We start from the raw sequence: 144,179 nt of genomic DNA on the forward strand, positions 1-144,179 counted from the left end.
AACAGTAAAAATGAAGCCAAAGGGAGATAAAATGGAATATAACATATCCACAAGTTAACCAGTCAGTACAACAGTCGAAACTAAGAAGTAGCCTCACACCACAGATATACATTCTGCTATTAGTCGCTACAGACATTAAATACACTGTGAATATCCAGGAGCTACTCTCGACTGAGTGCTTGCACCGAACACGAATTCTTTTCATCAAACGCTCCAAAACACTTAAATAAAGTTGGGCATTCACAGTGTGACCTGCTACAAATTTATGATAAATGATACCGTTACCGTTGTAGAAAAACAGGACTATTGTCTTCTGAAGTCCAAGTTTCTTCCCTTTGGTAACTTACATTTGGCACTGAAACGTTTAGAAGTATGATTATAACGATAACACTAACACTCGCCCTCCGCAACAATGGAAAGTAGAAAATTTTTATTTCCTATGAGTCACTGTCGGGATGTCACGGGTGCAAGCAACACGTCCTCAGACAAAGAGTGTGGCACAAACTGCAATGCGATCCTCTTCTTGCCCAAATCTAAGATTTTACGAATTGTCTCCCTGTTAACCCCAAACTCATCTACCATCATTCTTACAGCCAGTCACGATCTTCTTGCACATGTTAACGGACCTTTGCAACGAGTTCTTAGTTAGCAACGAACATTGGGCGACCCGGCCGAGGTTCATCTTCTGTCGATTCTACACAACATTTCAAACGATCACACCATCTAAAGATCTGTAAACGAGATATACAGGTATCCCCAAACACTCTCCACGTCTAATCAACAATCTCTGTGGCACTTTTACCCAGTTTAACACAGAATTCGATAATAACTATTTGCTCCATGCTCCTAGCGTGACGAGGGTCTCTCAGTGAGTGCTGGTAATAGCGTCATATTTGTCGCCATGCTTCCCGTGCGACAATGTGGTGCTGCCAGTTTGCAGAGAGATTACTCTTTCGAATGGACATATTGATTTACGCATTGCATTCACTATTTCGTCACAGTAAAATCAGTCTCATTACCTAATTGTCTGACGATGTATATCAGCAGAGGCTTAACGTTTTCCTAGGATGGATGCAACCTGCATTACATTTCCTACGACGAGGATTTTTCTTGAATATTTGGATGACGTACAATGTATTGTATTTTTTAAAAAAATAAAATGAAATCTAAGTTTTACATCCCACGGTTATGCCGGTTAAGCTAAAGAAGACGGTAATGATGAGCAATGAATGAGTGATGAAATGAAGAAAGGGATGAACTCCGAGAAAACCAATGCGCAAGGTATTTGTCCGTATCGTATTTTGATAATTGATTTTTAAATGTAACGTCCGGTTAGCAGCGATGCTACATGAGACGTTGATCTGATTAACGTGAAATTTGAACCACATGAACTCCTGAAGGGAATCAAACCCGGATTTCCCACGCCAAGTGGTATCATATTTTGACAAGAACTAGTCCAAATATATTTTCCTATATACGAAAAGGATTAGCCCGTCTGTACGTACGTAACACCTATGAAGTTTACTTTATTGAAGATTGGAATGAAGATAGGATCAGTTGAACGACAAACTTTTCTTCTAGTATCGGCCATACTAGAACTAAGTTAGTCATACTTTAGAATTGTACATTTATCGTAAATCTGCTGGCAAGACGTTAAAAATAAACAGGTCATTGAAAATCAGGACACAATATTATTATTTCTTTATTCAGAATGTTGGTATCGTTAAGAAATGTACCATTGTAACAGCTTGGACGACGCATATGCATAGAACTAAAAGGGTGTATAGTATATCAATATATAGTATGTTATTACACAACACTATTATTTCCATGATACGACATTATGTTAATTGCATTTTCTAATATATCTCATGAGATTTCATAAGTTTTAGACATTTGTTCCCACATGAATTTTATATATCTTATGTTAGCATACAATTGTCTATACAAAAGTGAAGATCGATTTTCTTGATATTCCCTGACACAAATTCTTATTTTCCCTGACAAATTCTTGAATATAAATGGAAAGAAAGATATGGGGTAAGTTCCATCATACACTTTTTCAACGGTCTCCTTTATCCCCAAAGCTGTCCAACACATACCTTTAATTACGATTTACATATTTATTGTCAATATGAGTAATTATTATTTACACAAAATTTAACAAGTATATAATAATATATGTATGATACAGTAATACATACCTTGACATTGCAAATTAGACTATTCTTTTCTTTAAAAAAAACAATAAGCAGTCAAGAATATATTGCCAACTCTCCCTGAGCCTAACACTATCAGTCCTAATATTACCAACACATGGTTTACATTTTAAAACAGAATTTTGTTTTGGTTCCAGTTCTTGAATTTGTTTCACGAGAGCGTATTGCTCTTGTTTGTAACATAATTCCATTTTCTTTCTTCTTCCAATTTCTTAACTTCAGAACTCAGTTTTCTTCTTTCACCTCTGATTTTACTTTCCTCTGCACTTAATGATTCGTTTCTGTTTAGGGTATTCATCATAGTGTCACCGAATTGAAAGAAGCATTCTTTGATCAATAGGAACATATTCTACACCTCCATAGTATATAACTGCATCATGCACCCGCCTCTAGGGGCTCGGTTTTCCTGAAACCAGAATTAGTATTATTCTTGTTAACTTGATTTTGAGTTTAACGTCCCTTTCAGCAGCGAGGCTATATGAGACGGGACCTACTAATTAACGTGGACTCAGAACCACATGAGCTCCCGCCGAGAATCGGATCCACGTCTCCCATGCCAAAGGCGCGTACGCTAACCGCTTAGCCACGAATGCGCTAAGTATTCTTGTGTTTTGTCAAACTATACTATCTTTGGTTATCTAGATAGCACCGAGATATACCTCTTTTCGCGTATCTATAATACTCTATTTCATTTTTTTCTAATTTTATCTATGTTAGAGAGATTTTCATATTAGACTTTCGTCGTTATTTTCACGAATAATTATGCCTCTCACGTTTATATTATCATTTATTATTTTATTTTGATTCATAGATATTATCAACTTACATTATTTCATTTATTTAAGTTAGAAAACATATATAAGAACTATTTCCAATATCGTTACTTAGTCGTTATTATAATCATGATTGCAATTATCAATTTTTATTCTCCTACCATCCCTTTTTTCCCTATCCTTATCTGAGCATGATAAAGCATGTACAACTATATTAATTACATGCTAATACACTTTTTCTATTGTCGCAGTGAACCAGTACTCATGAACACTCCAGCTGACGCTCAAGGTCGTCGATTCTTGATACAATGCACTGCCAGCAATCTTGACCTAGATTCGATACACACTGCAGGAAAATCAAGTTTGTTTCCTAAATGGAACAGTATTTGCTAATATACTTTTTTCTCTTACTCCTTGTTTAAAGGAATCCTATACGAACTTTTTCTGCAGCTCTTCAAATTTTCGGAATATTGCATTTTTATCAATTCTACACGAAATTAAAACATCCTTGTATTTAACCTCGGCGTTGGGGTGTGTAGTATTCTGCTATATTGTTAAACAACTAAAAGCTATTATAATCACAAATTTACTTGACTATTTACATCATTCTAATTCTTTTCTAAATCTCATTTAATTCATTAATCCAGCTTCAAAGAACCTCTAGCTACGGATGTACGTTGTCAGACAAGTATTTGTAAAATCATTACATTATATTATTGTAAAATTAGCCAATAAACGAAAGACTAGTGTTCCTCTCCATCAAGTCACATTCTTTTAGATTGCATGAGCCTCCTTGTTGAGCGATCTAAAGTTTCACTATCCTTTCCCAACGAAACTAGTGGAAACATTTCTCAAGGGATAGTTGTGAGTTGAACGTGGATTGTGCGAGAAGAATCAGTAACTATTGGAGGCAGAAGACGCTTCAGACTTTGAAGAGTTGAAAGTTCACCGCAATAGAAGCAGCACATGAGGGAAGTCGAGGCCATCATCTAGAAATTATAATCGAGACATTCCAATATATTCATCGCCCCTGGTATATTTGACAGGATACGAAATCCAGTCGTGAACTTCAGTTTGGTTTCATCAATTGCCAGCCAGAAACTGGAATAGTACTTGAAGAGTAAACTCGTCATTCGTCACAACTACGACGTCATCAAGAACCAAGAATAACTAAAAAAAAAAAAAAAAAAGTGTTTATTTACAATCCTTCTACTTAAATTCCTTCTCTTTTTTTTTATCTCCTACCTAATCCAGTCGCTATTTTATCATTTGAAATTGTTCTGTTTCATTTATGCATTAAAGCATATCATTGTAACAGTTGCGTGTAAGTTGTTAGTTTTCATCCCCATCTACATCCCATTGTTTAATTAATTTATAATAATTCATCAGTGAATTAGAGATTAACATCTGAGCTAATTAAACTTGATGAGCCACACCTGGACAATAGCTATAAACTTTAAAACAATCTTAAGGATAAGCCCTCGAGAATGTCCTCAAAATATCGATGATCATTTCAAGAATTGGTCGCTAGAAGAATACTTTGAGGTCAGTATTGTGACAATCAATTTAAAATAGTGTTTAGTTGCTTAAATGTACTGTCGTACATGAAACTTGTATATTCTATTATTAAAAACTGAGCTCACTGAATTCAAGCCAGAAGACTTTAGCCAATCATTCTCTCATTTTAAGTTGGAGCATGTCATGAGTTGCATCGCCGTTGTTTTCATAAATGAAGTTCGCTAAGTAGTTTATTGAAGTAAGTGATTCAATTGTTCTCATGCGTTCGATGAATAGGATTTCATTATCAGCTTAACGGACTTCCCGCAGTAGTCCTTCTCCATCTAATTGTCAGACCCGCATTTCTGACGAAATTAATCCAGTAGATGAGTGCGATATGGCGTTGGTCTTCTGAGGACTACGATACTCGATAACGAACTGTGGTCTCCGTAGCGCAATCCCGTAGTGCCAGTGATCCCGAGTTTGATTCCCATAGAGACACAGAAAGGAAAAGGTAGCCATCCTGAGTGAGGTTTCTCCTTGGTTCTCGTCATTCATACCAGGCAAATGCAGAGATAGTACCTAACATAACGGTCCCAGGCCACTAACTTTCCCCTTTCTCCGGATAGCGTGATCGCTGATGAACATAATTTCTCCTACGTAACGGGCTTAAAGCCATAGTTGGCGGTAGTGCTCAGACACACGTGGAAATAAATAAGGAATTAACAGCACATCTTTAAATTATTGCTTGAAAGGAAAGATGTCAGACTAGTGATGAATACTGGGAATATTCCCGGTGGAATTTAAAAAATGGTAATATTCCCGGGTTATTTCCCTGGCCTATAAATTGCCGGGAAGGAATTTATTTCCATTCCTTTACTTTATCTTCCAAATTATAAGAACAATATGACCAATTACTTTATTTTAATATATTGTGATTTACTTTTAGGTTTTAAAGAATTTGGAGGTTAAAAAATTTAAAATTCTTTGACTACTTTATACAACTAATAATATGATTTTTTAAGATCCATGTCCATTTGCACTAAAAAGTAAGGTAATTGTTTAGTATTGGGGGCCAAAACTAACAAAAAGTAGGATGATTTAGGGAAGAAATGAGTTGATAGTGGTGTTCAAGTAGTCAAGAAAGTTTCGAACACATTTTTTTTAGAGCAGTAGGGAATTCGTACAAACTGTAAAGGTAAGTGAAAGTGATTTATGTGAGAAAAAGAAGTGAATTGTTGGTAACGAAGATAGAAAACGACGTGCCCTGCGGGGCTCTAACCCGCCTTCACTCGCTTACGCTCGCTCGCCAATGCTGTCTGAATTTAATGTTGGTATCGTAATTTAACGTATGAAACCATAAAACAACCGCATGGAAATAGAATATCGCAAAAAAGGAAGTGCAAAATCTGGCCCCCCAAAGCTAAACAATAGCCAAAGATAGCAAAGTACTAATTTACAAATGATGAATGAACCCATTTTGTAAAGTAATGTAGAATTATGTAGAAAAAGAAATGAAGTAGTATTAATAAACCCTGAACCACCGTTAGTAATAGACGTCGGTCTGGCTCCTTTCTCTGACTCGAATTTCTGAAGAGGTACTCGGACTTCTTTTACATGTGAATTAACGCATGAAATTTCGAGAAATAGGCAGGGAGAAAGGTCGTGTGAGGCAATGTTACATGCAAAATTATAAAGAAAAGAAAGTATCATGCAAATATTTTGAACATACATATTTATGAGAAAATGTTGACAAAATGGTGGGATATGTGTCTTCTGGCAGTTACCCAACCTAATTTGTTTATAATATTTAAAAATTTAATATGTTTATAGTATCAGCAGTAGAGTCAAGTTTAGAAAATCCACTTACATGTAAATTTAAATTGTTTAGCGGTTGAAAAGTATGTGGACCAACTATACCATTTTTGAAACTTATTTACTTTCACAGAACATATCGTAAATCAATATCCATTTATGCGTACTCTCTAAATATAATAAAATATTAATAAAATAACATCGCTCAGAATATACATTTTAAAGACTCCTTTGGGGACAACATTAATAATATACTGTGATATAAAAACGAATTTACTTTGAAATTATAATATAGTAATAGAATGCAATTTTCTTTGTGATTGTAGATAAATTCCCGGAAAATTCCCATTTTTGGGAATCTTCGCAGGGAATATTCCCGAAAAATATCTTCCCGGGAATTTACCCATCACTATGTCAGACATTCTGCATAAGCATATTTCCCAGCATTCATATATTGTAAATTCAAACTTAATCGATTAATATTTTGGAACTTGTTCGATTAAATGTTGTGTAAACGATCAAAAATTGATCCAATTGGTCTTAATGATATGGTTCTCATGTGAATGATTAATAAAATGATAATCTAAGCTCCTTTGCTCTGTATAGGATTTACCACATACACTGCAAACATACGGCCTTTCTCCTCGATGAGCCATCAAATGCTTTATCAGTTGACGTTTGTGCCCAAATCTCTTACTACATTCGCTACAACAGTATGGCTTATCACCCCGATGAGTCATTAAATGATCTTTGTAATACTCTTTTAAGCTAAAGCATTTGCCACATTTATCACAAGTGTACGGCTTGTCATTTGTATGAATAACTAGGTGCTTTTTTAGACCAGATTTTCTACTGAATGTTTTACCACATTCTTTACAAGCATTAAGTTCTTCATGAGATTTTACATGAAGATGTAAATGAATAGTTTGTCTGAAAGTTTCACCACATAGAGCACAAAAATATGGCTTCCCTACCGAATGGGATAATTCAGGATCAACCGAATCTCCACTTTGATGAGGCGACTTTCCACATTGTTCACTAACATACTTTTCCACACTGCAGTTCGAAGTATTCACTGTTTCTTTTTCACGCTGTGACTCCAAGTGAAGTTGTGAGGCACTGGAGTTCCCACATACATCACCCGATAAAAAACCACACAAATCACTGGGAACTTCTTCACATTTACCATGATTCCTAAAAGAATTAAATAAGAAAACGTGTTAGGTAACATGATGCATAATAAAGAGGAAGTTTTTTTCCATCAATTCAATTTGAACTTTATTCCTAAGCACATTAGCAATTAAACATTGAATCAATGAACTTTAAAAAATTCTCAATTTTCTTTTTAAGCAGAACTTGTGTATAGTGGTCGCAACAACAAAATGGCCTTAGTGGATGGTAATCGGAACTGTCCGGGCGGTTGTATCCTATTACTAGTGACATTGTAACTTAATGTTTGTCCAACGACGTTGCCATAGTTTCGGTCCCAAGTACACTGTGATTAATGACTTACATATGTGGATTCTTACTTTCTTTCTATATAGAGAAGGGAGAAACTAACAAACATCAATCAACTTGGCTGTACATATGGGTCGTTACTTCTGAAAGGAAGAAGAAATATTGTGTTGAACGCACGTTGAAAGTGTCAAATAACAAAACAACACCCAGCACTTTGAGTTTCCAGACTACTTTTCTCTTCACCAAAACATTTAAGACATCCCATTCCTTACCAAGATGGGGGAAAGCAGTTTTTACTCACCCCCCCCCCCCTCTATTCTCGCCGAGAACCGCCCAGTTCGAATTTTGCTGGCGACACCGAATTTAGGAGTAAATATTTGTTTCACTACCATGTAGTGGAAGGTGAATTTTCTATACCACCCACTAAGGCTTTTAAGCTCTTGCCTACAGAATATAACAGAATCTCAATTACGCCAAATGTGTTTTTGAAACAAATTAAATAAGAAATCATACTTACGAAAAGTAGAAAAAAAACTGCCGTTTGATCTACTTAAGAGGACGTTCTGTTATATGTAATAATCTCATATACATCGTCCAGTTTCGTGTATATAAGTAAATATAATTCACTCAATACATACAAACACACACACATACACATTATATATATATATATATATATATATATATATATATATATATATATATATATGGGGTATTCTAAAAATGGCGCCACGGACCTCAGAGCACTATTCTACAGGCCAAAAATAAAGCGAAAACGTTATATAATGGCTTGCCCTCCGCGACTTCCTTCAGCCGCTATGAGGTAACAAAAATTCACAATGTGCCAGCGTCGCAGATTAACCTGGATCCATTAGGATTACTCTACGAATACAAGAAGCAGTTGAATTGATTGCTACACTAACAGGTGATGCTAGTGTCACTCAATATCGACTTTAGCTGCCAACTGGAAAGAATCGATGTAACTATTTGATAGATTGGTAGATCTATTCTATGGTTATTTATTTGCGACATTGACACACAGCGCAATTTGTGTTTCCAGACGAGGAGTGGAAAGGTATACGAATATATATATATATGTTTGCTTTATTTTGACTTGTAGAATAATGCTCTGTGTTCCGAGGGCGCCATTTTTAGAACACCCAATATATATATATATATATATATATATATATATAGATAGATAGATAGATAGATAGATAGATAGATATAAGAGAAATTGTATCGTAAAATGCGATGCATTTATGATCACCGTCTGTTACTGGTGTACTATTTTTGCAACAAAAAACGGTATCTTTGTCTTCCGTTCATGACAATGGTGTTTTCTGGAGCTTACATATAATTAAAGCTTAGTGATGAATTCCTCTCGAAACCCAACATTCCCTTTAGATGTTTGTTAGGTTTTTAAGAGCACAGTTTACTACGAACTACATGTTACATTATTGGAAACTGTGGAACCGACGATAGAGATCATATGTGTTTAGGTACTTTACCTCTAAAGAAAGCGTACCTCGAAATCCAAGACCTGAACTTATTTTTTCAGAAAATAGATTACTAAAACATGTGGCTCTTTTCTGCCCTTCTATCTTCTCATAGTTGTTTCATATCCTTGACTCAGAAATTTAACTCATTTTGTTACATTCTCCTGTAATGCATAGAAATGACGAAAAAAATTGCCATTTGGTTTAAAAGGATTTTAACAACAGTAATGATAAAAACTAACTGGATTAAAGTAGCAATTGCCTAAAATACAAGTGAAGAAACGATTATTTGTTTGAAATTAAGCTATTTTCTTTCTATCGTAAAACAAAGTTTCACCTCATGGAGTAGTCCCAATTCCCCGTTCTTTTCTAAGTCACTATACGGATTCCAAACGTAATAAAAAGCTTTATATGGAAACAAGTACATTCAAAAACAAGTACCAGCTTAGACAAATTGCAGAATGTCAAAGGTACAATATTTTGAAAGTATCAGTATAATTGTTATGCCTTTTCCCCTATCTTGCTTTCCATTATCATTCTGGTTTGTGATACACGGTCTACACAAAAAAATAAAATAAAATAAAATAAATAAATAAATAATCATGTTACATATACCATAAATACTTCTATTACTGTCTACACATATTCTCAAATTTAATAATAAAAACACAAAATTCATTAAAAAATAGTTTTCATTTACATACATACACACACACACACACACATATATATATATATATATATATATATATATATATATATATATATATATATATATATATTACACGTATGATCTAGTGAAAATTATTAATGTATGTCATTTACTTTGTTTACAGATGGTGGTAGTTTTCAGTAAGGTAGAGAAAAAGCACCGGTGGTCGTCACTTTAAGGTTGAAAAATTACTCTTTTGTCTCTATTGTGAGCATCGTAAATCTTCGGAGCTGTACCATAGTTGGAAAGACACATTGATTCTCTCTGCACATGACCATGCAGTTAAAATTGGAAGTGGAATACCCGATGAACGGAGAACAATATATTTTTAGTTAAATCCCTTGTATTGCACCAGTAGTCGTCACATCAAAATCGAAATGTTCCAGTGGTCGTCAGGGTTTTGTACCAGTGTTCGTCACACATAACTTAACATAATTTATTCAAAAGCTCACTGTTCATCAGTTTAAGGTTAAGAATAGAGTATAAAATACTAAGCTTAATAACACTATATCACTTATACATGTAGCACTCAAGTATGAAAACAAACATGTTTGTACATACATTTTCAAAGCAATTTGAGAGATAATGTTAACTGTATTCAAAATTTAATTATAACATCACCTTAAGCTTAAGAATACACTATAAAATACTAAGATTAATAACAATACATTACGTTAAGCACTCAAGAATAAAAATAAAAATTTCTTTAAACAGTTTTATTAAAAGCAATTTTAGAAAGAAAAAATGCTTTTTTCGTGAATAGCACATATGAAATGATATAACGAAAAAGAACATTTCTATTCATTTTTCTTGTTTGACCCGTCAGTTTAAAAAATTTAAAATATTTAATTGATCGTCAATATTTATGACAATCAAGACAAATTCAAATGTTAAGCTTCTCTTTCATTTGTTGACTTTTACAATAAAATAATCTTCAAATTCTTCCTAATATGCTGCATCAAGGAACTTTGCGACGGAATAAAATCGTACTTTTCTTATTCTTACTTCATTTTTCTCCGCCGTCTCTTTGTTCTTCATTCTTTCCTCGGCCTTCTTCATCATGTTTTCATTAGCTTCACGCTTTTGCTGTGCTTTCTGTTCATACCTGGTTCATGACTGGGAAGCTTTTCTATTCCTCTTCTCTTTCTATTTGATGGAGATGATTCATGAAAGAAAGCGGCGGCTCGTTTAAAACGACCTGGAACTTGAGAACGTCTTGAACGTTTTAGAATTGTACGTGTTCCTGGAGAGGAAGAGCTAGCCTCTCAAGGAGGTGGTGTTTGGGTTAATGTTGGTAGGATTGGGGTAGACGTAGATGTTTCAGGTATACAACTAACATCTCTTTCATTTTCATGCTCTGTGGAATCATCTTCTTGTTCTACCTCTACAGTTGCGGAGCTTCTGTTTGAATCTTCATGCGTCAGATTGTTTGAAGTTGCATTCCTGATCTTCCGCCACACATCAAACAATGATTTATCTTCAATACTCCCTTTCCATGTACTGGTACCCGACCGTTTGAACTGAAGAAGTTTTTCCTCTCCTATAGCACCTTTAGAGCGACCATTGATAATTTATGGTCAGTTGCGTTCACATTATGTTCTGACGAAAGTTCTTCATTTTTATGTTTTTGACACATAATTTTGACAGCCTTAGGGTTCCACGGTATTATTCCGCAAGCTCTGAAACCGTTCTGAATAATATTTGGGTTTATATCATGTAAAACTTCTTTCAGTAGGGGACAGAAATTTCTTTTCTTGAGAATGGGATGGTCAATATTATCTAGTCTCCATTGTTGCACTCTTTTTTGCAATTTTTTCTTCAACGCCTTGAAAAGCGCCACATCCATAGGTTGAATGAGATGAGTTGCATTCGGGTGAAGGACTACAAGAATAATACCATTTTTTGAACACAATTCGCTTGTCTGAAGCGTTAAATAGGATGAGTGTCCATCAACAAACATTAACACAGGAAGGGTAATATTTTCTTTGACTATCCAAGGATGGAAAACATTAGCTACAAATTCATAGAACAGAGCTGATGTCATCCATCCGGTCTCTGATCTACATATCCCCCATGTCGATGGGACACTTTCTGCTATGTCGGCAGGTATTCTAACATATTTTAAAACTACCAAAGGGGTGCCAACTTGCCCTTAGCATTGGCTATGATCAGAAGAGTGAAACATTCTTTTTCTTCCGTGTTGACAGTTCGATACACAGATTTGTCACATTTCGCGGCCAAAACTTTGTTTCTTTGCGGGTTTAAGTAAAAAGCACACTCATCACCGTTGAACACTCTACTAGGATCACTTAAGATGTCACAGAAATTATTTTCTGACAAATATTCAAAAACACTATTTGCCCACAATTTCTAATTGTTTCTCGGTCACTGATGCTCTAGAAATAGTTAAATTTTCCGCCACCCTCAGGGACACTGTGGAATTTTTTTTTTTTTTTTTTTCAAAAACCCTTGTAACCACTTTCGCCCTGGTGCACCATCAGGTGACTTCATTTTTACGCCCATGACCTTCATAAATTTTTTGGCACTAACCAGAACTTGTTCTTTTGACACTGGAAAACCTGCTCTGTTTATAGCATGAATCCATTTAACGAGGAGCTTTTCACCGTCCTTTTTCAATGTAGGTTCTGGGCCCATCCTCGCTATTACTGGAGATTTTCCAGTAACCTTGTCTTTGAGAGTACATCGAGGAACACCATGCCTTTTAGCAGCAGTAGTCACGGGAACGCCTGCTTTTACATCGCTCAAAGCTCGCTGCATCCGCTCAGAAGAATAATTTAAAATTTTTCTTCGTTTCGATGCCATTTTAATACGAACTGATCTAAAACAGAAAAGAATTAAACGTTCGTCAAGGATGTATAATATTATGGCAAAAATAAAAACTATAGATGAAATAACTGTATGTCTGCTTAGTATGTCATTTTTTAAGCCAGGGATGGACAACTGCGAACGCATCCTGCATAAGAACAATACAACAACCAAACTTGAGCTGCATACCCTCACCCCACCCCCCACCTTCGTGGCGAAGGTTCTTTGAAAGCGTGCAAGTCAATCATCTTCAGGTTCGTTGTTCTATTTTGCGTATCCTGAGTCTTCTTTCAGTACGGCCTGAGCTACCAACATCTTGATATCTGCATTCTGCTATTTAGAAAACGAATTTGTACTATCGGGATTACTTTATAGAAGGGCTTCGTAACTAAAAGTTTTGTAAAATATTTTCAGAGGTAAAAGTCAATTTTTGATGCAAGAATATTATGAAAACCAACTACACTCTTCCAGTTAGGCATGCAGTTAAAACAAAAAATGCCAACCGGACGAAATATACTCGCGGGTCCAATCCGGCCCGCGGGCCACCATTTGGCCATCACTGGTTTAAGCTATAGGTACAAAGACTAAATAAGATCCAAGAATATGTTTTATATAGTTTTCATGGAGATACTTGTACTTACATAAATGTAAGTTTTGGTGTTCCATCCAAGCTTTTTACTTACATTTCATTACTAAGAGAAACAATGGAAATAAAATTACGTGACACCACATATAGTAGAGAGGAAGAATTACAGTTAAGCGAAATTTGGCATCTTTTGTTACGATAATACATCATTAAAGAGACAACGGTAGTAATATCAATAACTAGGAACGGTTAATATTTTAAATTCGAACAAAACCGTAAATTGTAACAAAATGAGACTGTATTGAAATGAAAAACACAAAAAACGTTCAATTAAATTACGGTATACCCAGTGTTGGAAGTGGAAAACAAGCAGAGGCGATATGTTTCATTGCGATTTGGATTCGACATATCAGCTATCTACGTTGAAATGTAGTGAGGGTATGTTGCCTTAAAAGATTGCATTTTCTATTTATATAATGACTGGAAACCATTTGAGAGCTTCTGTGGAGTAACGAGAGAGACGGATATGGAAAGGCTTTGACCCCAGTCAACAACTTTCTGAAAAAAAAAAAAAATAGAAAAAAACTTTCCAAACCCCCGGAAGATCCGCCCCTTCAGCAGACAATCTCTAAATCCGCCCATGCTGAAATCACGGCATTTATGTGTATTTAGGCAAGAATTCACAAGGCATAATAAAAAAACAATTCAATGTGGCACATTAAAATATAAACTAGGTGAACTTTCTGAAGACACGCTATTTTAAAAACAAAATGTAGGAAAAAGATGTGTGTGTTGTCAACATAGAAATTATTTCTATATAAGAAATAAAATCTCTTTACCTGCAAAGCCATTCATCAATTACTGTCTATAAAATGGAATTTATTAAAAATTAAATACCATGTACTTTCCAGTGACGGTAGTGCATACCACAATAATTGTAGAAGAATTTCAAATTAGTTTAGCTGTGATTATGTACGCATTCAGTTGGAAATGTAACAGACAACTAAATAAAAATCACAGATGAACAACTAAAATTTGTATTTATTTAATTAAAGATCAAAGAATGTTTGCACTTGTTTTTAAAATTTGTAAAACGTATACCTGCTTTCTGCAAGAAAGCTTAACACAATATAGCTATATTAGAATCACATGTTGTTACTGTTTTTTTTATTTTTTGGATAACTCACTATCAGATTTAGGGGTGAGTACGAGACAAGATTTGAAGCTGTCTCCTCTTGAAAAGGTGCCGCGAAATTATGTCGTCTCGAAACTGTGTGTGTTTTATTGGAAGAGGTCTATCTCGTCTCGAATTTCGCAACGAAAACTTGTTTTGTCTCGTGCGCATTCCTAATCAGGCCCCGTAATCAAAAACTTCATTTCGGAAGGGGTTCGATAGGGCTTTTCGACATTTGGATTTAGATATTGATAATCGATATCGACAAAATACCGAAAATTGTTTGATATATCGAAATATCGTAATATAAATATCAAAATATAAAAAATCGATATATCAATCTCGATATCTTGCTATCTGAAAATATCAATCGTTCATCGAAATATCGCACAGCACAAGGCTCCAACTGTTGCCACTTTAAAATGAATGTGCAAATTGCTAACCAATCTTCTATAAGTAGTATTTTTTTCAGAGTGGGCTGAGCCCCATGGACCAATTCCGTTGCTACGTCCGTACTCATGATTCATCACATCCAAGGTCTAACCAGGGTGTGAAATCATGACAATCGAAGTGTAGAAAGACTGACTAGAGTAATATATATATATATATATATATATATATATATATATATATATACACTGCTGACTACTAGATCAATTATTAATTAAATATGAAATATACGTCAATTTCATATGAATTATTGTTTTAAGTATTTTGGAAACTTCTGACTTTATTTCAGTTTATTCCCCTTCTGCTCCCCCCCCCCCCGCAAGTATTTAGTGGGAGGAATTTTCTTCGAAACACATTTAGGGATCTTTGAATCTAACTAGCGTGAGAACAAGATTCACAGTTTTAATAAAGCAAGCGAAAGGTGTGTTTCTTCCCGTTACGACTATTTATTCCTCTAATATACAAAATATGATCCAGTAGGTGTCAGGTGTGGCGAACTCTAGTACAAGAAAGTAAAATGCGATCCAGTAGTCGCCACACACATTAACTCTTAAAATTGTTCGTAGATATAAAATCTGGCACGAGAAACATATCCTATGGATATTAAATGTAAGGTTCAATTACTCACATTAATAAAAACTATAGTATCGCAATTGATAAGTGACCAAAAACATACCTGATTCGCTTACGCTTTTACACAATTATACACTCTCCTGCACGTTGTTTCGTCACACACTTTGCTACTTTTCCCGAAAGCATTCCTCCACCGAGGATTCTGTTGTTACACGTCACGTGACATTGTAACAAAGAGTGTAATAAAGCTAGTAGCGTATATCTGAAATTTTAATCTCATGTGCTTTTCTTATTTTAAGGATTTTAGTGAATAAACGACGACTACTAGTGCAGTGATGACCATATATATAAAATAATTTTTTGTGCTTTTCTTGAGGTTGCTTAGTAAAGTTTTTATTGCCAGGAAGAAACAGATATGTTAGTGTAACAGTAAAAGTATTTTGTAATAAAACTTATACACGAATAAATAGCTAAGAAAAAGAAACATGTGATAAGGTAGAGGATTGTAAAACTATAAAGAATATACTAGAAACTTTCGGGAAATAAAGCAAAGTGTTCTTTGAAATACGAGGCGAACAATAAATAACAATAATAAAACAAACAAAAAAAAACTGAAAATATTGTAATTACCTTGATGAAAAAAGAAAAAATCGCGACTAATGGACGAATAATTGTCAACGGAAAGAAATTTTAAAAAAACAATTAGAAATTAATTAAGCAAAGTAAGAATATGTTAAAAGTTGTTAGGAAACAATTAAGCCTTGCACGTTACCATAACTATATGAGATTGTAAAAGTGAAAGAAGTTGAAAATCGACGTCAAGAAAGATATAACATAGCTGAACGAAATCCAAGTTTTTTTTTTTTAATTCTAGTAATAAACAATTCGAAATTACGAGGGTCATCCAGAAAGTAAAGAAGGTTTCGGTATGATTAAATAAAAACAAAAGACATCAGCACAAAACTTTATATACAAAGCCACAGAACATTACTCTACCTTTCTATGTAATCGCCATAGTTGTCAAGACACTTGTTATAACGTGGGACCAGTTTTTCAATATCGATCTTACACTCATCTGCCGCCAAAATTGTGAGCCACGCTCTCACTGCATTCTTGAGTTTCTCACCGTTTGCGAACTGTTTTCCATCCAAAAATTCCGGCTCAAAGTGAGACGTGTTTTCCCGAAGTTTTCCTTCAGTTCTTCCGTACCAACTGACAGCCTCCCACTCCGATCTTCACGCACGCTGGTTTCTCGTTGATTAAACGTAATCCCCAATTTCCTCACTGATGGCTCGTTTATTGCACTATCATCATAAACATTCTTTTTTTGTGCGTTCAGAAAACAAAGGACACTACGTACTTCACATTTGGCGGGATTTTAGATTTGCGCCTCCCTTTTGAATCGCCGGAACGCACAGCATTGAGACTCGGCTTACACTGAGGTGAAACAAGGAGCTAACTGCCGCGCACGCGATCTGAGTAGTTGGGGGGGGGGGGGGAGGTCGGCGTCGCGTACAATCGTTCTTTACTTTCTGGACACCTCTCCTACATATGACAATAGAAAACAAAACACAAGTCGAGACAACACAAAAATTCGAACCAATGCGAGTTCAATCGACAGAAATAGTTTGTGAATTAGAAAACAGCATTAGTAATCAAATGACGCAAGTAGAGTTTGAATCACCATCTTTAGTAATTAATTAGGCTAATAGTGAATTTGTTAACATTGAGTAGGAATTGTTTAAAAAAAAATATTTTAGAAGACACAGAACTCGTTCAGGTATAAATAGTGAGGTTAGCAATGAATTACATTTTGAGAATAATAGCGAAATAGAGCATACAGCAATCTAACAAATATAAGTAATCGTAATATCTGGATGTTATGAAGATATTGTAGACCTAGGTAGTCACAACGTAGAAATAAAATTTCGATGAAGACTTACAATTTCCAGCGAATTTGAAACAATACATGAAAAGTTGAATGAGTACATGAAGCAAACATAGAGAACAGATATTTGATAAATGCATAGTTGTGAGAAAGAAAACGTAAATAGCAATCATATGATCAAAACAGATGTTTTTTCTAAGTGATGGAATGAAGGAACCAGGCGCGCTGTTTTCAGTAGCAGAAAAGCCTTTAGCATGTAGATATGAAAAGAAAAGGAATGGCAAAACATCTCATCTCAATGTGATAGTTTTTTTGAGGAAACTTTGCAAGCAAAAAAAAAAAAAATAAAAAAATAAAAAAAATAAAAAATAAAAAATAATCAGAAAAGATTTCGAACAACTTCCAATTATTTTCGAACATAGCCCTGTGATTAACGGTGTTATAGCTCAATCTCAAGTTGACGGTAAATTAGCTACTGGTGATGAGGCAAGCTGATATGCAAATGCTACGAAGGGCGTCTTGTAAGTTATTTACCTAGACAGGAAAGAATGCAAATAGGCTCACCTGGTCATTAATGTTTTTCGATGTAGTTTCCATGGAGGTCTATGCACTGTCGCCACTTTGTGGGTAGCGAAGAAATCTCAGACAAAAAATAGTCTTTGTCATGGCCTGCAAACCACTGGGAAACACTGGAAGGCTTCTTCGGGGGAGGAGAATCGTGGTGTTTCCACTGAGTGGATTCCTGCTTGCTCGCAGGCGTTTGAGCCAGGAATTTGTCCTGCTCCTCTTCAAAGAAGTATAACAAGTCTTGGGACAGGTACACGGCGTAACACAAACTCTATGGTCATGACCACTGTGTTGCTCAGACTGACCTCAAATTGAGCACAGGGGTTCCCACAGTGGCCTTGACGTGCGTCTGGCGTCATTATGTTACACCCCTCCCTTCCTGTTTAGGTAAATAACTTATTGGATGCCCTCCTAGTAATCAAGCAGAAACTGACAACTATATTTCACTCAGAGAGAAGTTAGGTCTTGAAGAACAAATAGTATACAACTAAACATGTTCCTTTCACCGTTCTAGACACAAACGTAAATTTCGTTCCAAAGACAGAAACAAATGCAGAAAAGACAGCAGAGAAGTACCAGTAGTCATGTAAGAAATGGAGACTGGATAAACACAGAGAATTCAAGAAAATGGGAAAACAATTTAGTCATCAATGGTCATGATAAGATAGGATACAACAAATATCGTAAATACAGTAGTGTTAGAATGTAAAGTGAATTGATCAGTGAATATTATCAACGCAGATATATTGCAGAAAAGATGACGTTGCCATCGTAAATATAGATAAAAGAAAGGGAAAAAAAACTTTAAAATTCTATTAGGAAGTATCTGAAATAACAGATACAAACCTTTGAAATAATCGAAGCGACTTGAAAAGACGTCACACTGTACAGCTAATAAAATTAAGATTCCATACGGAACTTACCTCTATTACCATATATAAAATCAAAAAAGATACATCACTCTAAGTTGGTAAGGAGAAGCGGAAGGAATGATTAATCATAGATTATTTCAGTGTCAATTAATATCAAAATCTACAGAAAAAATTTTAACAATCTTAGATGAGAAAGTAGAACATAGTGTAAGTTCAATAAAAATTTAGCTAGACTTAAACAATGATAAAATAAGCATGTACATTCTAGTGTACTACACAGGGGCGGATCCAGGACGGACTTCTATGGGAGGGGGGGGGGGTGCGGTGGGTTGTAATACTGCGACTTAGAACTACTTTTGAGAGCTCCAAACAGTGGGATAGGAATTATTTAATATGTAAAATAAGCAAGTTTCATCTTTTGCGGGGGAGGAGGAATGGCGATCCGCCTCTGGTACTACACGGCAATAATGTAATGATTTAAGAAAAAGCAATCGTAACTCTTTTAAGAAATTAAAAACGCGAATAAAATAAAAAGTGTGAAAAATCAACACATAAGAAACATTTTAAAAATAGGTAAATTTGAGAGAGAGAGAGAGAGAGAGAGAAGGGGGAAACACTTGGGAAAACAATAAATATACACTTGTAGTGTCAATAGCGAGACGAAACACTGTTTCGCGCCAATATGAAAACTTTTCTTTTCTGTATAAGAAGAATATAGAAGAAAGAGGGGAGAAAATGGAACAAGTGACTAGTTCTCGATACGTGGGTAGTGTTATTAGTAATGGTATGAAATGCGAACGTAAAATAAAAGCAAGGATAGGAATGGCGAAAAAGGCCTTTTGGAGGAAGAAAATACTATTTTGTCGGACCTTGAATAAAGACTTGAGAAAAAGACTCGTAAAATTGCTTCGTGTGGACTATTGCACTATATGGGTCAAAAATACACAAAAATGATAAAAACCGCTGGAAGCTTTCGAAATACGGGTGTGGAGAAGAATTGATAGAATTAGCTAGGTCAAGCGGAAAACAAATGAGGGTGTTAGAAATGGTGGGGAAAAATAGAAAATTTTAGATATTGTTAACAAGAGAAAAAGAAAGTGGTTGGGACACTGGCTAAGAAGGAACTGTATCATGAGTGAGGTGCTAGAGAGGTGGTGACAACAGAGAGGGAGGGAGCGAAGGAAACTACAATTAATGGACGATATCAAATCAGAAAAATCATACGTGAAGGCGAAGAGGTTAGCAGAAGACCATGGAGCACCGAAGCTTCTCAGTTGCAGCAAGTGACCTGCCGATACTGGCACCCTCACCGCCCTCATATGAAGAGAAGAACTGGAACTGGAGCTACAGAGGCTAGGCCATCACTATATGATAAAAATATGAGTTAAAACCGGTAGTAGTATATATCATTAGAGATGAAAAATATTTGACTAATGTACACTCATGTCCAAAATTATTGTCGCATGTCTATAAATTTCTTCTTGTAGGAATTTAATATGATAACGAATTCGACCGGAATTTCTTATAATGTTAGTATGTGTATAATCGGCAAAGATATGTATGTGGCAAATTTCATGTCACAACAGCACTAAATAAGAACAATAAAACTTCCTTTTCCATTTAGCCCTTTCTGTTTTACTTATTCTGATTTTCGTATTTATAATTCTTTTCCTTTGAAATTTACCATGAATATACATTTCCCGATCATACATATAGTTATCAATATTAAAAAATACCATGCAAAATCATTATCAAATTACATTCTTACAAGAAGACACTAATAGATACGAGACTAGTATGTGCTCTATCCAAATATCCACGTTTGAAAATCCTGCGGCACTTCGCCAACAACTTTTATAAATGTAGTTGGTGAGTACTTCAAATTATATACCCGTAGCCAAACTCCGTCTATAAAAATTGTTGCGTGAGTACCGCAGGATTTAGAAACATGAATTTTTGGATATAGCACATATTAGTACCTATGTCAAGCCTTGACCCAACTACGGTAAATCCCATAGTTCTGAAGCTAACTAACTAACTCTATGGCCTATGGAACCCGGAGGTTCAATACCGCGTTCAAAAAAGCTCTCTACTGACTTCTATCCTTAGCCAATTGGATCCAGTTTCTACTTTGTATTCCTATCTCTGCGAGATCCATCTTAATATTGTCCTCCCATCTGCGCCTAGGTCTTAATAATGGTCGTTTTCCGATTGATCTTTCGGTCGAGACTTTGAAAGCGTTTCTAGTTTCTTCCATTCTATAGACCTTTAGAGTTTTTTTTTTTTTTTTTTTCATGTTTCCGACAGCCTTTAACTCCGAAATGGCGGATTTCTACACCCAGGTTGGTCTACACATTTGTCTTATCTTGATGTCAGGAATAATCTCCCAAACGCTGTCGGTATTGTTTTGAAACTAACTCTCTCTCTCTCTCTCTCTCTCTCTATATATATATATATATATATATATACAGGGTGGGCCATTTTAATTAATCCACGGAAATATATGAAAAATGATAAAACATAGAAGAAATGTTTCAAGTGCACGTTATATATTGCTAAGGGGGAAAACCAATTCCGCCAAAAGTACCCCTCCACGCCCCCCCTAAATGGGGGTAACGGGGGTTAACTTTGAAATGTCAAATGGGAACATGGGTCAAGTAATACCTCGTTCGAAAGGTCTTGGAAAACTAAGTAACGCTGTACCAAAAGATGTTCCATATTGTGCACCGGTTTCAAAATGGCCGCCATAATATGGTTCGGAAACTCCAGTACCCGTAGTGTGAAAACCATGGAAGGTAAATGAATGGAACAAAATTGAAATATGTAAATATCATAGGGCATATCGAATGGTGTGGTCCCTGTGATCCCAGTGGCCTCCCTAAAGGGGTCTTGGGGGCTAACTTCAAAATTTCAAATACCAGCTTGAAGCGAGTAACATCACGTTACACAGACAAATTAATATCAAACAGCTTCTGTAAGAAAATTTTCGACATGAGACACCGTTTTCAAAATGATCGCAAAGACATGGTGACTGTGTCTAAGAAAACGTCTAGTGCCCATAGTATGAATACGGTTAGACATAAATGAAAGTAACGAAAATTAAATAGGTAAACCACGGAGGCGTTCCAAGGCTCGAAAATAATACAACAGAGATAAAAATATTAGAGTAAAATTGCCATAATGTATAGAGAGAAAACCAAGTCCTGCAAAATAATCTCTCCCTGCGCTCTGTATGTGGGTGGGGTGGAAAGTAAAGTGAAAGTTCAAAGGAGAACTCTACTTTAATTCGTAAATTAAGGCTAACCTTACAAATAGGTATGGTGTGGTTGAAACATTTGTTTGTAAGGATGACGCTGTAGTGACTAAAAAAAGAGAAACTTTTATGCAATGCGTGCTGGTTATTCAGAAAGCATTTCGGGAATATACGTACACACCGTTTCGTCTCTCAAGCTCACAATATGACATGAATGCTAACAGTTAATCAAAATGTAACTGTGGCCATCCGCGTTAACTTAGTGCACCAATTCTCTATGCATGAAGTCTGCCATCCAAACAGTATTGGGTAGGTCAAGCGTACGCCCGAACCGTTGTCCGGTCGGACATTGAAATTTTGAAGTTAGCCCACAAGACCCCTTCAGGGAGGCCACTGGGATCATAGGGATTACATCATTTGATATGCCGTATGATATTTACGTATTTCAATTTTGTTCCATTCATTTACCTTCCATGGTTTTCATACTACGGGTACTGGAGTTTCCGAACCATATCACGGCGGCCATTTTGAAACTGGTGCACAATATGAAACATCTTTTGGTACAGCGTTACTTAGTTTTCCAAGACCTTTCGAACGAGATATTACTCGACCCATGTTCCCATTTGACATTTCAAAGTTACCTCCCGTTACCCCCATTTACGGGGGGCGGGAAAGGGTACTTTTGGCGGAATTGGTTTTCCCCCTTAGCAATATATAACGTGTACTTCAAAAATGTCTTCTATGTTTCATCATTTTTCAGATATTTCCGTGGATTAATTAAAATGGCCCACCCTGTATATATATATATATATATATATATATATATATATATATATATATATATATATATATATATTAGGGATGGCCACAAAGTTCCAGTTCCGCGAGGAACCGGTTCTCGGAGATCCGGTTTTCAGAACCGGTTCCAGACCTGGATCCGAAAACCCGGTTCCAGAACCGGATCTTAAGAACCGGTTCCAGATCTGGATCTGAAAACCCGGTTCCAGGATCGGATCTTAGGAATCGGTTCCAGAACCGGATCTTAGGAACCGGTTCCAGACCTGGATCCGAAAGCCCCCAAAGACCCTTAAAGGAAGCACAAAGTTCACCTTCAAAAGAAATGCAAAGAGGACCATGCGCTTGTGCCTTCCTCGCCCAGACCCGCTTCTGCCCCCAGAAAAAAATTTTCGTCCACCAAGCCAAAATTTTGGGGTGTTTAGCCAAATGAGTTGGCCAGTTTGCCTGTTTAGCCAATGAGTTTGCCAGTTACACAGTTTATTTAGCCAAATGAGACAAGCTGCCGCCGCCTGGGCGCCTGCCTGTCGCTTCCACCATTTCATCTAGCATACTGTTCACAGCCTGCCAGCAGCTCGGGTTTAGCGTAGGGATGGTCATAAAGTTTCGGTTTCAGTGGAACCAGTTCCACGAGGAACCGGTTCTTGGAGATCCGGTTTTCAGAATCGGTTCTGGATCCGGTTCCAGACCTGGAACCGGTTCTGGCCATCCCTAATATATATATATATATATATATATATATATATATATATATATATATATGTGTGTGTGTGTGTGAGTGTGTGTATTCAAATCGGTTAACATCTTCCGTTCGCGCATCGCACTTAATATTTCTGAAAATTGTGAAAATCGCCCTTTTTTGTAAATTTTTAAAGTTATTTCAAACTTTTAACATAAAGACGGACCTATTTTAACCTTTTTTAAGGTTTAAAGAACCTATATAAGTTAAATTCTGATGAACAATTTTACATTTTCCGTTCGCGCAAGGTCTGAGAAGAAACAGAAATTTCTCAATTTTCAGTGTGAAATTCTTCGTTCATTTTGCTAGCTAAAAACGAAGCAGAACTCACTTCACATTGATTGAATTGATTTGAACTGGATTGAATCTATTGACAAAACAGTTACAAAGAAGATAAATTTGAAGGCTTAGCGAAGAGCTCTTAATCTCCAGCGAGCACTGAGTAGAAAAGAGGTTCCTAAATTGGGGGTTCCTCAGAAATTGATGAATACAGATCAGAGTGAGGTCTCGGAGTGTGACGAAGATGAATACAGAACAAGGACATCGACTGGAAAGCCCCAATGGCAGATGAGAATTCAACTTAGTGCAACAGCGGTAAACAGTGATCAGTTCGGAGTCTCTGATCGGGTAACAGATGTCATAGCGTCAAGTGTTCTACAAGGTGTTAAGGTGATAACTGATACAGATTCTTCCTATGTAGTTGATAAGTGTGAAATAAGAAGAAAAAAGAGTCGTGTTAGAACTAATTTAAAACTGAATTCAGACCTCCAGAGGAAAGTCGGGGTCTTTTCTTTGATGGATGACAAGATGATACTTTGGTCACTGAAAATTAAATCCAAGCAATTTCATGAAATTGTGCAAGATGAACACTATTTTCTTATGCAGGAACCTGGATCAACTTATATTAGACATGCATCTCCTTTCTCGAGTTCGTCAAATGATATAACTCAAAGCATAATTTCTTGCTTGTTTGAAATAACAATATCAATTGAAAAGTAGTAGTAGTAGAAGAGTATGATGGCACTGTAACTAACATTGGATGGAAGAACGGTGTCATCCACTGAGTAGAAAATCATATAGGACGCCCTCTACAGTGGAGCATCTGCCTCCTGCATGTTATTGACCTTCCTTTCCGCCACATTTTTCTACATATTGATGGTCAAACTACAAGGTCTAAATCTTTTAGCCAATAGGACAGGAGATCTCTTGCTGTGAGAAACTCCCTGTGATCGATTATCAATCCATAGCTTGTTCGATTCCTGATATAGACAGTAATTTGTTGAGCAAAGACCAACAATATCTGTTGGACATTTCAAAGGCAATTACTTCGGGACACTGTCCAGAATACTTGACGAACCGGGACCCTGGTCCTTTGTCCCATTCCAGATGGCTAACTGCAGCAAACCGAATCCTTAGATTGTATATCAGCTCGTCAGATCTATCTGAAAACTTAAAAGAAATAGTTAGGTTCATTTTGAAATCATACACGCCCGTCTGGTTTGCCATATTTTACTGACGGACCAAAACATGTTTTTGATATAATCCAGACAACACGACATCTATCTGACGAATTACTTCAAGTTCTCGTTCATGTAATAGAACGAAATGCGTTCTTTGCACACTCAGAGAATCTTCTGTTGGCAATGCTAGTTGATGACAGAGAATATATTCGGTTATAAAATAATCTTAAAAGCAAAACAAACTGCCTCAAGAAAGAAGACAGTTCGAAATTTTGTACCACCAAACGTAAATTTTCAGGCTTCTTATTAGTTTAAAATAAATAATTGAATTCTTGTGTACTGTATCCTCCTCCAACTCTGCGCAACCTAAGTGAAGATGATATAAAATCATTCATCAAGTCTTGACACTACACCCATCACAGAAATACAAAAGTTTCCCTGTCACACCCAGGTTGTGGAGAGGTGTGGTGTGTCAAACTTGTGACAGAGGCCTCGAATAAAGTACGTGAACATGAAGCTAGAGATGACTATATCATAGCAAGACTTAAGTTTAGTTCTCCAAAAAATCAAACTTTAAATTGTAAATATAAAAAAGAAAGAGTAAATATACAGTAAGTCAAAAATTCTGCTGCACGAAAAATATTTTTACATAATATTGTAAAATATAAATAGTTGTAAATATAATGTAAATAGCACACCCAACAATTGGATGGTTGGTTGGGTAGGGCGCGGGCGGAACTCGGCGTGCAATCATCTCCACATGCTGAGTTTTGGTCGTTTTGTTTCAGAAAAACGAGCGAACAGTTGCAAAGTGAAAGTTCCCGAAAATTGTAAAATTTCAGCTTTTTCTGACATTGCGCGAACAAACATATTATTATTCAGAATTCAACTTACTTAGGTTCATTAAAACCATTAAACAAGTTAAAAGAGGTAGAGCGTCTTTATGTTAAAAGTTTAGTGATTTTAAAAATTTACAAAAAAAAAAAAAAAAAAAAAAAAAAAAAAAAAAAAAAAAAAAAAAAAAAAAAGAGGATGCGCGAACGGAAGATGTTAACTGATTTTAACTTTTATATTGATCATTTTTTTTTTCGTTACAATAGGCAACCTTTTCGCACTAGAGCATTTCGAGAAGAAGAATATAATTTTTTCGATCCACCCTCTTATATATATACTAGCAGCGTTCACCCCGCTTCGCTGGGGTCACCCCGGAACGCAATAAACTTTGTTACTTAGATAATTTTTACTTTTTCGCTTTCAAGTGATATGATAAAAACCATAGAAGATTGGAGTAAATGTTAACATTATATCGCCTGTCATTTATGTTAACCCGCCGAGTGACACGGTCATGTGGGTTGCATATAAATACGGTTAGATTTAGCTATGATGAGCTAACAAAGGATTTGTACGTTATGGACACTTGAATGGTCAATTATCTCAAGACACTGGTAATTGAAAATTAAAGTGATATGATAAAAACCATCTAGGGTCCAAATCTTAATAACCCCCCAAAAATGAAAGAAATTGGTTCAGCCGTATTAGCGTGATGAGCTAACAAAGGATTTGTACGTTCTCTTTTATATATATAGATAGTATGGCGCTAAATTCGTTGTACGAAAGCAGAGGAGTGATTCCTGAGAGTAAAACAAACAAAAAAGTCCCAATAAACACAGGGCGAAAACTCCATCGTTTACGTGTTATAGGCTGCCGAAGTCATGAAAAAATGAATTTTAAACGTTCATAGCTCCAAAACTATGGGACCTACCTTGGTCGGGTCAAGACTTCACTTAGGAACTAGTATGTGCCCTATCCAAAAATGCGTGTGTTCAGAATCCTGAGGTGCTTCCACAACAATTTTCATAGAGGGAGTTTGACTACGGGCCTATGACATAAAGTACTCTCCAACTACCTCCATAGAAACTCTTGCGTGTGTACCTTAGGATTCTAAAACATGTATTTTTGGATAGAGCACATACTAGTTAATAGGTGAAGTCTTGACCCGACTACAGTAGGTCCCATAGTTTTGGAGCTATGAACGTTTAAAATTCATTTTTTCATGATTTCGGCAGCCTATAACACGTAAACGATGGGGTTTTCGCCCTATGTTTATTGGGACTTTTTTTGTTTGTTTTACTCTCAGGAATCACTCCTCTGCTTTTGTACAACGAATTTAGCGCCATACTAGCCGAGCTTCAAATGTAAGAAAGAAAGAAAGAGAAAAATGAAACAACAGATGTAACAGAGACTTAAGTAGTTTTCAGAATATTCTGCTCCATAACAGCAGACAAACTACCAAAGTACTTGAGACCAGTATTCACATACCTTCCTAAACATTATATATATAAAATATATTTGAATTATAAATAATAAAAGTAATAATAATGATACCTTTTTAGTTTCGAGATGCCTGGATCACTACGTTCATTTTCTACTGTGTTACGTGGCAACTTCTCATATGATTCTTTAGGTTCATCACCTTCGATTTTAAAATTGTCATCAGCGATATTTACATATTTCACATCACAATCTTGTTTTGTCAAACGTAACTCAGAGTCAAACGTCGACGTACATAGTGTATTTTCATGTTTTATGGGAGGTTCACTTCTGACACTTGATAGTACTGATTCCTTGTTCTCACTAAAAGCTAACTTATCTTCTTCCACTGGCTCTTCTTTTATAAAAATTGAAGCAATTTGCATTTGTGGCTCTTTATGTTCTGGTCTAGCGTTATCTTCCATCGCAAAGCTCATGTGATTAATAAATTGTAATGGCTTCAGTTACTTTACTCCTTATACGGAAAAAAGTTCTAATACAAAGTGTATGCATCAGTCTGTGTTCCATTTTCAGAGCTGCGTAATAAGTTATCTTTGACACTACACCTGGAAAGAAAGAAACTATAATAATAATAATAATAATAATAATAATAATAATAATAATAATAATAATAATAATAATAATAAACAGTACACACATTCATACGAAAAAGAATTTTTATACGTATACATGTATATATACAGCAAAACCCCTTTTGTTTCGTGATCGAGACGAACTTGTACCAACTCGTAGGTGACTCACGAGGCGCATTGTCGTTTTGTTGTTTAATTGCTGTTACCTCATATCCGCTTTAGTGTTCCGTCATCTCTTGTATCGTTTGTTTCGTTGTGCGTGTTTTCTCTACTATACTGTGCAGTTTTTAGTGGCTACTGTTCGCTTGTTTTTACTCTACAGAACAATACAGTCATTTTTGAGTTCAGAGATTGTTTACTTTATTGTAAATCTGTATTTTCCCTCAACTTGACTTTCTTTTCTCATTCTTCTTCTTCAGAACGAAAAAGAAAAGAGAGGAAAAAAGAAAATACAAAATGAAAGTAGGTTTTTTTCTTTTCTCTCTCTCTCTCTCTCTCTCTGTCTCCAGAGATAGAATAAGAAAAAAAAGAGATAAAAACTTATTCTTTGTCTCCCAGAAAGACAATAAAAGAGAGGAGAGGCGGAGAAAGAAGGAAGAAATGATTAGGAAAGGAAGAAAGCTTTTTCTTTCTTTTTTAGAGAAAAAAGGTAAAGAAAACAAAAGACTAGATATTTTCAGAAAGGAAGGAAAAACAAGAAGTTTCTCTCTCTCTCTCTCTCTCTCTCTGGCAAAAAGAAAGAAAAGAAAATGACTTTTCTGTTCTTTAAAAATTAAAAAAAAGAAAGGAAGGTTTAAAAAACTGTAGCCTCCTTCGCCCGTCCCTCTATTTCTCTTTTTCTGTCTTTTCTCTTTTAATTTTACAGGGACGATGACGGAATGCTTGGTAGAACTAAAATGTGAGAAGAAATAGGAGTACCTCGAGAAAACCCACGGACCGATGTTGTCCACCACAAACTTACTTGGCCGGGGATAGAATTAGGAACCCCACGCACCAGACATACGCATTCTACCACTGAATCACCGTGGTCAACAAAAGAGAAGACTTACATTATATTGCAAAAATTATCGGGAGACACTCCAAAGCGAAAGACGGAGAAAACAAACATGGAATTTGACAATGACTTTTCAGGTGTCCTTCACTCCTTTCCCTTACTCAAACTTTAACAACCTGACTACAGTTACAAATCCCTTTCTGACGTAACAGAGGAGTTCCTCTGTCCTGACCCCATCTAATACTTCTGTTACTTTCGGCACGTTTCTCTGTGCATTTCTGTTCGACTTTAAAACGATCAGAATCGCTCCGCTCCTATTTACTCCTTAAAAGAAAAATCACGATGCATATTCACGTAATCATCTGATAAAATAAAATGTCTTGAAATATAAATAAAGAAGGATGGAAATGGTTTCTTGTCTTTCCAGTAACGAATTCACTATTTTACGAAAAAATAAATTTAAAAAAACGCGCGTAATGGTGCTTCAAAGGACAAAGAGATATCATACGGCACTTCTGATTTATTGTGAATCTTTTTAAAAGTCCACTTCAATCCTTTTTTTAAGCAAGTAGTTTAGCACATATCAACTTCTTAATGCTTTTCTGGCGCCAGAGGAAGATTAAAAACAGGAAGACTCCTTTTTCTTTGTTTGTTTTGTTTACTGATACAACTGATTTAAAACTTCATTAAAGTACACTTCCTGAAAATTCAATACACAGTACATAGATAAAATTGTTGTATTCAATTATCTGAATGAGTGGTATTCAGATAAACTGCTATGTACTATTTTTCTATTCATTATATAGTGGTTATTTCTCTCTCTTTTTTTCCTGGGTTTGGATTAATTGTGATTTTGAGTTAACCGTGAATATCTTTCCCTCTATTACCCCGGTATATCGGGAGTCAACTGTATTAAATTACAACTGAAAATAGAAGCATAATATTTACCATTTTTCTTTTCTCAGTCTTGAAAGTCTTCTTTCGCTATTATCACAGGACAGCACAGTAGTATATCTTCGAAATAGTAATATTTTTTGTGATATAATATTATTAAGCCTGGTGCTTTCAAAGTTTTACTTTCATTCGTTCAAAAGTTAACATCGATATATCGAACACTACATTTAACTCGAATGAAACACCTGAAAATTTCGTAGAACTTCTTCAAAAGTAGTTTTTCTCTCTCATCACGATACTGTCCTTCTGAACATGAAGCAACAACAATTTTAGTATGACGCGCCTCATAAGCCACACTACACGATACTCTTGACGGAAACAAGAATTCGATATTAAAATTGGTTTCAGAAGTTCGTAAAATCTTCTCAAGGGTCCAATGTTAACAACTACGTTATGTTTGCGGGGTTCTTTTTGTGACTTACTAGAATATATTTCATATGTATCTTACACAGTTGTAATATTTAATGCTTCAACTTCATATTCAACTTGATATGAACTATATACTAACTTCCAGGAATATTTTTACTTTTTATGACTATCATTGACTATCATAGGGGGAAAACAACCGATCTTTACCCATCTCTTTTTCGTTTTTGATTTCCGCGGGTCAGCTTACAATTAAATATCTCCACCCTTGTACCTGCATGCAAATTAAGTGGCAGCAATCTACCACGGCTTCCTGTTTCAATACTGTTCTTTATGGAGACAAAGAAGCTGCTAAGTCACGTATGCACCATGTAAAGGAACAAATGAAATGAAATGAAATCTTTGAGGTTTACGTCCCACGGTTATGCCGGTTAGGCTAAAGGAGACGGTGATGATGAGAAATGAATGAAATGGTGGAAAGAAAGTGGGAAGAAGAAACGGGAGAACCCGAACGAAACGCACTCACAGGGTAATTGTCCACCACAAACTTCACTTGAGCCATGATCGAACATGGGACCCCAAGCACAAGAGTTGAACGCTCTACCACTGAGCCTCCGTGGTCCCACCATGTAAAGAAGTTTGGTTATATTGAATAAGTGAATAATATGCAACCAATATGGCGTTTAGGCACAGTTAGGTTGCATATTATAAAGAAGTCATCTTTTTACAAAATACGTGCGGAACCAGTTTTTTATTGTTTCTTGAAATTAACTAGGAGGATCGCTCTATCAACGAACTACATTCTTATCTTCTGAATCTCTATATCCTCACCAAAAGTGATGATCCATCAAGTAATTTTTGACAGTTATTGACTCCCGAACGGACAGACAGACAAAGGAAATATATGGAGAAGTTTTGGTAAACCACGGGGTAGCTACTAAATACTAGTCATTGTAGTTTTGGAACGACGTATAAATTAAATAACAAAACATAGTCTGACCAAAGCAAACACTTGTTAATCTGTGTTCACATTATCGCAGACTTCGGGAGTCTTTGTGATATCACCATCTTCTATAGACACATTATCGCAGTGATTTACTTTACCTTCACTGATGACGGCAATGATACGTTGGCGAAACTGTAACACAGTTTACTAATAGGAAGTGTTTGCTTTCAGAAGCTTTGATGTCTGTCTAAGAAAGTATCTCAATAAAGATTCAAAGCCCTAAGTGTAAATTCCAGCACCGCCCTTCAAATAAATTTATCAGTTCCAGTGCCTCACATTTCCCGAAATCAACCTTTTTCTCCTATGCTTCTATTACAACGATAACATGTATTAACTTATTTTATTTTATATAAAATGCTAGACAAAAATGTTATTTTATCTGGCAATAGCTACGAATTAGAACGAAAAAAAAAATCTTATAAAAATGTCAAAAATAATCTTAATTTGTACATGCGGCTAGAGGAAAATGTTTGTTTATTCGTCATAATCTGGTTGCTATGGTCACAGTTTTCGTTACCAGGGATTCGATTATAAAGGAGTGTCAATATATAATTCCAGAGGACGCCATATAATCTAGAAGTGTATGGAATTGCTGTGAAGCAATTATCAATTATTTTGAAATATAGTGCTCTCACGTGATCAAAATAGTGTCTAATAATTGAATTATTATCGTAATAACTACCAGTGGCGAAGCGTACTATGAGGCTCTGAGGCCGGGCCTACCTTGTTTTCTACCTTATACTTTTTTATCTTTCATTTCTTATAACACAAAGTCAATACTTCAACATTTCGTGTTTCTCGGTAACAAAATTGTAGGTTGGAAATACTCGGAGAGTCTTCCGTCTGAGCCTCACCAGCTCGCTAGACAGGCTTACGGGCTATGTTGCTCAGAGAGCGAAGCTATTATCACTGGGGCTTGCACGCATTGTTGGGAAGGTGCTAAGGCTCGCATCTAGGAGTTTACTTTTAGCGTTGAAGGCATGTTTCAATGCTTATATGTTATAAAATGATTTCCTTAACACAGAGTAAGAAGTTTCTGTGTAGAATTATGTATTTCTATTAGTGATAATTTGTATAATTTAGGTATATACTCTCAGCAGTTATTCAGAGTAGGTTTTCTTCTCTACATAGGACCTGGTCCATAATAGCTTGTAGAATATAGGTCTGATACATTAAACATATGTATAAAATTACAAAACGTAACAGTACAGGTTAAAATAATAATATTTGTGTGTAATATTAGTTGAGTTTTACATTTCATAGAATCAGTGGGGTATTTACGATTTTGTTTCGGAAGTCTTCACTTTATTCTAGAGGGGCTTTGCTAACTTTATTTCTGGAAATGTGAAAATTCTGCAATATATATAAAACAATATAAAGATGCAATTAAATTTCGGTGAGTTCTTAAGCCCGGAAGTCACCTTCTTAAATATCCTACTGCATAGAATACAATATTAAATAATTTGCGTTGATTAAAATGAAGTTCCCTCTTAGCATTAACATTTCTAGTGAAGTCATTATTACGTGTTGCATTAATTAAATGGAGTATTGTACTTCTTTAAAATGGGAGATGCAAGTAACAAACGCTTATTGAAGAAATTTGACAGCTAACTATGAGAATATACTTTCTTTTTCCCTCCCTCTATTTTGAAATATGCAGGAAATGAAAACAGCCAGTGAGCAGGAAATTTTGCTCATCCCCCCCCCCCTGCAAATCCCAGAGTGAAGAAAATATGAACTGTTCTTCAAAATATTTGTATTAGAGCTAAATGGGAATATTCCATTAATACATATTGCGTGTTGATGGCCTCTGTGAACTTATAACGTAAGATTTTGCTTATATAAATATTCATTCTTTCTTGTTAAACAAAAACCTACTACGTATACATACATATAAATTTAGCTCTAAACTGTTAGAAATACAGCTAAGAAAGTTATTTAAAATAAATAGATTTGGTATTTTTTTTTTTTTAACTCAATAAGGAAAATAGAATTCTAACTATAATTTTAAACATTTTAGGATATATTAAGTGTTATTTATGTTATTAGTTAATCGGGCCTACCCTACTTGTAGGATTACGCTTCCCCACTGGTAACTACCAACAGTATTTTATATGAATATATACTACGATAAATGTTTTAAATAAGTAAAAATTCGAAGTATGGCGTTATACTATTCAGTTGTATTAGATTACCTCAGGGGTGGCCATGGTGACCAACTCTGCCAACGGAAACGCTTGTTTAAACTGCTTCAGAAGTTCAGAACTGAGTGGACACTGAAAACCATCAACACCGAGCATTTCTTAAGTTATTCACCGATACCGAAAGAGGAATATGGCTGTTTTGATTATACTATTTAATACGTCACTAGCCTAGACAATTAAATCAATCAAACATATAACATTAGCTCTCAAATGAAACATTTAATATTATATAGGTTCTAGAAGAAATGGTTCTTTCACTGTCTGCATTTCTGTACATGGTCAATCCACACATCAGACATTCAGAGTGCATATAGGTAGAAATATTTACATTTATTAATACCAGCATACTCACATAGTTATTACAACAATATGTTTAATAAAAAACATACCGGGCATCTTGCATAGCATAGCTAGTAGTAGTAATTTAAAAATGGATATTGAAGTGGAGAATTATTTACACAACCTATTATAAGTCGTAGCTTTCATTAACAAATTCTCATAATTGAAACGACTGTCAGCGAAGCTTCTACTACTACTTGTCCTGATTAGTATTTGTGTGTGTGTCCGTCTGTCTGTTCCACGATAACCCTCGTAAAATCTATCCGATTTTGATTAAAGTTGGTATATGTCTTCCTTTCACTTGCAGAAATAACCCTATTGTTTGGGGTAGGAATCTGTCAAGTATAAAAGGGGTGAAAGGAGAGTAAAATCCACCCAGTGTTGGAGATTTACGCATGTACATACAAGACAATTTTCCATTACTCGTGACGGTGTGCATTGTTGAAATAAGCAATCCCGCATCTCACTAATTTCAACCCCAAACTATACGGGTAAGTCTATTTTCGGACAAAACATATATAATGTCCTATTAAAATCTGAGTGTAATTAATAAATATTCAGGAAAATAAGTTGGATAAAATTGAGAATAACGCAAGTTATTGCCGCATTTTAATTGCAACCAATTGAGACGATTGGAAGTTCTCACAAAAATTAGATTATATTCGATAAAATAGTATATTATACGAAAGATATACTAGAATGTTTATTTAAATCTTTACGGGGTATTAATGTGTCCTGGTATTTGATTCACTTTGACTACAAGAGTGACGATTATATGAAAACCTCAATAAACGCATGCACCATATTGTATTAGCAATAACAGAACATGTTTTTAAACCTGCGAAGGGCACAGAGAAAAAAAAATCGATTGATTTTAAATTCAAGTAGTGGGAAGCTTCAAAAAATATTCCACGAAAATATAATAATTTTACGAAAGAAATCTTGGACATATTTTTAATCTGAGGAGGGAGATACTCTGTACACCATTAAGGGACTAAATTCACAGTTCATTTTTGACTGCTTTTAATCCCAAGCACTGAGCACTATGGAAAAGTGTGAAAGAAAATATACAGTATATAATACTACATCAAAATCCAATGGCTTAAAAATAATATAAAAGATAATGCCACTACGTTACTCTTTACTTATTTTTAACTCCATTAGAATAAATTATCGAAAACCTTAAAAGAAATATGCGATATATTACACTAAAATTGAACAGTTGTAACGGAAATTATCGAGGAACTTTATTTATTTATTTATTTTTTAATGGGAAAGAGTAATCCTTACCACATCAAGGGGCTAAATGTACTGTTCATTCTTTGTTGTTTTTAATCTCAAGCACTGGAGATTACGGACATTCAATGAAGATGTACATTATATTGAATAAAAACTGAATCAATCATTAAACTCTACAGTAAACCGAAAGGAATGGGCGTATAGGAGGGTAAATATACTACTTTACTCTTTACGGATTTTAACAGGCAAAGGGGATGACAGGAATGCACAAAAAAAAAAAAAAAAAAAAAAACCGACATATTAACGCGAAAATGGAACAATTTATTAAGAAATCCCATAGGGAAACGATCACTAGGAAGACGTAAGGTTTAGGCGCATATGGAAAGACAATAATGGGCCGCGGTGGCTTAATGGTAGCAGTTCGATCCCATCTCGCGCCAAGTGAACTTTGTGGTGGACAAACACCGTGTGAATCAGTTTTCTCGGGGTTCTCCCGTTTCTTCTCACTTTTTTCATTCTATCGTTTTATTCATATCTCATCATCACTGTCTCCTTTAGCCTAGCAGGCATAATCGTGGGACAAGACTTAATTTCATTTCATAGACGACAATATTAAAATGGATGTCACAGAAACAGCAATACAAAGTAAAAACTGGATCGAGTTGGCTAAGAACAGAAGTCAATGGAGAGATTTTTTCAATGCTGCACTGAATTTCCGGGTTCCATAGGCCATAGAGTTACTTAGTTAGTTTTAAGGAAAGTTACCATAGAACATATTTTTGATATGGAGAAGGGGAGAGGGAGGGAAGGGAGTGAATTGACTTTCATTCTTGGTAGATTTTTACTCCAAGTTGAGAAGATATTCGCACTGACATAAAGGAAACATAAGCTAAGTTTTGTCATAATCGAAAATTTGTTACATGGTTTATATTGAAAAATTGTCTTGCATATGCATCTGTAAACTTGCAACATGATTTTACCCACTTTACTCCTCTAGTACTTGATGGATTGCAACTCCAATCGACAAGATTATTTCTGCATGTGGAAGGATGGCACATACCATGTTTTATCAAACTGGGATACTTTTTACAGGAGGTATTTTGAACAGACAGACGGGCAGGCACAAAAATGCTAATCGAGTCGAATAAAAGAAGCTTCGCTAACGCTTGCTTGAATAAAACTACGTAAGAAATTTTCGATTATAACAGAATTTTATATACATTTTCGTTTTGGCATGCCACAGCTTAGGGTTAATGTCTGCAACGAGTGTGAATTCATTCTCTCTCCTGCCCCTCAAATTTTAAAAATATGATTCACATTTTCGTGACAAAAAAGAAAAAAGTTTTATTTTGGCGTAATATCTCGTACACTTTCTTTAAGGCTTCCTAGTCATTCCCTCTGTCTGTTAAAATTTGTAAAGAATAAAGCAGTGGAATTGCCACCCCAGATCCCTCCCCCTCCCGATTCCTTTTAGAGTTCCAAGATACATTTTCTAAAATTCTAAAATTCATTTGGTACTGTATTGATACAATATAATGTACATACTCTTTGACTCGTTCTGTAACTCTTGGGAATGAAATTACTATCCATTTCATAAAGATAGGCCCCTGACTTGGCGGTGCTGCCGTGACGTCCAGTCATAACTTATATTACATTGTCGTACCTCGTTGGAATTGTTGGAATGTTGTCTTTTCAATACTTAAGACATACAAATTTTCTTTGTACTGTGTAGTGAGAAAAAAATAGAAATTAATGAAAAAGTGCGTATTTTTTCGTACTTTTTTGGTAAATCAATGTTTATAGGACTATATCTCGGAAAGGAGATAACATAAAATAATTTCCTGTGCACCATATGTAGATGCATATGTTACCTGTAAGTTCTGAAAATTTCATTACTGAACACGTAGTAGTTTTCTTGTTATTCAGTAAAAAGTGAGACATCATATCTCTGAATTGCTGCGGTGTATTAACCATCTTAAAAAACTTTTAGAAAGATCTTAAAGTAGCTTTTTCAACCAAACTGTTTTGACTTGTTTTAAAAGATAAACAATCACAAATATGACATTATGATTTTCTCAGCTTTGCGCCCTTCGCTATCGCGGTTTATACGGAGTGCTACGTTGCCACATTTTCCTGGCGCGTATACACTCTCAGACGGACGGGTATTTAAACTTATCACGCACACTGTCCGGCACTTTTTAGATATATTTTTAAAATTTTATGTCTCCACAGATTTTAAACCAATTTCTTAGAAATTAACAGGATATACAGAAAATGTGCCAAATGTTCAAAATTAGAAAAGCGAACTCTTATTTTGTTTGGATTTGCATGTGATGGTCTTCGAAAATTTGTTGCTTTTTGTCAGTTTTTCACTTACTGCACGCAGTACAAAATACACTTGCACAGAAACAAATACAAGCATAAACTTTATTATATGATACAACCTTAGTTGATATGTAATATTGAGTTTACACTTCACAGAAGATCTGTTCCACCACTTGACACACATACTAATAGCTCTTGCGTAGTTGATTTGTAAAAATCGCGTAAAGCTGGCTTCCGTGCAAGGCTTATGTGAATAATTAGTGTAAAAAGTTCCTGGTTTTTAATTAAAGTAACACGCTTTCATTTAGAAAACAAAGATTTTTGTTTTAGTATTTTTTTCTTTTTCTCAATCTGCTGTTTTGCGTATTGATTCATAACTTTTACTACTATTCCTTGAGAGCTCATGTAGTTTGGATTTCACGTTAATCAGTAGGTCGACGTCTCATATAGCCTCACTGCTGAACAGGACGTTCAACTCAAAATCAATTCAACGTTTTTTTTTACTATAAAACTTCATCGGTAAAAACAGCTGAAACACTTTATATGCGAAATACTCTGTAGATAACCCAGCATTTTGATCAATTCCCGGGATACCACTAAACAGGGGTTTTGCATTTACTTGAATTTTATCGCTCCAAGCTACATCAGAATCTGTCTTTGAATAGGAACGACACGTTTTTTTCTCTCTTTCCCGTCGCAGCCGCAGGTTCACTTGAAACAGAGTTACTATCTTGTTCACTCCCGAATACGCCACTGAACACAGAATAATCAATGTCATTACTATTCATTACTAACTCATAACCGTCTGAGTCGGAGTCATTCATCAGTTCTGCAATTTCATTATCGCTAAAAATTTTGCCTCTTCTTTTTGTAATACCGCCGCTCGTAAAGGAATATCCATATATATATATATTTTTTTAAATCAAAAACCATGACATATACTAAGGAAAATATAAATGCCCATTCGTCCGTCTCATTGCAATGAACCCATATGGTGTGAGTGCATGTCTAAGTTTTTGACGCCTACGAACCGAAGGGAAGTGTTGAAGGCGTAATCAGTGCAACGTGATTAGACGCAAATACAGCCCTCGTCACCTACACATTGCATAGTTTTCTTTCGTTGAAAGAAAACAAAGGACCCATTCTGTGTTATTGTATACATTCGGCAGGGGAATTGATCGCAGAACTTGGGTGAACACGTGATTGCCAAGGATACATTTCTTTTTAACCTTTAACATGTTCGTAAGCTGGAAAGTGTGTGTACGGATAGATCTTGAGGTAAAAATGGAGCCATTGTTAATACGTGTACAGGAAGATAACAGGAGCAGCGATGAGTCAACAAACCCATTACGAAAGTGAATGAAGTAAATAGATTAAGAGATGAGTTTTTGGATGTTTTACTTCAACGTTTTATTTCGATTAAATTGAGATGTGTAATGCATTATTATTATTTTTATGATGTTGTGAAAGGTTATAATAAATACTTTTTCCTATTACATTCTTATGAAGTAAGCTTCGCGCTACAAGCTTCCTGAACGCGACAACACTGCACGACAGCGTTGCCGCACTTCCACTTACTGTATGCTGTTTCTTCATATAAGCGCGGGGAATTTAAAGATTGGGCTGCAACATGGCTCACCGCTTAACCCAGAGAACATGTTGAAGTAAAAGAATTTTTTTAAAAAATAAATACTCTACAACTAAACCTTTTTTGTTAACAGTTCCAAATATTTGGAACACTAGACTTCCAAATTTTCGAGCAGTGTTTTGTACGTTTCTCTAACTACCATGGTAAAGGAGATCAGAGCGTCGTACATTTGTTTTAATTACACAAAAAGTATCAAGTGATGAAAATTGAAATTCTCACAACTTACAGTTAATGGATGCATCTACATATTGTACACAGGAAATTATTTCACGTGATCTCTTTTCTGAGATATAGTACTATAAACATTGATCTACCAAAAAAGTACGAAAAAATACGCACTTTTTCATTAATTTTTATTTTTTTCTCACTACATAGTACAAAGAAAATTTTTATGTCTTAAGTATTGAAAAGACAACATTTCAGGAATTCCAACGAGGTACGACAATGCAATATAAGTTTTGACTGAACGTCACGGCAGCACCACGAAGTCAGGGGCCTATCTTTATGAAATGGATAGTAGTCAAAAAAGGGAGGATGGGAAATAATTCAGCCCTTTCATGTGGGATTGAGTACCCCTCCCCCAAAATTAATTTTTAAAAATATGTTCCACGATAATTCCCGTTACAACTGTTTGATTTTGGTGTAATATGTCATACATTTTTCTTAAGGCTTCAGAATAATTCACTCTGCATAGAGTTCAAATCAGTAAAGAACAACTTACTGCTACTACTCTCCCTCCCTTTCTTTAAAATATAATTTTGGGTTCCATGATAACTTCAATTAAACCCAATTGTTTTTGATACAATATTAACTACTACATTTTACTTGATTTTTTTTTTTTTTTTTTTTTTTCATATTCCCTGTGCTTGGGATTAAAACCAGACACAAACGTGCAGTGAATTTAGCTCCACTCCGCCTCGTTCATTAGAAAATTAAAAAATAAATCGTGAAAATATTAATTTTCATGGAATATGGCGTAGGGTAGGATACGGTAATAGGGAGGTATCACTTTGTTTGCCTTCACAGTAATAGCGGTGAGTGATCGGGATGGCGGAAACTGCTCAGAAAATTTTTATCTCTAGCTGTCGAAAAAATATTATTGACACACTATCATATTGCTGAATCTTAAAGTGCCGAAAAATTTTGATGGTATCGTCAACAATTTGACGAAGGGTCGTATCTCAAAATCTGACTATTTCAGACATAAAGAAAGAAATAATAATTACGTAGACAGGAAACCAGTTGGATATGTAATAACTCGTCACCTATTCCAGATAATTATGATGTGGAATTATTGATCAATTATATCTATTTAACTTTTTTGTTCTCTATGGAATTATATTTCTTTCTTTATGTCTGAAAGAGTCAGATTTTGAGATACGACCCTTCGTCAAATTTTTGATGGTATATACCATTAAGCATTTGTATATCATGAACCCTATTGTTCAAAATGCCTAGGCGTGGGAGACCCGGGATCGATTCCTGGCAGGAGCTCATTTAGTTCGGATCCCACGTTAAACTGTAGGCCTACGTCTCAAATAGCCCCGCTGCTGAAGGGACGCCAAACTAAACTAAAATCAAAATCAAAATCAAATCGATATATTGTGTATGCTACGTCCTTGGGTTGATGTGCTGAAAATGCCAGGTTTTTACAAGTAACATTTTGAGAGTTATGATATAGAATTATGAACTGCCTCACAATTACCCCATACGGTGTAAGTGGATATTAGAATAAGGGATAAATGGGAGGAACATTTCTCATGCTTATTGCTCTTACTATTCGCTTTGTAGCCTATTTAATACTTCAATTCCTTCAAAGTTAGGTATAGACTATTAGTAATTTTTATCAATGAAAAAAAAAAATGCTACAAAAATTGGCCTAAATGTTTTCTTCATATACCCACAATGCTCTCCTGCTAAAAAAATAATTAAATTAAATATGTTGTTTTTTACGTCCCACAGTTATGCCGGCTAGGCTAAACGAGACGATGATGAGAAATGAATGAAATGGTGAAATGAATAAACGGGAGTACCCCAAGACAAGAGATGCACACAGTGCTTGTTTACCACAAAGTCAACTTAGCGCGAGCTGGGATCGAACCAGGAACCCCACACACACTAGAGGTGAACGCTCTACAACTGAGCGACCGTGGCCATTCTCTTGTACCAGCTTTCATGATTTGTCCAATATGTTAGGCCCTATTCCTGTTATTTTAGTAGCTATAATTGCTGATTTTTCTTTTTTTAAGTGTCATTAATATTTTATATCATAAAATTTGAATTTGATAGAAAATTATCATCTTCTGGGCAAGTAGGAAACTGTTAAAATTCTTTCTTATAGTCCTATGTAATGCCATAGAAATGTTACAAAAACCATCAGATTACTTTATGTCAAGGTTGGCTTTTTTTTTTAAGGTGGTTTAAACCATGGTTTAAAGCCTGGTTTAAACCAGCTGTTTTTTTTAAAAGAAATCAACTGGTTTAAACCACACACACACACACAAAAAAAAAAAGCTTTAAATTGTGTGAATTTCATGGTGACCTTTCCAAATATAAAACCATCTGCATTAGTTTTATCTCCTTTTCACCTTTTAATCAAGGCGACTCATCTTCAATTCTCGATCGAATCCCAACCCTTGTTTCAAGTGTAGGCTAAACTGCCGCAGATGGCAGCTCCGGATAAAACCCACATGAATCTGTTTTCAAGGTTGTATTACAACTTACCTGTTCTTACTTTCATATACCTTATCTACAATTACCCCTCTTTCATTTCTGGCTTTTACTATTCACTACTAATCACAAATATTTCTTATTTTCATGCATCTTTTGCTCTTTCCTACACCCGTATACATCAGGATAGTATTACTGCGCAAAATTAGTACCTTGGAACTGTTAAGTGTTGCAAAGTACACACTACTCAATAATGACTAAAAAATTGCGGCCGATTAAATATCATATCTTCCCAGAGGGTGAGGTTAAATTTACATTAAAGTTGCACCATTCGAGCGTGACGTAATGTCAAGAGGTATTTAGTCCACTTTGCATACACAACTGTATTGACAAAAAAAGTGATTTAATTATGTTACGAAATATAACTGAGCGAGTGTTAACGAGCGAAGGGGGTTAGAAAGCCCACAGGGCTCGTTTTGTTCCACCTTAACCTCATGATAATACAGCACCATACATATCCTAAGTTAGTTAATAAAACAGTGGGTTTGAAACACTGTCAGATTATGTTCTACTGCCACCTCACTCATATCTCATCAATCCACCAACACATACAGTCCACAATTTAACTTATATTTTCTCCTTTATTAATCAGCCTACAGTAATGACGTCTCTAACATTTGTTACTCTCATTATCACATTTAGTCTGATTCTGTTTATTTCTCCGTAAATTTTGTATTTCTGGGTCGCCATCTGCGGCAGTTAACCCCAAGTGTACACCAAGTAGCGGTTTGGATGTCACTTTAAGCGAAAATCTTCTTGATAACCTCGGTATTACATAAGAATGTTAAGCCTAAACACACGAAACAAGAACAAACTGTATGCGTGAATGGTTGTTGTTTTATAAAGAAGTCAAGATTGCTTAAATATATTCATAGAAATTGGCAAAATTTATCGACTGCTTACGCAGATTCCAACATTAGCTTGGATTTGACTTTGTTTTAATTTTATTGAATGGTATGCACACACTAAATTTGTAATTTAATACCTCAGTTTTAGTGTACTGATTATGATACACTGACTTTAAAATTTTACATGCAAAGCAATAACGGGATTTGCTTTGCATTTAAAGTAATAGAATTTTCCCAATGGCTACGGTGGGAGTTTCCCAACTTATATGTAATTCTGTAAAATGGTTTCACTTGTGCAACCGTTTATCTTTTTATCCTTCTGAAAGACTCTTGACAATTATATTAATAAGTATGTAAAGAACAGTACAACGTCTTTTTATCAGGAGTCCTTCGTCAGTGAGTCGACATTCATCACATTTGTGGTCAATTAGTCCCAGTTTCGAGTCTAAATGGAGGACAATTTCTCTCGGATGTAAGCCGAGAAGTGGTTTGGATTCCGCTTTAAGCTTGTGTGACCCCTTCCACTATAACCCCCTTGTGCATAACAATACCAAGGTGAAACAAACTTTGTCCGCGTATATGTAATATAAATACATAGAGCAAATTTTTCAAACCAAAAAACCTGGTTTAAACAAAAAACGGTTTTCCTTAAAACGGGTTTTTTGTTTTCTTAAAAAGCGTTTCAAAAAAAAAGTTTTCACCAATCCTGCTTTATGTGATATGTATGACTATTACGTTCTCCTAAGTATACTCTCTTTTCAAAATGTTTCATACTAACGCCAAAAATGGCATTTTTTAAAGAAATTTTTATCATGTCATATCTTACCTTCTGCAATTTTTTTTTTTTAAATTTAACTTTTATTTTGAAGCTGAATGTTAGCATTTTCATATCCTTAAATATCACAGTATAAGTAGCATATCTTGTATAAATAGCATTTCCTAGTTTAGCTGAACAATTCTGAAAGAAAAATTTTCTTACCGTTGATATAAATAGCCATAAGTTGTTTATTCTTTTGTCGAATACAAAACCGCATACACATTTAGAAAGAGGGCAGTTTATTATTTTACACCAAATTACCATTCAGTATATACAGGGTGTCTCAAAAGTCCTCTAACATAGGGTAACTCTGTTCTTATCAGAGTTACAACAAAATATAAGAGGGAAAACCATCTCCAAATCTCCAAAGTGAAGGAAATTTTAAAATCGGACGAGCCGTTTCGGCTGTACACTCCTTATGCGCCCAATGTTAAATGTAAATGCAACGCAGCTATTACTAGAGGAGCTGTAAGAGGGAAGGGCGGGACGAAAGGTGGATAAATTTTGTAACAGTATGGTGAATGGGGGCATGTTTGAAGTGGGGCTTGATCATCGACACGTTAGCGTAAAAGAAAGTAACTTTATTCAGTTATGTTGTGGTTCTAGGTAAATGGCAACGTTGCATTTTCATTCAACGTTGAGCGCATAAAGAGTGTATAACCCAAACGGCTTGTCCGATTTTAAAAGTTCCTTCACTTTAAATTTAAAACATCATATTTGGAGATGGTTTTCCCTCTTATATTTTGTTGTAACTTTGATGTCAGACACCCTGTATATCTGAGAATACATTTTACAGCTTTACCTTCCAATAACTTCTGATGGAAGATGGTACAGATACATTCAGTTTTTATAGCACAACTGCCGAACTAAAGCATTAAAATATTTTTCAACTGATAGATTATTTTCAACCTCATTATCTTCAAAATAAATTTAAAATAAATTCCATATTTTTTTTTTCAGAAATTGAAAAAAACAAATAAAACCTACATTCCAATTACTCCGTCTTACCTATACTTTTTGAGGCTACACAATCAATCATTCCTACTACTTGGATTTAAAAGAAATGGAGAACGAGAATGAATATAACCCTATCAGATATATATATATATACATATATATATATATATATATATATATATATATATATATATATATATATATGGTGCCTTCCATTTCAATTCAGGCAGAGCATGTACGATCACTATCTCAGATATTGTTGAAACTTTTTTTTTATAACAACTAGACATTTTTAAGAGACTCATATCAATGATACCCCTTCCCATCTACTTGTCCCCAATCCATTCATCATAGTACTACATTTGGCTTCGTATAACCAAAATCTTTTTATCACAGGGAGTTCCCAGAACATATTAAAATTCTTTACACAAATCACTCTCCTGGACTTAACTGTCTGTAACACCCTATCAACACTATGTTCACTTTATTTCCCACACATTTTTAATTCTTATCTTTGCACATTTATTTTATTATTAGCATTTTGCATATTGTTGTAGTTACTATTAGTTGTTCCTCCAAGCCTTCGGCTCGCCTGCAAAACTGCTTGGATGGTACTGGCATCTCTTGGCGTCAGATAGGAGACAGCGCAGCAAGTGACAACTATAAATCTAACTGAGAGAGTAAGACGTCCTGCCTTTATAATAAGGTTAATAATACCTAGAAAATTCGCTTATATGTTTCTGCAACCTGTAACTCTTAAATGTTTTCAAGTTTGCACATTAACGTTACTCACAGTTTGATAAACTTGTGCTATATAATGACTTAGAATTATTTATGCCACAAATTTTTCATTCTGACTTCTTCTCGCACAACACCCTTATAGCTATCTGGGTTAGCGTACGCATCTTTCGCGCGGAAAACTTAAGTTCCCTTCCCACTGAAAGCTCATGTGGTTCAGATCCCACGTTAAACTATAGATTCATGTCTCGCATACCCTAGATGCTAAACAGAAAGCTCAAAATCAACCAACAAATTCTCCCCATTTTTAATTTACATGTACATTTCACGTTTTATTTATTTATTTCGCATTATTATTACTTACTTATTATTCTTGTTATTTTCTGAACCAACTTTTACTTTTCCTCTTCCCTCTTCCCACCCATCCGCTGAACCATCTTAGCGAAAGTGCAATTACAGCACTTTTTAAATGATATTATTTATTCTGTTATTGGTTTTTACTGTTTTCTTACTCTTACACTTCTCTCATGGCACACAAGTTTAAAACATCTATCTAAACTTGGTCTAGATCCTGTATAAAACATTAATATAGAATACTTATTCATGTAATAAAAAGACAGATAAATATCGTTGAATATGACTAAAGTGGAAATTATTGCTTTTATAGATGCTTATATATGTAAGACCATTCAGTATGTATATCTATTGAAAACATGATATTTGATATACAGATAAAAAGTATAGACCAACCTGAGTGCATAAATGCTTCTTTTCGGAGTTATAGGCTGCCGAAAACATCAAGAAATGAACTTTAAGGGTCCATAGCTCCTAAACTATGGGATGTATCGTAGTCGGGTCAAGACTTTACTTAGGAATTAGTATATACCCTATCCAAATATCCATGTTCCAGAATCCTGCAGTACTTCCGCAACAATGCTTATAGAAGTAGTTGCTGAGTACTTCAAATTATATATCCGTAGGCAAACTGCCTCTACAAAAATTGTCGCGTGAGTACATTAGGATTCTGCAACATGGATTTTTGGATAGGGCGCATATTAGTCTCTAAGTGAAGTCTTGACCTGACTACGGTAGGTCATATAGTTTTGGAGCTATGGACCTTTAAATTTAATTTGTTCATGTTTTCGGTAGCCTATAACTCCGAAAGGAAGCATTTATGCACTCAGGTTGGTCTATACTTTTTATCTTATTTAGGTGTCACCTCCCAAACGTTCTCGGTGTTGTTTTGAAACACCCTATATATATATATATATATATATATATATATATATATATAATCTATTACTAAAGATTTCATGGTAAAAATAAAATGTGCAGTGTAGATTGCGCGATACACCTGTTGAGAATCACTAATATATTTGAACGATATTTAGAGCGAGCGCCTTTCTGCTGTCTATCGACTAGTTCGATTAAGAATGAAGCTCATAAAACTTGTCGATTCCTACATTTAAATAGCCAGAACTCTTAAAAATTAAACGTACGTTTACGCAAATACATGACCTATGCAAAATCAAGCTTAAAGCAGCCATATCATCTACCTTACAGTCGCTAACCTGTTCTTTAATTTTTTACTTAGCTAATGCTTTTTTGGTGTGCTTATGCACACCATAGACTCCAGAATGTAAGTACCTGTCAACAAAGTGCAAATGCTGTCGCAAAGAAAATGAGACAGTTTTCTTGACTTGACAACACTGGCACTAGTCTCTTCGTGTGGGATGACTAATTCTGTATCCATAGCAAATTGGCACATGTTTTCAAACCACGTTACTGAGCATCTGTGCTGAGTTACGTGGAGTTTCTTGCGTTTATCTCTTCACGCTTTTTGTGTACTAAATTTCTTTTGGCAATAAGTATTCAAGATGAACAGCTACATGCCATCAAATTTTCTTGGTATTTAGGGAAAAGTGCTGCGGAAACATATCTAATGATTGAACAGGCAGACTGAGTAGAGCCATACTGTACTCATTGCAAAAGTTGTTCGAAGCTGGGCGCGAATCAGACGCTTCGCTTCTGCATCCTGGACAAAGATCGTCCGTGATTAACGAGATGCTAGTGAATAGCAACAATTATTTAAGATGATAGCCACATGTCTATGAGGGCGTCAAGTGCACATTTGGGCATGTCGAATGACATAATCCAAAGAATTTTCTGTGATCACTTGAAAATGTAGAAGGTTTGTTCTACATTGATGCCACATTTTCTTACAACAACGACATGTGGATGTTTGCACCCAGTGGAAGACGATGCCCTCACCCTTGATCGAATGATAACTGCCGATGAAACATGGATCCTAAATTTTGACCCGCTCACAAACCAAAACGCAGCACATGGAAGTCACCACAGACGCCTTGCAAGAAATTGCGGCAATAGAAGAGCGCAGGTAATGTGATGATAATTGCATTTTGGGATCGAAGAGGCATGGGGTACCAACACATTGTCCCTCCCGGGTGAACTGTGAATGCAGTGTACTACTAATGAGTCATCGAGACTCTCGCCAGCACGTAACAAAGAAGGGCCGCATTTGAAGAGCTTCTTTATATTGCACCACGATAACTCACGCCAGCATGTGTCGCGGGCTTTTTAGGATTACGCGACAAAGAAAAAATAGATATATGCTCGCATCCAGCATACGACCCGGACCTTGCACCGTGACTTTTAGCTATTTCGAGTTTTAAAGACCTCTTTATGTAGTCATCATTTCATGACGAACAAGGAAGTGAGATCATTGTAGCGCAAATTTTCTTGTTTTCTATCTGACGACGAATTTTCAAAGACATTCAAAAAGCGGTAGAAGCGTATGGACGCTTGCTTAGCAGACAATGGTGCCTATTTTGAAAAAGATGTACGCCTACTTGATATGGATCATTCTGAATAAAAATGTTTAGGTTTCTGAATTTTTTGTTTAATTCTAGTGATTCTTGGCTGGATCTATGTATGCGGTTGTCTTTTAACTGCTACACAGTCACGAACTGTTCGACCTATTACGCTCAATTTGGTCTCAATCGTAAGCTAATTAACCAAATTGTCACTCGAGTACATTTGTAGCCAATGGAGGTCGCTGTTTTTCAATACAGGAATTAATCTCACCTTCTCTGCGACAGCCTTTGTAATTCTTGTAAGCAGTAATCAACTTCTCAGTTTAATTTATATACTTATTTATTTCATAACTGTTTATTACTTTGGTTTAATCGTAACATATTTTTGTAAGTACTAATCTCAATGCACTTAGAATGTTCCCTCAATTACGAGACGTCAGTTTCGTTTCAGAATCGTCTCATACCTCTTTAACGATGCCTTAGAAATCTCAAAGTGAGGACCTGGTAGTTCCTTTCTGAGCATTGGAACGAGCAAACCTTGCACTGGGTGAAATCAGGGTTATGAGGTGGATTTGATGCACAAATTGTGTCACATACAGCAAATAATCTAATCATAATATTCGATATATGAAGCCTCATGTTGTGGTAGTGGAGGCTCCATCCACTACGATAAAGTTCTGGTCATTTCCTGCCAATATGCTTCGTCAGATTCTGCGTAACAACTGTCTTATAATGTTGTATGTGGTGGTACTTCATGATGGTAGATTATTCTATTGCAACCAAAGATAATGATCGCCAACACCTTGTCACTTGATGAAATAACCTTGGCTGTCTTTGCTATTGCAAATAATGATCATTTTGAAATATTACCCTGACATTTCTCCTTCACGTAATAATGATGTAGTAATGTCAAGTTCCCGTTGGTAACTGATTCCATGAGTGTCATCTCTGCCATCAGTAAATACAAATGTATATGCAATCAATAACCTTTTCTTCTGCGATCAGCAGCTCTAGCACACATATGTCACAAACTCAAGTCAAACGTACATAAATACGGAGAATTGAGACGGTGCTTCCGATTAAAATTTGTAGGGCATCAATGATTTTGCATGCGCTCTGTTACCCACTTACTTCATACACAATTGCAGGAGCTGTGTTGATGTTAGTGTTTATGACTGGACTTGCTGAAGCTGAACAAAATTAATTTTTTACATTTTTGTTAGTAATTATCGGGAGCCAACGTCAAATGCAGGATTCACCAGTTTTTGGACGCTCATTGTTAATCCTTCTAGTTCACAGCAAGAACGTAATTACTAGGAATACTAAATCGATTTTTGGAAAGAGATTTTTTATTATTATTTTAGTTGCTGTATAAAGACATACGTAAACTGTAGGCTTTGAGCTTTTGTTCCAAGGTCGAATTTAAGCGTTTCATTTGCAATTTAGTCACTTTGCACTTGCCACACATCACAGAAATATATATTCTCTTAATTATCTTCTGCTTTATTTATTTTTCATTTGGGTGGTAAAAACGTCCAAATGTTTCAAACTTTGGTCAATTCCGGTCATGGCTATTTTAATGTCCAACGTCGTATATCAAAACGAAGGATTTCGTTGTTTCGTCTTTTCGCCTAAAATTTTAATCCAGTCCAGTCATTTTTTCTAGAATTGAGACAAAAGGCAAATTCTAATATTTCATTTGAAGCTTAACCACTCTCTTTTGCCACACGTGAAGAGCGGTTTAGGGTATATATATATCTTTTAAGCTTTTGTTTTTAAGGACGAGTTATATAAGAAGTGGACTTATAATTTAGGATGGCAATCTGAATTATCGTATTGCATTCAAATTTGAAGGTACTGCCACCGGGAACCCACTTTGGGTTTGATTTTAGCAGCAACGCTATGTTGAGATGTTTTCCTACAGTTTAACGTAGAATTCGAATAATATGAGTTCCCAGCGGGGGAAAAAAAAACTAGGTTTCCCGCGTGAAAGGCAGACACGCTAACCCACATAGCCACTAGGGTCTTGTGTTACGAGAACGCACGGCAAAGGCTACGATTGAGATCTCCCACCGCAAATCAAAATGAAATGATATCTTTAAGTTCTACGTCTCACGGTTATGCCGGATGCGCTAAAGGAAGCAGTGATGATGAGAAATTAGTGAAATTGTGAAATGAAGAAAGTGGGGGGGAAACGGGAGAACGCCGAAGAAGCCGACGCACACGGTGTTTATCCACCATAAAGCTCATTTGGCGTGAACTGGGATCGAACGAAGAACACCATGCACCAGAACCGCAAATCAAACCTGTTACCACGTGCACCAAAGGTAAGCGTGCCAGCAACTAGATCATCGGGAAGCACATTGTTCTGACTGGAAATTGTTGTGTTAATCATATTATCAACAAGCACAAATATGGAACTTTCCATACGTGCCACTTGAATCCAGTTCCACCCATTTCTTCCTTTTTATTGGGGCACAAATAGGTAGGTATTTACAATGTAAATTTTGATCCAATCGAGCTAATCGTTGTAGCGTAGAATACAACTGAAACCTACATTTTTTTCCCCCCTTACTCACCGCCACATACTTAAAGTAAAAAGTCTTGGAAATTTATGTTGATGAGGCACAAAAACAAATCCTGCTCCATTGCTGCCACTTTCTGGATAGAAGTTCCCTCTCCTATCATCATATAAAAGAATATTTTTGTTCGTTTCTTTGTTTGCTTTTCAGTCGAAACGCTGACAATCAATCCTTAAAAGCAAGGCCGGACTGGCTACTAGTTGGCCTCAGGGTCTGACATATTGTGTTGGCCCCGAATTTTCAATCTCCCCTTTCCCACCAACATTACCCCAAATGCCCATTATTTTTTTACTATTATCTTACATAAAGCATACTATTCTTTAGTATCCACACTGTACATTATACCATAAAGACCATTAATATAAGATCAGAATATATTTTATGTAACAATATTTATGAGAACACAGACAGTAATCATTAGCATATATATATAATCATCTCGCCTTAGAATGGCTGAAATTTGTAATTTGTTATATATATATATATATATATATATATATATATATATATATATATATATAAAACTACGGACAAATTAATTTAAAGTTAGCACTGACGATTTCAGTATTCGTGGACAAGGGGTACGATAAGCTGCAAAGAAACGCCTACTGCACGTAGCCCGAAATATATTTTTTTCGGGGGGTATATACCTTTTGAAACAAACGCGACAAAATCTTCTCGTAAAGGCATTAATATCAGTAAGAATTATATAATGCGGTCCACGAACTATTTTAAGTACCCAGATTGTATTTATATAAATCGTGTGCACATATAGGACTACAAGGTGGTCGTAATGGAATTATCTACTATCGCCGCGAAGTGATAAAAGATCAGGAAATAAATTATCAATCGTAAATCTTCAAATTGCTACCAGAAATTGGCGTAATAAATTTTCATTTCGATTTAACTTATTTTATTCTAAATGTATGTGAATATCCAGTTCTTACTGTAACAGCAATTGTAGTATATGAATACGCAACGACAACAGTGAAGCCGTATTCAACAGCAGCCACAGTTTTATTTAAAAGAAACGCCTACGTACAAAGAATTTACAAATTTTTCACTTATCAATGCTGTAGCTTCAAGAAATCCGAATTATAATTCTCTGCTTATAATAGCACTAGCCTTCGTTTCCACGGTAATTTTCAAAACGACACGATAAGGACATACACTATCTCACAGTAACAGACTTTGAATAACTAACCGCGGCTCGACTACTTGGCTGATAAAATTAGCAACTATTGAAAGATGAAGGCTCGATGCTTGATATTATAAATCTTGGAAGTGATCTGAGATCTCTTTCTGTTGGGCTTCAAGTTGCAGGCTTTCCAATGCTAATGGAAAAAATATAGGAAATCACGGCGCAAAAATATAGGAGGTTTCGTGAAGCTCTGAAAAAGGAACATTTTAATTATTTCCTGGAACATTTGTGCATTTGGAATACTCTGAAAGAACAAGAAACAAAGACACTCATATAACAATATTTCTACCTATTGGAAGGAACATTTCAATTATCCAATAGGTAGAAATTTTAAAAAATCACATGGAAATTACACCAATTGTTAATTAACATACATTCTTCTCTAAATATAACTAAATGGGTAATTATCTCGTTGCAAAATTTTATACGAGTTTCTTAGTGTTTTTGCACTAGCTCACCAGTACTAAGCAACGACCACAATGAAAGTGTAAAAGTACTGATGCACCTAAATAAATTATTTATAAGTCTTTAAAATCACTACTCCATATAATTTTTTAATGAATATGACGAAACTAGTTTTTGTTTTATTTTGTAGGTGTACGAATACTTTTTGCGCTAACTATATATTGCTTGGTGTAACATCTTTAGACAATAAACAGGAAAGAACGAAACACAGAAGAGTCTCCATTCAACTACCTTACTATGAAGACAAAAGACCCTCCAACCGCCCATACTCTCTTTATGTTATTTTCACAAATGGAAGTACCAATGCCACAAAAATATAGGAGGTTTCGTTAAAGTGTAGGAAATATAAGAGCATTGGAAAGCCTGAAATTGTTACTTTTCCTGGACCAAGAAACTAGACTCTCAAGAAATGTATTGTCAGGTCACTATACTTTTGGCTCCCTTTTATATTCCGCGATAGGAAGCCTGTTTTTGATTTCAGTACTGATTTTACTTGCACTGACATCGCTCTGAAGCCGCCATGACCCATTCTTACTTTAAGGGGACGAAAGTCACAACAAAATTTCAATGAAACGCTCAAAGAGCTTGATGTATGCAGATTGCCGCCGTGACCGTTTACAAGAATTTAGTTGTCGCACACGTTTTCCACATTTTTTTTTTCTCTCTTTCCCCTGACCTCCTGTGTCTCGTAAAATTTTCACCTGGCCCCTGTCTGGGCGACGTTCGCCGTCTAGCCACCTGGTGCAGTCCGGGCCTGATCAAAAGTATACACTTTACAAGTTCTGTTCCAATCTAGACCATAATTGTAGGTAGACACAAGACAATACCTCTGTTATTTTTTTTAAAATTTGATTACATTACCCCCCTGCTTCCACTCCGAATTGTATCTATAGTTAGAGTGGTCATTCGTCTGTAATTATGTGAACATTTCCGCATTTTAAGAGTAGAAGTTTCCGTCCGCATACATTTTCCGAAATTCTCTCATTTATCCGCATTCGTCCCGATATTTTCCTCAGAAGGTTTCCTTGAAACATTTCGGCATCTGTGTTGGGCCTCCAGGGTTAAGTCTCTCCGCATATCCTAGGCTATATATTTGTTGACTTTAATTGACATACGGTTAGTAAGGATGAAGATATACAAGTGTTTTGAACCAAAAACGTAATTTTTTGTAGAAAAAAAAAAGAAATTGGAAGAGAGAATATATGTTTACATATGTAACTGACACCACGTAACTGTAGTTTTCTCCTGTGTTGTGCTGTATAACACGCACTTACAATGTGATTAAAAGCATGTGACTACCAGTCAATTGAAAACTCCTTGTTCTGACAACACAGTAATCAGCTGTTTAAACAGGTTCAAAAAAAAAAAAAAAAAAAAAAAAAAATCCTAGTCAGTTTAATCAAACATCGCCTGTAAGAATGCTTTGTAATATGGCAAACGTTTTTTTTTTTTTTTTTTTTTTTTTTTTTTTTTTTTTTTCGCGCGGTGCAATCTAGCTGTGTCCAGTTCTTACCTACATTGCACGTATCAAGCATTTTATGGAATTTATTTACAAAGTATTGTTTCATGCATAAAGTAAGTATAAAGCTATAGTCCATTTCGCACAAACTAATATACACTAAATTCCTATGACATTGTACGTTTTATGTTTTCTGAATAGTAGGAATTCATATTGTGTTTCATTTCCTAGCTTTAACCCTCGCACTACCTAGGTATTTTTTATAACGCGGACTACAAGGGGGAGGGGGACATTTTGTGCCGATCTGTTAAGATTAAATAAATCTCGCAAAAGAAACCAATTAGAAACTCTCATAAAAATCCACAGACACTGAAGTCATCAGTACACAGGATAACACTATAGCATTCGCGCCGAGTCGTGAAGCTTGACCTACATCTATCGATTTCACCACCCAATAGAACGCGAGGGTGTGTTCCGGCCGTAAACCCCTCACCCATCAATTTTTTTTCAGTGTCGTCTCTCGCGCTACACGGAAAACATCTCCCGAGAGCACAGTGTTGTCGGATTGGCGCCCAGTTCCGTTTTATTAATTGTTTTTTGGTGCGTTATATTTTTGTTGTTACTATTCGTCTTATTGTTACCGTTTTAGAATAATTGTTACAGTTGTTGTTGTTGTGCAGTATTATTATTGGTAACTTTTAAATCCTTTTTTAAATACTCATTTACTCTCTCTTCAAACTTTGGCAACATTGTTGGTGAATTTCAGCTGTTTGATGTTTCCCCAAGTGTGCACTCGGAAAGCGGCTTCACGAATTGTGCCAAAGTTTTCCGATGCATCGGAGCTCAAGCAAAATATTGCTATGATTGGTTTAGAGCACAAGCTTCACGACTCGGCGCGAGTACTATAACTGTTATTTATTATGCTGCCATCTACGAGTGACGCTTCTAAATATCAGTCACATCTCCTACCAACGGGGGGTACTTTGTGCTCACCAACTTAAAATAGGAAATTTTATGAGACACACTAAAATTCAATTTGAACCACCGTAAGGTATTCGCTTTAGGTATTGCAGGACCGACAAGAGATGGTCTTTAACGTTTCTTATACATGCCTTGAGACAATGTAGCCCCTACTTTGGTACTAGTGTCACCAACCACGGTCACTCTGCCTTACACCATTAATAAAATTGCTATTATAGATCCACCGAAAAAAGACTTGACACGTGAGTAGTGGTGCGAGCTGTTAGAGACCTTCTCTTGCTGGCTCCCCTATAAACATGTTGAGCAATAACATATTTCCTTACAATTTTAAAGAAATGATTAGAACGGTAATTACAAAAAATATACTGTGGGGTGTACAGAATAAACCCCCCTCCGCCTCATTGGTAGTCCGAGGGTTAAGGTTTCAGCATTTAAGTTGTATCAGAGCGAGCCGATTCATTGAAGTGGAGTTCCAATCACTATTAAGGTTTCAAAGATTAACAACAAATTGAATATACTGTGTAAGACCTGGCATGTAATCCGGATTTTACGGCAGGTGTAGATCTGTGAGTCATACAGTATTTATGCTGACAAGGGGCGTTAAACACAAAATAAATCAAATCTTTAAGGTGGATCACTAGGTGTTCTCAGTGCTATGCTAAACGCTGCTTGAATAGTGCAGCATTGCCAGATAGTGTCGAGTGTTACTGACGCCAGATAATAAAGGAAGTAATTATGGAATTCTGCTTGAAAAATTACTGGAGAAATTAGTTTTCGACCTTTCCCGCAATTCTCAGCTAAGTTCCGCTTCTCAACCTACAACGCTAGAATCCAGGAATTTTCTTATTGTGACTACCACAGTAAACGTTCAAATTTGGCAATAACGCATTACAGCATTCTGCACAAGTTTCTTTTCAAAATCTATTTCCTTAAATGTAAATTAATATTTAAATAAAATGTGAAACATAACACGAAAAACGGTCAAACAATATATCTATTTCGTAATAAGATCGTTACTTTAAAATACTTTACAAATACAAATAAACATTTCATAAAACTGAGCATTTCTAGTAAGATCTAACAGCGACTGCCATCTTGTGTGCTCAATATAAAACTAATCAAATATATTCTTTTATTTCTTATGTTTTTCGATATCAGAAGACACAACCAAATGAATCAGTATCTTGTGTTGAAGCTGAAACATAACTCTATCTTTCAGTACAATATTTATAATATGTAACGTTTCAATGCGCAGTAATTAAGGGAATGAGCTAAAATATATATCGACTTCCGGGTGGTAATCCACCTTTAAAAAAATGGTGTTCAACTAAATGGTAAAATATTTTCTAAGAAATTCTATTTATGATCAAAATTGGAGGTTTTCAGATGACTAAACAGGTATATTAAATAAGTACATTCATCATATAATATTGGAGCTCATTCACGGCTAAGTGGTTAGCGTACGCACCTATGGCGTAGGGGACCCGAATTCGATTCCCGGCGGGAGCTCATTTGGTTCGGATCCCACATTAAGCTGTAGGTCCATGTCTCATATAACCTCGCTGCTAAACTAAAACCATATCAAAATCAAACAACATATAATATTAAAGATTGGTATTTTCTCGTGTTGCCTAAATACATTTGACTTTGGATCCGAAGATCAACAGATTCGAATCTAGTCACGACGAATATTTCATGGACCTAACCAGCTACAACTTAGCATTGTTACTCGCAATCGACAGATTAAGGAATCGAGCTTCCAAATTGAGAATTTTTTTTAGTTGTTCTCAGTTCCACTACATGAATGTTGGAATGGTGCCTTAGCTATATACCTCGACTAACCATGTTTCTTGCTTAATGTACCATAATTCTGCTCCGAGACTACCGAAGACGATAATGATAATTATCGAAAGGGTGGATTGAAGAAAGTAAGAAACGGGAGAATACTGAGAAAATCCATTCTTATGGTATTTGCCCAACACAAAGCCCACTTACCGAAAACTGGGATCGAACCATATACCCCACGAAACACAGTTGAACTCTACCACTGAGTCCCCCAGCCGATATATGCTTTCATCAGAAATAAAAGCTAGTGTAAAATAGCTTACTTTTCAAATAATAAATGTAATGGTCTGCTCGTCCACTTTTCACGTACAACTTTTTTTATTTCTTAACTTCGAAATGCAATCTGCGGCATCAATTGAATGAAAATGAAATCAATCTTCAGTCTATCGAGGACCTTTACACTCATTTATTCATTTATTTGTTTTAATTTATAGCTACTAATTCGAAGTTCCCATTCCTTATATTATTTTTTAATGAAGATCTTCCTAATATTTAGTGAGAATATAGAAACTGCTTCAACTTCTATCAGCACCATAGCGTTTGTACAAGCATGTACAATTTAACGACTTTCCAAATGCTAATTGTTTGCAAGAAGCCAAGATACCTAACGGTTACTTTTGACACCAACTTTTTTTTTTTTTTTTCATCTGGGAAGTAACTGACGAATACAGAAATGAATGGATTTGTAAGTGCTCGTTTCCATTCCAAGAGTTATTTCTCTCAAATGCAGACAAACTCTACATACAAAACTCGTAAGCTTCTATTGTAATTACATTTTGCTTGTATTGCTTTTGTATTAATTTTCTTTGTATTTATATAACCTCTAGAAGACTGGGATAGGTACTTTTACTACTGTTACTGTGATGTACAAAGAATCGACGCAGGACTGGGAAAAGACAAAGCAGATTGATGGAAGAAAAATATACCTAACGATTGAAACAAAACTTAACTAATACGACAGACCTTAGCTTTTAATGTATGTATCGTATATAGATATATGATATACTACTAGAAACAATATTGTCCACTAACATATAAAGAGTGAAGAAGTGAATATGTAGACCAGAATTCGAACCTGGGACCTCCAGCATACCGTGCCGATGAGTTAACCACTACGCTACCCCGTCCGCTTTCCGGAACAGCCACACATTCTTTCATTCCTGAAAAACATATGCCTAACGATTAAAAAAAAAATATATTTTATGTTTACTTGATTATAGCTTAACTAATACATTATTATTATTATTATTATTATTATTATTATTATTATTATTATTATTATTAGGACGTTAGATTTAAATATATATGTATAGATAGATAGAAAATTAGATATTTGATATATTACTAAAAAGAATATCGTCTACTCTCTGAAGGAGAAAAAAATAAATAAAATAAACACAAATTACTATAATAAAGGAAAAAATAGAGCTTCTTGGCTTATATTTACAATAAAAGTATTGTGAAAATATAAATTTTTATTTATAATTCACTTCTAATGTTACCTCGTTAAAAGATGAACAATGTGCACTTTACATTAACATTTACATCTGTTTTACTTTCTGATAATGACTGTTTATTTTAAGTGTGCTTTAAACATAAGCAAACTATAAAATGACTGAAGCACTCATTATACAAAACCGATGAATGATTTACAGAAATCAGTAAATCAGTGAACGCTGCACGAATCCCTGTATAAGTGTTGAGTGGACAGATAGTACGGTATATCCCAGTAACCAGGCCTTTTTAGATGCTGCAATATAATGTTTGATTCCAAGTGCAATTTCATCAGGAAAAACTGCAACTCTTTACAGCAAAGCGGAGCAAAACCATTATATGTACAATTTCATAATGAAAACGATATAAACGATGCATATAATATCTACATGTTTTTATTATTATTATTATTATTATTACTACGAAATGAATAAAATAAAACTGTAATGTAATTTATCCTTCTTATGTTGGGCCTTGTGTTCAGTATTCAATCTTTAAAAACTGGCAACTTTACTTCAAATTCAAAATCAGCGATAAGCGCAGAGGAGAATACTAGAACTAGAAAAATAGGTTCTACTAACTAATGAATCAAAATCCAGCTGGGAAATACATTTATAACTTAGAAAAGCTAGCAAAAGTACTAAAACTATATATATAAAAAGTATGGTAAGAAACTTTTTAAACAAACTTCGGGAGCTGATTCCCGACACCGAAACCAACAACAAAGTCCTTTGGAACTTTGGTCAGTGAGGGATAGTTTCGACGATATAAGGTGTCGAAATCGTGGGAAAATGAACTTCAGAGAACTGTAATTAAAAAACAACGCAATGTGGAGAGTGCGATTTAGAACATGACACTCGAAGTCATACCTGTTCGATTAAAAATTGTATGTTTCAAACCTCCACAACATGTGTGCGAGGTATTCCTAAAAGGAACGTGGGGGTTACTTGCCAGATTATTGGGAATCCCTAAGTTCCTTTGGGGAATCCGTCGCATACATCTTGCGGGGGTTTGAAACATACATTTTTTAATCGAGTAGGTATAATTTCGAGTGTCATGTTCTAAACCGCACTCTCTACGTTACGTTGTTTTTGAATTACAGCCCTCGTAAGTTCATTTTCCCACACTTTCGTCACCTTACATTACCGAAACTCTCTCCCACTGACCAAAGTTCTACAGGACTCTTTTGCTGGTTCCAATGTCGGGAATCAGCTCCTCGCTTCAAATAGTTTCTTACAATCTTGGATACATATACAGAAGGTTTTTCGCTGCATAACCCAGCATTTTCGATTCGCTGCTGCCACCTGGCGTATCATCCTGGAACTATTGTTTTGCTGGCAGAAGTAGTGTTGTGTCTGAAGTTGTAGGTGTGTGAGTGTTACCAAATAGGGCCGAAAATCAATCGGTATTGGGAGGGTTTACGTACTGGCTCTTTTCCATGCTAAGTTTTCATACGTACGAATTGTGAAACTGTGTCGGGAGAATGGGTTAACACTCAGGGTGGCTACTGCGAAAGCTATGTGGCCCGCTACACACAAGAGGCTCTCGTTGCGAAACAATCACCCACGGGCAGTAACTTTGTTCGTCAGTGTCCGGGAAGTTTCCCTCGTGACTTTAGAGTTGTTACGGGATTCGGATATGAGGGCAAGTTGCTGATACGCAATGTGGACAAAAACGTGAAGCTGAATGCAAGATACTTCCAAGACTCCATTATGACATCTATGTATCGGAGAGACATCCCACAATTGTATGGAATGGACGCGAACAAGGTGATGATTCATATAGACAAGGCTTCGAATCATACCGCCAGATCACTATGTTTTTATCAGGAAATGGCAGAGGAATTAGGAATTCGTGTGATTCTGTTTGAAGATATTCCTCTGAAAAGCCCAGATTAAAATCCAACGGATTTATACGCATTTGGTCTGCTGAAAAGTTTTCAACATCGCCGTCAACGCACCCTACATGGTCTATGAAAACCGTGCAGGCAGGAGTGGGACAGAATTCTCATGCCTGTCTGCGCTGAAGTTTGCTGTAATGGAAACTTCGATTAGCGTTGCCATTAAAATATATGAAATATCTAAGCAGGGTCACACGAGAGATACAGATATGATATCCGCTCTACCCAATGGATAAAATTCTTGTTGATTATGGAATTCAACTCAAAATAACCGTTCAAAGTTACAATGACAGACAGACAAAGAGGGGGGGAGGCCTATAGTGTGCTGAGATATATATAAGTTAAGTCCGTGGGAAAATCAGTACTTTCCCGTGCAATACTGAACAATTAAGACTAATGACATACCAAGTAGTGGACTTTCTCAACAGGAAACGAGGAGATTTTAAAGATAAGTTAATGATACCAATATTCTATGGATTTATTATAATTCAGAAGCAATTGATAAGCGATTGTATTGTAAGATTGATAATAATGTTCAATATTAACATTGTTACACTTGGCATTTATTAGGAAAGCCTTATGGAACTGATACTAATTTCGATATTAAATTATAAAGTGTAATATGGGATTTTAGTACTCATTTCTCCACAAGTTATATATTAGCTGTCTGACCTCAAAACTTCAAGGCATTCGAGACAAGGTTATGCCGCTGTATGTGAGTGGACAACTGTCTGGCCTAAAGCCAGCAAAAGATTTAAGTTGGCCAGCCCAGGATTTAAACTGAAACAGTGTGCTCAGAACATAGTAAGCCTCTCCACCTATACATTTTTTAAACCGCAGTTGGGTACTTCTTTATGGCTCCCTAACTGGCTCACAACAATTGATAAACACTGAGAAATGTGTATCCCCCCCACTAAGGATTAAACGGGGACCACTGGTATTCAACATATCAAAAGATATAAGCAGTCAATACATACATTCTTTTCGCTGTGAGTCCTATGCATTTTTAGCACTAGGAAAAGAAGAAAATAGAATTTTTATGTTCTAATAAAAATAAAACAAGAGAGAAATCAGAAAATTCTTATTGACACATACTGATTTTCTTTTATTTTCGTTGGCAGGGAATGGTTTGTTGTCTTTGAAGTTCTTCCAGCTCGTCTCGTGGTCAGAATGCGCGCCTTTGCTGCACGTGGTCCCAGGTTCGACTCCGGTTAGAAAGCCATGGAATTAAAAGTATTCGGATTCCATCTGAAATTGTAGGCCCACTTCTCATAAACCTCGATGATGAAAAGCACTTTACACTCCAATCAAACGCAACCAAATTGCCTATGTTGCATCAGTTTGCGCACAATGTTAACGATTGCTGAAAAGCAAAGACATTTCGTCTGCTTTCCGGAATATTTTTGCTGTAGCGCGAGCATCTATTCCTGTCACTCCGACATAGGTTTCTCGTCTCCCTCTACCGTTACTTAATACCCAATACCGGTACTGAACAATCTCGCCATCCTCTAACAAATTACAGCTGAAATCACAATGAGTTCTGATGACATAATCATAACTTGTTGTGACAGTTATCAACTGAAAGACTAAGTGATGGTGCTGGTACGTAAGAGCAAAATATAAGAAGTTACTTTGCTTTTCATCCACAAGTATTAAATAAATCATTTAGTTAATCCATGCATACAGCTTACACCTTTTTCCCTTAAGTTACATATATTTTTTCATGTACTTCACAATGTCTAGGGTGCGAGCCAGGGTTGGCAAAAAACATTGTTTTTTATTGAAAAAACAAAAAAAAACTTTTTTGTTTAAAGCTTTTTTTTTAACCAGGTTTCCTCGGTTTAAATAATTTGTTCTATGTATTTATATTACATATGAACGGAAATAAGTTTGTTTCGCCGTGGTGTTATTATGCAACAACTGGGTTATGCCGGAAGGGGTCACATAAGCTTAAAGCGGAATCCAAACCACTTCTTGGCTTACATCCGAGAGAAATTGTCCTCCATTTGAACTCGAAACCGGTACTAATTGGCCACAAATGTGATACGTCTACCGACTCACTCACGAAGGACTCCTGATAAAAATACGTTGTACTGATCTTTACATACTTGTTAATATAATTGTCAAGTGTCATTTCAAAAGGACAAAAAGATAAACAATTGCACAAGTGAAACCATTATACAGAATTGCATATGGACAGTTTCTAAGTACTGCAGAGCACACAAGAACAAATTTAGTCCAAGTTAGTTCACTACGACTTTTATTAGGGCAAGGTAAAGAAATACAATGATTTAATTCCATATCTGTAAGAAAAGTGAATAAAGATATGATTATAAAGAAACCGCTATAAAGATTTAAAAAGAAACAAATCTCAGGGCGTAGATGAAATTCCGGCTGAGTTAATTTTAGCTGGAGGCGAAAAATTGTGGAACAAGATACACAAATATATTCCCCTTAACTGGAACAAGGAAGAATTGCCACAAGAGTGGAAAGAATCAATCATTGTTCCAATTCACAAGAAAGGCGACAAAACTGACTGTAATAATTATCGAGGCATTCTCTTCTGTCAACATCCTATAAAATCCTTTCAAATATTCTATTAGCAAGATTGACCACATACGCACATGAAATTATTGGAAATTATCAGTGAGGATTTAGACGAAATATCAACTATCGACCAAATATTTACCATTCGCCAAATCCTTGAAAAAAAGTGGGAATACAATACCCCGGTACATCAACTATTTATTGATTTTAGAAAGGCGTACGACTCGGTTAGAAAAGAAACATTATACCGAGAAAGCTTTGGAATACCGAGAAAGCAAATTAGATTAATTAAGATATGTTTAAATGAATGCCAAAGTAAAGTTCGGGTAGGAAAATTTTTGTTCACGAGCTTTCACGTCGAAAATGGTCTGAAACAAGGAGATGCGTTGTCGCCATTATTATTTAACTTTCTTCTGGAATACGCCATAAGGAAAATCAAAGATAGCAACCAGGGCCTACAGTTGAACGGTATTCACCAGGTTATGGCATATGCTGATGATGTAAATTTAATATGAGATGATAGGAGAACGAAATGCAGAGATCTTATTAAACGCTTGCAGGGACATGGGTTTAGAAGTAAATGCAGAGAAAACTAAATACATGGAAGTGCGTCGGGACCGGAATACAGCAAATTATGGATGTGTTAAAACATTAATTAATACTTTTGATAAAGTGGATAGTTTCAAATACCTAGGATCAATATTAACAGAGAAAAATCATATTCACGAAGAAATTAAATGTCTAAAAGCAGGGAATTAGTGTTACTATTCGGTTCAAAATCTCTTGTCGTAGTGAATTCTCTCGAGGAATCTGAAGCTTAAAATATACAAAACGATAAACATGCCTGTTGTTCTGTATGGTTGCAAAACATGGTCGCTTACTCTGAGGGAAGAACATAGACTGAAAGTATCTGAGAACAAGATCCTGAGACGAATAGTCGGACACAAGAGGAATGGGAATGGGGAATTGCGGAAACTTCATAACGAGAAACTACATAATTTATACGGTTTACCGAATACTGTTAGGGTCGTCAAGTCTAGGAGGCTTAGGTGGGCAGGTCATGTACCTAGAATGGAAGAAAGTAGAAACGCTTTCAAAGTCTTGACTGGAAGACCAATCGGAAAACGACCATTAGGAAGACCCAGACGCAGATGGGAGAACAATATTAAGATGGATCTCGCAGAGATTGGAATACAAAGTAGAAACTGGATGCAGTTAGTTAAAGATAGAAGTCACTGGAGAGCTTTTGTGAACGCGGCATTGAACCTCCGGGTTCCATAGGCCATAGAGTTAGTTAGTTATTATTTGAGTCCACTTTGGCTCTCACCCATTTACATATATAGATACCAAAGATACTTCTGATTTCACTAAATGCCTGTCATGGGGTTTGTATGACCCCCCCCCCCACCACCACCACAAAAAAGTACAGTATTTCAATGAATTTTATCAATAGTAAACATTATTAAGACGAAACAACATTTAGAATTGTCCTTTATTTGCCTAACAATAATAACAAATTACAAAAAAAAAAAAAAAAAATCTCAAAAGAAAAATTCACAAACTTAAAAAAAAAAAAAAAGAAAAAGAACGATGCTTTCGTTGTATATTCTCTTTGAGTAATGAATGGAGAATTTAGGTCTGACTATGTGATAACCCAGAAATGAGTGTTCCTCAGGATTTTACGAACACTTACACTTTTACGAACATTTTTCGTTTTTTGGTTGAAACCAGTTTCTTTTTTGAAGAAAGAAAAAAAAAAGCTAATTTAAACCAGCCAAGCCCGTTGCGAGCATACAAATAATAACTGAAGTCATACAACATAAATAAATAAATAGGCAGCGTGTACATTTTATTCTATGAGAACATGAAATCAAAAACTTAAAGTCTTAACTTTCTTCAGTAGACTGATATCGCTTGATAAGCTACTTACTATTCTTTTGCACTTACAATTTTGACTTGTTTATCTTCATTAGAATAACTCAGAGCAGCGGTAACCTGCCTGCTTGCTTGTGCCAAATCTTTAAGTAGTGACTCGCGCCTCGCCCTTTTTTTCCCCTGGTTGTAACCGTCTTCTCTTAAAATTTTGATTTCAGTCCACGGTTTCGATAACATGTAGAGATGTGCTTTTCCTTCGATCCGAAATATTGTTAATATGCCTTAGCTAGCGCGCAAAATTTCAGAATCAGACGCATTCGCCAATCCAAAAATAATGGTCGCCAGTACCTCCCACTTAATAATTATGATAGGTCCTCCCGCCCCCGGCCTTTGGTTTGGCAAAGAAAGACTTCACATTATGTATTTTCTCTCATTCAGTTACATGACAACTACTTTCTTGCGAAACAGAAACTGCGCAGACCTGTGATTTTGCACAGAAACCGTTTCTACTAAACACTGGGCGCCAGTGTAAGTTTCTAGTCGCCATTGGCGATCTGGCGATCGGAAGTTTTGCGCCCTGCCTTAGCAATATATTCTGTAATTAATATATTTTCTTATGGAAGAAGCAACTACCATTTGTTCCACTCTCAGTGTTGCTAACTTAAAATTATTATTCATTTTTTCTTGAAAAATCGTTGTTAAATAGTTGTCATTTGAGAAAGATTAGCTGGAATGTTTATTATACCAAAAACAGAATAAGGAAAAAAGTACAGTAGAAATTAAAATGGATAACAACTATTTCACTGATTCATTACGACCTAGTTTAGTGTATAAATTCAATTTTTCACGTAATTAAGTTCAAAGATTATCTTTTAAAAATGCGATTAGATTCAATGGATATCTAAGAAATGCGAAAACTGAATGCCCAGTGTTATAATTGTCAAAACATCCGAAGGAATCTTAAAGATTAAATAATTTTATTCTGTTGGATAGGATACTTCAAAATTTTCTGCTCTTTTCCGCCTGGCTGTGTAAAAATAAAAGGAATGTATTAAAAGCATGTAGATTTTTTTTTTCATTCTTATGTGGAACCAAAACGGTTTTTTATAATTTGATGAGTGAGCTGTTGATAAACTTTTCAGTCTCATGACTGATACTCGGTATGTGGAGTCACATTTTCTGTTGTATATAAATGAAAAGATAAGTCGCGAGGATTCGAATTATAATTTATGGATATTTTTATCACATGTGTCAAACGAAATAAATGAATAAATCTTCTATTCAATAAATAAGTAAAGTAAGTAAAAATGAACAATTGCTTGTTCCGAATATTATTTCGCCTCTCATGGAAAAGTACGACGCACTAAACACGCTAGAGGGGCCAAGGAGGCTGGTGCCATCTCTCCCTAACAGTTTGTCAGACGTGTTGTATTTAATAAAAGCATTAATATTTCCTGTGGTATTACTTGAGCAGACGGTTTTACTAAATTGTTGACACATTTCTTACATTTTCAAATTAGGCTGGAACCTTGTATTCCTTTAGCAGAGCATGCACTAAATGAAGAACCCCATTCCTACTTGCAGATAGACTTCAGGAGGGGTCAAGGGTGGATGTATTGTACAAAGACTACAGTGCATAAAAGACGAACCAACTTGTACTAGGAGGTCACTAAAAAAGCACGAATGCTATATAACCGAGTCAGGTCACGAGCGCAGCAGGGAAGCTTCGAGCGCTAGCGAGGTGGTGCGTCAGCGACGGCGGGCATACGCATAAACGAGGATAGTGAAAGAGCACACTCACACATACAATACTTTTCCTACCATTCAAAATTTATTTCAATATGCTGTGCAGTGATACAAATTAATTATAGTCACACTCTCAAAAATGAAAAATGTTGGCATTAGTGCTGCATCACCGGACCAATTTGAAAATTAAAAAAAAAAAGAAGAAGAAGAAGAAGAAGAAGTAAGAAAATGTACTGCATTCGGTTATATTTGGTTGGATTACATTAAGTTACGTTACATTACATTACATTATGTTACATTAAGCGTGCAGTTTTGGTAGAACTGTCTGCTCGAGTGAAAAAGTTGCCCCTTTAAGAAATTACAACTGGCGAAGTCACTTCTACAAGGAGCTCAATCTTTTGAATGGAAACGGTGAGTAGAGGTATACATGTTTTTCGATCTGCCAGTGGGCTAACTTGTAGGTATATGGTTCAGATTAAGCGTCCTCGGTTCTGGAGACCCGGGCTTGATTCCCGGCAGGAGCTCATATGGCTCAGATCACATGTTAAGCTGTAGGTTCATTTCTCATAGAGCCTGACTTCTGAAAGAGACGCTGAACTCTAATCCATCCCAACAACCATAAATCTGCGAGAAGGGTCACTAAGGCAGCGAAACACAGCAAGAGGGGCTCTTATTCTAACATTTTATGTTGGTTCGCAGCTAGCAGAAACGTTAGCAGCCATCACTTGATCAGACAGTTCTATCAAATTTTGACAGATTTCTTACATTTTCAAGTTAGGTTAGATTAAGTTAACCTCCATTCCTATCGTACGAAGCGAAAATTCCCACCGCCTATTTTTACCCAAATTGCACTCTTGTATTCTGCTGCCTTCCGCTTCAGTAACTCGATACACATACATTACTTTCACAACGATTTAAAATTCATTTCAATATGCCGTACAATGATTGTTAAAAAAGAAAGAAAAAAAAAAAAAAAACTTTCTCATTCCTTCACGAAAAGTTTAACATTATACCTATAAATTTTCTATTTGGTAAAACCGTCTGCTCGGGTGAACCCCGTTAGGAATAGCCATTATCAAGTCTAGTTGTGGCAATCTGTAGCTGTTAGGCCATTAACATAACCTCTGATATACAAAAGAGGTTATGCCCGGTAACGATTACTGTAATTTACAATGGCAGGATAAAATGTACATATGGTTCTTACTTTCTTCCTGTTGGTGCGTGTCTACGTTTATATATAAGTTCAAACATACAAGATGATGAAAATGGCTCCTAGTTCTCCCATCACAAACCCTGCTATATCATTTATAATCTACTCGTTTCCCCTCTATAGTTCGTTTCTTCATTTGTTATCACAATTTAATATATAAGCAATTCGGTGCAGTTTTACTGTATGGGTGCACAGATTGCAAATGTAAGGAAAAATTTCGCAAGTCTTTAATTTGCCAATTTTATGTTGAGAATAGAACCCAATCAACCCCTGCGGGGCTTCTAATCCGTTCCTGCTACTAATACTTTGGATCCGTATAGTAAAACGGCACGAACATTATCACTTAACCCTTTGGGGATCCCATGGTACAATTTGTACCATACGGGGTGTTTCATGGTACATTGCGTTATAACTCTCCTATTTGAGCTTTTTCGTCCGTTTTTTTTTTTTTTTTTCTTCTGTTTTTCAGGTCCAGAGGCATTGCAGAAGACATTACGGATGGTTTCACACCTTCTTGTGTCGAGACATAGGAGGTGATGACGTCATAAGTCTAAAATTTATATTTTCGTGTAATACTTTTTTTTGGGGGGGGGGGTTATGTAAAGTATTTTTGGCGGGCTTATTTTTGCACGTAGAAGATTGAAATTTTTCACAAACATGCAGTTCACCAAGTAGTATTTACAAGATTTTTTTTTCAGATTTCTGCGTTAAAACAGGGGGGGATTCAGAGGGTCAAAAAGTTAAAAAAAAGGGATATTTTTACCCAAAAATCCCGTTTTCCGTCATTTTCCCGCCTTAGATACATGATGGAGACAAGTGAATGGTACCGCCTGAAAGGCAGTTCTATTCTGAAGAGAATGATGTGCGACACATGGCCCTAGGGTAATTAGGGAAGTATCAGGGAATTTTTATCAAAATATACTTTTGTATAGGGGAATTTTGGACATTTTCGGTACTATTTTTGTGCTGGCTTATTTCTGCACCTAGAAGATTGAAATTGTGCACAAACATTCAGTCCACCGAGTAGTATTTACCAGATTTTGTTTTTCAGATTTCTGCGTTAAAACAGGGGGGTTCAGAGTTGCTAAACGTTGTAAAAGGGAAATTTTTACCAAAAAATCCCTTTCACGGGGTTTTCCCGCCTTAGATACATAATGGAGACAAGAATGGTACCGCCTGAAATGCAGTTCTATTCTGAAGAGAATTATGGGCGAAACATGACCCTAGGGTAATTAGGGATGTCTCAGGGAATGTTTAAAAATTTCCCTCTGTATACGGGAATATGGGACATTGTCGGTATATATAAATTTTTTTTTTTTTTGGCGGGCTTACTTTTGCACCTGGAAAATTGGAATTGTGCATAAACATTCAGCCCACCGAGTAGTATTTACCAGATTTTTTTCAGATCTCTGCGTTAAAACAGGGGGGGGGGGTCCAGGGAGGCTAAAATTTGAAAAAAGGATATTTAGACCCAAAAAGTCCAGTTTTTCATTTTCCCGCCTTAGATACATGATGGAGACACGTGAGTCATACCGCTTGAAAGGCAGTTCTATTCTGAAAAGAATAATGGGCGAAACATGACCCTAGGGTAATTAGGGATGTCTCAGGAAATTTTTTACCTGAGATCATGGTGTTTTAGGGTAATTTGGGGCATGGTGGGAATTCCTGATAAAATTTCTCCCGCCCTTGGTATTCAAAATAGAAACTTGAAATTTGACACACACATTCAGTATACCAAGTACTATTTATCAGATTTTTTTTTATGGCTACGTTCACACAGGGTCGCTCCAGGGGGCGCAAAGTGCGAGAAAAAAATTTTTCCTCCGAAATTTTCCCTTTGACATCATTTTTCCCGCTCCTGGTATATGGTATAAGCATGCAAGTGGTATCATTTGAAAGCCAGCTCTATTCTGAAGAGAATGAGGTATGAACCATGATCCTAGGATAAATAGTGACGATGGAGTAGCTGCTTGACTGAAAGTCTAAAAAATAGCTCAAAAACCCCGGACCTCTTAAGGGTTAATTAGTTGGGAACATTTCTACGCTGTAAATTGCTGTGTTTACAAAGGATGTAAATGTTCGTCGGAAAAAAATATCAGCATTAGTCCCTTTTTTTTTTTTTTTTTTTTTTTTTTGCCGAAGCCCTTCTAAAGTGAATCTGCATTGAGGAGTATATACTCATGAAACGATTGTTTAAGCTACAAACAATCTATTTAGTGATAAAAAGTATATGTTCCATGAACTACTGGATAAATCTATATAATAAATCTGCACCGCATGAAGAACAGATTTTTATATAATGTATGTGTTTACACAATTATGTATTTGCATCTCTATTGTAAATTTGTATGCATATTGCACTTATCAATATTTCCTTCCTTTCACTCCATTCCTTATACCTGTAATTACCTTCAATATACGTTTTCACAAATTACTACAAATTAAAATAAACATCACACCCACTCCATAAACATAAACATTACATCACAAGAGTTGGAAACTTTTCAAATCGCAAGTGTCATACGGAAGGATCAAAAATAATGATTTTTTTTTTTTTTTTTTTTTTGCATTGCGTTGCTAAGCACTGAATTTTGCAAAAGACTACGATATAAACCCACTTGATCTCTTATAACAAATAGGGGCAATCATGTATAAATTAGAATAGTGCAACAAACCCTTCACATCGTATTCATTCATTTGAACTGAACTATAGCTCTTGCAATGATTTGATACTGGTAATATTAAACTTCTAAACATAAAATACTGGTTTCCTACATTATACAGGAATGTTTCGACATGGGGAATTATTACATTATCCCAGATAATTCTCCTTCATACACACTCACACATTTTAACAGTAAAATTACTATTTGTTTTACGGGTTATTCTTAACCAGTACCAAAACAAAGATAGATTTGTGAAGAAAGTCTGATGCAGATATGGGCGATAAGTCCAGTAGCTGAAAAATATTATCATTGCTTCGTTTGGTCTTCTGTCATTTTACCTTTTTCTTTAAATAGTCTTCGATGCCAAAGCATAAATAACATCAAAAAGCAGTCATTGCCTCGTGATACACAGAATTTTAGGAAACAGTTCGATTTTTTTCTTTTTGAGTGTGGCTCTGACATCAGCACGCCATTTGAAGAATCAGATTTTTTTTTTTTTAAAAAAAGCTTAGTATAGGGAACGATTTTATACCTAAGCAGCATTTTACTTTTTTAACGTCACCTAACCTAACTCGCATTTAATGTAAAGGGGACAAACTACTTAGTGAAAATTCGATGGGAATGCTGCAAAATCAATTGACCTGTTTTCTAAATTATTTAATACAATCTATTAAATTACAAATGCCTGTAGAAAGTTACGAAAAATATGCTAATATTATAGCTATTCATGCGCAAGTCTGAACTAAATTAGTACGCAGTTACAGTCTCTTGTTTTGGACTCCCATCTATTAACAAGAATATAAAACATTCAATACCTCTATGATCGTGTAAAAGGTGTTTCAAAACTGTTTGAGACTCTTCTTCAAGTGTTTTGAACAATACTCCTTTGAACATGTAAATTTGAGGTATTGAATGGTCTTGGAATCGTCTACAAGCAGCATTACAAAGAACATACGCATAAGTTTAGTCATTTAGTAAGGCCATATTAACTCACTAAAAAATCTTCATCGCGTGTAGTCGCTTTCTTTCCCTGCATGGAAACACGTTGAGCACTAGAAGGGAATGACGCTCCGTGAAGTCTGAGAATGCATTGAAGATATGTTTGCGATTTTTCCAAGGACCCTGTATAGCTAGTGGCAATATGTGTGATATTGGCGTATAGGGAATACAGACTAATGCTATTCTCAGACCGCAGGTTGTGTGTCCGCGAGCAAGTGAAAACAGAGAGCCTCACATTTTTCTTCTTCAATCAAAAGAGAAAACTGTTATGAATATATTCAAGAATGCCCTAGATTTGATCCACACTGTATCAAGTAATCTTATGCCCTATTATTTTTTTCTTCTGGTACAATATTTACCAAATTATTAGGTGCTTCAGATATGGGAACCTATTATAGTTGGCAAAATATACTGCATCACTGAATTCAGTTAGGTTCAATCTTTGGGTTCCAAAACTACCCCTTTCATAGACATAATTAAAAGTTCGTCTCTTTGGTGTTGAGAATTATTTCTGAAGATTGCAACAAACCTACACAATATAACTATTTATGTACTCTTTCAGTTCCTTAAACCGACATATAACTACAGTTTTTGTAAAGCACGAATGTGTTTAGATACTATTTTTACGCTGTCCTCAATCATTCTGGATGTCTTCTGAGAAACGCATGATATCAGCCAGCGCCAGATCTTCCCGTTCTGTTGTTTTGCTAAAGTGTGTCGAACAGTATACGTAAATCGTCCTTTTTGAAGCTTATTTTCGCCACTGATAAAGTCATATAAATGAAAGCCAAGTTTCAATAAACAATACCGGTATATGGCCTGCACTGTCATAATTTAACAGTAATAGCAATTTTTAAACATGGTATGGCACTCTCTGATGCTGGAGTTTTGCAAATTCCATGAATCTGTTCAAAATTATCCAATTTCATTTTATACTGGTACCACTCTCTTACCATAAATATTAATCTTTACCAAAGTCGACCACTTATATTCAATTAAGGACGGTACCGAGACTGAGACCGAGATGGACTTTTATATACCGAAACGAGACAGAGGCAGACCTGTATAAAGCGAGACGAGACTTAGATCAGTCTCGGTCTCGTTTCGAATATTGACACTGAAAGCTATTAAAATTGCCTTCTCTGATAATTTGTTTCATTGCTGTGTTTATGGGAACGGTTGACTGGTGTAGAGTGGTGTATTTAGGGGTGATTATCGGACTGAAGCCCATCCCAAAATAAATTTGTGATTTTTTTTTTTTTTTTTTTTTGATTGCACGTCCAACATAAATGTATCTTACTCGTTTCTCAAGCCTCTTCTGAAACAAGGTCCACTGCTGATGTACAACTATACAGCCTTTTCTCTTTCTGTATATATATACAGCCGCAGATCCAGGATATGATCAAGGAAGGGGCTAAACCATAGTTGGTCGCTTTATCCAGTGCAGGGACGTAGCTAAGGGGTGGCACGAGGGGGCACCGGCCTCCCAAATCTTGGCTTGGCCCCCCCAAATATTTATTTAAAAGTATGTTACATTTTTTTATTCGACAATAAATGAAAAAATTCTCCAAAGTAAACTGACATGATTTATGCTTCTAAGAAAAGGTTAATTTTTTTAAAATGCATTTATAGGTTATTTCTTAGACATTAAGTGAATGGTAATAAGAGCATAAGATCAGTAACTGTGGGGCCTGGGCGTCATTTTCGTTAACATTGGGGGGTTCTTCAAGCTCTTAAAGTGATTCCAGCCTTATAGTCATTTTGAGGTGCTAAGGGCTAAAAATCGGTACGAATGCACTTTTTATAACCAACTAAGACAAAAGTGGAAGGTCGATTCGACTCAAAGGCTACGAGGATCCCTCTCCCCCATTGCCGAGTTTTGCAACATAGTATTTTATATTTTAATTGTTTTACTAGAAGGTATTGAGTGTAGATTTACTTTCTTATTTTTATTATATTTAACAACGATTCTGGCTAAACAGATGAAAAACTATTTAGACCTCTTTACAGTATGTACTGGCGCTGGCAACAGGCTGAGCGGGAAAGAGTCTATTTTCTTACTGAATGTGGAGTGCGCAGTGTTAAGTTTGCTATGTATGTGTTCTTGAAATTAAGTTAAATATGGAGAGGTTTATAAAATCTGGATATTTTATTTCACAAGGAAAAACTGAGAAACACTTGAGGAGTACCAGGAGCGAAACTGATATGGTGCATGTTGTTGCTGAGGAAAATATTCGTTCGGACACTGTTGATAAGGAAGAAGTTAAGGAAGTTGCTAGCACCTCACAACAAAACATTCATGTGAATGACTTGTTTCCAGAGGCCCAAAGAAACTGGAGAGATTTTTGATCTACAAAACCACACATCTAGAGAAGTAATAACTGCCCGTCGCGAGTGCTTAAAACGTATAGTAGCGATTGTGATCCATTTAGTTCGACCGGAATTGGCTTTACGAGGCAAAGATGAAGATGACAACAGTTTAAATACAGAGAATTTCTAGCAAATATTCGAGTTGTTACGACGTTTTAGCCCTTTTTTAAAGAATATGCAGCGCCAGGGAATACTACTTATTTGTCCCCAGAAATTCAAAATGAAGATATATTATGCTGCGGTGAGGAAATCATCAATGTCGTTGTAAGTGAACTGAATGCCGCTAGAAAGTTCAGTATTATAGCTGATGAAACACGAGATATTAGTGTTTCTGAACAACTTAGTGTTTGCGTAAGATATGTGAAAAATTCTAAAACGGTAAGCACTTTTTGAAATTTGAGATAAATGCTGAATACATATCGAAAACAATTATCGGAACTTTGGCTTCTGTAGGTGTTAATAAGGACTCACAATGCATTGGGCAAGCTTACGATGAGGCGAGCGTTATAAGAGGCCACATAGGTTGTGTGCAAAAGTTATTTCGGAAGTCTCATCCCCTCGCACTGTATATCCATTGCTATGTGCACCAGTTAAATTTAATAATATTTAATAATTGTAAAAGTGTGTTCGTTTGAACAAGCAAATATCTTTTTGATTTATTGCAGGCTTTACATAATTATTTCTCTGTGTAAAAGCTTATAGACGATAAAGCAAGCTCAGACAGCGTTAGGTCTGGAGCAATCCAGTATACCTGGCCTTTCAGACATTCGTTCGTCTTCACATACCGGTATTTGTTCACTGAACGCTGTGAAAAAGAATTATGGAGCTATAGTCTCTGCATTAGAGGGTAAGGATGCTAAGAAGACAACTGGAGTTGATTGTATTGCGAACAAACTGAAATCATTCGCAACTGTTTCATGCTTGATTGATTTTAGCAAGATTGTGGGAATTATTGGTGGCCTGAATAATTTACTACAAGGAGAAGATATTATCCTAGCAGACGCCCAGCTACCTATTTGTTCGGTTGTTGGAGCCATAAAAGAATTTAGAACAGAAGAAAATTCATTGGATCTCTACACTGAAGGATTGGAGTTTGACACACAAAATGGTGTAGAATGTTTTAATCAACCAAAGAGCAGAGAAAAGCGAGATAATAGTATTATGAAAGGTTTTCTGGTTTCCGTTAGTTTTCCGAAGAGATACACTATCGGGTAGTATTTCACTATCTAAAAGTACATCCGCCTTATGCAGAGTCGTTTTGACAAATGATTAGCGCCATGCTAAACGCCCGACTTCTGCAGGAAGCATATGTAAGTCGAACGCTTTAGTATGGCACTAATCACATGTCAGAAGAACTCTGCATATGGCCCCATGTTTCAGAATCGTAAGATACTCACGAAACAACTTGTATAGAGGGAGTTTGGCAACTTACATATAATTTGAAGTACTCACCAACTACCTCTACAAAAATTGTTGTGGAAGTACCGGAGGATTGTGAAACTTGGAAATTGATGGGACACATATTAGTTTCGAAGTGAAGTCTTGACCCAACTACGGTAGGTCCCACAGTTTCGGAGCTATGGTCCTTTAAAGTTTTTTTATGTTTTCTGGTGCCTATAACTCCGAAAGGAAGCATTTGCGCACCCAGGTTGGTCTATACTTTTTGTCCTATTTTGGCGTCAGGAATTACCTCCCAAACGTTGTCGGTGTTGTTTTGAAACACACTATATTATATATATATATATATATATATATATATATATATATATATATATATATATATATATATATATATATATATATATATATATATATATATATATATATATATATTTCATTTGCAAATATGGCCCCTCAAACTCAGAACTCTGGCTACATCTCTGATCCAGTGTAAAGAAAGTAGGATTGAATCCCATTTTATCGAGTGTATACCTGAGCGTCAAGGGGGCTATAACCCCTATAGCCCTGTCCTTGGATCCGCGATATAGCTACATATATAGGGTGGCCAATTTTAACCTTTCCACGAAAATATCTGGAAAACGGTTGAACATATATGAACTGAACAAAAACTCAAATGAAAAACACCACGAGGCAAATCGAATGGTGATGTTGCGATACCCCCAAGAGCCTCTCATCAAGAAGGCCCGGGGCTTTACTTTAGAATTTTTAATGCAAACACGGGGCGAGTGACACCTCGTTCGATATACCTTTAGAAACTAAAAGGCGATGTGGCAAAAGACTTTTTATATCTGTCACCGTATTTAAAATGGCCACCGAGATATGTTAGCTGTATCAGATAAATGTCCAGTAGCACTAATATGAAAACGGTTGAACATAAATAAACCAAACAAAAACTCAAATAGGAAATAGGAGTACTCGCCCCACCTGATCGAAGTTTGGACTTTGACCCCGACATTTGTGACGTCATAGGTCAAAGATCAATGACCTTGGCCCGAGGTCAATGACCTAGGGGTACATAGGACCACCCCCTTTAAATTTTGGCAGTGATACCATGGCCCACCCCCTAAATTTTGGCAGGGGTACCAAGGACCACCCCCCTTAAATTTTGGAAATTGCCAAATTTAAAAGTTCGGTATGGTAGCCTAGGACCATAGTATGTACCTTTATCAGTATTGGGGGTCTATGTCTTTCCCTTTCATGGGTAAAAAATTACCAAAAATTCAAATTTCGGGTTTTTTGACCTAATTTATGGCCTTTGATGAGGTGTTATTATCCTATATAGTTATATGGGCGTATACAGGGGTCCATTCCCTTTCATAAGATATGAGTATATTTGTGCACCCCTTGAAAAATTTGGGAGGGGTACCTTGGCCCATACCTTAAATTTTGGAAATTGCCTAATTTAAACATTTGGTAATATAGCACTGGATCCTAAAATGTATTATGATAAATTTGGGTGGTCCACCTTGTTGCTTTTCATGGGTACGAAATTGCCCAATTTTAGTACAACCACGTGTTTCGTCTTTTGGCCCAATTTATCCTCTTGGATGAGGTCCTATTACCTTATATGGTTATATGTTTATGTATAGGGATCTATTCCCAATCATAAGACATAGGTACATTTGTGCACCCCTTTAAAAATTTGGGAGGGGTACCTTGGCCCACCCCTTAAATTTTAGAAATTGCGAAATTTAAACATTTGGTATTATAGTATAGGGCCCTAATATGTATTATGATAAATTTGGATGGTCCACATCGTTTCCTTTTAGGCGTACAAAATTGCCAAAATATAAACGTAAGCAATACGTTGTGCCACGTGTTTTGTTTTTGACCTAAGTTATTCCCTTTGATGAGGTCCTATGATTACAGGTGTCCATTTCCTATCATATTGATGCACCCTTTTTAAAATTTGGCAGGGGGTCCACTGAAATTGTCCAATTTAAGCATAGTACAGGACCTCAATATGCATCATGATAAATTTCGGTGGTCCTTTCATGCGTACAAAATAGTATAACCTCGTGTTCGGTTATTGACTCAACTTATCCTCTTTGCTAAGATTATAAGGTATGGATGGATATCCCCTTTCAATTTGGTAGGACCCTTAGGGTGTCAAATGCTAGTACGGTCACGTGATCGATGATTTGGTTTTGATGCGCGACGGGTCCCTGGTCAATGTTCTCTAGGAATTAGATGGAAACTTTGTCCAGGTTTCTCGTCTTATATCGCACAGTTCTTTAGGTGCATCAACAAAAACTTTGCCAGTGTCAGATTACATCACCTTGTGATTAAATTTCAGTGTTGTAGCAGGTATTGCCTTTCGTCTATGAGTCATAAGATTCAATAAGGATAGCTATCAGATTTCTGAAGTTCAAGGTCAATTCAATCACCACCAATGATCTTACACTATGAGCTGTGATTAAAGTTCAAAGTATTGTTTCAAATTTCGCGCCTTATGTTAAAGTTCTGTTTATCACAATTCCCAAATTTAAAGAATACTTCTCTCGATATACCTAAGTCTTAGAATTAATCATATCATTATATGTTCAATAAGGGCAATAATGTCCGTCAATTTTTACCTAAGTAGAACCAACTGTTTTCTGCAAGTGTGTACTCAAATTAAAGAAGTACCACAACAAAGGAAATGAATCCCTGTACACTACCTCATCAAGGTCAATCACGTGGTACATCGTATTGCTTACGTTTATATTTGGTCCATAGGCTGGAATAATTGAAACCAATGATGGCGCAGTTTTACCGAGGGGGGATTGATTTTGTTTCCTTTTACGACATAAAATTTTGGAGATTGTTACTTTTTAATTGAATACAGGTGTATGTATAGTTTACTTTGCGGTATATAATTTTAACTTTTGAGCCCCCGGCGCCCCTAGGCCATACCCCGTCCGCCTTTATGGGGTAGTCCCACCATAGGGATTTATTTTGTTTCTTTTACTGAATAAAATTTGGATATTGTTACCTTATGATGGAGTACAGGTGTATGTATAGCTTATTTTGTGTTACTTGATTTTAACTTTTGCGCCCTTGGAGTGTGACGCCCGCTGAAATTTTTGCGCCCCGGCCCCTTTAGTTTACATAGTTTACGCTCCGCTTTTCTGGGGTAGTTTTTGTATGGATTTATTTTGTTTCCTTTTATGGGTATAAATTTGAAGAATGGTATTTCCTTTTTTACTTGGTATGGTAGCCTAGGACCATGATATCTACCTCTATCAGTATTGGGGGTCTATGTCGTTCCCTTTCATGGGTAAAAAATTGCCAAAAATTCAAATTTCGGAGGTTTTAAACCTAATTTATCTCCTTTGATGAGGTGTTATTATCCTATATGGTTATATGGGCGTATACAGGGGTCCACTGCCTTTTATAAGACATGGGTATATTAATGCACCCCTTTGAAAAATTTGGGAGGGGTACCTTGGCCTCCTTAAATTTTGGAAATTGCCCAATTTAAACATTTGGTATCATAGTGTAGAACCCTAGTGTGCATCACGATAAATTTGGGTGGTCCACCTTGTTCCCTTTCATGGGTACAAAATTGCCAAATTTTAGTACAACCAAGTGTCTGTTTTTTTGGCCCAATTTATCCCCTTGGATGAGGTTCTATTACCTTATATGGTAATATAGTTATGTATAGAGGTCTATTCCATATCATAAGACATAGGTACATTTGTGCCCTCCTTTAAAAATTTGGGAGGGGTACCTTTGCCCACCTTTAAAATTTAGAAATTGCCCATTTTATACATTTGGTATAATAGTATAGGACCCTAATACATATTATGATAAATTTAGGTGGTCCACCTCGCTTCCTTTAAGGGGTACAAATTTGCCAAATTTTAGTACAACCACGTGTTTGGTTTTTTGGCACAATTTATCCCCTTGAATGAGGTCCTCTTACCTTATATGGTTATATGGTCATGTATATTGGTCCATTCCCTATCAAGACAAGGGTATAATGATGCACCCCAGGAGGGGTACTTTGGCCCACCCCTTTAATTTTGGAAATTGTCCAATTTAAACATTTGGTATTATAGTATAGAACCCTAATATATATTACTATAAATTTGAGTGGTCCACATCGTTCCGTTTAGGGGTACAAAATTGCCAAATTTTAGTATAACCACGTGTTTGTTTTTGGGCCAGTTTATCCCTTGGATGAGGTCCTATTACCTTATATGGTTATATGATCATGTATAGGGGTCCATTCCATATTTCCTTCAATTTTGGAAATTTTCCAATTTAAGCATTCGGTACCATAGTACATGACCTCAACATGTATCATGATAAATTTGGGTGGTCTACCTTGTTCCCTTTCATTGGTAAAAATTGCTAAAATATAAACATAAGCAATATGTCGTACCACGGGTTTGGTTTTTGGCCCAATTTATCCCCTTTGATGTGGTCTTATTACCTTATATGGTCATATGAACATGTATATATTGGTCCATTCTCTATCATAAAACATAGCTACATTGATGCATCCTGTAAAAATTTGGGAGGGGGTATCTTGGCTCATCCACTCGGTTTTAGAAATTGTTTAATATAAACATTTGGTATCATAGTACAGGACTTCAATATATACCACTATAAATTCGGATGGTCCACCTCGTTCCCTTTCATGGATAAAGAACTACCAAAAATCAAATTTCGGAGGTTACTGACCCCTTAGATAAGGATTTAGCACGTTATATGGGTATGTACAGAGGTTTATTACCTTTACATGTTTGTTCCCTTTTAAATTTGGAAATTATCAAATAACAAAATTCGGTAAACGTTTTTCTAGGACCCATTGTAAATGTGGGTGTTCCTCTTATGGCCAAATATTCAAAATTTAAAGGTTATTGATCTATTTTATTTATTTTTTGACACTGCTTTATTATTGAATGAGTACAGGATTTATTACTTTTTCATAAGACACAGGTGTATTTGTGTACCAATCTTAAATTTTGGAAGGGGTACATTTCTTATTGTCATATCAATAATTGGTAATTGTTCTTACAATTGGGTGGTATCTCACTCATTGTGTAAATCATTGTCAAATATGAGTATGATCACGTAATCTCTTATTGACCTATGATGGAATTAGGAGTCCAGGACATTGGTACATTGAAACTTTGTAGGATAATTTGATAATTGTCAAATGAAATCACGTCATTGGTTTTGATTATTCCAGCCTATGGATCAAATATAAACGTAAGCAATACAATGTACCACGTGATTGACCTTGATGAGGTAGTGTACAGGGATTCATTTCCTTTGTTGTGGTACTTCTTAAGTTTGAGTACACACTTGCAGAAAACAGTTGGTTCTACTTAGGTAAAAATTGACGGACATTATTGCCCTTATTGAACATATAATGATATGATTAATTCTAAGACTTAGGTATATCGAGAGAAGTATTCTTTAAATTTGGGAATTGTGATAAACAGAACTTTAACACAAGGCGCGAAATTTGAAACAATACTTTGAACTTTAGTCACAGCTCATAGTCTAAGATCATTGGTGGTGATTGAATTGATCTTGAGCTTTAGAAATCCGATAGCTACCCTTATTGAATCTTATGACTCATAGACGAAAGGCAATACCTGCTACAACACTGAAATTTAATCACAAGGTGATGTAATCTGACACTGGCAAAGTTATTGTTGATGCAATTTGATTGGTTGATCACTATCTTTCGTGCAATCTGGTTGGCTGATCAGTATCTTTCGCGCAATCTGATTGGTTGATTATTTTCAAATCTTTGCTGCATTCAGTTTTGTTTTACTATATGGGATAATAACACCTCATAAAAGGGGAGAAATTAGGTCAAAACCCTCCGAAATTTGAATTTTTGGCATTTTTTTACCCATGAAAGGGAACGACATAGACCCCCAATACTGATAGAGGTACATACTGTGGTTCTAGGCTACTCCAGCGTGCATGGCCCCTGAATAAGCATAAGCAAAATTTCAATAGGTGACGCAATCCCGGGCCAAAGCATCCCTGATTCATTCACTATGGTTCATGGTAGCCCCAAATTGGATAATCAGAAGTTCGATAGGGTCAGGCCCTTACTACTGAAATCCATAGAGCAAATCGAATGATGTTGTTGCGGTCCCCCAGGGCCGCCTTTCATGAGGGCCAACTTAGAAATTTTAAACAAAAATATTTATCAAGTGACACCTCGTTTGATAGATCTTCATACACTAAACAGCGTTGTGGCAAAAGATCATTCATATGGGTTACCGTTTTCAAAATGGCCGCCAAAGTAGTCATGGAGCTACAAGTGGTAGACAAAAGAATTAATTGTTTTATTGCCTAACCACTTTTTTGTCAATATGGTCGTGTCGGCCTTGGGGAGGCTGCCCCGGCCTTGGGGGAGGTTTTTGGGGGAAGTGGTTTTATTAGTTGTGCAATAGAGGTTGTTTGGAAAAGTGGAATGACCTTCTTTCTTGTTGAGACATGCTCCTATACGATTCTTGAATCGAAATTTTAAAAATTATAATTAAATTAAAATTAAAACTACGATTTAGATAATTAGAACATCAGTATACGGCTTTGAACGCAATCCCTAGCTTTAAACATGATCCAACACGTCTCTTGATTGAGGATACGGCTTTGAACGCTGTTTTTAGCTTTAAACATGAACCTATACGTTTCTTGAATCGAAATTTTAACAATTATAATCAAATTAGAATTAATACTACGATTTAGATAATTACAACATCAGTATACGGCTTTGAAAGCGATCCAACACGATTTTGATTGAGGATACGGCTTTGAACGTGGTTCCTAGCTTTAAACATGAACCTATACGTTTCTTGAATCGAAATTTTAAAATTATAATCAAATTAAAACTACGATTTAGATAATTAGAACTTCAGTATATGGATTAAAACGCGGTCCCTATCTCCCACAAGCTTTTTCCCCATTAATTTAATTATGATCTGACTTGTAAAGCTTGTAACTAATTGAACACTCTTATTTGAACTAGAAAATTATGAATAATGAATATGATTACACCCTTTAAGCTCTTATGTTTAGCAATGATTTTTAATGGTGCTTTGTTTTACGGCGAAAAGTATTAAGATGGAAAAGGAAAAGGAAGGAAGAAATATTTATTTATTTTCATTTATTTTTGTTGCGAACTGCACTTCTTTCGTTTAGCTTGCTTGACTCTTAAATGACAGACTTAACTTTGCTATTTTTCGGCGCTGCTCAGTACAAAATTCGCAGATACGTAGACTGATGTGTTCTTTCTCCAACTTCCATTGCAATACTGAGCGTGGAAGAATGAAGTTCAGTTTCTCACACCCTATGCAAACAACCTTGCGATATGATTGGCCAGGAAAGACCAGTTTGTTCCGCCTCCAATGTTTAACCAAGGGAGATAGTTACCAACCAATCATTACCTCTAGTTTTGAGTGAGCGGAAGATCCCTTCCACCCCTTCCTCTCTTTGCCTCTTCATTGTTCTTGTGTGAACAGGCTTATACCCTCTCTCCCCACCCCGCGACAACTGACATACATTCCTTGTCACAAAGGATGTTTACTTCTTTTTCTTCAAACCACTTCTGGTGGTTGGTTCCGGAAACAACAACCTTCCCCGCCCATTACCCTTGTTCGGACAAACAAACTAGGTGATGGGTGCCAGACTGGCCTTGGATTCAATGTCGATAACCTCATATTGAGTTTGTAAAACAACACACAAAAAACCTGTAGAACGGTTTCTGTGTATTGCCACATAAAATAATTGTGCTGTTCTTTTCGGCAAAAAAATACAAGTTATTGAAACAGATGTTGAAAATGATAACTATATAGTTTCACTGAATAAAGCCGAGATTTAAAATCTAGGAACATTGCCGCTTGATCCCAGCTAACGAATTTTATTTCTTTATTGCTTGGCAAACAAATATATTACGTGAAAATACGGCCATTTGATGCCTTCGAGGGGCGAATTCAGACATACTGGCGATGTTTTTCAAACTTTAGGCATTGTGTGAAAATTCCCTGGTATTACCTCTATAGAAAAAGAAAGAAAGAAATATTTCCTTCGATACGGAAAGATACCGACAAACGAAATACCCCAATTCTTTTCTCCTTTTTTGTAGAGTGATGCAATTCTGTATTACAAGGCAAATTCATTTATTTTATTTTTTCTCCCCCTATTCCATTCCCCATATGTTAATAAATAAATAAAAAATTATATTATATAAGTGCAGTACACAATCATTGGAAAACTTACTTTACTATTGCAACGTGTTTGCGTTTGCTTCTTTAGTGTTTTTTCTGGATTTTTTTGTGTCTTGTTTAAAGAAGATATCATATTCATGTAAGTTTTATATCATTATAATTGATTAGATATATTTGCATAAGTATCGAATGGGGGAGCCATCCTAGAAAATTGACACATATTGTTTTTTCTTATGAAAATAATTAACACAGTGTAGAAACGAATTAAGAGTTTGTCAATATGTTTCAACTTGTGGGGGACCATAGCGCCCCCAAACAGGGGAACCGCGTCTGACTTATAGCACCTTCCGAGTTTGCCAAAATCGGGGGAACCTCCCATGACTTATAACACCTTCCGTGTTTACCAAAATCGGGGGACTACGCATGAAGCATAACGCCTTCCGTGTTTACAAAAATCGGGGGGGGGGGAACTACGCATGGCCCATAACGCCCACCGTGTTTCCCGACAGCGGGAAAAGCTAGCTTCCTGAACGGGCCTCCACGAAGGAACGAAATATTTGCTTTTTAAAAAGAGATTAGCGCCCCATGAATTGTTTTACGAATAATTAAACTTTTGTTTGAAGACTATGTTTGAGTTTCGATTCCGTTTCGGTTGCATTTCTTGGACAAGTTAACCACAGGAAAGAGTGAAGAATGGAACTAGCATTATTATTATTATAGTTAAGAATATGAGGGGAACTTTACACGAGAAAATATCTTGGCAGTGTTAATCTTTTTAGAGAAAAATGGGTGGTGACATCCCTTAAGAACCGCCAATGATATATTTTATAGTTTAATACATAATAGTTGGTATTTTAGAAATGTTTGGTAATGTGCCTTAAGACCCGCCACTGACGGACTTTTCGGCAAAAATCAAGTGTGCAATTTCTTTGAATCTTTATAACTAAAATTACGATTAAACAGAATTGCGTACTGTCTAATATTTTTGATTGTAGATTTTATATAAATACATTGTGTTTGAATGATTTGTCCTGAATCTGTATTCATATTGGGAAGTCTTTTCGGAAAATAAGCAATTTACACATAAAGAACACTTTTAGAACAGATACATATTCAATATTTACTACAGATAATGTTCAAAATATATTGTTTACTGTAAAATAATTAAGTTCAACAGAAAAGATAGACATTTGTCTTGCTTGTATCCCTAATATTTAGAAAATCAGTCAGTATTAAGTTCAGAACTGAGCAAAAGTGTTCAGAACCGAGCAAAAGTGTTTTATAGTGAAAAATGTACTTATATAAAGAGTTCTCAGTTGTAGTGGATGCAATTTCCCAAGATACATGCGAATATTGCATTTTTTTACGTAAATGTGTAGACTTTTCTTTAAATGTATGACACTATCTCACAGTTAGACTCGAAAGAAAAGAACTACATTCATTGATTCATTTTGGATCATAGCTGTGGACTTCCCCCTTTGAATTCGTGTTAGAATAGCTTGTCCATCACGAAACGTAGTGAATACTCAAATGGTTCTTTTTCCAAGACATGACGAATAAAAGAATGTAATTAAGTGAGAGAAATTTAAGGTAGATGTTCTTTATTTCTGAATAAGTGTTGGGAATATATTTGAAAAATGTAAGAAATATGAACTTGCGTATTTTTAACGTGTGTTGCAGTATTCAGAATCTTAATCATATGATAGTCACATGGTTTTTTGTACATACTAACTCTATGTTAAGCAAGGTAATGAGTGAGAAAAATAAATATTGGGACTACAGAAAAACTAAATGATTGCAACGTGCCTTGTAAAATGAAATACGAAATATCTTGTTAGGGGGTGCAAAAAGAGAATCCAATGCAGTGTGAACGCTTTCTTTTGCGTTGAGTAGAGGAGACTATGCCCGTGTTTAAGACTGAATTCCCCCTCACAACTTTTCAAATAGTGAATGCGCTCTTTTGCGTAGAGAAGAGGAGATTATACCCGTGTTTAAGACTGAATTCCCCCTCACAACTTTTCCAAATAGTGAACGCGCTCTTTTTGCGTGGGGAAGAGGGGGACTATACCCATGTTTAAGAGTGAATTCCCCCTCATAACTTTTCCAAATAGTGAACGCGCTCTTTTGCGCGGAGAAGAGGAGACTATACCCGTGTTTAAGACTGAATTCCCCCTCATAACTTTTCCAAATAGTGAACGCGCTCTTTTTGCGTGGGGAAGAGGAGACTATACCCGTGTTTAAGAGTAATGCCTCCCATTACTGAACGTTACTTGTTTTATACATGGATTTCGCAGTGAGAGAGATGGTGGTTTTACCCGTTTTTGGCACTAGGATTTCAATGTAAACGTATACAGCAATACTATTAGAGGGGTCATCCCCCTGAAATGGGGAGGTAGTGGTCCCTCACTGAAAGACTGGGCTTCATGCCCCCAGAAATGATGTGGTACCGCACCACTTAACTAAATACTCGTTCTGTCACTGAAAGACTTGGGTTTATATTCCTTATTTAACCCAATAGTTTTACTTATACTTGTTTGATTTTCAATACTTTCATAGAATATTAAGACCAACAGAATATACAAAAATATGTATTTGAATGAAGTGAATATGTGGTATGGTTTATTACACATTGAAAACATATATACTATACTCACCTTAAAATATATAGAAATATACGGAACTCTGTCACACACGCGTCAGCAGGGTTCAACTTTCAACGCACAACTAATCTTTAATTGTGACTTTTGCCGCTAGGTGTCACTAGTAGTAGTGGTTGTGCAATACATGATAGGACATGATATAACTTGCATTTGGCGTGTGGGGGTATCATTTCCTTTCACGGCAGCGTACGTGTAAGATCAAGGAAAAGCTCTAGCGCATTTCAATTAATTAACTATATAGTTTTAATAGTATTAAATAAAGTATAAAGAAATTGATTCAACCCTATTGTATTCCAGACATTGAAGCTTTGCCGAACCTTGAGTGGTGGTAGCAGCACAAATAGAACACCCAGACATATTGTTGTTCAGTCTTACAGCGACGCAGAGTCAACATTTTTTCTTCTTTTTCTGGTTTTGTGAACGAACAACTAAGGCTTGAAAGGTGTGTATTTCTTACGCTTATTGTGTTTTTTTTTTAAAAAAAGAAATTATACATATTTGAGCTGTATTGAACCACTATTAATGAACAGAGAGAGACTTATTGTGTGTGGATATTTTAAGAGAATAGATTACATCTGAATATAAGTGAATATATTATATTGATTTTTTTCATAAATTAAACAAATTGCTATCTATTTACATATCATTATTCGACTACAGATTGAAAATAAGTGTTTGCTTTTTATTTATATATCATTAAAATATAACTATAGGTTGAAAGTAATTGAATGTGCTCTCTCTCTTTTATTCAAGTGATATATTAACGTCAACTTGATAACTCAAAATAGTTTTTTCTTTGTTTTATTTCTTTTAGATGGATTTCTTCTGCCCAACCGAAGAATTGAATATGGTTGATGAAATTTATCTCCAGAAATTGGTGCGCGGTTTCAACGACTACCCGAGGGTCTTCAGTACCTGAAAAGCCATCATGGAATTGAACAGGCTGGGTCATCGGGGGTCGGGGAATGCGACGCACCCCTACGCGCCCTTCGTGCCTTCGAAGGTAATGATACATTACTTCTCCAGCACTGTGTAAGCAGTGCTGATATAATAGATTTATTTTTGTATGGATTTTTCCGTACATATGATACTTACGAATCGGCGCAGTCAAAACTCTCTTATTTATTATCATGTGGGGAAGGTCAGGTGGATAGGATACAAGATAGAGAGTTATCGGACTTTTTTGATTTTGGCACGCGGTTTGTTTCGGAACCGTGCTTAATCCCATCCGAAAATAATGCCATAGTCATGCCCCCTCAAGAAAATCATAACTTGAGTCCTAATAATCTATATCAATTAACAAATGAATATTTAGCTTTCTTAGATGAAGTAAATGGGATTGGCACTCAAAATTTCGATGAAATACCAGCTGAAGAAATGAGGAGTTTGGTTCAAAACGAGGACAATGCTGTGGTTATACCCACGCAACAAGTCCAGGGAGAAAATCCTGTATATAATCCATCTGAATACTGTGTACAGGATAATCATGACTATGGGGACCAAATGTTTTTTACTCCTCAGCCTGACCCGTCATATACCAATGTTCCACCAATGGTTGGACATGGCAACATAAACAATAGTACAATTGGTACTACTAGTAGTCCTAATAGTGGTAGTACAGGTGGTAGTGGTAGTGATAATAATAATGGCGGGGATAATCAAAGAAATAGTAATTTCGAAGTTGTAAGAGAAAGCAGACAAAGTTTCGTAAGTTCCATCTTACGGGACATGAAATTGCCGTCAGACCTGTGGGTGATGAAAGGAACATTAATAACCCAGAGGCTTATATCGAAAGTTTAATTAATTTTGCGTTGGAACATGTGATCTCCAACGCACGCCCCTCGGACTACATTGGCTTATACGTAGAGAGTAGTAATAGTACCAACAACAAACCAGTGTACGTTCCGTTTAGAAGAAACGGCAATTTCTCTGCTAGGACAGTCCTCACTTCAATCGAACGTGTATTAAATTCGAATGAAGTGTTCCTTTTGGGGCAAGAACTATTGTTTCGATTCCATATAGCTGAGAGTATGCACGGCCAGGGAAGAAATGCAACGAGTGCCGTTGACAAATATGCAAAATACCAAGATTACTTAGAAAAGCGATTAATTCGCATTGAAAATAGAAATATTTACTGTCTCCCTATGGCTATAGTATACTGGATAACCAAGCATACATCAACCAGGCAGAGTTTGTGTAATTTAACACTAGAATGCCCAACGGAACATTTTTGTTCCACCATCATCTTCATTGCAGTCCTTATCTATTAATTACCGCACGATTTTTATTACATTCCAGGACTTTTAATCTTTTGAAAAAAGGATGTGTTTGCGAGAAAATTAGCTTCGTAGGAATTATAGATTTTTAGATATTACCAGATACCCCTAGAATGCCCGCGGAACAATTTTGTTCCACCATGCTTAGGTATATGAGAGATACATTATTACGCACATTATTCCCCCCTTTTTTACACTGACGTTCATTATCCCTTTTCTGTTTGCATTCCTGTCCCTCCCAACAATGCGTTCTCCCCCCCAACACCACCTATCTATCGTTCACATCCTCTTATCCGCCTACCCAGGAAAACAAAGGCTTTATATGGTGTTTCAAATTTTGCACACTAATTAGCTTCGTTTCACGCTAATTAGCATAGTTGTGTAGCTAGTTATGACCTCTATTTGACTAAGTCGATGGGAATAACGCGTTGGTTTTTAGTGCAAATAATTGAAGTGAAGTTTACGGTACATTGAACGTGTCATTGTTGTGCAGTTAGTCTCAGTCGATTGTGGTCTGTAATTGACAACTTTTTCGAAATTTGTGTTTGAAAATGTCACGAAAAAAAGGACCAAGCACGCGTCAAGCGTTTCGTGAGCTATCGGAGGGAGATTCAGGAGGTTGGTCAGACAGCAGCCTCAATGGTGACAAGGACTTCATTGCTGTGTCGTCAAGTGATAGCATTTTATCTAATGAATCATGAAAAAGTGTTGTCAGTTCTTGTCGCCTAATAATTGATGATTCTATGTTAAATAGAATGCGGACATACACAGAAAAAGAAGCACGCAGTCAAACAGGAGAGGGAAGTTGGTTGATGACACTGGATGAGTTAGAAGCATTTATTGCAATAATGTACGTTCGTGGTGCTTCAGGGACAAAAAGTTTCAAGGTACATTCCTTTATGGTCCCAGAAATGGGATGTACCTTTCTGGCAAAAGGCGATGTCCAGGAACAGGTTTTTGGAGATTTTGAGGTACTTACGATTCGACAACAAGTCTACGAGACGCACAAGATTGGAAACAGAGAAATTTTGTCATATTTCAGAAATATGGGATAAGTTCGTGGAGAATTCACAGATGTGCTATGTACCAGGCCAAAACATAACTGTGGATGAACAGTTGTTCCCGTCGAAAGCGCGATGTCCTTTCACGCAGTATATGCCGTCCAAGCCCGATAAATATGAGCAAACGTTTTGGGTAGCCGTGGACAATGATACAAAATATGTAGTAAACGCTTTCCCCTACCAGGGCAAGGGTGAGTTTCGTCCGGCAGGGAAAGACTTTCACAATATGTTGCGATGAAACTAGTTCAGTCCTTCTTGAAGAAAGAAAGAAATGTCACGTGTGACAATTACTTTACTTCGGTAGCACTTGCTAACAGACTACTTCTGCTTCTACTAATCTAGTAGGAACTATGAATCGTTCACGCAGGGAGATTCCAGTTTCTGTAAAAAAAATCAAAGGCTCCTTTATATTACACACAGGTGTTGAAACATGGACAAACTACCCTCACGGTTTTCCAGGGAAAAGCGAACAAAAGTGTCATGATAATGAGCACAATGCATCCACAAGTATAACTGCAAGCAGATGGCAAGAAGAAACCTGAAACTCTTACATATTGCAACAAGACAAAGAGTGGTATAGATTCAGTTGACATGATGGCTAGCAAATATTCTGTGAAGCCTGCCAGCCGACGATGGCCTGTAAACACTTTTTGTAACTTACTGGATCTGATAACAATTATTTCCTGGGTGCTGTTCAAGATGGTCACCGGAAAGGTCATTGAATGTCGCAAATTTATTTTGCAACTTACAGAGGAACTGGCAGAAAGGTACATGATAGGAAGGAATAGAGAGGAGAGTCAGACACCGGCAACATCAACATTTTCCAGCTCTACAGAAACTACACGTAGGCGTTGTAAGGTACGCAACAAATGTAAAGTGGGTTGTGGATTATCATGCAATGTGTGTACGTCTTGCAACAAGGTTTTGTGCAAATAGTGTACTGCGAAAGAAATGAAAACATTTGTATGTGTTGCATGTCATGCAAACTGATCATAGTCAGTAGCGTAACTAGAATTTTTCTCAGGGGGGGCCAATGAAGGGCCCAAGAAAGTTTTGAGGGGGCCATCTGCAATGAATTATATATATATATATATCGGGTGTTGCAAAATAAGTGTTACAACGCTTGGGAGGTGACTCCTGCCACTGAGACAAGAAAAAAAGTTCTCTTGAACTTTCGGCTATCGGATATAGTTTAGGATCTACAAGGTGCCGAAAGCGTGGGAAAATGACTTTCGGACGCCAATAGTTCGGAAACTATCCAACGTAAAGAGGGCGGGTAAAAAATTCACTGAAGAAGTCATATCTGCTGTATTGAATTTTGCATGTTTCACAATCCTACCATACACGCGCAAGGGATTCCCCAAAGTAACGTAGGGAGTCCCGGATAATCCGCCAAATGAAAATGGGTCTAAATGGATATTAATTGATAGAGTTTCTACCAGGTAACAATAATTCGTTTGTATTAAGTCGATATCTGGAACAAATACAAAATGGCGGACACCTTCTTGCCCGTTGTGTGTGGTTGCATAATCGCCAGGTACGGATGCTGGCCAACAGTGACGTTCTGAGTATTAAGTGTATCGAATTTGTACTCAAATGCTCTAGAAAGACATCTGGAGTGTCGGTAGAGCTCAACAGATGAAGCAGGGTGATCACATGTGTGGAAATACTTAACGAGAAATGCCCAGAAATGCACTCATACTAAGTAAACGTGAGTTCAAACCGTCGGAAATGTAAATATTAGCGTCAAGAACATGAAAGCCATTGCCAATTCACCAATAATATTCCCTTAAAAAGATGCAATACGATGTGCACGGTTGCATACCAATAAGGATGCAACAACCGAGGCCAAGTTGAAATTGTGCAAGGGGACCCACAAAGAAACTAGGTAAACTAAAGGAATATCACTAGTGGGATCGCATGATCGATATTGAAATGTGGCCAATGTGTGTGTTGATATCGACATTTAGTTAATGGACAAATGTCAACATGTCCCACTACTGCTGGGACACCATCTCACGTGCGAAAACTAGGAAAATAACGTTGTACATTCTGCTATTACATCTAGTGCACCTTTTTGGAGAACGTAACTAGAACACGATTGTATCAATGTCTCACTTTGTTTGGGACATTGTCCCACAGTCGACGCATATGAAAATAAATCTATAATCCATGGTTCAAATTCTGATAGAGCGTGAAAATAACTAACTTGTATAATGTCCCACGTCTTCTGGGACATATGACGTACTCAAAATATAGGAAAATACTTCCAGAAATTCGTATCTTATACCCAGTGCACATGCCAATACAAAGATGAAAATGAACCAATTTAGCACACATAACACTACAGCTGGAACACCATACATATGGAAAATAAAACGGCATGAGAAATAGAAAGAAACGCCTTAAAGCTCTGATTGTTTACAACTGTGCAGTAGGAGTAATAAAATGAAACACACAAGTATGTCGGGAGGCTGTACAAGAGCGCTTGCCAAACAAAGTGGGTACTCCTCAAAGAAATGAATACAGAGAAAGTGAGGCTTCCTCGAGCCTCAGGGCTAGAGCGCTCGCTTTCGATCGCGTGGTCGCAGTTTCCAATCCTGCTGGGAGCCCACGGCCTCAGATTCAAGACCCGAGTAGTTATTTTCCTATTTTTCGCACTGGGACGGTGTCCCAGTAGTAGTGGGACATGTTGACATTTGTCCATTAACTAAATGTCGATATCAACACACACATTGGCCACATTTCAATATCGATCATGCGATCCCACTAGTGACATTCCTTTAGTTTACCCAGTTTCTTTGTGAGTCCTTTTCCACAATTTCAACTTGGCCTCAATTGTTGCATCCTTATTGGTATGCAACCGTGCACATCATATTGCATCTTTTTAAGGGAATATTGTTGGTGAATAGGCAATGGCTTTCATGTTCTTAACGTTAATCCTTACATTTCCGACGGTTTGAACTCACGTTTACTTAGTATGAGTGCATTTCTGGGCATCTCTCGTTAAGTATTTCCACACATGTGATCACCTTGCTTCATCTGTTGTGCTCTACTACACTCCAGATGTCTTTCTAGAGCATTTGAGTACAAATTCGATACACTTAATACTCAGAACGTCACTGTTGGCCAGCATCCGTACCTGGCGATTATGCAACCACACACAACGGGCAAGAAGTTGTCCGCCATTTTGTATTTGTTCCAGATATCGACTTAATACAAACGAATTATTGTTACCTGGTAGAAACCCTATCAATTAATATCCATTTACACCAATTTTCATTTGGCGGATTATCCGGGACTCCCTACGTTACTTTGGGGAATCCCTTGCGCGTGCATTATAGGATTGTGAAACATGCAAAATTCAATACAGCAGGTATGACTTCTTCAGTGAATTTTTTACCCGCCCTCTTTACATTGGATTGTTTCCGAACTATTGGCGTCCGAAAGTCATTTTCCCACGCTTTCGGCACCTTGTAGATCCTAAACTATATCCAATAGCCGAAAGTTCAAGAGAACTTTTTTCTTGTCTCAGTGGCAGGAGTCACCTCCCAAGCGTTGTAACACTTATTTTGCAACACCCGATATATATATATATATATATATATATATATATATATATATATATATATATATTTGTGTGTGTGTTTGTTTGTTTTCAAGGTGAATGTTTTCATCTTTGTTGTTTATGCTTTTATTCTTTTACGGTGAAAATGTATGAATTTACTACTTCAAACAACTAGGATACACTAATACGATTGATTTCCAATATAAGTAAGTGGTAACTTAATCGCTGCATTTAAAATATGTGTGGCTGGTTGATTAAGTGGAAGCTGAAAAATACACTTTTACAGGTCAAGAAAATAACTTAGAGGTTCATGTCTCTACTTATAAGAGGATCTTTCTATTCTTGTGGGCAGCAGCAAACTTATAAACAACTTCTTCAAGATCTAACGATTTAGCAATTTTCTTCAATATAAAGTAAGCCTAAGTTTTTCAAGCTATCATCAATCATTGAATTGCCTATATGTCTTTAATCTTTTCAAACATGAGAATTGCCTTTCACATGTAGCAAAAGAAACTGATATGGTCAAAAAAATTATATCTAACTAGTTGGTTTCTAGGAATTCGTTTTTGTAGACGCAAAGATCAACGAAATTCACCAAGGAACCAACTTTGGTTTTATCTCGTCTTCAAACAACTTAATTGTGTTTGGGAGGATTTTTAGTTTACATTTAAATATTTCCAGATCACTTTCATAATACTGGGCCATATGCTCCACAATGTTGTAATTTAGAAAGTTTTCACCTTTTGGATGTAGAATCGTGATTGATCTAATGATTTTGCTACATGATCCAAAGCGTTTTTCCGTCTCGGTGATTGGTTTATCAATAGTAAGCAGAAAAATGTCTCTTAGTGTATTATCTTTAGAAAATTAGTTTTCTGCCTCCAGTAAAGGAAGATTCATCCAAAATAAATCTGTGATATTTCGATGGCGAATGTCTAGTTCATTTCCACGAGGAACCCCTATAGTCTATCTATTTCCGGTTCTGGAATTTCAGGACCATTTTCTTTGCATATCCACAAATATTCTTGATAAATTTGTTCGAATGTTGTTCGTTGAGAGTCATATTCTCCAGACCACATTTTCGACAGCGTTTGAACTAGTGAATCTACAAGAATCAAACCTTCCGACATATCTGCATCTACTTAAAATAAGGCGAAGCTCAAAGTTACAGCATGGCAGCAGTCATATTAAATTTTACCCGTAAACATTCCATCTCGTATAGATGACATTTATTTCCCGGATGGAATGATGGAAGTAAATAAATATCACAAGTTTCAGATTTAGTTTAATACCGCATAATAATATAAATAGTTGTTTGGTAGATAAACTGTATTATTATTATTAATAATAATAAAGTAAAATGTGATGTACGAGGACAAAAGTGCTTACGAGACAAACGTCGCGCAGGAACAGGAACTGAACTCTAACAGGACACTAATTTGCCGTTCCAGCCCACTTTAAATTATAAGCCTTGCTCTTGAAGCTTAAGTTTCACTCTAAAGTAAACTACCAATAATTATCATGTATTCTTAATATTTCAGAAAAATGTCAAAATTTCACGTTCTAGAAAATGGTAGCCTAATCAGTGACGAAACTAGACATTTGGTGCCCAGGGCAAATTTTGTGATTAGTATCCCTTTCATCTACATCCACACCAACAAACACACATATTAGTTTGCTGGCGCCCGGGCAACTGCGTTTCAGGATCTTCTTTTGATCTGGCCGTAGTTCAATTACTTTTGGTTACTTTTACCCTTGAGCTCTAAAACTGAGTAATGAATGTGCCTTTACGTTATAAAATGATGATGTGAGAACTCTTTGAAGCAAAAAGAGGAAATATGTTTTTCTTTCCCTAATATCAAACAGTGTTAGAGCAGACATTTATATCGGGACTCCTTACAGCAAAAGAAGTATATATGATCTTTCTTTCTTTTGTTTACCTTCACTACTTTTTAGAATTTGACGTGAATTCAAATACGCAAACACTTCACACCCACAGCGAATGGCCAAAATTCAGCGGTAGAACATCAGCTTAAGATTCGGAAGATGGTGTGACTGATCCCTCATGGATAAATATTTCAACTGAGGAGATTACCAAGATTCTTCCTCGGTGGCCCTATTGACTAATTTCCCTTATTTTTATCCTCTGAGTTTCGGATGTTTCAAAGCCTTAAAATAAATTCAAATGTAGTTGAAATAACGCTACTATCCTGTAGTCGATGCTAAATTAATGTTGTGAGGGGCAGGATTAATCGATGGAAATTAATTACTTAGTGTACGAAGGCTTCTTTCGTCCAACATGAGTGTAAAGTTTTACTGCAGTGCATGCTATTTGTAAGTAAGCATCTCTTATTTTAGTATGACTTTCAACATTGAAGCAAATCAGAATGCAGACTGATTTTGCTTTTTTTTGTTTGTCGAAAACAAGGAAGACAAAAAGATAAGGGATAGAGGTTTAAAGGTACGTTCAGATGCTGAGGTCAATGCATGCACCTTACAGATTTAGATAAATTAGATCTTGCTGTACTACAAACAAAAAGGAGCCTGAAGATTTTTGCTCGGAACGCGGACTATTGCAACATACGATATTCTGCAGTTGGTAACTTTGTTGTCCAGATATATTTCGGTAGTAGTTTCACTTGCGGCCATTAACTCACCGTTTGTCTACCTATAGCAGTATCACTCTGTGTGGGGGGGCCGCTAGGGGGGCCAAGATTTTGAGCAAGGGGGCCTGGCCCCCCAGGCCCACCCTTGGCTCCGCCACTGTTCATAGTGTTTGCACCTTGAGGACCGTGGTGTGGAAATTCAAATGAACACTTTCCACAAAACATTTTTTTCAATTTCTGTTAGGTTTTTCCTATTTATTAGTTCAAAAAATATCATTTCTAGCAAACACTTTTTGTAATATGCGCTTGAGCATAGAGTTCAGATCTAAAGTAAAATTTTCATACAAAATAAACTCCATATACTTGAACTGAATTCCATATATTCTTCACTCTAATTTGCTTCCCCTCCCCCACTTCCCCTGCCTCACAACAATGCTAGAATAATATAATAAGTCTCTGTTGAAGTTTTTAGTGGATTAAGGCATATAATATTAAGATTTTGAAAAATATATTTTATATGCTATAGAATCGAAAGAAGTGGAACATTTTTGTTCCACTGGGCATTCTAGGTATCTCGGAAGTGCGGGCATTCTAGTGTTAAGAACAAGAAACCAAGATACATGGCTTCTTAAAGCAGAAGTTCTCTGCGAGATGGCAGGGGTTAACGTTGAAAGTAAGCAAGGTTGTGACTTTTCCGATTTGGACCTCTTTCAAGCATATTTGAAAGGGGAGTATCAAATCGTAGTTTATGAGGAGCATGAAAAGAATAACCGGGAATATATAGTACGTTACCCGGGAGAACCTGCAGAAAATAAGATTTTTATCCTTTATCGAAGAGGTAACACTATTGGTCATTTCGAACCTATTCGTAACATTAGAACTTTCCTCAAGGCACGAAAGTATTGTTATTATTGTTTGGAAGGTTATGATGAAAGGTCACGTGCACACAAGTGTAAAACTCGTTGTACTTATTGCGAACATACTCACGAACGTGATTATACTGCAAACAGAATTAAATGCAATGCATGCAATAGAGAGTTTGCTGAAGGTGAATGCTTTAATAATCATGTGACACGTAATAAATCGGCTAGATCTGTATGTGATAATGTAAAGCTCTGCATCAATTGCGGCGTCATCTTTGATAAGAGAGGGCGAAAATCTGATCACATGTGTGGTGAACATTTCTGTTCAACGTGCCGTGCCTATGTTGATACAAACCATACATGTTTTGTTCAGAGACAGGGACCTGTTCATACGAAAAGGTTTATGTACATCACCTATGATGTAGAGACGATGTTGAAGGCACCGAATGAGCGCGGTGAAAGGGAACACGAAGTTGTACTGGTGTGTTGTCGTCATGTTTGTCATGACTGTATAAGAAAAGGTATCGATGAGCCTTGTAAAACGTGCGGTGACAATATTGGAAATCGTTCGTTTTCTTTTAAGACAATGACGGCTTTTATTAACCATGTGTTAGTAGAGCGTCCTGTCTTTCAGAAGATCGTGGCAATCGCCCATAATGGTAGCCGCTACGATGGTCTCTTCTGTCTTAGAACTCTAATAGAAGACCAGCATATTGTACCTAGTGTCCTTATCCAGGGTCAAAAGATTTTTAATATCAGCATAGGTAACCGTATCTTTTTTCGCGACTCTTACCTTTTAATGGCGTGAAATTATCCAATTTACCGAAAACGTTAGGCCTTAGTCAAAATTTAAAGAAGGGAGATTTCCCATATTTGTTCAATACTGAAGAGAATCAAAATTATGTCGGTCCCTACCCTCCACTTGAGTACTATGACCCTGAAGGGCGAAGCACAGAAGAAAGAAAACAACTGGAAGCCTGGCACCAAGAACGTGCGGAAAGTGGCGAGGAGTTTAACCTGCAGAGGGATATGCTGGCTTATTGTGAGAATGATGTTAGAATTCTAACAGAAGCGGTCATTAAGTTTAGCGATATCATCGAAGAGAAAACGGAGGGTTTGCAATGTTTTATAACATCATCTACCATTGCAAGTCTTGCAATGCGGACATATCGTACCTTGTACTTACCGGAGAATACTATTCCTATCATTGCCGCGTTGGGATTTCATCATAAGACCAAGTATAGTACAAAAGCTATGCAATGGCTTATGTATATGGAAGACCAATTAGGGATAGAAATCCAGCATGCTAGGAGAGGTGGGGAAAAGTATATTGGTAGGTACAAGGTTGATGGATATCACGAAGGACTCAACGCTGCCTTCGACTTTTACGGGTGCTATTTCCATGCCTGTCGCCTTTGTTTTCCCTTTAACCGTGATGCGGTTTTGCACGATGCTCAAGACTCGTACAATACGATGGAGAAACGATATGAGCAAACCATGCGCCGCCGTAGGTACCTGAAAAGTATAGGTGTAAACCTATACGAAATATGGGAATGTTCTTGGGACAATAAGGTAAAGACGGATAAGGAAGTGCAAAAGTTTGTTCAAGAACGTTGTACTAATCTACCTGATTTTCTTATTCCTAAGAACTGTTACAACGGTGGTCGCACGGAGGTCTTTCGTTCCTACGTCAATTGTAGAGTGATGAGCGAATTTCCTATGCCGATGTAACATCGTTATACCCTTGGGTGATGGCACGTAAACCTATGCCGGTTAAATCACCTAAGATTCACACGGGACCGGACTTTCCAGATGTGGAAAGTATTCACGGTGTAGTCAAATGCACAATTGTCCCTCCAAAGGTCCTCTACTTTCGGATCTTACCATACGTTGCGGGAGGTCGATTACTTTTCGGCCTTTGCCGCACATGCATGGAAGAAGAAAACACTAACGAATGTACCCATAGTGATGCTGAGTGTGCTCTCACAGGAACATTTTGCACACCAGAGTTACACCTTGCTCTTAAAAAAGGTTACAAAATAATCGATATACATGAGATATGGGAATTTGAACTCTTAGATCCTGAAGAGGGGAATTCAGGAGGGCTGTTCGGGACCTATGTGAATTCCTTCCTTCAGATGAAGCAGAAAGCCTCTGGTTTTCCTGCTTACTGTACCACTGAAGAAGACAAACAAAAATATATCGATGAATATTATGCCCATGAAGGCATACGATTAACTTATGACAATATTAGGATGAACCCGGGATTGAGGCAATGTGCGAAACTATACCTCAATTCATTGTATGGAAAGTGGGGGCAACGCACAGACATGTCGCAGAGTATAATCGTTAGTGATGAGGTTACCTTTCTTAGGTATTTAACTACGGCAAGGTATGAAATTCAAAGTGTGGTGCCAATTGATGATGACCATCTCATTCTCACGTACAGAGACATTGAAAATGAAAACGTTCCGTTGGAGTTTTCCAATGTGATACTAGCCGCATTTATTAATTCGTGGGCTAGACTTAGACTTTACGAACTACTGACGACTGTAGGACCTGACAGAGTAATCAACTGTGACACTGACAGTATCATGTACCTACAGAAAAAAGATGAGGAACCCTTGTTACCGCTCGGAAACTATTTGGGTGATCTGACGAATGAAATTCCTGAAGGTTGGGAGTTTACAACATTTATTGGTCTAGGCTGTAAAAATTATGCTATGAGGCTAACAAACGCCCAAGGGGATGTTCGGCATATATTCAAAATTAGGGGGATAACACTAAATGATAGGACCTCTCACAAAATTAACTTTGAGAGTTTCTATAAATTAGTGTCTGGACAATTAGAGTCCACAGTAATAGAAAACCCAAATAGCATCGTTCGTAGAGCGGGGTTGTGTATCTTTAGCTGTAGAGAGACAAAGACGCACCGTGAGGTCAACAAAAAACGAAAACGTATTGACGAACCTGATATAACCGACGATGAACCAATACGAAAACGTGCAAGTGTACCTTACGGTTATAGGCCCACGAATGAGTGAATGTGACTTGTATGAATGTCTCTTTCGTGTAATGAAACCCCGAACAGTCATCGAATGTAAAAATATTTATTTCTAATTTATTTTAATTTATTTTTAATTTATTCCTAATTTATTTAATTTAATCTTAATTTATTTTATTCTTTTTATATTTTCGTTTGCTGTGCAAACAATGTATAACCTAGTCACTTCAAGCTTTAATCTTATATCCCAGTGATTTTTATCCATTTCGTTTACTATGTATACTCCGAACAATCAACGATTGTGAAAATATTAAAATTCCCATGGAAACTTAATATTCAATGTATGAGTGTGAGTGTGTATATAAAGCAGAGTCTCTATTGTATGCATTCATTTGATTACAAGATGTTAAAGTTTCAACATCCCTCTACTATTTTAATCGCTGGTCCTTCAAGGGCTGGTAAAACTTGTTTTGTAAATCGTTTACTTAATGAACGTGATCAAATGTTTAGTATAAAGTTTAATGATATTGTTTGGTGTTATGGTGCAATAATACCAAAATTAGATGCAGATGCAAAACTATGTTTTGTAGAGGGAATACCTGACATGAATAATTTTGAAATTAAAGAAAATTAATCATTAATACTTGATGATTTAATGTCAGAAACTAATGGCGATGTTGCTAATTTATTTACAAAATATGCACATCACAAAAAGTTGACTGTAATATTTATTATTCAAAATTTATTTCCAAAAGGAAGACATGCACGTGATATTAGTTTAAATGCACATTATATTATAGTATTTAAAAATCCATGTGATAAATTACAAATACAATATTTAGCAAGGCAAATTATGCCTCGGTATAGTAAAGAAGTCGTGAGTGTGTTCGAAGAAGTAACACGAGAGCCTCACACTTATTTATTATTTGACTTGACACAAAAAACAAACGATGCTTTGCGAATACGTACAAATATTTTTCCGAATGAAATCATGTATGTGTACGCTAACGTAAAAGACATGTATACAGAAATTTTTGTTTAGTCTGCATCAAGATGTTGAAGGTGAAACAACACTACAGCACGCTCCGTGCTCTGTGCAAATGCAAGAATACCAAACGAAACAAATTTCACAAAATGCATCAGGGGATTTAATAAGAACGATATCTCAAGTAGCTAAGAACACAATAAAAGGAAACATCCCTTTAAATTCTCGTCAGAAGCAACGTTTACGTAGACATAAAAAGATCTTACCGTGCTCTATCTCCGCAACGTACTGCATTGAATAAAAAGAAAAAGTTGTTACTACAGAAAGGTGGTGCTCTTTTACCGTTAATCTTGGGACCACTTCTTGCAGTAGTGGGAAGCAGTATTTTTAGCCGTTAAGAATTACGTAAAATGATTTTAGTTCCTGAAAATGCTGTACATGAAATTCAATCGAATCTTAAATCCATAGATTCACATCAGTCACGTTTAGATGAAGAAATGAATAACATCTTAAAACGTCGTGATCTTAGTGTACAACAAAAATGGAAATTATATCAACAAGCTTTGCATCGTTATTTACAGTATGCATCTTCTTCACATAAACCTATTACTTTACCTATCATTCAAGAAGAAGAAGAAGAAGAAAAATCATCATCATCAACTTCCAAACAAGATAGCAATACTATTTTACCATTTGTATCAGACATTTTACAATCAGTACCGAAAACACTTCGTAGGAAAACAGATCTATTATTAAAACAGTTAACATGTTCTGATAAAATTCAATGGGATAAGTCTGGTACAGTACCTACTCATGGAAAAACAATACCAGGTTCAAATATTATAGATTTAGTAAATGATGTTGTTCGTACAAGAAAATATTCATGAAATCCTATAGGTATTCATGAATTTAAAAATTTATTAGAAGATCTTAATGTTCCTAAAGAATTTATTGGTACACCTATTAGCACGCCAGCATCAAAAGTGAAAAGCAGTAGTAGTAGTAGTAGACAACGTATTCGTAAAGTAAGAAAATCTCCTAGTCCTGCAGTAGAAGCTAATTTATTTAAACATTGGAAAGAATATAGTATGTAAAATGACAAAATTATCAAAAATGTATTATGATTATTCAAATCCTGATTCTTTATCAAGTATACAAACATTACAACGCAAAACAAAGTTATCTAAAAAGAAAATTAAAAATGGTTAGCTTCTCAAGATGCTTATACATTACATGCACCAGCTCGTAAAGTTTTTGAACGTAAAAAGTATTATGTTAGTGCACCAAATGAAACATTACAAATGGATTTAGCAGATATGCAAAATATAATAATAATAATAATAATTTTAAATATATATTATGTTGTATTGACATTTTTTCACGTTATGCATATTGTGTTCCGTTAAAAACAAAGAAAGGTCCTGAAATGGTAAAAGCAATAACAAAAATTTTTAAAAATTTCAAGTTACCTGTGTTTAACGTACAAACAGATTTAGGTGGTGAATTTTATAATCGACATGTAAAACAATTGTTTAAAGAATATGAAATTAATCATTATAGTGTTCATTCCGAAATTAAGTGTGCGTTAGCAGAACGCTTTATACGTACATTAAAAGAAAGATTGTATCGTTATTTTACTGCAAAGAATATTTATCGTTATATTAATGTATTAGATCAAATTGTAAAAAATTATAATCATTCATACCATTCAAGTATTAAAATGGCACCTGCACAAGTAAATGATTCCAATGTGAATCAAGTGTGGGAAACATTATACGGAAATAAAAAGAATAAGAAAAATATAACTTGTAAATTTAGTTCGGGTGATTATGTTCGTGTTAGTAAGTATAAACATAAATTAGAAAAAGGATATTTACCTAAATGGTCACAAGAAATATTTATTGTTGACAAATTTATAGTCAGATCCTGTCACTTACAAATTAAAAGATTGGAACGGTGAAGAAATTAAAGGAATATTTTATGCAGAAGAATTACAAAAAGTAATTATAAATTCAAAGAAAGCATATCTTATTGAAAAAGTATTGAAACGTAAAAATGGGTGGATGTATGTAAAATGGTTAGGATATCCATCAAGTATGAATTCGTGGATTAGATCAGATTCTATTCAGTCTGCAAAATGAATTCAAACTTTACACACGACTTTTACGTTACTCTTCCTTCAAATGCTAGTAGCAATCTTTTTGATAACAATACAACATCATCATTTCGAGTTAAATTGGCACAACCTATTAATTTACGTGATGGGGAATGGGGTGTTGCATTAACACAAATTAATATTCCGTGGAGTTTTTACAATGTTGTTGAAAATGAAGAAATTATAATTACTAGTGTTATCGATGGTCGAGTTGAACGCCATCATGTTCCAATAACACCTGGATATTATTCATCAATTGAATCTATTCTACAATTAATTCCTGAAAATGCTCGTATGTTACACTATTTAAAAAATAAAAATCAAATTGTTATTAAACATTCTTTGAAATTAGAAGATCAATGTATGATTGGTGTTACACCAGGATTACAACACATTTTTGGATTTATTAATGAAAATACGCATGATGTTAAAAAAGTTATATACACAAAAGTTAGAAATGCTGATTTAATATTAGCACGTGGAAAATTTCCATGTGATTTAGATTATAATATTCCCAATACAATTAATGTTTGCATTGATATTGTAAAACAACAAAATATAGGACCATTAGTTCGAAAACTTAGTGTATATAATGTACAACACGGTCATGTAAAATCTTTTGTGTTTCACTCACCACATTATGTTAAAGTTGAAAAGAAATATTTTGATACGATAGAAGTAAACTTAAAAGATGAACACGGGTTAAAATTACCATTTCGTTTTGGAACTTCAAAACTTAACAGTTCACTTTAAACGAAAATGATTTCTGAAAGTATTGATGATAGTTTTTACATTACACTAGTTTCAAATGCTAGTGCAGATGTATATCCTACAAATAGTCCAACACATTTTATTAATCAATTAAAAAATAATATTCGTTTATCAGAATCCGATTGGCATGTAGGATTAAGTGAAGTACATATTCCATTAACATGTTATAATGTTACCGAAGGTGAAAATGTTATATGGTACACATTTAAAAACGCAGAACCTATGAAAAGTAAAATTCTTGTTGGATATTATCCATTCATTCATCATTTACTAGAGGAATTAAACGCGATATCGTTTTATAAGATTTAGTTTTTCAAATGTTGTGCATGTTGAATGTGATGAATGTGTAGAATCAGTTACATTGTCACCTACATTAGCTTTACAATTAGGATTTTTTGAAAAATCAGACCTTGTTAAAGAATCTCATGGATTCAAACAACCATATGTAGATATCGGATATCCACATCAAATTTTTATTTATACAGATATTATACAATATCAATTTTTAGGTGATACAAAAGCACCATTATTACGTATAGCAACAATCTCTGATATTAAATACGGAAAAGTTCAAACAATTACCTTTGAAGATATTCATTATATGCCACTTGCAAAATTTTGTTTTAACACAATTGAAATACTATTAAAAGATCATGCAGGGCGAAATTTGCCATTTCGTTCTGGGACACTGACCGTAACACTACATTTTAAACGCTCTTCTTCATCTGCTAAATAATAATTATAGAAAAAAGATGAGAGCAAGACGTGTTACTTATCACCGTGGACGCGGAATACCATATTTTTCAGGACCTGTATATCAAAGGGGACATGGTATAGGTAGTTTCTTTAAAGGATTATTTCGTTTTGCTTTACCATTTCTTAAACAAGGTGCAAAAACTGTAGGACGTCAAGCGTTACAAACCGGTATGCAAGTTGCGGGTGATGTATTAGAAAATCGACCATTTAAAGAATCTGTTCGTGCGCGTATAAAAGAAGCTGGTAATAGTTTAAAGACAAAAGCAATTAATAAAGTTGGGCAGTTGCTAACTGGTAACGGCAAGAGACGGTCACGCAAGAGGAAAGCTCCTGCAACTGTAAAGTTTGGACCACCAACAAAACGTAAACATATACACGACATCTTTTCATAATGGCGCTCCTGAATACAAGTAGTTTTGAATGTTGTACCAATGAATTTGATTTCTTTTCTATACCAATGACACAAACAGCTATTGAAGCAACTACAAATGCTGAATATCGTCCTATTTCCACATTAACCTCAGAAGGACCTATTGAATTTGTTATTCCAGGAGAAACAGGGGAATTTATTCATCCTGCATATCTATATCTTTATGTACGTTGTAAAATTACTAAAGCTGATGGTACAACTTTAGATAATGATGATACTGTTGCACCAGTAAATAATTTCTTACATTCTTTATTTAGTATAATTGATATTTTGTTAAATGATAAATTAATTAGTTCATCATCAGGATCTTATCCTTATCGTGCATACATTGAAACATTATTAAATTATTCTTATGATGCTTCTCAAACACATTTAGCATGTGCATTGTGGCATAAAGATACTGCAAAAAATTTTAATAAATTAGATAATACAAATGCTGGTTTTCAAAAACGTGCTTATAAGGTGAAAAATAGTAAATCTTTTGAAATGTATGGACGTCTTCATACTGATATTGTAAGTTTAGATCGTATGCTCCCTAACAAAGTAAGTTTACGTGTAAAACTACATCGTAGTAAAGATAATTTTTGCTTAATGTCTCCTAAAAATACAAGTTATAAAGTTGCACTTGAGGAAGTTATTCTTCATGTACGACGTATTGATGTAGCTGCAGATTTAGCTATGCAATTAAATACACGAATGGGTTCCGAAACAGCCAAGTTACCTCTGACGAGAGTGGGGACAAGATCTTATACTATACCTGCACAAGTAAAGTCTTACAACATTGATAATCTTTTCTTGGGTAATGTTCCTAAAGGCCTGGTTATTGGTTTCATCTCCAACACAGCCTTCAATGGGAAATCACATCTTAATCCCTTTGAATTTCGAAACTTTAACGTTAACAAACTGCAATTACAAGTCGGGTTAAAATCATTTCCTCCCAACCCCCTCACTCCTGATTTTAATAACAATTTATACCTTCTAACTTACTATACTTTGATTTCAGGTACTGGTATATATTATCAAAATTATTCACATACTGTTACTCTTGATGAGTATCCAAACGGATATGCTCTGTATGCTTTTATTCTATCTCCAACAGGAACTTTAGATGATAACACGTGGGATGTGGTACGCGATTCCCCTGTAAATTTAAAAGTATCATTTTCAGAAACTTTAACTGAACCTGTTACATGCATTGTGTACGCGCAATTCGATTCTTTAGCACAAGTAGACAAAGATAGAAATATTTATACTGATAACACCTTCTAATTTATTCAGTTGAGTACGATGAGAGTTGTTGTACACTTCTCGGCGTATCATAACGAAAATGACTTTATTGTAAAAGAATTAGCCATTGTAAATCCTGACGTTCTCTTTTTCCAAAATTGGATTTTAAACCACCATTTCCTTTAAATAAGTTAGCTGAGCCGATCGTAAGTACAAACAAATATCTAGGTGAGAATGTGTATGGCATTACCTGGCACGAAGGCGATGTAGAATATTCCTATCTTAAGGAAATACTTCAATCATATTGTTCAAATACTACAACGATATACACTTACGGGATAAATAGAAAGTGTTTTCTTCAAGAAATTCTTCAAAGAGAAGTTACAAATTTAGAAGAAATAAACTGTCCAAAGTATACTGCATTAAGTTTTCACGTTCATCGGTGTGCACATAATAAGCATCCTTTCGGACAATATAGGTGCAGTGTTCATGAAGCATTACTGTATAGTGAATATGTAAAAGTGTATGACTATGTCTTATATGTGAATAACAGTGATAGTTACATACCTACTACAATTAAAAATAATAATCTTCATCATGTATAGTGACAAATTGTTAAAAGTGTTACTAAGTGATAAAGTGACTGGAGCAAGTGTTACTGGAATTTACCCTATTGACAGACTTCCTGTAACGGTAGAACCTCCTGCTGCACTTGTGATTAATCTTGATACATCTGATTCTGCTGGTTCCCATTGGGTTGCAGTGTACATCAATAAGAAAAAACATGGGTACTACTTTGACAGTCTTGCTATGGACATTCCCAAAGAAATAAAAAACTTTTTGTCGAAAAATACTAAAATGTACTTTACGAATAATCATCAATATCAACATGATAATTCTGTGTTGTGCGGGTATTTTGTGTTGTTCTTTTTGCATCATATTATCCGCACTCAATCATTTCAAAAGTGTTTAAAAATGTTTAACAAGAAAAATTTGAAAAAGAATGATGATATCGTTTATAAACATGTGAACAAATTTTAAAAAAAAAGAAAACAGAAATATTTTTTTATTTTTTTATTTTTTTCTTATTATATGTTTACAATTTTTTATTTTTTTATCATATATACAATTTTTTATCAACTTTTTTTTCTTAAATTTTCAATATTTTTTTTAAAACTTACATCCCTGCATTTTATTTACAATTCCTAAGAAAAAACATTACAATCTTGATAATGCATTCGTTAATGCTGTTGATCTTTCATATTTCCACCAATAATTAAACTGTTGTGCATTACGATATGCACATCCTGATTTCTTTACAATATTTGTATGAAAATTACAATAATCATTAAATGTGTTTCCACATAATTCACTTAATGGTGGACAATGTTTTGTTTCTAAATCAATGACATTATCTAATGCAAATATTATTTTAATCCAAAGAGATTTCTCTAAACCTTTACAATAAAAGGATGAATTCTTTGAACATAATTGATATACAAGGTTTCGTATGCATGATACTGTATATCCAGTTTTGCTATTCCATTTCAAACCGTGTAAATTTAAAGTTAAGCAATCAATTTGTTTTTGACATCCTAATGATAATAAATTATAATCTATTGGTGATTTTACCAAGCAATGGAAATTTACTGTATCATCGCACGCAGTTAAACAAAACTCACGAATGATAAATTCATTATCAGACATTTTAAAACCTTGAATATCGATAATATATTGATTTACACATGGTGAAATTTCATTTGTGTGATAAATGAAAAACGGAATAATCTGTCCAACAAATTCTGTATTTTTTAAAAGATCACAAATTTTACGCATAAACCATATAAATGAGATTTCACTATGTTCTTGTTCAAAAACTTCAAAAAGTTCACTAAGAGTTTTATCAAGAGATAAGTACTTCGTTGCAAATGTTCCAGTATTATGAAGATGAGTACAATCATGAGGAAGATTTAATTTGCATTCCATGCATTCAATTGGATTGGTGTTACGTAAGGATACTTTTATAGTTTTTAATACACAATTCACATTAATGTTTTCATCACTGCATAACACACATGAAACACTAACTCTATTCGAATACATTTTTTCAATCTGGAATGTCGGATTTCCGTCTGTCTTTTCTTATGAAAATGTCCAGTAATTCCGGAAGATAGTCTGTATCACTTAATAATTCCACATACGTTTCATAGAATTTTTCTCTTGTTAATATTCAAATAATATGGGTGTTTGCATACAAGTAAAACACATCTTCTTCAACACTAGGACTTGCAATAATACTCCATGCACGGGTTTCCAATGACTCTGGGTGTACATTCATACAATCATGCGCAAAATCATGAGGGGCTCCTTCTCTACATCCATCGCATATTAATGTATCGTTGAAATCCCATTTTTCAATAGCCTTCTTTATACATTCACGGTCCACCTTTTGACTATTACAACAACAATCTAAACCCCAAAATCGTGATGTTCTTGATAATACTGCTGGTGATGACGGTGGTGTTGGTGATACTGTTGTTAGCACTGGTGATTCTATTGCATCAAAATCATATTCTTCATCTGACGATGATTCGTATATTTCTGTTTCAGCATCGGATATTGCTTCAGTGTTAACCTCGTAGTATTCTTCTTTCTCAAAGAGATGCATGGTGTCTCTATATATATTTTCCGCTATAGCCCGTATTTAAAGTATTTTCATAGCCACAAGATAATCACGTGTTCACCTAACGCGGCCAAACTTCTTTTCTATTACTAATTAGCATAGGGGCATGATTCAACATGTTTACCTGCCACAACCTCAATCCTTTTTGTATTCTTCGCCGACAATGTCTTGTGTTCACCTACCCTGACGCCAAACTTGTTTTTATTACTCTGTCGGCACTCTGTGATGTGTACTAAACACGTCGTCGGTTTCTTTTGTATTTATCTTCTTGTTTTAACATGCACCTGTTACCCGACAACACCATCTTTCCCTCTTGCACAACCAGTTTCCAAAAAGCGCGCGAAAAGTTCAATTCATGTCTTGAGTTCACCAGCAAAAGACGTACGAGAACTACGCTCTGTATATGTACCAGCATTGCATATCGTACCGCAGTATACATATTATATACACGACGTCTTTCAGACGGAGAATCCACAATGTGTCCCGCATGAATAAAGTTTATTCCCTCCAATTTATTAGGAGAATACAAATAAAAAAGAGCTTCTAATGAAGCGAAAAAGTGAAAAACGATTCATCAAAATACAAGTTGCTATGCAAATGGTCAAATTAATTAATATGATCACAATCAAATTAAACAACGAGCTTTTCTTTAGTACACTCACATATTGTTCGAACATAATATTTTTATAATGAGCTTCTAATGAAGCGAAAGAATGAAAAACGATCCAATAAATAAGGAGCTTGCTTAGCAAGCGATCCAATACAAATTGTTCCGATTAATTTATTAAGAGAATGCAAATAAGAATGAGCTTCTAATGAAGCGAAAGAATGAAAAACGATCTAATAAATAAGGAGCTTGCTCAGCAAGCGATCCAATACAAATTGTTCCGACTAATTTATTAGGAGAATACAAATAAGAATGAGCTTCCTATAAAAATAAAAAGAATAAAAAAAAATAATTTGATCATAACATAGCTGTTAAAAACAACCCTATCAAAATCACGTGATACATGTCATTCAACCTCTTTTCTAGAAACTACTCCATCCCTCCTAACACTCAACCTTTTCCAGGAACCCATCTAACCACCTAACAAACAGGGTAATAAAACCACCTCCCCAAGGACGGCACGGCCATATTGACATCAAAAGTACACAGTCATAAAGCAATTAAGAGGGCAATAAAATCTATTCAAGTGTACAAATCTAGACATTCCTACTCGCCAAGACATGGTGCCTGCATCAGATAAAACGTCCAATACCACTAATATGAAAACGGTTGAAGATAATAACGGATGGAAAGAATAAAATTCCTATAGAAAATCACAAAGGGTATTTATCATTCCAGGGCTCGAAAATGTTGCAAGAGAGATGATTAGAGTAAAAGTGCCATAATACAAAGGAGGAAATCTAGTTCCAAGAAAATCATCGTTCAAACGTCCTTCGTAAGTGGGTGAAACGGGATGGGAAGGAACGGTGAAATTGCAAATCAGAACCTCAGTATTTGTAAGTTGTATCTACACAACAAAATTATCTGAAATGTGTTTATACAACGGAAAGATATCTGTAACGGAAAAAGTAAGGTAAAATTCTTGTTAAATGGTACCTTCCATTTTGATTGCAGGCAGTGATTTGTGCAAAAATGAATCAACTGAAATGTGAAACCAATTTGTCGAACAATGCAATGTTAGAAACCTGTACAAATGTTGGTTTTACTCAAAATTCGTCTGCATACTATTGGTTCATTACAGTACCAGTCACTTGTACACTCAAGTATTTCAGACAAACCAAACCTATTGCAAGTAAACTGGGGTTCTCATTTGAGATTTTAACATTCATTTCCTCTTCACCCACTTACGGAGGTAGATCGGAAAGATAATTTTCTAAGAATTAGATTTCCTCTTTAGCATTATGTTACTTACACTTTAATAATCTTTTTTCTCTGTTAGATTATTCTCGAGGTGTGTAATGATATACAGGTACCATGTCTTGGCGGATATTTTGAATAAGGTGACCGATATGAAAAATCTTTTCTCCACAACACTTTACAAAGATCTATCGAACGAGATATCACTTAACCTATGATTTTCCATTGACAATTTTGAAGTTGGGCGCTGGGCCCCCATGGAAAGCGGCCCTGGGAATCACCAAGGCATCATTAAACATGCGTTATGTAATTTTAGTGTTTCACTTTTTGTTCTGTTCATTTATTCCAACCGCTTTCATATTAGTGGTACTAGACGCGTAATCTGATATAGGCGGCGTGCCTTAGCGGGCATATTGAATACGGCAACCGATATGAAAAATCCTTTGCCACAACGCCTTTTAGTTTTCACAGATCTATGAAAAGAGGTGCACTATCTCCATGTTTTCATTTAAAATTTTAAAGTTGGACCCCGGGGCCACTTGAACAGCGGCCTTGGGGGCAACACCACATTACCATTCAATTTGCCTCATGGCATTTCCTATTTGAGTTTTTGTTCAATTCATTTATGTTCAACCGTTTTCGAGATATTTACGTGGATAGATTAAAATGGGCCACCCTATATATATATATATATATATATATATATATATATATATATATATATATATATATATATATACAGACTGTCCCATAATTCGTGTCTAAACTTTAATTTCATAATACTCAGAACTCGTAAAAGCTAGAACTGCGAAATTTGCAGGCAATTTAGAAGACGGTCAGTAGATTTGTTTGATAGCGAAACGAGATAATCAGTGTTATTGTTTGCGGAGTTACGGGGTCAAAGATCAAAATGCTATTTTTTCCTTATGGGATTTCAACGTTAAATACTATTCTCACATGCATTTTTTTTTAAATATTCATCTCCGATAGCAAAAATTGGTATATCGACATAAATTCTGATCCTAAACAATGTGATAACGAGAAATGTGGGCAATCGTCACCCGGTGACCTCTAGCAGGTCATCTGTGACCCTTGAGGTAAAAGCTCTCTTTTCAACAGCTTATTGTACACAACTAATTCAGTTGAAGATAACGTTTAAAAAACATATGCACAAAGGATCTACCGAACATTCTTTTTAGCAAAACGAAGAGGTCAGCAATATCATCAGAGGTAAAAGATCACGTAGTTAAAATGTCATATTTGATGCGTTAACAAATAAGAAACTGTGACATTGGAAATAATGCTTTGAAGTGCCATAGAACACATGCATAAAGATCCTTCCAACGAGTGTGTATGGGCATAGGGAAAAGGTCATCACAAGAGGTCAAAGGTCACGCAGTTAAAATTTCATGTTTGATGTGTTAGCAACTATGAAACTGTGACGTTTGAAAAATCATTTGAGCTACCATGGAACACATGCATAAAGATCCTTCGAATCGGTGTGTATGGGCATAGCAAAAAGGTCGCAATGTCATAAAAGGTCAAAGGTCATGCAGTTAAAATGTCATGTTTGATATGTTAACAAGTATGAAACTGTGACGTTAGTAAGAATGATTTGAGCTGCCACAGCACATATGCATGCTGCACAGAACAGAGGCCCTTCCAATTGGTGTGTATGGGGATAAGAAAATGGTCAACAATGTCATAATAGTTCAAAGGTCACGTAATTATAATATCACGTTTGATGTGTTAGAAAATATGGAACGGTGACGTTTGAAAATTGATTTGTGCTACCATGGAACACATGCATAAAGGTCCTTCGAATTGGTGTGTATGGACATAGCAAAAGGATCAAAAATGTCCTTAAAGGTCAAAGGTCACGCATATAAAATATCATGTTTGAAGTGCTAACAAGTATGAAACTGAGATGTTGGAAATAAGGATTTGAGCTGCCACTGGACACATGCAAAAATGATCTTCCAATTGGTGTGTGTGTGAGGTTAACAATATCGTAAAAGGTCAAAGGTCACGCATGTAAAATTTCATGTTTGATGTGTTAGCAACTATGAAACTGTCACGTTTTAAATAAGGATTTGAGCTTCCATAGAACAAATGCAGACAGGTCCTGCCATGGGGTTCACACGAACATAATGAAAAGGTCAATATTGCCATAAGGTGAAGAAGCCTAATTTTGTAATTCAGGTACTGCAGGCAATGATAGGTATCTGTTTCTGTGATATTTAAAACAATGAATAGATAATAGTGTGAGTTCTACCTTTTGTTAATTACTTAGCTTTGCAAAACTGCATTCAAATGTCTTTTTCGTATTGAAACATATCAATAACTATTTACTAGAAAGGAATATTTGAAATATATTGTCTTACCTGTACAACAAACACTGACGTCCTTGTAGACTGTAAATATTTTTAGTATATTCAAATTTATTCCACGTGACCTCCGTGATGTGCTAAACGTAAGTTCATTCTGAATATAAAGATATTTTCAAGAGTCTCTGGAGTTATCTGTTCAACGACACAGCTGTATCTATCGTCGAAGTTCTTCAAGTGTCGTTGAAGGAGTTTTATAAACTTGTTGCTAACTTGTGGACATTTTTGATCTTTTTCCTGTGCCATACACATCCGTTGGAAGGACCTTTCTGCATGTATTCTATGGTACGTCAAATCAGTTTTCAAACGTCACCGTTCCATATTTTCTAACACATCAAACGTGATATTATAATTACGTGACCTTTGAACTATTATGACATTGTTGACCATTTTCTTATCCCCATACACACCAATTGGAAGGGCCTCTGTTCTGTGCAGCATGCATATGTGCTGTGGCAGCTCAAATCATTCTTTCTAACGTCACAGTTTCATACTTGTTAACATATCAAACATGACATTTTAACTGCATGACCTTTGACCTTTTATGACATTGCGACCTTTTTGCTATGCCCATACACACCGATTCGAAGGATCTTTATGCATGTGTTCCATGGTAGCTCAAATGATTTTTCAAACGTCACAGTTTTATAGTTGCTAACACATCAAACATGAAATTTTAACTGCGTGACCTTTGACCTCTTGTGATGACCTTTTCCCTATGCCCATACACACTCGTTGGAAGGATCTTTATGCATGTGTTCTATGGTACTTCAAAACATTATTTCCAATGTCAGTTTCTTATTTGTTAACACATCAAAATTAGTTGTGTACAATAAGCGTTTGAAAAGGGAGCTTTTACCTCAAGGGTCACAGATGACCTGCTAGAGGTCACCGGGTGACGATTGCCCACATTTCTCGTTATCACATTGTTTCGGATCAGAATTTATGTCGATATACCAATTTTTGTTATCGGAGATGGATATTCAAAAAAATTGCATGTGAGACCTAATATTTAACATTGAAATCCCATGAGGAAAAGATCGCATTTTGACCTTTGACCCCGTAGCTTCGCAAACAATAACACTGGTTATCTCGTTTTGCTATCAAACAAATCTTCTGACCTTCTTCTTAATTGCCTGCAAATTTCACAGTTCTAGCTTCTACGAGTTCTGACTATTATGAAATTAAAGTTTACACACGAATTATGGGACAGTCTGTATATATATATATAAGGTCGGATCCAAGGGGGCGGCTAAGGGGCTATAGCCCCCCCTTGACGCTCAGGTTTACACAGGATAAAATGGGTTTCAATTCTGCTTTACACGGGATAAAACGGCAAATTATGGTTTAACCCTTCTCTTGATCATATCCTGGATCCACCACTATATATATATATATATATATATATATATATATATATATATATATATATATATATATACACTACCCCCGAAAAGTTTCCGTACAAAGTAGGTTTATGTATACTTTACGTGTGTTCGAGAAAAAACAAAGACATATCAATGGAATTTATTTTTATCTCGAACCTACAATATGTATTTGTGAGGAAAATACAGAAATTTAGCAGAAATGGACCACTGTTTTGCCAAAAATTTAAATCTTTGATTCATCAAAGTAACCTCCACGTGCTGTGATAATAGCTTTACAGACTTTGGGCATTCGCTGTATTAGTTTCTGTAGAGTCTCGGGCTTGATTTCTATCCAGGCTTTGTGAAGACACTCAAATAAGTGTTTCTCGCTAGAGGGACGCATCTTTCGAACTGCCCTATCAAGCTCATCCCACAGTAACTCAATTGGATTACAATCCGGTGATTGTGGGGGCCACACCATATTCTTGAGATCTCCCTTTTGCTCTTTTGCTGACAAATACCCTCTACAAAGTCGGGATGTGTGTTTTGGGTCATTGTCTTGCTGCATGATGAACCCATGATCAATGAGCCTCTTCCCAGATGGCACTGCGTGTCTGATCAAAATCTGATAGTACTGTTCTTTCTGCATTGTACACTGTATTTGCAATAAATCCCCCACCTGATAGTTACCAAAGCAACCCCACACCATCACAGAACCACCCCCGTGCTTTGCCGTTGGCAAAATACACGACGGAAGCAGTCTTTCGCCCTTGGAGCGACGCACGAAAACCCTGAGTCTATGACTGACGAGCTCAAACTGCGGCTATTTCCCGTATTGTACAGCCTTCTTCTCGTAAAGTAACTATTTTTGCTCTCGTTTCAATGACCAATTCCCTTTTCGTACGAGGCATTATGCTGACTAATAAGGAACACTTTACACCTCACTTCAACACACACACACACACACACACACACACACACACACAACTAGCGTACAATAGACAACTCCCAACAGTGAGATCTGAGAAAGAAGTATACACAGCAGCTTAAGAGACATGTATGAGGCATTTATTGTGTGTTCGACCTTCAATTTGCAGTGTAATGGCCGTCTTGTAACGCACGCGTACGTAATGCACCATCACAACTGCGCGATATTTAAGTTTATTTTTCTTAATTCATCCACAACAGGCCAAGACCTTTTCTTCCGTCGGATTCTAAAATGTTTCACCTTTCATTTGTGAGCAAATTGTAAGGCATTCTTATGTTACATTTTGAAAATTTCTTTATTCCGTGTTTGTTCGGAAACTTTTCGGGGGTAGTGTGTATATATATATATATATATATATATATATATATATATATATATATATATATATATATATATATATATATATATATATATTATCGGGTGGGTGTGCAAAAGAAGTTAAGTCACAAAATGTTACTTTTGAGAAAACTCAATTTGAAAGTTCGAAAATTCGACAAAAATTAGAAACTACAATATATGATTTTTTGTATATTTTATTTCAATTAATATTCCTTCGTGAACTTGTGGACTTATCTGACTTTGCACTTAATACAACTTACAGCACTTGTGGACTTACCTGTTTCTGCACTGAATGTATATACTTATGTGATACTGTGGATAATGCTATAACATTATTTTAATAGAAAAACATTACCAAATTGTAATTAATAATTAAAAGGAATAAATAAAAAGAAATAATATATTAACAACCTCCAACCGTCGTGCCTAGATTGCACGGGGACGAAACAACGATTGACGGTCGAAGATCGCTACTACTCACTATCCGTAATGAGTAGGATCGAAGAGGAACAGAAGGAAACCACATTAAATTAACTTTCAATTAAATCTTTGTATTTTCATGAATATCGTGTATTACTGTTGTTAATCGTAGACTGTGTATAAGCGTCAGATCACATATCTTAAGCATCTAAGAAGTTAACCACGAATAACTCGAACATAGCTGAGATACACATACCTTCGAGTAGATGATGCCTGGAACTGATGTTGACGTTCTGGAAGATGAATATCTCGTGCAGCCAATAGTCTGTAGTCGCTGACTATTGTTAAACCATAATCCACTTTAATGGTTTTACTGGATACTAGTAGATCTCCTTGATCTAATCGTAGAATGGAATCACAGCTGAATGACTGCTGTGATAGAAGTATCAGTGGTTCTCTATGTTGATACTCAACTTATGATGATCCACTTCTGACCTCCTTCTGATCCCAATCCTTTAGGACCATGAGTTTTTATACTCGGTTTCCAGACATCCTGGAATTCACGTTGTTGACTTTTTGTATATCTCAGCTATTGGTAAAACATTGGTTTCACCCGAATTACATCGTGATCAAATTCTCAGACCAACAAATTTCTGCAAACTTGACGATTATGCCACAGTCAAAGTGTGTCAATGTTACAGCATTACAACTTGATGACAATTCATTCCTGAACCAAAACATTACAAATTACAAATCACAATAGCGTACAAACTGACGACTTAGCGTCTAGCCGTAGCAAAACATAACATTCATCACATATACAAAACATTGATGTAAACACATAAACACAAACACGTGTTTACATTATATGACAACATTTAGTTTCTTTATTCTGACATAACATTAAGATGCTTCCTTTCCCAAAATAATATATTCCTAAACAATTTCAATCGTATGTATCTACAATATGTTGGTGGTTATATTAATGTCACAAAGTCATCTTTTTAAGTTTAGCAAATATAGATTTAATCTTAGCAAAACACAAAGAGATTAATTTTGGTAAAAAAAATATATTACATTTCTGTTACAGTCTCGACAGATTAGCTCTGTCTTCTATAGACAAATAGTACATACTCAAGTAAGCATGTAATGTTTGACTGTAGAAGACAGAGCTAATTTGTCGAAACTGTAACAGAAATGTAATATATTTTTACCAAAATTAATCTCTGTGTGTTTTGCTCAGATTAATTCTATAACATGGTTAATGTCAGTTTACTAATCGTCTTCATTTGGACTGCTTTCTGTTTTATCAGGAAATACATTTCGAACAGAGGATGCAGTTTTAATGACCTGTAAAACTCATGAAATACAGGGGATACAAACGGAAGCTGGTCCAAAAGATTCTCCTTTTCATTGCTGATTGCTATCGGTCTATTGTAGAGACGTTTTGGCATCAAAACACTTGGCTTTCCCCTTGAAATATCCATAGTTTTGAAATTTTCACAACTATTGTGTGTTGTCTTGTAAAATAATACACCTGGCTTTTGTTTCTCATAGCGTAACCACTTAATATGTCTGCACAGAAAATGTTTACCAGCACTGTCACTCTTGCGAAATTGAATAGATTCTGTTAACATAGAGAAAAAATCGTAGAAATCTTCAAACATTTCACGTACTAGAAATTGGTTTTTCTTTCCTGCTTGACGAATTAATTGAGCCCAGTCGTGGGGATTCTCGACGTTACCATTAAACTTTTTCTTCTTTTTTCTCTCTAACACTATGATCTGTATCACATTCGATATGAGTATGACCTGGTATTAGAAATTTGTGGCCAATAGTTTCAAGGTTCGTACACTTCTGTAAAACTGTGAAGCAGGGGCATCATTTCAGACTTTGCTTAAGGGGGGGGGGCAAGAGCACCACCGACATAAGACTTTCACGTTTTGTACTAGTATATTAGTAGGCAATCTATTAAAGTATATGTATTCCTCAAACTCTTGGGGGGGCCATTGCCCCCTCCTGCCCCCCCTAAATGACGCCCCTGCTGTGAAGCACATGGCTGCAAAGTGGGAATTGCGATTCTGTCCAGCACATGAATCGGAGTACATAACTACTTGTTTCACTTCTGGATTCATATTTTCTAATAGAAAACGATAAACACATGAGTGTAACTGTACCAAAATTTTGCTTAAAATATTTTCCGTGTAAACGCAAATTCTGCGTTGGTGCATTATGTGACGTTCGTCTGAATTCGTACACTTTGTGTTGTGTATGTCTCTCACTGATTGTGCTGCCGCCTAGTGGTGCTAAAAGACAGGGTAGAAGAAGAGGAAGAGGAAAGTAATGAGTGGCAACAACAAGTTTTTCAGTGTGTTGGTGTGTGTGTGTTTTATGCATGACTCAGCTAAAATTTGAGAATAATGCTAAATCCTGGACCCAAAACATTTTGAAGAATATAAATAGTAATATTCTTTTTTAAGAAAACTTTGATATTCGTAAATTCGCGTAATCATCCATTAAAAACAGTGCTGTTGATGTGGACGTTTTGGTAGTTTTGAAATAAGACATTATTAAAGTAAATCGACCCTAAATAATATTTCATAACGACGAGGTTATGGGATAGAGATTAGGTGTGAAAACAAAGACTTGTCAGGTTGCTCTTGTTGATAATGGACGTACAATGACAGACTAAACCAAAAAACGTCCAAACTACTTGCTTCATCCAACGGTAGCTGCTGCATAATGCTATTATAAGATCGACGTGGAGTGATCGTCGCCTAAATACATAAAATCGGAAGAAAGGACAATTTCTATACGTGGATTGTTTCAGATTGGGTGAGTGAGCAGCAAAATGTGATAATAGTGTCTGGCGCCATGACGAAATAGACAATCTTCGTGGACGATTTTAACGCGTTTTTACGAATTACTACGCAATCGGGGCTAAATATTCCAAATAATCAGTGTATCACAGGTATGTTTATCCATTGAATAAATGGCACAGTAATGTTTAAATTTGTTTGTTTTCTCTTATTCTAGATTGCATGACGAAGTAAGACTATGGTCATTGTGTCACTTGTAAGTAATCTATGAGAGTAGGTGATGTTATCATCTATATTTCATAATCCGCCTTAGATCTTCACCCAGGTGGTTCCGTCCGGATCTGGACCGTAACGGTAAGGTGTGTCGCGCCTTCCTTAGGCGATAGTCGTGGGGACGAAGTTTCCGAACCCTCAAATAAAATAGTGTAAAACTATATTATTTGAGGGCGAAGAGTAGAGAGAGTTCTCTGCGGAGGCCGGTTGAGGATGGTGTGCACCGCGCAGCCCTATGCTGCACCGTAATAGAATGGCTAAGCCCTTCACAGGGACTAAAATCTCTATCAGGAAGGTACGCGGATCGAGCCCGGATACCATATTAGAATGGCTTTGCCGATCAGGAACAGACAAGAATCGAACCCAGGTGCGTAATAGAAAGCTGCGCGAACCCAATACCGTAATAGAATGGCGTTTCCCTCCAGGGACGGATCAATTAATAATAATTCACGTTTTTATTAATTGATTCGTAACGGATGTAACATCTGGGAGAGGATCTAGGTGTAATATTTGACAGGCTTATTTCTCATGATATGCTATATGCGCTAACTTGAAGATATTACTGGTGTTTGTTGTGTTTGTATATTTGTAATTGGTAATCATGGCAGAAAGTGAAAATTTGAGTTTGCAAACTTTGCTTGAAGCTATTAATGACACTAAGCAATCACTTACTGGTGCTGTGAATGAAACCCAAGCTCAGATAGAAAAATTTTCTAACGATCTTACAGGTAAATTAGAAACGTTAGAACATAGGATGGATGGGCGAATTCAGACACTGTCGACCGAATTAGTACAACTGAGAAGTGAAATAGACAGGGTTAGTCGTACTTGTGCGGATAACTTTGAAAAACTGTCAGCACAGTTTCAGGAGAAATTAAATGTGCAAGAAACAAAGGTTGATGAAGTTAAGCTTGACGTGAAAAATAATGAAGACAAAATACGTTTTGTCAATGCTAGAGCTAATCAGTTAGGAGATCAAGTTAGGGACACTGAGGAACGTATTATAATGATTGGAAATAAAGTTAAGGATTTAAGTTCCGATGTCGATTTAGTGAATGATAAAGCTGAGCGAGCGCAGGAAAAAGTGGGTGAACACGAAAGTAGAATCATGAAATTAGATCAAAGTGTTCGTGAGATTTATGATGTAAGTATTGCAACACGAGAAATAGCTCATCATACTCAAACGATAATAGATGATGTTAAGGGTGAAGTAGAAAGTAAATTCGAGATAGTAAATCAAGAGGTCAGAAACTTGCGCGTGAGTATGATTGAAAGTCAAATTAGGTCATCTACGTTCGTGGGAAATGTAAAGCCCGAGGTAGAAATTAAAGAAGAAAAAGTTGATACTAGTGTACGAAAAAATACCAACCCTTTTCTTGACTATGATGTTAGTCCTGTGTTAAGTGAAAATGATTCTTCGGATTCTCACAGTGATAATAGCCTTGTTGGGGTAAAAACAATCAAACGGAGGAAAAAGCGAGAAAGAAAAGTAGCTTTAAAATTACGAGATTTAGAATCTTTTGAGAAATTCTCCGGTCACGAGAACGAATTGACTGCCACTGCATTTTTACGTAAGTTTGAAGATCAAGCTTCGCTTATGTCAATTTCTCGTAGTCAATATTTAGAAATTATCAAATTTTTGTTGACTGGTTCTGCACAAAATTGGTACATAAACAATTGTGGGTTTTTCACTTCTTACGATCGTTTTGCCGAATTGTTCAAATTAGAGTTCGAGAATGAACAGGTTCGTGCTAACAAGTTAATGGTATTGCAATACAAACCCTATGATGCAAAAGTTGACGGGAATGTGTACAATTTCGTGTCATATAGATGTAATAAGATACAAGAAATCAATCCCGACATAAAAGAATCGTTAGCTATCAGTATGATTCTCAATTTGATTCCACCCTACTACCGGCGTCAGTTAACAACTTTGTCTGCTATGAATTTGTCTTCTGTATTGTCTGTTATACAAAGATTAGAAGCAATTCCTAGGTCTGATAACCGTAATAACAGCAATAATCATAGATTTCTGAAAGTCAACCAGGTGTCTGTTAATAAGAATGGTAAGCGTGAAAGTAATCAGAATAACATTAATGACTGTGATGAGTCAGATCAGGTACATTCGAACGAAAATTCAAATAACAGAGGTAATCGGAAAAGAAAAAATTCTTTTCGTAGAAACAAAAAGAAAAAGTGGAATAATAATAGTAGTTCTGATAGGCATGAAGAAAGTGTGTGTTTCTGTAATCATGATTCAGTTGCAGATAATAACAATGCTAACGTAGACCAAAGTGAAGCCACTAGTGGTGTGACTAATAGGTCAGCGAATGGTAATTCCCAAACGACAAATTCACCCCAGACTGGGTACAGTAATGGAAACTTTGTAAATCCTTCGAATTTTGGTAATCCTACTGGCTTTAGGCCACCAAGACCGAATTTTACGAATGTCACTACAGGTAATTTTGGGTTTCAAAATAGATTTCCTCCCCCAAACTAGAAGCACCCTGCCTGAAGAGTGCTCATAGCAGGGAATTAATTCAAACGTGTAGTAATGAGTTAAATAATGCACTCCTTCCAAATAGTCAGACTGTTTTTGTAAAGCTTGATAAAAATTTAATAAACTTAGTACAGTGGGATGATGTTTTCTCATCTGACGAAGAGGAAACTAAAGATTTTTGTAAAACTAATGTAAATTTGTGTGCCACTGCTGAAATTCTTGTCAAAATCATGAATGAGAATCTGTACGCTCTGTGCGATTCAGGTGCTTCGGCTAGTTTGTTAAGTTATATTGCGTGGAAAAAAATATCTAATATAGTGTCAAACGCTGTATTACAACCCGCTCCTCAAATTGTTCTAGTAGATTATAGTGGAAAAAGAACAAAATCAGTTAAGGGCGAGGTTACCCTCTGTGTAGAAATTGGACCTGTAACTTGTGATGTTAGATTTATTGTTGTCAGTGACCTTAATTGTAATTGTCTGCTAGGCAGAGATTTTTTATCGCTAGCTAATGCGAAATTAGACTTTGGCGAGAAATCCGTTACTGTAGGTTACGACCCTAACATTTGTAAGGTACCAATGAAAGAGTATGAGCACGGATTTGGTAGTGACCCCCTTCTGAGTAATGAAAGTAAAGGTAAAGTAAAAATACTTACAAGAGAGAGTGTTAATAAGGTTGGTTTTCATTTAAATAATGCGAATTGTGTTGACACTAATTCTGCTATTGAAAGCGAAAACGAAGATGTAGTCGAACCTGTGCTAGAGTGTCCGATAATTCAGAGTTTAGAAATTCATAAGAAACGGCTGACGCAGGAATGGATGGATAGTTTATTAGAAAACAGTAAAGCATTTGAACAAGTAGATAAGTATACTACCAACAATGATTTAAACATAGAGCAAATAAAACAAGCACGTTTGAACGAAGCTGCTGAAGTAAATTTTATGTATCATTTCTATGGGGAACAAATACATAAATTGGATGAGGAAATTCAAAAGTCTCATAATAATGTAAGAATAAATCAGGATGTTTGTAATACGAGTAAAATTACTCGTAATTCCCAAAGTCACTTTCCTTCTGTTACTGAAATTAGAACAAAAGTCCTTGAAATTGAAAATTTGTCTAACGTTCAAAAACAGCAACTGTATGACTTATTGTTGAAACATAGATTGGTTTTTAGCGACTTGCCAGGTAAATGTAATAAATTTGAATACACCATCGAAGTTGAAACAGACCAACCGATTGTAAAACGTCAGTACCCATTACCTTTTAAGTACAAAGAAAATATTGAACAGCAAATAGCTGAATGGCTAGAATGTAACGTAGTGGAAGAATGTATTTCTGTACATTGTCATCCTTTGTTGTGCGTAGCTAAGAAAAACACTAGTAAACTTCGTACTGTCGTAGATTTAACTCAATTGAACAAATTTGTGAAATTAAAGCAGTTAAAAGTCAATAAGATCGATGATCTTCTCATCAAATTTCAAGGAATTCAATTCGTTTCTTGTTTAGATTTTGTGGGAAGTTATTTACAAGTATGTTTAGGTCAAGAAAGTAAACAATACACAGCCTTTTGTTGGAATGGTAAAATGTATCAGTATACTCGAGTTCCGTTTGGTTACATAAACGGAGGAGCTGCTTTTATGTTGTGTTTGCAAACTGTCCTTGGGGCAGGTTTATATGAAAAAGTAGTTTCGTACATCGATGATGTCTCTGTAATTTCTATGACTTTTGAAGAACAGTTACAATTTTTGGATCAAATATTTCAGAAAGTTTACGAGGCTGGCATGACTTTAAATCTACAAAAGTGTACTTTTTGTAACACAAAATTCAGTTTTTTAGGGTTTGACATCAGTCCGCAAGGCATAACAAAAAATCCTTCTTATGTACAGTGTATCAAAGACCTACCAAGGCCTAGAAATTTAAAAGAATTGCAAAGAGTTTTAGGTTTGTTCCAGTGGTGTGCCAAATTTGTTGAAAATTTCGCTCAAAAATCTGAACCTTTATTTGGTTTGTTAAAGAAAAATAAAAAATGGATCTGGGATCAATCTTGTGAAGATAGTTTTAACCAATTGAAAAGTGATTTGGTTCAAGAGGTAATGCTTGCACATCCTTTGTTAGATCGTGATTTTTGTTTAATTACGGACTGTAGTTCAGTTGCTTTAGGAAACATTCTTTTTCAAGAAGTAGATGGTAAGAAACATATTTTAGGGTTTTATAGTAGAACGTTAAAACCTGCTGAGAAGAATTACACTGTGACTGAACGTGAGTGTCTTTCAATTGTAGTCGCGCTTAAACGTTGGTCTCAATTGTTGTATGGAAGACATGTAAAAATTTACACGGACCATAATTCATTGGTATATTTGCACAAAATGAGACAGTGGAATTCTAGACTTGCTCGTTGGAGTTTACAAATTCAGGGATTTGATGTACAAATTGTATATATTAAAGGTCGAGATAAGCTAGCGATGCATTGTCACGTATCATTCTGTTTCCTGAGGTTGAAAGGTATGAAGTTAATAAGTACGAAGTGTTGCCATCTTGTTTTAAAAATTTGACTGTACAAAATTTAATTAGCAAGCAAAGAGAACATTCGGAGTATGAAAATATCATGAAGTACTTAGAGAATCCCAATGATCCTTATGTTAAGGTTAAGAATCGAAATATTGGTGAATTTTACAAAATCGAAAATGGTATTTTGTTGAATCGTAGTTACCATTTTCCTAATCAATGGAAAATTTGTATTCCTCCTTCACTTGTGAACGATGTAATTCAAAATTATCATGAACAAGGTCATTTTGGTTTTGAAAAGGTTTTAGGCTTTGTAAGTGATTGTTGTTATTGGAAGTCTATGCGTAGAGATATCAGCAATTATTTGCGGGACTGTGTTGTCTGTAAACGTACGAAAGTTGAAACTTCGCCACCAGCTAGACCTTTACAAACTGTGGCTGTAAAGAATGTAAGAGACATGGTCTCGATCGATTTGTTAGGACCTTATCCACCTTCTCATACTGGAAATAAATTTGCATTGTCAATTTTGGATGTATTTAGTAGATATTACACGATGTTCCAAATCAGAAATGCAACGACCAAATGTGTTTTGAGATGTTTAGAATATTACTATTTTGTAACCATGGGAATTCCAAAATCCATATTGGTGGACAATGGTGGATGTTTTGTATCGTCAAAATTTAAATCTAAAATGGAAGAGTATGGTATTAAGATTCACTATGTAACTCCTTACCATCCAAAGAGTTCAATTGTAGAACGTATCCATAGGGAGACGAATAGGTTGTTTAAATTGTTGTGTAACGAAGAACATACTTCCTGGAAGAGATACATACCTCAAATTGTCATTTTGTTGAACTATTCTGTGTGTAGTAGTTTAGGTGTCAGCCCTGCTAGTCTTCATTTGAATGTAAAAGCAAATTATTCTGTGTTGAAGCATTTTGGCATTGTAACAAACGAAAGCTATGATGAAAGTGAACCTGTAAATTGGGAAAATAAACTCATAATGGGTGACTACCGCAGAAGCGAAAAAGTTAGAAAAAGAAACGAGAAATATAATGCATCCCAAGAAAGTAAATACAAAATAAAAGAAAATGATTTGGTATTTCTGTTGCAATCACATTTGAGTTCAGCAGTAGACAAAAAGATCCGCAAGTTTTTCATGCTTTACAAGGGTCCACTATTTTGTAAAAATAAAATTTCAGACAAAGTCTTTGAACTTGTAGATCCTTTAACTGGAGAATCTTGTGGCGTACATTCTATTGATCGTATGAGAGTGTGGAGACCCACTCAGAAAACTAGGAACATCTGGTTAGAATTAGCTAAGAAACATATACATGAAAGAGAATTTGATTCTGTAAGAGAAAATAGTGAAAAAACCGATTCTTGTGAACCAGAAACTATAGTAAATGTAAATTCTTTGAATATAACGAAAGTTAGTTTGTCTGTTTTCAACGAGAGCGAAAGTAATAAGTTTAATGTTCAGTTGTTGTTGAAAGAACTATTGAAATGTGATACATATTTGCAATATTTAAACGACAAGCTAGATTGTCGGTATCGTACTCTTGTGTTAGCTTTAAATCATTTGCTGAATCCTAAACTAAACAGACGTGACATGTAAAAAAAAAAAAAGTCACTGATATGATTATTTCTTAAATGCTAATATGTATGAGAATGTTGTTCATTAGTAATCATATGTAAAGGAAACATAAGATAAAAAAAAACTCGTTTACATGAATAATTGTATTGTCTTGTTGATGCTTTGCGATAAGTTATCAAGACTAACTGTAAGATCTTAAACCACCAAATGTACGAGGTGAATTGTATAGCATTCATGTGTTATTAAGAATGTAAACGATGATATGCTCTGATGTAATCAGAGTGAGAGTAAGTTTTTATGTGTCAGTGGAACACTGTGACACGAGTATTGAATTATGAATGGCAACTCCCCCCCCTCATTTATTTTTAACCTTTGGGTTCATTTTTTCTATGTTGTTTTGTATTCCTACCTCACTAGAAGGTCTTGTTGCCGTTCCAAAGGGGTGGGACGATAATATAAATGTAAAATGGGGAAGGGAGACTTAAAAATTTAAGTGGATAGGCGCTTATCAGCGTAAAAGTGTGGCAGACTTACTTCTATCCGGCCCCACTCTTATTGTTACAGTACAAAAGAGTGGTAATAAATTTATTTCATGTAATTATTATGTTTAAATAATATGTAATCCTTGTATTTGTGAATAACAATTTTGTTTTCGTAACTTCTTCGTCAGAATAGCATGAGAAGTGCATGTATACTTTGTTATTTACTTGATTTAAGTGTAATGTGTGTAGAATAAGTTTGTTCATTTCCTTTTGTGGAATATGGAAATATATTATTCAAATAATATTTGTTTTATCTATTTGCTGAAAAGTTAAGTAATTCCTAATGATTATTTGTTCATGTCCTATAGTTTTTCATACAATATCGTAAAGTAAGTAATGTGAATATTATGTCTAAATAATGCCATGATTTCGTATAATGTTTGTGTTATTTTTAATAGTAAGAGCGCATATAGCAACATTGTAATTCAAATATCAAAAGTATATCATGAGAATTTTTGTATATTAATTGTGAGTCATGCATATATAAATGTTTAACTTAGTGATAGTGCCGAATGTAAAAGAAAAAAAAAAGAAAAGAACTTTAAAGACTTTACATATGAAAGCCCCATAAAACTTTTACGTAAGTGTATAAATGCCCCACGCGTGTGTCGTTTTTCTACGTTAAATGAAACTTAATGAAACTTTTTCATCTGATGAGGTGTAATTCGACGAAAGTACTTATAAGGTTCCTTGTGAACTAGTGCTCATCTTCACTTTGAAACAGTGATAATTGTTGAAGTGGAATTACAGTCAGGGTTCTTGAACGTTTACCATTATCCAATGGTGCACGTACATTCCTTTCGACCGCCAATGTAACTGTACCAAAATTTTGCTTAAAATATTTTCCGTATAAACGCAAATTCTGCGTTGGTGCATTATGTGACGTTCGTCTGAATTCGTACACTTTGTGTTGTGTATGTCTCTCACTGATTGTGCTGCCGCCTAGTGGTGCTAAAAGACAGGGTAGAAGAAGAGGAAGAGGAAAGTAATGAGTGGCAACAACAAGTTTTTCAGTGTGTTGGTGTGTGTGTGTTTTATGCATGACTCAGCTAAAATTTGAGAATAATGCTAAATCCTGGACCCAAAACATTTTGAAGAATATAAATAGTAATATTCTTTTTTAAGAAAACTTTGATATTCGTAAATTCGCGTAATCATCCATTAAAAACAGTGCTGTTGATGTGGACGTTTTGGTAGTTTTGAAATAAGACATTATTAAAGTAAATCGACCCTAAATAATATTTCATAACGACGAGGTTATGGGATAGAGATTAGATGTGAAAACAAAGACTTGTCAGGTTGCTCTTGTTGATAATGGACGTACAATGACAGACTAAACCAAAAAACGTCCAAACTACTTGCTTCATCCAACGGTAGCTGCTGCATAATGCTATTATAAGATCGACGTGGAGTGATCGTCGCCTAAATACATAAAATCGGAAGAAAGGACAATTTCTATACGTGGATTGTTTCAGATTGGGTGAGTGAGCAGCAAAATGTGATAATAGTGTCTGGCGCCATGACGAAATAGACAATCTTCGTGGACGATTTTAATGCGTTTTTACGAATTACTACGCAATCGGGGCTAAATATTCCAAATAATCAGTGTATCACAGGTATGTTTATCCATTGAATAAATGGCACAGTAATGTTTAAATTTGTTTGTTTTCTCTTATTCTAGATTGCATGACGAAGTAAGACTATGGTCATTGTGTCACTTGTAAGTAATCTATGAGAGTAGGTGATGTTATCATCTATATTTCATAATCCGCCTTAGATCTTCACCCAGGTGGTTCCGTCCGGATCTGGACCGTAACGGTAAGGTGTGTCGCGCCTTCCTTAGGCGATAGTCGTGGGGACGAAGTTTCCGAACCCTCAAATAAAATAGTGTAAAACTATATTATTTGAGGGCGAAGAGTAGAGAGAGTTCTCTGCGGAGGCCGGTTGAGGATGGTGTGCACCGCGCAGCCCTATGCTGCACCGTAATAGAATGGCTAAGCCCTTCACAGGGACTAAAATCTCTATCAGGAAGGTACGCGGATCGAGCCCGGATACCGTATTAGAATGGCTTTGCCGATCAGGAACAGACAAGAATCGAACCCAGGTGCGTAATAGAAAGCTGCGCGAACCCAATACCGTAATATGAGGTGATATCATTTGCTCCTTTTCCACCGATTCCCTCATGCCACACAAAACAAAAAACAGTTTTATTGTCACAATCGTGAACTGTAAGATAAAATGTGCATAACTGTCTTTTGTAAAGTGATACTGAGTTCTGTAAAAAGGGAGTTAAAAGACATTGTTGTAAGTCAATTGTGATGGTCTTGAGTGTAATATCATTCCTAGACAGTTCTTTGTCGGAAGCTTTAGAGTTAAATTCTACTTCAGCATCGTCATGATGTTTATCCAACTGTGTTTTTATGGAAGGATCTCCGGACACTTTAAGTTGAAGAAATAACTCATCACAGACTTGACATGTATCTACGTGCGGTTTCTTTATTTTCAAGTTCATTTTGTGGAATTCGCGCTCATACAGACGTCTACTTACGGGAATCCCATTGCATATTCTCTAATACTCCTCATATAGCCCGAAAGTGTCACGTATGGCGGTAAATACTTTTTACTGGAGTCTCGTCGGTAATAATAATTTTCATATGAGGGAATTGATTGAATGTGTTTTGAACCTCTTCCAGTTCATTTTAGGACTTGGTGTTGGAAGGTTTGTGGGTTCCTCGGCTACTAATGTCTATAACACTAGAGAGAGAGAAACCCTTCTTTTGTATTAGAGACTTTTTGAAGCTTTTGCTTTCACCAAAAATACACAAGAAGCAACTTTTACACACTTCATGTCTTTTACCCGACACTTCGATGTGATACAAAACTGTCACTTGGCGATAGTGCTGCTTTTCAAAATCTTTCTGTCTGATTCTGGTTCTCTAATTATTAGCAATATTCAGCAAACTAGAGATATACATAACTCTTCGATTATAATCACCAAGTGTCTAGTAATTTCAAATATATTTCTAAACACTTCTTCTGAACACAACATTTTACATTTTTTCTACACTCTCCAGGAAGCTGAAATGTACGAGCTAGAACTCATTTCTCTTTCGAAGTAACATATGATTAACCTGTATTTCTGAGACGTTTTCTTGTTTCACGAAATTTTCGTGGATCACCTTTCAAAACTCGTGATTCCTTCCGTCCTCTATTTTCACGAGACCTATCTTCCACAGGTACCTCGCGTTCGATATCAGATGCTCCTGGTTTCTCTGATAAATCGTGCAGATCTGTACACTGGCCGAGCACAGTAATAGATATTTTCCCCTCTCTCTCACTACTATCTTCTTTCATCACTTTTCTCTTACCAGTCTGTTTCTTGCGTCTCGTCCTATGACTTTTAAGCTTCTCTTCTGCTTCGGATTCTGTAGATTCGGATGCAGAATCACTCCCATCAAAATCCGGGTCTATTTCTATTGTTGCGCATTTGTGTTATTCATAAAAATATTCAAATAGAGATAGAAAACAGAAACAGAGTAAAATGATTGTATTTGTTTCAAACAAATACTACTTAACCTCTGAATATGAAAAACCTATATAATTCGAATAGTAACTAAGCAAATAATTTACAAGCTCATTTCTCCTTAACATATTTCACATAACTTTATTGCTTGCATTTGTTTCATTCACAGATGGAAATGTTTTCAACAATTAAGTGCAGTGTAAAACATGTTAAGTCACATTTTAGAGGACTTACCTTTCTTTTCACACTCATATATGTATGAACAAAGTTGGGAAAAACATCTTAAGTCCACTTACTACGATCTTAACTTGTTTTGCACGAAATAAAATCAGTATGTCAAACATGACTGAAAACGCACGGGTTTGTAACATCATTGAAAAACCTGATAGGACTTAGCCCAGCATACCCAATTGTAGAGAAAAATTTTCTTATTCAGGTAGCGTGAAAAGCTCATTTTTGACCATTTTGGACTTAGCATGTTTTGCACACCCACCCGATATCTATCTATCTATCTATCTATCTATCTATCTATCTATATATATATATATATATATATATATATATATATATATATATATTAAATGGTGAAATCTTGTAGTAAGTTGTGTGAAATATTGAAGGCGAAAGCGGTGTTGCTAACGCAACATCAAATTGTATTTTCTAAAATTGCACTACGTATGGTATTACATATTTGTAATTTAGATATTAAATAAAACCACAATACCACATACATTATTCAGTGTAACAAAGAACAATACAGTATAACTAACAATAACATTTTGGAGATCTCTAATAACTCAAATGGCATGGACGGTGGAATGCGTATCGATTGTATGATCATGGTATAATGTATTTCAGAGTTAATGAAGGAACAAAGTTACAAGAAGTGGAAAATTTTTTAGAAAAAACTTTACTTCGAAAACGTACTGACATATCACGTCTCATCATGCAGATGCTTTCAAAAGACTTAAATGATCGTAATGCCATTTACAATAATTGTTGTTTCAAACCGTTTCAGAGAAATCCAACATATGAGTAGTGATTGATATACTGCTTCAAGTGACGCATTTCTATTAATTTTTTATAATGATTGTTGCTGTCCTTTGCTTCTATAACATTACAACAACAGTTTTTTTGGGGGGGATAATTACAACAGGTTGCAATTGCATTATTTTAAGCAGTGTTGTCCACTTAAATAAATTGCTAAACATTATTCAAAATATATTGCAATTAAAAATTACTCGTGATTTGTTTTATGGTGCAAGAATGTTTTCAAATTACGACATTTTTCATAGTCTTTGGGCAACTTATAATGTTAATTTCAATTTTTTTCAGCAATACATGTAAATGCAAATTGTAACTGAAATTAAATGTAACAGATAAATTTCCGGTAACACTAGTTGTTTCTCCTAAGCCTTAGGCCTGGTGTACACTTTAAATTAAAACCGTACTTAATTAAATGTTATAATTACACCCTAATTACATTTCACTTGTTTAGTTTCACCACCGATTACGTCAAACTCGATCCATATAGCAATTATCCCACCTGACTCATGTAATAAATTTTGGCCTTCAATCAGGCATTTTCCCACAACGGTTAAAAGTGGCTAAAGTGATTCCCTTGTTCAAAAAAGGCAGTCGTTACAATATTAAGAATTATCGCCCTATCTCAGTTTTATCTGTATTTTCAAAAATTTTTGAGACGGTAATGTCAAATAGGATAAGGAATTACTTACATTCCAATAATCTAATATCAGTATCACAACATGGGATTTTAAGTGGTAAATCTACTGATTCTGCAATTTTCGATTTTCTTAGTACTGTTCTGCATGCAATAAATAATAAAAAATGGGCAATTGGACTCTGTTGATCTTACTAAAGCATTTGATACTGTAAATCATGATATCTTACCCAAAAAAGTAAGCTTTTATGGTATAAGAGGAACTGCCAATAAATGGATCGAGTCTTACTTGAAGGATAAGTATCAGATAGTTCAAATTACGAACGAAAATAATGGCGAAATGCATAAGTTTAGTAGTTATGAAGGTACAATACTAACTGGTGTACCTCAAGGATCAGTGCTTGATCCATTGCTATTCTTTTTTACATCAATGATTTGACGCATGAAATGTTGCCAAAAAAAATTTATTTGCTGATGACACCAATGTTATTATTACAGGTAACTCACGACATGATATTGAATATAATCTAAACACTGCGTTTTCACGATTAAGTAACTGGTTAAGTAAGAATAAATTAGTTCTAAACAATTATAAAACTTCCTTGCTAAATTTTTATCCTCTTCAAAATAAATATATTCGTTACGTAATGGTAAATAACAAAAAGTCGACTTTTCAACTAAATTTCTTGGTGTCACTATAAGTTCGAAACTAACTTCGAATGAGCATATTTCTCAACTCAACAAAAATATAAGTAATATTTGTTTCGGCCTCCGTAGACTAAAAGGTAATGTCACAACAGAGGCCTTAGTTTCGGTGTACTATGCAAAATTCTATTCTTTAATAACTTACGGTATTATTTTTTGTGGTTATTCTACTGAATGTATTAGCACGTTTCGCTTACAAAAGAAAGCACTATGGGTTGTGTTTGGATTGTCACCAAAGTCTTCTTGCAAACCCATCTTTCGAGGACAAAAATATTACCATTACCTGGTGCGTATCTATACAAAATTATCTTGTTTACCGTAAGTAACAAACACTTATTTATTGAAAACACTAACGTCCATAAATACAATACTCGATTCGTTAATAATTTGCATTTTATCCCCCAAAATTTCTCGTTTTTTCAAAAAAGCGTATATATTAACTGTACAAAAATTTTCAATAAGTTGCCTGACTTTCTTAAACAAAAACAAATCATATTCTATGTTTAAATCGGATCTTCACGAGTTCTTAGTAGATAAATGTTACTACTCGGTAAATGAGTTTTTTGAGGACAATGTATATTTTTTTTGTTAATTATATTATGAATGTATAAGCTTATAAAAGTCATAGTTATGTATGTATTACTTTATATGTAAGTTTTTTATAGCATATATGTAATTGTTTTGTAATTTTGACAACTGTATATGTGCTCGAGAATACTCTCATTTGTATGCAAAACAAGCAAATAAATAAATAAATAAATATTCAAGGACGCTACCTACCGTATAGCTATATGCAATTACTCAAAGACTTACAGTTAGTAATACATATTGTGTTCATTTTTGGTTTGGTTTGTTTTAGTTTAACGTCATACGGTTATGCTAGGGAGACTGAAAGAGACGTGGAGCTACTGATTATAGTGGAATCCGAACCACTTCGGTCGTACAACTTTACCTCCACCTGAATAGAACTCGGGACCACGCGAACCGATGTCAGGCGTGCTTGTCGCTAGAGCAAATAGGCGTCCTCACATTGTGTTGGTTTAAATCATTCAGTTAGTGCTGCCAGATCCGAAGGTCAAAAATAGCGTCTTTGTGCTCCCAAAGTAGCGAATTTGAAATAGTTGTAACTCAAATATACAGAAATGAATTATTTGGGAACTAATAACTGGAACTAATGAAATAATTTTAACATGATGTCGAAAATATGCTGAACGTATTGCAAGAAAAAAATATGATCGATGGAAGAAAACAATTCTAGATTGGATAGCCAAAACAGCCTAGAAACAGCCTAGAAAATGTCCGCATACAAGGTGTGACGAAATCAAGAACCAGTGGAGAGTAACCTGGAAATGAATTGCTGAAGATAGATCGCTGTGGAGAGGACTTGAGAAGACTTTCATCCAGCAGTAGATTGGTAATGGGTGATTATGATGATGGTAATGATTTTATTATATTTGATCTCAAAGGTAAACTATACCAAGTCTTAATTTCATAATTTTACACGGGAAGTGAAAAACCGGTTCCTTAACTAACACCTGTAGTATTGTTCTTCTTGCTATACTAAACTAGGGATGATACCATTCCCGGACCAAGTACCTGGGGAAAACCTACATACCGTCTGAAAGATCTTGCCAAGAGAAGTACGAAACCGTTTTCAGATCACGGGCAGAACCGCAACCTGACCCTATAAGGAGCCAGATTTTTGGTGTTTGTGACCCTATGTATTGCATATTCGACAGAAGTAAAAATGAATGTTACGATCCATCACGCGTAAATGCCTCACAACATCATGTTCCTTTTTGGCTCATTGCTACAACGTAAATCGGGCAAGCGTTTGATAATATCGCTTTGCACCCAGACGTACCCATTTGGTCAGTGTTGCCAACCAATTGTAAATACAATGTGGCAGATGGTTTCTGAACCACTGGATGTATATCCATGAAACGTGACATAAACATCAGTTGTCACTAGAAAAAATATATTATGGACGTATTCCTCCACTAAGGACCCCAGTTTATCAGTGTTGCCAAAGAGCTGTAAAAATGAGATAATGTACAGCAAATTTCCTACGATGAGGCGTTTATGCACCAAGATTGGCAGAAACATCACACGAAATACCATTCATACCATTAGACAATATAAAAATGCCACCAAGCTAATGGGCAACGCTGCCAAATTGGGGTGCTTGGGCATACTCACATTATGTTTTCCATTGTCCAATGCTGCTTCTGTTACATTTGTTCTATATTCGTTCAACGGCACGCACCCCATTTGCAATATTGTGATGTTTACTGACTGGGGGAACACTGACAAACTAGAATGGTAGGATTACGGTCACACTCAACGTATTTTTCTTATAATGTGTGATGTTTCTACAAATCTTGGTGCGTAAACGTCTCATCAAACGAAACCTGCTTTACACCCTCTCATTTTTACAGTTAGTTGACAACACTGACAAACTGGGGTCCTCAGAGGAGGGATAAGTCCACAGTATAATTTCTCTAGTGACAAATGATTTTTGTGTCACGTTTCATGGATATACATCCAGTGGTACAGAAACCATCTGCCACATTGTATTTACAATTGGTTGGCAACTCTGACCAAATGGGTACGTCTGGGTGCAAAGCGATATTATCAAACGCTTGGTCGAGCTACGTTCTAGCAATGAGCCGGAAAAGAAAATGATGGGCTCAGGCACTTACGCGTGATGGATCGTAATATTCATTTTTACTTCTGTCGAATATACAATACATAAAGTCACAAACACCAAAAACGTGGCTCTTTATAGGGTCAGGTTGCGGGTTTGCCCGTGATTTGAAAACGGTTTCGTACTTCTCTTGGCAAGATCTTTCAGACGGTATATAGGTTTTCCCCAGGTATTTGGTCCCGGAATGGAATCATCCCTAGTAAGTAGTTATGAAGTACTAGGATACTTTTAGACTTACATTATTATACCATTTGAAAAAAACATAGTCTATTAAAAAGTATTCTTAACTCAATTTCGGCAAAAAAAAAAGTGAGTTAGAATAGTCTACCTCTAAAGTTCAGGTATATATAAATTTTACTACATAAGATAGAATAAAAATGTATCCAAAACTTAATGAAAGTCGTACAGCATATATATATCTATCCATATATATATGACTTCAATGCTATGTTGCAGCAAAATTACGAAATTAATACAAAAAACACTAGAAAGTTGAGAATCACTTGTTTTGGCGAGAGAGAAAATTGATGCAGATAGCTCGAATTACCTATACAGTTATATAATATGTGTGTTCATGCTTGGAAGTTATTTTCAGTCAATATAAAATTTCAACGTAATGAACGCACTATTAGTTTTCTCGAATAAAGACCACATGCACGGCAGACAGCTTAGGAATAAGTTTAATCTATGACACGGCACTGGATATATGCTTATGTAATACATTAAGAACTTATGAACTTGTATAAGAAACAAAACGTACTTAAAGTGAGTCGCGAACTATGTGAAACGTTGGAAACTTGTTCGGTGATCCAACCAAAGACCACACTTAGCGAAGATGAGTATCGTAGCTCCTGCCATAAGGTTCAGGAAGTTCGTCTGATAAAATGTCAATTAAACACGGAGATGTAAAACGGTAATAAAGCATTTGACCAATTTGAAACAAAATAAACATTGTAGTAATAATTTACTCTATTTGTTAAGATAATGAACGCTGTATTCTATTTTTAAAATGACAGTCAAAACAAATTGTATTGGATAACAAATTAGAAATTGTAATTTCAATTTATGTACGATTAAATACATCCGTGCTGCTACCTGTTGCGTTATTGAAAAAAAAATCTGATTCAAAGGAGAGAAATAAACTGCTGTATAGTACTGGAGGTAATTTAATAGAGTTTAATTGTATAGGCACTAATGAGGCTGTATGAGACAAAGCTTACTGCTGAAAGTGAAATACGGGTTACTATTAATGGTTTATCCCATTTATAATATACCCACTGATGACTGAATCTGAAACACACGAATGGGAAGCGTTAGTGCCAGCAAATTAGCTTTGAAGAGGTACACCATAACTCTAAGTCAGAAATGAAGGCAAAAATGTAAGAAGCGTAAACGACAGACTATAATAATAATACTCTCACAATTTTAATTTTACATTATTTATATCGAAACTCGAGACGATACGAAGATTCGGTCCTCAAGGCCGAGACGACAATTTATCAACCGAGAAGAAACAGATTGTACAAAGTCTCGCCTCGATACCATCTCTGTAATCCAATAGTCGACCTCCGCGGCCGATTACTGTTTCTTTTGCTTTAACTTTATACTTCTGCGATGTAAACAGCATATTGACTGCACACAATCAAAGATATAAACTTCCTAGTTGATTAGTTATCATAGTAGTCTACTTCAGAAAAATGGTCATTTGCAAGAACACAGTAGTCGACCACCCCATTGTTTGCCTCAAAATGGACAATAATCATTATTTGCGAATATTAAACTAAACCATTAATCCCATACAATATTCACACACCAGTACGTTTGAATAAGTTGTGACCTTACTTCCATAGTTACATTTTCCCTCCATCTCATTAATATTATGGAAAATTTTGATTTTTCCTTAATTCTGCAGCCTCTTGCTGTAGCCTCACACACACTGACATTATGTAGTCGAACTGTGACTAGATCAGTTAATGCAAGTTCGCAGTGATATTACCCAATGGCTAAAGTTTTTACCAAGTCATTTATTGTAATTCACCAATGTGTAGTTTTGATCTTACGAACTTATCTTATACAAGCGGTCGACCACAGGCGGTTCCACCCTATGTGAACAGCAGAGTTTCCTCTGTTGTTTATCAGAATTTTGATATTAATCCAGGCTCTGTCCATAAGAGCTGTAGAAAAATTGGGGATGACAGCAGATCTCTTCAGAACCTGTTAGATGGTGATTAAACAATAAAAAAAATCGAAGGTAACACTTCCACAACTGGGGCCTTCATTGCGAAATTCGATATTCAAGATGGCGCCTGCGCGCCAAGTACCAAATTATATTTAAACTGGGATATCTTCTCACAGAAACAAGCTAGAAACTTCGTTCTTGTATCAAATTAAAGAAAATGGATAGTAAAAGTAAGAAACCTGGATATATTGTTTACATGTTGCCGCAATATTTAAAAATAGCGGTCAATTGGGCCAAAAATCAGTTTTCCCGCTTCTTTCTCTTCGTTTCATTACAAATAGCTATGAAGCTATTACAAACATGAAAACGCAACCCAAAATAATTAAAGGAGCATTATATTAGCTTTCTATTGTTACTAATTTCTTTAGTATATCTTAAAAAAATGACGGAGCTAATTAAGTTTAAGTGGCGCAGGGTGTAGCGTTTTTGGACTGCTTAACAAATTACGGGAAAAACACTCATCTGCGCAAAACTTTCGAAGCTATTATTTTCAACAAATTAAAATAATCCATTCATTTTATTGGTAAATTAAAGGTAATAGGTTACTGTGTCGCGGGAAATGAAATAATAAATGTTATTACATTTATCAAGTATTATTATTTACATGTTTGTTCATATAGTATGTAGTTCATGTAATTATTATTCTGTTTTATTTTACAGACTCTGATGTGGGCAGTGGAATAATAAAAATTCATAGTTGGCACTAATCTCCTAAAAATGACTACAGGAAACCTGTTTGGCATCTCCCTATCCCGGGAGTTCCATTCCTCTGTATCCATGTTAGACATAAATGCCTGCATCATTTGCCAGAATTGTGACAAATCTTCCGGTAAGACAACATCGTGTATACACAGGAATGAAAAACTTCCAGAGCCTACTTGTACACTTAAACCAGTCTTCAATGCCCGTAGTATGTGACGAAGGGGTGTATCACATTGCTGCCGAAGTTCAACTTACGAGCAATGAAAAGTCCTTCTGGCCTGCATAGGAAAGTATATTTCTGGTAGTGGTTTGGAGTCTCTTTTCATAGAAAATTCTGTTTTTGGGCCCAAAGTGACGGAGAGTATTCTAAAGGGAACTAACTATGTTAGGGCCAGTGAGAGGCATGAATATATTTGCAGATGTTGTGTTTATGCTAAAGTGAAGGCTTTCCTGGAAGAAGAAGATGAATATTATTCGTCTGTCATCCAGCAGTTCGTTGACACTATGACTATTATGAAAGAAAGGCAAGCTAAACGTGCTTCCTATCAGTTCATGAAGTTGGTCAGTAATTCAGAAGAAATATCGAAGGCTTTGCAGAACTTTTCACAGAAACTCTGCTCGATTTCAGAGCAGTGTCGCTACCTTGAACTTCTACATCTAGTATTTCTGCTGAGAAGCCTTATAAGAGTTGACCTAGAAGGAGACTGGCCGCTGCATCTATACACTGTACAGCAGTTGCTTCCGTTATTCATGGCATTCAATCTAATTAAATACCTGCGGTGGGCGTCCCTCTATCTTGAGCAAATGAAGAATTTGAAGACTCAACACCCAGAAATAAATGCTATGTTCATGAATGGTCACTTCGTAGTCAGAAGAACGAACAATGTATTTAGCGCAGTTGGAGCTGATACGGCACTTGAACAGACTATAAATAGATCTAAGAAATCATCGGGAGGAATTGTGGATCAGACGCGCAGAAAGAACTATATTACGGAGTGGGAACTGTCATACCACGAAGTTCTTTCAATACGTCAAACCTTCAGTCAGATTCTTGGTATATCACAAACAGACTATGACTTGCAAATTCATCATGAGTTCCTTGGCAATGTAGCTGATGAAGTTTGTAACTGTATTAACAGGATGGTACAATTTATGGAGCGCAGAGAAAATCCGTACAAGGTACACAGTCCTGTGAAGTTGCACCATTTCATGTCGAATGAAGTTGTACTAGATTCTGATGCAGAAGGAATCCTGAATTGGCTATGGAGCTTATATGGAATTCCGAAATGAGCGTTTTTTGTACAAAACAACTCCGTTGTCGAAGACCACTCACAGACGAAAACTTCCACAATTCCGTCAAGAAAATAAAGTAGTGTCATCTTCCACTTCTTCCAAGATGTCACCTGTCAAATCGCTGGCTTGTGGGCGCAGAGACTGGTAAACATCGCTAAGGAGAGAGGGCTAGTGTTAGATGATATATTGCGATATGACCTGTGCCATTCCACCACATTGCTGGACAATTTGGGTGCAACCACCAAGCCAAACAAATCAGAACTAATGTCTACTTTGGAGAAGTTGTTGGAACCGTCTGAGTACATCTTTGAAGACCATTCACCAATGAATACAGCAATTATTGTTGATGTCATGAACCAACTTCGTAAAACTCGAGTGAAAGGTTTACAAACATTTGCTGATCTGTTTGATGTATTCTTCAGGAGCTGTAGCAGTGTTTGCACATGCACTCGCGAGGATTTTGTGTTTGATAGCTATCTAACCACCTCAGTGAAAAATGTGGAAAGACAGAGAAAGGTAACCGCCTCACTTATGCTGGAAACAAATCTGTCACCTACCACATCCATACCGGTACAAATGGACAGATTTTGGGCTTCCTCGGAAAACAAAATTGAAATTCAAGATGTCTTAAAAGACTACCTCTGCACAAAAGCAAAGTCTATTCCCTTTGAAATGTATATGAGTGGTTTACTACTTGAGAATGGTGAAACTCCTGCTATATCTGTCACTTCCTCTTCAAATGTTCCAAAATTGCCTGAAGAGTTAAAAAGGCCAATAGAAGAAGCAGATTTAAGAATAATTTATCACATCGAGCATTGTGCCAGGAAAAATATTCAACGTATTGTAGTGATTTCCAATGACACAGATGTTCTTGTATATCTGCTACATTATTTCTCAACCTTTGAAATCCAAGGATTGGCAGAACTTTGGATGAGAAAATCTGCATCAGAAATTATTCCTATCCATATACTTTCTAAAAGAGCAGGTCCTCTTAGTGAAGTCATTATTGCCACCCACTATCTTACAGGCTCCGATGTCACAAGTAAAATAGGTACAAAATCAGCAGCTATTAAAGCAGACCCTGTTAAATTGCTTCAAAATTTCGGAAAACAGAAGTCTGAAGAGCCCAAAGACTTTGAGAATGCAGAAAAGTACCTTGTTCAAGTTTTCAAATGTGGGAGTTCTTCGAAATCATTTGAAGAACTTCGAAAAGAGCAGATTACGCACTCAAAAACGGCAAATTTTTTAACTATTCCGCCCACAAGCTCTTCTCTTAGAAGTCACTTGCAAAGGTCATTCTTCATGGTACACACTTGTTTAACTGTGCTTGAAGGAAGTGCCCCTCTCAATCCTTTGGAGTATGGCTGGCAGCTTGACGAAGACAACTCACTAGTTCCTAGTGTAACACTCATCTGTTTGCCAGAACATGTTATAAGTGTATGTGGATGTAAAAGTTGCAGAACAAGAAGGTGTAAGTGTCGAAAACGTGATGTAGATTGTGTTTCCTACTGCAAATGTACTGATTCGTGTGTGGATATGTATTTAAGTTCATAGCAAAAGAATGTGATGTAAACAAATTGAGAACGTAGAACAATGGACCGTAGTATTCCATATTAAAATACGTAGAAAAAATACCAAGGAAATGATTGAAAATATTACACAAAGTATATTTTTTTCCTGGTTTCCATGGGTTATTAACTACAAAACACATTTTAGCATTATTTTCAATATATTTCATTACTGTTACTTTTAGTTGTAAAGAAATGTTCACACTCTTTTACTAGTTTGAGAATTTATTTATTGTCTGTAATTTTATTTAGTATTCCAAAAAAAAAAAAAAAAAAAAAAATTAGGCCTATGAAAAATAATTACATTAAGATTCATTTCTAGAAAATTATCTAAAATAATTACATTAAGATTCATTTCTAGAAAATTATCTCTTCTTATTTTAATAACTTTACGGCGTTGAGTGTAAGTAGTTTTATTTTATCCTGTAACTTCTCAATTTACAAGAAATATACAAATATTGCTCTCAAGCACTACCTAAAAAATTTGGAAAATTTAAATATTATTTTGAGTATTTATGTTGTGTCAGTAATTTTACATTATATTCTGAAAAGAAATATGTAAATATTCTCTAAAGCACATCTAAATTCATACGTTTGTAAAAATATTGAAACTAAAAAAAAAAAAAAAAAACTTTACGTTAAATATTAGTAGCTCTCACAACAACATATCATGCTATCATCAAATCAAAGTAAATTCTCATGAGATCAGAGCCTGTAAAATAAAACAGAATAATAATTACATGAACAAACATGTAAATAATAATACTTGACAAATGCAATAAATTATTATTTCATTTCTCACGACACAGTAACCTATTACCTTTAATTTACTTATAAAATAAATGGACTATTTTAATTTCTTGAAAAATAATAGCTTCGAAAGTTTTGCGCGGAGTGACTGTTTTTCCCGTAATTTGTTAAGCAGTCCAAAAACGCTACACCCTGCGCCACTTAAACTTAATTAGCTCCGTCATTTTTTAAGATATACTAAAGAAATTAGTAACAATAGAAAGCTAACATTATGCTCTTTTAATTATTTTGGGTTGCGTTTTCATGTTTGTAATACCTTTATAGCTATTTGTCATGAAATGAAGAGAAAGAAGCGGCAAAAACTGATTTTTGGCTCAATTGACCGCTATTTTTAAATATTGCGGCAACATGTAAACAATATACCCTGGTTTCTTACTTCTACTATTCATTTTCTTTAATTTGATACAAGAACGAAGTTTCTAGCTTGTTTCTGTGAGAAGATATCCCAGTTTAAATATAATTTGGTACTTGGCGCGCAGGCGCCATCTTGAATATCGAATTTCGCAATGAAGGCCCCGGAATTGTTTAATCACCATCTAACAGGTTCTGAAGAGATCTGCTGTCATCCCCAATTTTTCTACAGCTCTTATGGACAGAGCCTACACTATATGCAGATGCGTATACATTTAACTATCAGAATGTAAATTTTTTCTGTAGACTATTGCGATTAATTAATTAAATTATTATATTAAATAATTTAAAGAATTAGTCAGGTACCACACAGTGACATGGCGGTATAATATGTAGAAGTACTAAATTGTTAATTTGATAAATATAGCGCCATGGGTCAGTATATTTTTAATTGTTTGATATTTATTCAAGAAAAATCTAGATTGGATTTGAATATTATTTCAGCAATAAGGAGACTAAGGAGGATAATAGCATACGAAATAAAACCTAACTTTGGATATTGAATACAAGATAGAACGTGAAAGCTACAGAGAGCTAGAAACAGAGTTTTTTTTTTTTTTTTTTTTTTTTATCTGGCCAGGTTGTCTCTAGATTAGAAGAGTAAAATACTTCAGCATACTGGGAGAACAGCAAGGAAAAGAAGTAGGGGTTGTGAGCACTTCTCTTTTCTTTGCTCTATACTTTGTTTCCTATGCCTATATAAATATTTTAGCAGAGAACTTCTAAACCTTTGTTGTTGGATTGAAGGATATTCACCTTTTCCGGAACAATGTACTCCTTCCTGCACTCATATTATCAGTGTAAGAAAGAACCACTCTAGCTGGTTTGCGGATCATGCCATCCTTTTTCCCAGGATGCACTGCGTCTTTGAAAATGAGTTGAGTTGATTTTGAGTTTAACGCCCCGTTCAGCAGCGAGGCTATATGAGACGTGGACCTACTGATTAACGTGGAATCCGAACCACATGAGCTCCCGCCGGGAATCGAACCCGGGCCTCCCACGCCAAAGGCGCGTACGCTAACCGCTTAGCCACGGAGGAGCTCTGCGTCTTTAAAAATGTATATTATAATTTGACTTACTTTTCTTGTAAAAAAAAAAAAATACCAATACTATCGTATACCACTGTAATGTTCTTGGAACTAGTACGCAAGCTAATACAACTATTTATTAACGTGGTTCACTTTGCTAGAGTGAGTTTATTCCTCTATTGTCAAAATTATCTCTGCAGTTTGCAGAACCTCTCACCATATCTGTCTGGGGGGAGTATCCATGTTTTGAACGGACAGCCGAAACTCGTTGTCAACTGGAAATAGTATATTAGTAGATAAATAAAGGCGTGTTTTGTATTTTGTTCAATTATGTTGTTTAATGCGTATATACTTTATTTTGATCATATTATAGTATTGTATCATGTTTCATCAGACTGTTACAATAACCCTTGGACATGATAACAAACTTTCCTGCCTCAGCGGGCTGGGGGAGTGTTTCTCTTTTTCTCCGTTCTCTACGCGGAGGCCATCACCTGCTTTTTTTTTCTTTTTTGGTAGTAGATATATCGGTGAATTTTTGACATAGGGTTGTGATTGAGTGAAATTTTCTATGTGAAAACTTAAGTGAAAGAAGTATTGTATTATATATACATAATCTGTAAAGAACAAGGAATTTGGTGACATACTTGCCACTACCATCCGACGAATGTGGCCAAAGGTATAAGTAAATATATTTGAATGTTTTAAAATGTCATTGCTCCAAAACGGCAAGGAACCACCCACATAAAACCCCTCTGGCAGGGGTGAATATTTGAACCATGCAGCTGCATAGCGAGGCTCTCTGACGTGTTTGTCAAAGAAAGGATTTTTGGTAAAGGGGCGGGGCGGGAAAAGAGGCAGTTCAAGTTTTGCTACGGAAGACATGACCACGGCGGGCGAATTGCCTTCAAATTTTGACAGCTCTTTTGGGGCGGGTGTCGTTTGGGTAGCTTTTGTCGGTATAAAGTTACCAAAGTAGAAAATTTGCTTAGTGCAGTGCTATCAAAAAACCAAGTGTTTAAAAAACTGTTTGATTAACCACAATCAACTACTGTTTTGCCTATTATTTCTGCAAGTTGTAAGGTGGTAGATAACTATTATATCATCTACATTAACTTGCTGGTATGGTGTGCAGACCGCGTTATTTAGGGTTGCATGCGAGCACCAGAGGAATGTACTTTACCAGTATCGATCCACTTACGGAGAAGCATTGTGTGTGGTTGTAGAGTTATTACAACTTCTAGAATTTTACTCTATTGACCGTGTGAGAGCAGCACACCACAACGCTGTCTCGTCTCAACCTGGTTTTCGAGACAAGATAAACCCATGAACATTTGTCTATGCATCTTGAGTGGTGTAAGGACAAGGAAAAACCGTTTGAACCATAAACTATTTTCATCCTGTGGACGCTGACCTCCAGTAGAAGTAGTTGTGCTACTACAGTATTTCCGATAATTCGAGAGCGCAAGGGATTCTCATATCTCGTCATCTTACCGCCCTTTCACATTATCCGGCGATTTATCGGATCCGTTTCCGGCGAATTGCCGGACAAGGTAGAAAGACAATGCAAGCAATGGAGCTTTTCACATATGTGCGGTGGTCGCCGGAGATTTATGCGGCGAGCAAAAACAGCCAGATCTCCCTGCTAGAATTCGGCGCGGCAGATCGCCGTTTATAGCCAAGCAGGATATTGCAAGCAATGAAGCTCTTCACATATACGCGGCAAACTGCCGGATGGGTGTTGGGGGAGGAAGCAAGTGTTGCCAGGAAGGAGTCGAGAGTGGCTGCAACAATATGGATGCGTGTGTTTTACGTATATAT

At 35.8% G+C, this 144,179-nt stretch overlaps 1 protein-coding gene across 3 annotated transcripts; it reads right to left on the bottom strand.

Moving 5' to 3' along the window:
• Positions 1-5,667: 5,667 nt before the first annotated feature.
• On the bottom strand, positions 5,668-69,900 carry LOC145691045 (uncharacterized). Of its 3 annotated transcripts, none has more exons than XM_081766657.1 (4): positions 69,773-69,900; positions 57,667-57,751; positions 27,542-28,032; positions 5,668-7,498 (listed from the first exon to the last, which is right to left on the bottom strand). In XM_081766657.1, exons 3-4 carry the CDS (start codon positions 27,901-27,903, stop codon positions 6,823-6,825), a joined length of 1,038 nt encoding a protein of 345 aa, XP_081622783.1. In that variant the 5' UTR covers positions 27,904-28,032; positions 57,667-57,751; positions 69,773-69,900; the 3' UTR covers positions 5,668-6,822. The 3 variants fall into 3 exon arrangements, with proteins under 3 accessions (XP_081622783.1, XP_081622782.1, XP_081622784.1); XM_081766656.1 differs by having other exon boundaries at positions 57,624-57,751; XM_081766658.1 differs by lacking the exon at positions 57,667-57,751 and having other exon boundaries at positions 69,773-69,866.
• Positions 69,901-144,179: the final 74,279 nt, after the last annotated feature.

The sequence above is a fragment of the Thermobia domestica genome, chromosome 7 (assembly GCF_964235325.1).
Source record: "Thermobia domestica chromosome 7, izTheDome1.hap1.1, whole genome shotgun sequence".
NCBI classification, from domain to species: domain Eukaryota; kingdom Metazoa; phylum Arthropoda; class Insecta; order Zygentoma; family Lepismatidae; genus Thermobia; species Thermobia domestica.

Bases quoted from the DNA above. Each gene is read 5' to 3' on its own strand.
- LOC145691045 (XM_081766657.1), bottom strand. From the start codon at position 27,903: ATGAGCTTTGCGATGGAAGATAACGCTAGACCAGAACATAAAGAGCCA. The intron at 7,499-27,541 runs GTATCATTATTA...TAATTCTTTTAG, and splicing joins GGCATCTCGAAACTAAAAAG to GAATCATGGTAAATGTGAAG.